Genomic DNA, 144,179 nt, shown 5'->3' with positions numbered 1-144,179 from the left:
AGGTTTTTTATTTGTTTGTGAGATTGCCTCGAATCAAAACTAAAATAGTTTGTTCAGACAATGGAAGTTCTGTATTTTATCTAGCATCTAACCATTATTACTGAGGTCATGATCCTTTTCCTTTGAGTATTGCCATCTTGCTCATCCAATGTGTGAGGAATGGACAAAGAAAAGGTGATAAATAGCTCCATCTGAAACATGGGGTTTTTTCTTTATTGTGAATCTCATCTTTTCAAATAAAATAATTGCAGAGCTCACTGTTGCATTGGGCAACACTGCCCAAGAAACATTCTCATTCTATGACAGCTTCTAACAGAAACATCTGCTTGTAACTTGTTGCTTAACTGACACTACCAAAGTGGTATTTCATCTAAACTAGCACTGCAGAAAAAGAAGATAGGCATAAGTATTGATATCTATGTGCAGCACCTGATGGCTGTGACAGAAGTCCATCTGCATTCCTTTAATCACAGAGACAAATTCTTTGGTATATCAAAAGAACATTTTACAAAATTTGCATGTATGAGAATGAATATCTTAATCAGAAATTAACATCTTTAAGACAGAAACCCCTCTCTTATGGTATTTTCCACAAAATTAAAAAAAAAAAAAAAGTATGAAGACTTCCCCAGATGAGTATGCCAATTGGAAAAGGGAAAAAACAATTGTGCTGCTTCTGTTATTCAGGCTGAGCTCAACGTAAAGTTTAAATCAATGACATAAACCAGTGAATTGTCAATTCCATTTTTATCTTTTATGTTAACCATATAGGTAATAATTCAGCAAACAAGATCTTCTCATACCTGTATATGTTGTTGTTGTTCTTTGCTAAATAGAGTAAAAACTTTGAAAAATACTTTCATAATGTAATTTTTTGAATGTGACACTGCAACATCAACTATAAAACAACCCATAAAGATTGGTCCCATTTTGGTATGAATGTCCAATCCAAGTAAATTTCCAGTTTCAGAACCATTTGGCATTTGTGTTCTGAGACAAACTGGAATACACATGACATTTCAGCTTAGAATAAGACAAAACCAGAAGTGAATACTACTACTACTACTACTGCTAATACTACTACTACTACCTAGTGACGACTCAAATGAATCAAATGTTTTGACTGGCCTCAAAATGGTATTTTTCTTTTATGTGTGAAAATTTCTCTATTAAAGAACATATGATTGATTTTGGTGGGGACTGAGGAGGGGATGAGGTCAGGAAAGAGGCTGAAAGAGCTGTCATAACAGCAAAATATTCAGTAGGTATGTGTCATGGTTTGACACTGGCCCAAGACCAGGCACCCATGAAAGTCGCACATGCACCCTCCCTTGCTAAAGCTGAGCAGAGAGAAAAAAAAAATAACAAAGGGTTCATGAGTTGAGATAAGGATTGGGAGAAAACTCTTCAAAGGCAAAACAGGCTCAACTACAAGTTGCAAAGTGAATTTATTACTAACAGAACCAGAGGAGGATAATGATAGATAAAAATAAGCCCTTAAAAATACCTATCCCCCCCATCCCCTCCCTCCTTCCCATCGACAGTGCGGGAGATAAAGCCTGGGGATTTTGGTCAGCTCATCACTAAGGTTTTCTTCTGCTGCTCCAGGAGAGGAGTCCTTCTCCTGCTGCACTGTGGGGTCCCTCCCACGGGAAACAGTTCTCCATTAACTTCTCCAACGTGGCTCCATGCTCATGAGCAGCAGTCCTGCCAAAACTGCTGCAACATGAATTCTCCCCTCAGGCACACAGTCCCAAAACTGCTGTGGCATGGGTCTCTCTTTCCACAAGGTGCAGTCCTTCAAGGACAGGCTGCTCCAGCCTGGAAGCAGGGCCCCCTCTCTCCACTGGGTCTCCCATGGGGTCACAGCCTCCAGGCATCCACCTGCTCCGGTGCGGGCACCTTCCCCACAGGCTATGGGTGGATCTCTGCATCCCCTTGGATCCCCATGGGCTGCAGGGGCACAGCTCCCTCACCATGGTCATCACCATGGCCTGCAGAGGAATCTCAGCTCCAGTGCCTGGAGCACCTCCTGACCCTCCTTCTCCAATGACCTTGGTGCCTCCGTGCTGTTTTCCCTCACGTGTTCTCATCTCCTCCTCTCTGGGTATAAAAAACTGCATGACTTTGTTTTGATTTTATTCATCACTGTGTTATCACAGAGGCATTACCAACCTCTCTCATTGGCCCAGCCTTGGCCAGCAGCATGTCCATCCTCAGAGCCATCAGGGATTGGGTCTGCCAGACATGGTGGACGCTTCCAGTAGCTTCTCACAGAAGCCACCTCTGTGACCCCCCCACTACCAAGAACAAGGCCATGCAAAATCTATACAGTATTGTGGTCGTGTGATTTTTATAATGAGTTCTAATGTAAGACAGTTGTTCTCTGTACCCCGGTTCAGTGCCATTCTATTTTTAGGTCCCTTTTGTTACAAATTGTAGGCTTCTCCCTCAGCCTTCCCCAGATACAACCCCTGGTTTACCTTTCCCGCCTGGGTTTCCTGTCCATCATATGTTGGGAAGCCCTCCTACCCTGCCAGTCACCCAGGGCCTGTCCCCTAGGTCCAGAAGCTTCGAAGGGAGATCTCTGGTGACTGGCTGGATTGGAAGCTTTCCCCTCCTTCCTTCTGATCATTGGTTAATGTTAATGCTTGTTGTGTCAGTAGACATTCCCCAGTTATACCCCATTGGTTGCATGTATACCAACCCTGAGTTTCCACCCACTGTATAAAAACCCTCTCCCTCCTGAGATTCAGGGTCTCTCTGAGGCACTGATCTTAGGGTGACGTCTCCCTCCTTCCTACCAATAAACCTAAGTTTCAGATAAGCCTCTGAGAGTCCCGTCTTTTCTCCTCTACCTTCGCAACGTGGCAGGGCAGGTCGGCAGCCAAGATCCCACTTTTCTATAGATCTTGTGGGGCCGTGTCGGGGCTAGCCGAGCGTGGGAGGACAGGCGCCGCCACACAGTATGTTATAGCTGTTTAAAAATAATGTAATGTTAGACAAAGTCATTTTCTGTCTTAGGAGAAAGACCAGATTGTAATGGTCATATAAATTTTTTTTTAGTCTTTTCTTTTTCTTTGGACTAAAGCTAAAAATATTTAAAATTTTGACCTATTGCCATACAAGATCTAAAAGATCTTGCATTTATAAAAATGGTGGACTTCAGGGGAAAAGAAAGAAACTTAATAAAAAGTTGTGCAGCTAAGTTGATTTCAGTGTGGTTCTGCCCAACTTGCATTGGTTCTTTGCTGCCTCCAGTGGAAGCTGTGTACAGCTGCCTGACCATAAAGATACATAAGTATGTTTTGAAGTGATTTCAAGTCTGGAGGCTGCTTTTTGAAGCTGCTGCAGTTCCCAGATTCTGACACTTGTTTTAGTCCCGATTAGGACATGATGCAAAAAAGCTCATGTCAGTTCTACCAACTGGTAAGAGTCCCCAAAGCTTTTGTCTCTACCCCTTGCAACACAGGTGGGACCCATAGGTTGTGACTATACCAGAAGACAAACGTGAAAACTGCCAGGGAGGTTTCCTGGCACTGGAACCGAGCTGTCAATACTGTTAAATAGGGCAGTCCCAGGAATGTGGTTAGTCTGTGACAACCCTCCTGATCGATCCCTGTGTACTGTTGGGAAGCGAGGCTGCCCAGGAAGTGTTCCTAATGAGCAGTTTGTGTAAGGCTGTCCTCTTGCTGGCAGTAAGAAGGATGGACAGAATGGATGGGGCCTATGCTGTGCCAGCTGGCTTAAGTGCCACAGACTTTATCAGTGCTCTTGAGCACATTATATTTATTCCTGGAGATGTATCCTGTGTATTCCAGGTCCTTGGGTTCCTGCAGTTGAGCTGAACCAGGATATTTTCTCTCCTCTAAAGGACAGCAGATTTCCATATAAGAAGAAACAACATTCACAACACTCAGCTTGTGGATGTACAATACGGAATATTGAAAATATAGTCTGCTCCTTAATATCTTTGCATCATTTCAAGTGCAGAATCAAGAAAAGCTACAAGTTGGACTCTGAAATCTAGAGACAGCTCTTCATAATCTTCTGGTGCTGTTGAATAAACTTCCTGCCTTTACTGTGGAGAGAGCTCAATCCCATTATGAAGCTGGTCATGAGGAGGCTGCCTGGGTACAGTTTGGGACTGCTGTGCTGGTTTCTGGAAGGTAAAAACCTGTGGTCATCAGTGAGTATGTGTAAGGGGTTCAGTGCTGCACAGTAGTTCTAGAACTGTTCACAGCCTGAAAAATTGCTGCCTAGAAGAGGATTAACCCCGCTTCCTTCCTCAGCAGCTTTTGTAGGCACAAGATCTTCCAAAGGGTGTGCTTGCTTACAAGAGGTCTCTGGAATATAGTCTGGCCAATGGGCCTGCTCTACATCTGATCTGTAAAAAGTCATCCAGCTCTCCACTGAATAGTCATGAGGCCTGCTCACTAAACCAGCAGTGTGCCTGCCTACTGATGACCTGCAGAAGGAAACAAGTACCTCAGCTTTTTATAGTTCTCAATGTTTGTGCTTAGCATTCATATGCTGATGGTGAGTCATATGGGATATCCTTATGTTGCCTGAGATGGCATTTGTTTTTCAGCATAAATTTTTTAAGAAGTGGTGCAAAGACAATGTGAGATAAAATTCTCAGATTTAGAGTACACTATCAAAACATGTCATCATTTATCAGCCATGGCTCTAAAAAACACATGTGATCCACTTGTCTCTTCTAGCTAAGAACCATGGCTGTAATGAAAGATGAAGATACTCTGCTTCTAAAATTACTAAGTTCTTACGTACACTGAAGATATCCTTTCCTTTGGCACAGAAAGACCAGAGTAGGCCAGAAAATGTAATGCACTCTATCAGCTAATGAGACATCAGAGAGGGCTTTTACTTCTAATCTTAATTTGATGTAGAAAGAGTTTCTGTGGCTGCAGCTACGTAACTCTAAGTGAACAGACAGGAGTCCACAGTGAACCCATATGTAGCAGGCTCAGAGCTGCACAGTAGCTACAGAAAGTAGTTTCATAGAATGGCATTAACCCCTACCCTCACTTACCTGCTTAAAAGTTTGGGATCTGGTCTATGTTAGTGTATTCCTGTAGGCAATTGACTTGCTCCACTGGGGCATTTATCTTTACTGTGTAAAAAAAAGTATTTCTGAAAACTTAAATATAGAGTAATTCAGAGGGATGTTCTCTGGAGATTTCAGGGAGTACCCTGAAGACCATGAAAAGCATCTAAAAAAGTGAGACTATCCTCTCAAGACTTAAATGTCCTCCTGCTCGTTCAGTAGGATTCCCAAAGGAGCTTTGTGTTGGTGCAGCACTGTTGCCCTGCTGCAGCACTGCAAAGCTAATTGAATATAACTTTAAAACTGGCTCAATAAATGATGTATTCGCCAACTCAGAACTGTCTTTAGCCTTGAATTTGCAGGCAGAGAAAAGTTCTAGCCAAAAATCTGGTTGGGAATTTTTGTTGTGGTTTCTTTTTCTAACTTACTACCAAACATCAAGTCGGCTCTGGCTGCAGCTCTGATGAAACATTTGGGAACTGTATCAAAGTTCTTCAGTTTTGGTTGCAGTGATGATTAATGGGACTTTAATCTTGTTGGCATTTGCATCAGGTAGGAAGTGGGGAAAGCCCTTAAAATGCTCAATTGGCTTTAATACCCCTAGCATTGGTTCAAGTTTTTGTTCTAGTTATATATGTTCTCTGGCTGATTTCAGTGCTATAGGAATTCTTACTGCCTCATCTTTAGTCCCCCCAGCAGCTGTCATTGAGCATTGCCTCTGAGAGTTGGAGGCTCACAGAGATGACTGAGCCAGGTGCATAAATATTATTTTATACTTATGTACAATACATTATATTGAAAGCGTTCTGCATTTTCATTAACTTGGAACAGAGATTTTGGAAAAATATCATCTGTTGGATATAGTTTATGCATTTTTCTATAGATATTTTAAAAGTAACTATCACACATGCAGATTCCATGTGTGTGGTCAACATACTGTGAATTGAATAGCCATGTCAACCAACCGATACCCACTCAACCCAGCAGAATTACCAACCCCATCTCATTCCATAATACTAACCTCTATGGGGATTGGTATGTAACCTGAAAATTAAATACTGCTCTTTTTTTGTGAGGAGTGAAAAGTTTGATTTTTAAACCAAGAGTTTTGCAAGTTTATGTGATGTTTAAGAGAAAAAAAAAGTATTTCAAAATTTTTTTTTAGGTTCTGAGGTCAATAAAGATCAAAGCAGGAAGCATTTCTTTAACCTAGTCATATGAATGTCCATTGGAATTTTCTTCTAAACATACACTCACAGTTCATGTATTGGTTATGAGCCTGATTTAGACTATCAGCTCCGCTCTGCAATCACTTCAGAAAATGTTGCACTTGCTTTTATTAAATATAGATAGGAACCCTTATGTCTGTTATAATCAGCTGAAACAAGAGCATGCTTAAAACTGTAGAGCTCTTAGCATGAAAATTTCACCAGTCTTAGACAACAGAACCAAAGAGAACACATTTTCTTGTTTTCATGTACACCATGTAAGTAAAGGAAGTCAAGATATCTTTCCTTTTCTGTCTTAGCATTGCATACTAGAATTGAATACTGGAGTGGAATTGGTGAAAACAGTGACTAATGTGTGTTATTTAACAAAACTCAAAATTCTGCCTGGCATTTGTTCCAAATCCCAAATGTAGTGCCTTTGTTTCATAACCAGGGGAACAGGGAAGAGTACACTGGCTAAAACTATCCACCAAATGCTGCATTTGATCTCATTTGTGTATGCTTACTTCATGAGGTCCTTATCCTGAGGATTACAGTGTTTAAAGACAGTGCATTTTTAATAACATTGTAGATCAATCTATGCATAGATTTTGATTGTGGAAGAGTTAACTAACTTGATGTCCTGTAAAAATAAGACAAAAAAAATCCCATCACTTTTAAATGAAAACCACTCCTCCAGGACAAGCAAAAAAACCTAATTGCATAGCATTAGCTCTAGGGATCTGCTCTCCCAGGTACATGTTGCTTTTTGAGACTGAGTTTTATATGTCCTTCTCCACCTTCTTTCAAGGAAAGCATGCTGGGTTTTGTCCTGGCAGGGAAGATGTTCTCATCTTTCATCTCTGCCTGAAGAGATTAAAACTTACATCTTGTAATTCCTGGAAGAATGCTTTCTTCACCATCCGGGCTGTTTAGTGTTGACAAGAGTCAGGCGCTTCCCAGCATCCAGGGAAGAAGTCCAAGGACCTGTGAGCAGCCATGGTAAACAGTGCACCTACTCACTTTAGAAGCCTCGGGAGTCACACCAAGGGTGGATGGAAGGCTTAGGGATTGTAGTTTTGGCAATATATATGCAGAGTAGGAGCTTGGTAGCATATGGGCAGTCATCATCTAGATGGCTAGCTTAGATGGAGCCCTAAGAAAAATATATTTAAGAAAATACAACCCGTTGGAATATTAAATTACCATCCTAAACCTATCAGTGGGAATTTGAATTTAATTCTATTGAAGTCATGGGAGCTATTATATATCTTTGTCTAATTCAATGTAAACAAATCAGAATAGACCCTTGCCTCAGACTCTGCATGCAGAAAAAGACAACAAACTGTTCATCTACCTTATATCTGAGCTGATACCTCCATTGTACTTTGAGTCTATAATTATATTAGTAAATTTAAAACGAGTATTGGAATTCAATTATTTATGACATTGACTTGTCCTTGGTGTGTCTTAGGGCAGTTCCAGCTATCCCATTTTCAGAGTCATGGTAGAGTTCTCTCACAAGAGGGATTAATGTAGTTTCTGCTCATGCCCATTGTCTTTTCAAAAGGAAGACAACTACATAAACCATATTATTCAACAATTCGTTGGTTATTCCTTAACCGCTGGTCTCCATGCCAGACATAACAGGTATGTCTGGGTATATCTAAGATAGCACAAAAGATGCAGTTTAGCACTCCTGACTTGAATTGGTGTGTACTCATAACACAGGCTGCTCCTTCCTTATACAGTGGTGACCAAAAACGACATGGAAATTGTAGCTGTAAGGAAGGGGAGAATCCATCCAGGTGTTTAGCTGAAACTTGCTTCCAGTTTTGCAATTTTATCTCCCTTTTTTCCAGAGATTATTTGGATGAAGGAATACTTGCAATGCAGTTTTAGGAACAGAACACCAGGCTGTATTCTGCCTGTCTCGTTTTCCATTTTCCCTGTCTCCAATTGGTGACCTCAAAGTGTCAATATTTGGAATGACTAACATGTAAATACAGCCATACCAAGTTATGTCATGCAAAGGGACATTCTTTCTCGCTGTTGAACTGATTGTTCTTTTTTTTCCCGAGTCTTAAGGTGACTGGAAACATACCATGAAGCCAAGAGGAGGAATGATTCTGGAAACCTGACAAAGGAGTCTTGCTCAGTCTTGCCTCTAGGTCTCTTTCTTCATCATGTAGTGTGTATTTATTTTTTTTAATGTTTTTGTACCTTCACTGGGACAGCACAGGCTGAGATTTTATGTGGTTAGAGACATCTGCTATTCACACTTTGGTTTTGAAGACCAATCGACTAAAATGATGAGGTATAGTTGAGGAACCCAACTGCGGACACCTCAGAGAACTCCGGCAGGTGAATTTGTGGGCGCCGCGCCTCTGGCAGCGGGGCAGGCCCGGCCGGCCCTCAGCGCTCAGGGGTGCGGGGCGCTCAGCGCCGCCTGGCGGCGGGCGGCGGCAGTGCCGGGCGCGCGAGGGACGGCGGCCGCTGGGGGTCGCTGTTCCCGCGGCGCGCGGCCCCCGGGGAGGCGGCCCGGGGGGTCGGAAAGCGCCCCCCGCACGCGGGACGGCTCCGCGGCTGCCGAGGGACAGCTCCATCCACGCGGGAGAGGCAGCACCGAGAGTTCCGCCAGATCGGGTTTCAGCCTCCCCCCGCCGCGCCCCGAGGGACTACGCGGGGAGGGCGGCAGCCTGTGTGTGCTCTGGGGAAGGGCTCTCGTTGGAGGGGGCTCGGGGCTCTCCGTAGACTGCCCAGCGCTTCCAGTGCCCTTCGCTCAAGCTGTCACCTCTGCTCTGGGGCCGGCACCTGCGGGAGCGGACAGGGTGCTCCCGGTGATGGCACTGCCTCCGTCGTCGTCCTCCTCTTCCCTCCTTCTCCTCTCCCGGCCCCGCTGGGAGCGCTTCCAGGCAGCGCCGCGCCGGGAACCCAGGAAGCCGCCTTGCCACCCGGGACCGCCCGTGCCAAGAATCGGCGAAAGAGGCGGCACGCCTGCTCCCTCCTTCTACCCAGACCCACTCCAGCCGCGTCTTCGCGGGCTTCCCGGCCGGCGAGAGCAGAAATAGCTTTCCCCGGCAGCTCGCCCCCCCCCCCCAACACCTCCCCTTCCCCGCCGCAGCCGGGCCCGGAGTTCCCGGTAAACAGGCGGCTTCCCCGCCCGTCCCCCACGGGGCTGCGGCCGCGGGCCGGGGACCCGCCTGACGAGAGCTGCGCCAGGGACATCAATATTTCAGTGGCTCCTCGCGCGGTTCGAATTAAAGGCTCGGGCGATGCGCACCCCCCCGCCCCGTCCCCATCTTCCCGCCGCCGCCCCCTCCCACTCCAAACACACACACTTGGGACCGTCTCCTTACGTCGGAGAGCAGCGAAGGAGTGACTGCCCGGGAGAACCGAGCAGGGGGAGGGACGGGGGGAACCGGGGCGGGAGGGGAGAGAGGGCGGGAAGGGGGGTTTGTGCAAGCAGCGACGCTCCCGAGGTTGCCAAGTGGACTTTTATTGTTTTCCACCCACTTCCAAGTCGATACTATCTGCCGTCTCATGTCCATCCTATAGCCTATATAAGCGGCTGCGCTGGAGCTGGCGGCGATGGAGTAGTTTGTGGATACGGCGGGAGCGCAGGGGACGGGAGGGGAGCGGGCGGGCCAGCCGCGGAATACTCGGACTCCCTGCCGTTCGCGGGCTGCTGCCGTCCGGGGAGCGGCTCCCGGGGGGAAGACACCTCGGCTTCTGGGACGGAGATACAGGTAAAGTGGCCGGCGAGAGCCAGCAACCTCTTTCCCCTCTGTGCCTCTCCCCACGCCTCCATCCCTCCCGCCCCGCCGGGCCGAACCGCTGTGTGCGGCGGGACCGGTGACAGCCCGCGGGCGGGAGCGGCCGCGGCCGGACCCCGCCAGAGTTCGCAGGGCAGAGCCGCCGCACGGAGCGTCCGTGTGTGAGGAGCGGTCAGTCGTCCGAAGGCTAGCGGCTCCGGGCATGATGCTGGCCCCCGCTCCGGGCTGTTCCTGCGGGGAAGGGGAGTGGGGAAAGAGATAGAAAAAGAGGAGACTGGCGGTGCTGTCCCCTGCCCCGGCCGGTTGCCCCCAGCCGCGCACCTCCCGTCCCGCCGCTCCTGCCCGCAGCCTGGGCGCGGAGCCCCGCAGCGAGGGTGGGCACAGCTGCCGCGGCTCTCCGGGAGAAACTTCGGGGAAAGTTGTCGCCCCTCGCCCGTGCTCCTCCGCTCCGCGGCGAGGCGGGGAGAGGCGGGGCGGAACGCCCGTCCCGGCTGGGGATCTGCTCCGCCGGCGCACCCCCAGCCTGGCCCCGCTCCGGGGCTGCACCCCCGCCCTCCCGCGGGGCCCGGCGGCGGCTGCGGGGAGGCCGTGCGGGCGCTGCCCCGGCGCTGGGGCGGCTCTGCCCGCGGGGCGGGCGCTGTGGAGAGCGGGGGCAGCGGCGGAGATTTGGGGACCCCCCGTCCCGTCCCGCTCCGTCAGCCCCGCAGCCCGGAGCTGTCTGCCCCCGCCTTGTGTAACCTGCCGGGCGGTCACCGCTCTTTCCTCTGCTAATGTTTCCGATTTCACCCCCACGAGCCTCTCCACCTTCGACCCACCCCCAGTTTTCTCTTCCAGTGAAACAGGAGACCTCACACAGCAGCGGATCCTTCCTCTTCATCCCCTCATGCACTCTTCAGGTCGGACTGCAATGAGTGGACTGAGGTCTTCTGGGCTGCTGGGGCTGGTACTCTTAATGCTTTCAGCAGGATACTGCAAAGAAAAAACGGACTCCACAGATTTGAAGGACAAGCAAAGTCTCTTAAATCTCATCATGGAGATCATTCAGGAACTGAAAAGGTATCACCTGGAGAAGGACAGTGGGATGCAGTACTTCTCCAAGCATGACTATAACTTGGATCGAAGGGAAGTGGCTGACTACGGAGCATACCAGGATGAGCAGAGAGTTGGTAAGTCACAGTCTTTTTTTTTTCCCTAGGGTGCCTTGGTGAATGAGATAGTGCATCAGGTTACTAATTTTGTATTAAGAATTCACCACTCAAAATACCTGCAGTTTCCCTTTGGAATCAGAGACAGACACAGATGGCAAATTTGGAATAGAAAACCTCCATTCACATCTCAGAGTGTTTTACTCTCTGGATAATGTACTCAACTGAAAGTCTGACTTCCTGTGGCTTTGAACAAAACCTAATAATAAGGGAAGAGTGAAATGGGCTGAGATCAAAGAAACAAGGGATGAAAACGCTTTTTCCTGGAAGGTTACCACTTATTATCATGTGCTTGGTTTAAGTGTTTCTTGGAAATGACCCTAGCAAGAATTCTCCTGCAGGACTGCAGTATGTCCTTAAAGACCTTACATATAGAAGTCTTCCCTGCAGCTCAGCTTCACTGATCTGCTCACCCTGCTTGTTAGTTCCTTTTGTACTCCAGAGGTAGCACCTTTGAAATACTAGGGAACTGAGAGTACTCCTCTGTCACTGTGCAGGCTGTGACCAGTTTGGGACACTCCTGCAGTCATCTTTCTGCTCATGTGACTGGCTCTTCTCTAACCTGCTTAGTTTGGGGATGTGCTTCTGTGCACTCAGTTGAAAATTGATTTAGTTTCTCCTGCTGCCATATCTAACTTAGTGTTCCCCGTCACTCCCACACCCCTACATGTTGCTCATCTGACCCCTCCAAGTAAAAGTGACTTTCTGAATATTTTCCAGCAAATATCTACTCACCTTTTCCCAAACTGGCTTTCATTTTGATAGTATGCTATTTATTTTGTTTTTATTGATCTCATAAAGCTTCATTGTACCTTTTTGTCATTCTCATTCATACTCAAATATCCTCATGATTTGCATTTATTGGTGGTTGTCATGAAGATGTTGTTCTGCATTTGGATGATTAGTGAATGCGTAGAGGAAGACAATTTTGTTCTACTTAAGGTCAACAAAGGAGAGAACATTTTGTTTTACATATGTTGAAGAGTCAAAGAGGCCAGACTAAGCAGGGAACCATGATCTGCACAACTCTAAATCTCATCTTGGAACGTGGGCATAGTTTTTGGTCATCCTCTTGGTGTAAAACATCTGCCTTGTGTGGAATAGTTAGCTACAAAATTAATAATCCTGCTTCAGAGCAGATTAGTTGGTAGTTTTGTTACTGATTCTGAAGCAGGATTTTTCATTCTGTTATTATAATGGAGTTTTTCCCAGCAACTCTGAAAAGGAACTACTAGTTAGTCTTTCATTTCAGTTTTGGCATCACTTTCCTAGTGAGCTTGTCCCATGGGAAATTTCTGAGTGAAGCATGTGTGTTTTTAATGCTCTTCATGATACAATTAGGTCAAATAGGATAAGGTCAATTTTACTTACACTGACCAAAGTTAGAAGTAAATGAAGAATGACTTTCGAGAAGTGTCTAAATTCACAAGTGAATCAGATCTGGATGGAAATGCTCTCTGCTTTATATCTGATAAGAGGTGCCAGGGGAATGAAAAAGGCTGCTCAGGCATTCATGGTCAAGTAAATAAAGCACCATATAGTGTATCATACACAATCAGTACTAAGCTATCAGCATAGAGTTTGTAACGGAAAGCAATCAAAGATAGCTGTAAATCAGGAAGTCACAAGCAGGGGTTAGGGCTAAAATGGATTTCAGTAAACCAGTTTAATTTTGCCATCTGCTGAACACAAAACACAAGGCGGTAAACCGCAAACATAGGGAGCCAGAAGAGAGCAATTTGCTTGGAATCATTTCCTGTGAATTTTATTTACTGCTGGGGGGAGGGAGGGAAGATTCCTGTAAGTAGATCAATCCAGTTTCATGATTACAGTAGAACAGTGCTTCTACAGACATACCTGGGACAGAACAGTGGTTACATTTGCGTAAGAGAATTAGAAGACACAACCCCAAACTCGAGTATATCTTTGGGTCTTTACCCAAATGTAATATGAAAGAATTTAAATCTAGGTAAAGTTGATAATGTAGTTCATAGAGAGCTAAAATCTGACTCTTAGTTAATAACCATAGTCATTAATGATTTCTCAGCTAACAGACATTGTTCTGTCAGTAGTGTGTTTCACAGAGCCTTTTACAAGGTCTTCCTGTGTAAAGTGAATGCTTGCAATTTGGCCTCCTGTGTGCAAAGGATTTTTGACCTCCGTGCACCTGTCAGACATAGTGGTGATGTTGCTGGACAGAGTATTCCCTGTCCTCACACTATGCTTGGCAAGCATAGGTCCAGTGCAGCAGAGTGAGTATTCTTTTTTCTGTCCAACAGAAATAGTTCCCAGAGATCTGAGGATGAAAGACAAGTTCTTGAAGCATTTAACAGGTATGTTTTAATTTTGCATTGGTATCTGTATTTCACATGCATACTGTAAGCTACGCTGCTCTACCTACTGCTGAACTGTGCTGATTCATAACTTTTTTTTTTCTTTATATTTCAGGTCCACTCTACTTCAGCCCAAAATGTAGCAAACACTTTCATCGGCTTTATCACAATACAAGGGACTGCACCATCCCAGCGTGTAAGTAACAAAAGCAGACACTTCTCTAAAATGAGGAACTCTAAAATTTACTAGCTCTATCAACTATCAGTAGTGATACAATGTCAGAATGCATTCCCTGCAAAGAAAAGTCTGGACTGCTGTTAAATGTACTTGCGTATCTTCTAGCATTGCTAGAACAGCATCAGCATTACAGAGAGGAAAATGGAAATAAAACTTTCTCATTGAAAATACACTATGTAGAATGGCTGTAAACATTGCATCCTTAGGTACTGATGTATTTGTCTCATGGGTTCCAAACCAAGTGTGTGCTTTTCCTAGGAACATAACTCCTCTCACAAATATCTCTCATTTAATTTCTAGTGCTGCAAGTTCAAGATAGGATTACAAATCCTATTGGGCTATTTACTTTTCATTGATTATTTACGTAGGACACATTTTATAGGCTTTTTCTATTTTGACTATTTAGCTACCAGTCTACCAGTGATGTTGGCAATGAATCTTTGCAACACTTGATTTTATAATTCAGTGATTATAAAAATATAACTTCTTAGCTTAGAAAAAAAAAGTGCTGATGGACAGAACTAAGCAAATGCGCTTATGCTACCTCATCACTGTTGACAGCACAGAGAATTAAATAAAAATCAAACATTGACATTTATCAGTCAGTAGATGTGACTCCAGATTCCTACAGAGGTGGACCTGTTGAGTAAGCAGATGCTATTTTAGTACAGTCTTTGCAGAATGGAAGCACGCTTTATTTTACTTGTCTGAGGTCAATCACTTGGGTCAGTAGCAGAGCTGGGAATAGAAACAAGAGTTCCCGATTCCAAGTTTCAAGTATTAATAAATATTTCAGCCCAGTGGATTTTAAAGGCATATTTGGTAAGAATTGTGGACATTTTCTCTATTTGTAAGGCTTCATATTAGGAATTCCTTGGAAAGACAAGGATTTCTTGGTGACAGGTAACCAGATCTCTCTTTGGGTGGAGATGTAAGTTGTTCATAACTTGTCTGTTCTGAACAAGCAACGGTCATATTACCTTTTTTATAAGGTAATATCATAACACAAATGTCACTTGGCTCAGCAATAATGAGTACTCCAAGCTGTGAAGCTAAAACCTAGTTGGCCTTAAAGGCTCTAAATTAGCCTTTTCCTCCTGACAGGTGACATGTCCACCAATATAATGTCTGGATAAGAGAGGATAATTTGTATGAGTGGCAATTATACCATAACTACTATGCTGTGAGTTGGGAATTAACATTTCATCTCCAGAAAACATAAGATGTAGTTACTCAATGAAATAATGCTTAGCAAAAGTGAACATCACTCACTGGGCTGGATTGACTAGCATCTCTTTAAAGTAACTTTCTTTTACGAAAATGAGACGAACAGCCTGCTTTAATTCTTCATGCACAGAAAGATGTTACTTTTTAATAATATCCTGACTTCAAATTCAACTGTTTCTTCTGTGTAGAAATCTGATGGCCAAACAGCAAAGAAACTAAAAGTATCTCTGATGCTGCAGTGTGGTGGTAGCCAATACAAAAGCATAGTGTTGGCATACTTTCTAGTCCTTTGTACAGTGTAGTAGTAGCATTGATACCTGAAAAATAATTTACTTTTCTGTCTGTCCATAACCAACTTTCACAATATTTGCTTTCAGTTTTTCATGTAAATGAAAAAAAAAAACCCTTTTGAATAATTTCTTTAGTTTTGCATTGGTTCTGTGTCTTAGTATGAATGCATCAAATAGTTAAAGGTACCTAAAATACGAAAAACAATGTGGAAAAACCAATTTTACTAATTTTAAGGTGAAACTTCATATTCTTTATGAATGTTTATGATATGGTCATCGACTTGGGCTGGACTTAAAGATTGTATGACTAGAAGATGTTACTTGTCTAACAGCTTTCCCAGGAAGAAAATCTATTGGAGAGTGGTATTACTTAATATTAAGTTGTCAGACTTGCTCATTGAGGGCTGGATTTCAAAGGTGGATGAGGACTACTTATTCTTTCTCTGATATGGAAATACTACAGTCACATATTTAGGTCCCACACAGAAGCACAGGCACAGATGTATAAATTTTTATACATACATACACTTGGACAGCCTCCAAGTACATTTGTGCTGTTTGTTTACAGCTAGAACATGTGCAGAAGTCAGTTGCATAGTTACATGTGCCATTAGACTTGACTTTTAGTTATTACCCAAGTTTTACACATTCCTCCTTTAAGTCAGAGTTGATTTTTGTTGTGCTGCAAACTAAGGTATTCACTGAACTTTGCTATGACACTAATTTACACACTGAAAATAATTTTGATTTTTAAAGGCAAATTTGATTACTTTGGTAATCTAGTCATACTTCTTTTTTTTCCCATACAGATTATAAAAGATGTGCCAGGCTTCTTACTCGATTGGCAGTAAGCCCTATGTGCATGGAAGGATAAAGGTAAGCTTTTTCTAAGCAGAAATGACATTCCACTGCACAGCAAAGCAATGAATGTGGTGTTTCACACATGAAAATTCATGGGAGTATAATAACAACTGTCCTTTAGATAAGGTATTCCCCTTCCAAAGGATTTGAAGTAACTGGCTTAATCTGGCAAATTTTGGCATTAAGAAAAGGATACCCCCTACTGGAAGTCATTACATAAACGTCCATGTGCATCATCTGTGAATTATTTATAGCAGCATACAGTTAACAGATAGTGAATTTGTTGTTACAGAAGAAAACACAACAGCTGTGGCTTATTTTTCAAGAGTTTACTCAGTACACAATTGCCTGTATTGGCAGCAGCGGCCATCCTTTTGTGTGTGCAGCTGTAGATCAGTGCTGTACTCAGTAGTATGAGTTAACATATACATAGCTTCCACATCAAAGCTTTATAAATGCAGATAGGTCACAGGTGCTGTTATAGTAATTCAGCTAAAATGTATTGATAGTAGCATTGATAAACTAACTTCAAGCTATTCGGATTTTTTTGGATTTCCTTGTGTACACCTCTCATGTCTAGAGGTTAATTCCCTCTTTCTTTGCCTAGGTGGGCCTCTGTTTCTCACATACTTGGGAAATTTCATTGCGCACCAAAATAAAAACAAAAGCCAATCAATCAACCCAAAAAGGACTCCCAAACTATCTGTATTTTAGAGAACTGTAACGTAAGAATACAGAAGGACTAATTTACATTCTGTCCTCAAACTTTACCTGAGACAAAATGTGCTCTTGGACAAGGGGATAAATAATAACCATGTAGATTTGTCAGTAACAAATGCTGTCATGCCAAGATGCTTTAACTCTGTGACAAAATATACATCTTGTGGCAGGAATCAGTGAGAAAAGTAATAAATATTAAGTATTTTATTTTAAGCATTGACACTGCTTTGCACTTCACTCTCACAAGCAAGCTGGGAAATAGGATCAAGATAAATGTAAAAATTACTGGAAAAGATACATAAGTAAGTCGTTAGTGCTTAATTGTCAAAACTGGAAAAATGTACCGACCAGTGTCAGACAGCTTCATTATGGGTTTGATATTGTTCAGTATTTTCATTAACAACTTGGGTGATGAAATACTGTATTTATGTATTTCAGTATTACTGGACAAGCAACCATGATACAATACAACCTTGAAATAAAAAATAATCTTGGAAAATAAACCAAATCCTCTAAAACCAGGATAACAGATAAAGAGCAGAACTATGAAGTCCTGTAGGATTATTCAACTGGAGAAATACATGGAATTTGGTGAATAGTTAGATAGTGCTGTTGAAAACATAGAGGTTGTCGTGGACTGCAGAGTAAGCAAGTCAGCAGTGTTACACTTGAAGAAAGTCAAACTATACTGGAATTTATAAATAGAATCATTGTTTATGAGACTCCTGAAATAATTACTATTACTGGAATACTATATTTAATTAAGGGCACAACACTTGAAGACATATGGGTTCTTCTTATAAGAGTCTAAAGAAGAGCAACACAGATGACCAAAGGCCTAGAAAACTCAGTACACAAGAACAGTTACACAAATTAGGATTATTTAATCTAAAGAAAACATGACTGCAGGAAAACCTGATGGAGCTATTCAATTTCATGAAAGGTTTCTACAAGTCACTCTCTCTATCCAGTCTGGATAAAAATGAGACATAATTTGTTTAACTTTGCAAATAGGTAAATAATACTATTATTGATACCAATAAGCAGATACATCAGAGTGTGAAATTCTTTTCTCCCTTTCTTTAGAAAATTTTATCTGTATGTTAACAACCTGTCATGTAAACATGAATTTGTAATATGAAGGAATAGCAACTAAAGTAGTTCATATCTCAAGCTGGGAGTCTTCAAAAATGTCCATCTCTCAAACAACTTTTGCTCAACATGTTTTCATGTCAGCAACAACTGTCCACTTCTTTTATTCACACAGACATAAATCAGTAGTGGTAGACTCCTTAAGCAGCCTCAATTAGCAGAAAGGAAGACTACCACATACAGCTGGAGATGCACAGGTGTCTGTAAGATTAAACCTCTTTTCTGCTCAAGGCTTTTCCACTGCATCAGTTCAATTTGTGTGAAACAAATTAAGTTTCCTGTTTTGTTCAGTATCTGATTTTTGTTTCATTGAAGCTTTATAAGTGGGCTGGGCTATAGATGGACACTTTGGCAAACTGGTAGTTTTGTTGGATTTTTCAGGTCTGTGGATATATATCCATGTTTAGAGATCAATTTGGAGAGAAGAAAAATTATAAATTTATTTTTATTTGCACTTGAAGTGCATTTTGGACTAGCACAGCTTTAAAGCACACAAGACATTGAAACTCCGAGCTAAGATCAAACAAGAAAATAGTATGTGAAAACAGGAGTTAGATATTTTACTGTCACAACGCATACCTGTGTGGGCACGTGTGTTTATGGTACAACATGTCTGTGGCTAGCACCAGATGGAACAGTAAAAGCTTCATAATCTTCAATGCATGGATCTCTGTGATCACATTACAGCAGAATTCCACCTGGGTGTGTGCACACTTGGGAAAATAATTTTTTTAAGTAAGTATGGGGAGGTTCTGCTACAAAATCCTACAGGCACAGTATTTTAAAATTTATATTGATATTTAAACCACTAAATTCTTCTCATATACATCAGCTTTTTTATACAGAGTTTATCATCATGCACAGGTAATAACCAGAATCAAATTTGGAAAGCTGTAATATGCCTTTACAATAGCTTTTTATTTGTGCTTTTGAAAGTTAGCACAATTGGCTGGAGAGTTGTATAGTTAGCTATGTTCTCAACAGAGATTATAGTCAAATGGCATTCAGGATCTCCACTAAGACATCATCCTTTAGCTAAGTTCCAGCCAAATATTCCTAGACTGATGCATGTAACAGACTATATGAAATAATAAAAAAAAAATTCTAAGAAGTAGAACAGATTTATCAATGCTGAAAATCTGGGGTCTATTAAAGGGTTTCTGAAAGCGCCAGGGGTTTAGAAAATTGTGAGTTAGCTGATAAAAACTCTTCAGTTAGCCATACAAAAGCAGGTGTTGATGAGATGACAAATGAGCATCCTAACCACTGTTTTTCACCCCCAGTGAGGTGCATATTCCCATTAGTAATGAAAAAAAAATTATTAAAAAGTTTTTATTAAATTTTCAGTGTTTAACTTGTAGATTGTACCACACACTGATCAAACCAAAAGCATGTTAATTTCTTCTAAACATCACTTTTTAATGTCATAGCTTAAATAGGGTGCAGTAGAAGCATACATACAAAAATAAGAAAAAATATTTAAGAAAATAGGCTAGATAAAAATGCAAGACAAAGAAAATTTACATCTGTTTCCCCTTCTAAGGAAGGATATTAAAAAAAAAAAAGTAATTGTCCTATATGCAAAGCCAGAAAAAAACCCTAGATTACATTAAGGTTTTCTGTAACATTATTACATTTCCTAATAGCTTTCAAAAATTGCAAAACTAAATGTTTAAATACTACTAACAAGTATTTCTGTATGCACCAATAGCTTGATTTTCAATGGATTATGTCAAGTCCAACTGACTTTGCATACAAATGATTCCATTACAAATTATACTTAAGCAGTAGAAAATGTGGAGAAGCTCAGAGTATCAGAGAACTCACACTGATCATGGGGAAGACAGTTACCTATGTTCAGACAGACAATATGGAAGTTTTAACTGTGAAAAAGATCATCAGCAGAATTCTAGTATCAGATTACCACTGGTTTTTATCTCCCCCATGAATTTTTGATGGCTGTAAGACACCAAAGCTTCATCTGGGTCTGTTGTGTAGTTCCTGCTGACTAAAAAGACATTGTACATTTTTTACTTCTACGTAGGAACAACCAGCATAGAAACATATGAAACTGGGTGGACAGACTTGCAGCATTCAGTGCTCACTTGCCTAGAAGAGGATAGACTTCTAGATATGTGTATATGCAGTTAAACTACATTTTCTTACAAGCTTTAAAGGTGTGGGGGAGTAGGGTTGTGAAAACCTTCACTGCTCAACCTTTGAATCAATATTTCTAGAATAGAAACAGAATACATACATAAGCAATGTGGAAACTGTAACTTTGTCTTGGTGATTTTGATAGCAGTGTCATAGGCATGGTTGTGATTTCATTCCAAGAAACTCTCCTGGAAGACTTTAACAGGCAGCAAATTAAACCACTGCAGCTCCTGCATAGTTTGTGGTGGCTCAGTGTTGGCATGTTCCAGGCTATAGTTATGCAAACAACTCTAAAAAAGCTACTTCTATTTGTTTCTTGTTTATATGAATCCAAGTTTCTTAACAAATGGGCCCAGTGAATCATCAAATCCTTCCTAGATCCTTCAAACTGGTCACCCCATCAACAGCTCCTGACACCAAGGCATTTAGACAGCATTTTGCAATCTGTTAATGCTGTTCCTGAGGTTCATTCACTTCCTGACTTCACAGATGTAGTCACTGGAACAGCTTAACTATGAGCACATTTTTGATAGGTAGAACTGGATTTCCCTAGTGTGTCTATCAAAAATGAACCATCACAAAAAGTGATGCTTTCCAGAATTATAGCCTTTATTAACAAAGAAAGCATTAATATAAGTCAGTGATATGAACTGAGCTAAATATGAAATTCATTACTGATCTTTCCGAAGTTTACTGAATTCTCCAGTTTTATTTACTATTTTCACTATGATAAACACATTCTCAAACACAAGTATGTGAGTATAAAAATGATGAAAGACAATTTTCTTCTTTCTTTTAATCCACCAGACGTTATTGTCATGACAAGAAACACCAAGAACCAAGAGAAGTGCCTTGGAAACCAACAGGGAAATAGAACTTACTACCTTTTAGCTAATTCCATTGTGAACAAGAGATTTATTTTTGCAGACTGACAGACTACTTCCCATTAATTCTTTTAACATGCATTTTGTATGTCATCGACAGTTTGCAGATTGACATTCTCTACAGTAGCATAACTGCCAGTAGTACTTAATGCTCCATACTTAAAAACACACTACAATTGATGTGTAATGCTGCCAAAAATTATGTAAACACAAATATTTCACCAAGAAAATTCATGTTCTATTGCTTAATTATACAGTTTTAAGGAATGTTTGTTTGTATATCTAGAACTACTAAAGATCTGCTCCACAGTAGTTGTGGTCACTTGATATCCTTCATGCTTATACTATTTTTTAAAAGTTTGGTTAAAACAGACTTGCATTGGGGTCACATTGTACCCTGGAGTACAAATTGCATGACAAACAGGAACGTAATTCCAAGTAGAAATACTTTTTGGGACAGTGGAGCATGGATTTTGTACACAAACACAAGCTGCCATTTATTTACTTTATATAATAAATGTATAAAACATTCCAGCGAACGTGCAATATGTAAATACTGTAAATAAGCGTTAAGTAATAAAGTGTTTGGTATTAAGTTGTTCTCAATTCGCTTTCTGTTCACTGAATCTAGGTAAATAAACTGGTAGCTTCTATAATTTATCCACATTTAAACTTCTTTCCACAAAGAGTAAGAAGGAAAGGTGTACTCACTTCAGAGTTTGGTAACCCGGACACCCTGGATTTACCAGGATGGACAAATCTGTGTGTTTCAAACCTACAGAATGCCCAGACTACAAAGCTGCTCAAATTCTCTACAGCATTATAAAATGGAATAATTTTTAAGACTAGCAGATGGTCTGAGGTTATTGTTTAGGGTTTGGGTTTGGTTTGGGAGATGCTTTCTGTTTGTTTTTTAATAATGTGCAGTCTGTTCATGATACTGCAAAGCAGTCTAATCAGAAAATATCCAGTAAATCATTTTATTATTGTATCATTTTTAAAGAGTTAGTGTTACTCCAAAAACCTTGACACACATTTCCCTTTCTTCCTTAAATCAGATATTAAATTCAGTTGTCACAGTAAAATGACACAAACGGGAAGGAAATTTTTATGTGCAATCTATAAAACCATGTATTGGGTTTGCATGGCCAGGTTTTTGTAGTGGAGGGACTACAGGAGTGGCTTCTGTGAGCAGCTGCCAGAAGCTTCCTCCACGTCCAGCAGAGCCAATGCCAGACAGCTCCAGGATGGATGTGCTGGGCCAGTCAGAAATGGTAACACCCATGGGATAACACAGCTGAGAAGGGAAAAGTCATTGCACAGTTGTAATTGCAGCCAGAGCAGATCAGGGTGAGAACATGAGAGGAACAGCTCTGCAGACACCAAGGTCAGTGCAGAAGGAGGGGCAGGAGGTGCTCCAGGCACCAGAGCTGAGATTCCCCTGCAGCCCATAGTGCAGCCCATGGTGAGGCAGCTCTGCCCCTGCAGCCCATGGAGAACCACAGGGATGCAAAGATCCACCTGCAGCCCATGGAGGTGACCCACACTGGAGCAGGTGGATGCCTGAGACGAGGCTGTGACCCTGTGGGAGGCCTGCGCTGGAGCAGGGTCCTGGCAGGGACCTGCAGACCTGTGGAGAGAGGAGCCCACGCTGGAGCAGGTTTGCTGATGGGACTTGTGACCGCATGGGGGACCCAGGCTGGAACAGGCTGTGCCTGAGGGACTGCACCCTGTGGCAGAGTGAGCTGCTCTGCAGCAATGTGGGGAGGACTGATGCCTGTGGGATGGACTCACACTGGAGAAGTTCATCAAGAGCTCTCTCCTGTGGGAGGGACCCCAAGCTGGAACAGGGGAGGGACTCCTCTCCCTGAGCAGAAGCAGAAACCAGCCTGTGATGAACTGACCATAACCCCCATCCCCATCATCCTCATCTCCCTGCACTGCTGGGGGAGGAGGCAGAGCTTGAGGAGTGGGAGAAAGGTGTTTTTAAGGTCTCATTTTACTTTCTCATCATCCTGCTTTGAATTTGTTAGCAATTAATTAATTATTTCAGTTAAAATCCGCAGCTTGATTCGGTTTGCTCATGACACTATTTGGTGAGTAACCTCTCCCAGTTCTTATCTCAACCAATAACCCCTTTTTATTTTCTCTCCTCTGTCCAGCTGCAGAGGGGAGTGAGAGAGCAGCTCTGGTAGGTGCCTGGCAACCAGCCAGGGCCAACCTACTACAATGAACCACAGGCACTTTTATGTTAATACTGGCATTTATAGTTTCCATTCTATCCTCAGTTTGAACCACAAAATGTAAAACCAAATGCAACCCTTCCCAACCTGAGAACTATAGAAGCTGATTCTGGAAACAGACACTTCAGAGCCTTCAGCATCCAACTCTTTAAAAAGAAAAAAAGGGCAGAAGTACAAAATCCCATCCTGGAACACGGCTGGATTTAGCAGGGGAGAAGTACATATTTTTATTTGCTTTCAGTGATGACTAAATGCTAAATTCCATGTCTCAATGGATGTAATACATGCTTACAGAAAACCTGGTGGTTAAAGGAATCACTTCTACGGGATTCACTAAAGCTGCTCATCTATAGTAAACGTAGTGGAACTCAGTGCTTCACTGAGGTTCCACTGACCTGACCACAGGCTAATACTTAACATGGGAGTTTAAAATATTGTTAAGCTTTCTTTTTCTAGTAGGATACCCAAAATATAAACAAAAATTTTCTAGTAAATCTCCTTTTAAAAGGGAAATAGCAACTTATTTAATGATTTAATCAATTAATATAAATAAATTAATCCCATGGAAGTTTTCTCAAGATTTAGGAAAGTCAGCATGCTCTGACAGAAAACACACCTATACTATAGCAGACTTTTTTTTAGTCTTAACTTTACCACTTCAAATATAAAAAGCTGTGCGGGCAGGGAGGGAGAAACAGGAGTCACTTCTGTATTTTCTCATTCAAAATTATATTTTTCATGAGTGGTATTTTGAATGTGTGAGCACTTAGTCATCTGTATGATACATGATTTGTATCTTAATCCTGTGTTCACTGTTTCTCTTTGAACCCAAATAATGGTTCTGTGCAAATGTCCTTCCCGAAGGCAATCCCTGTGCTGTATTCTATATTTGTTTCTACAAATTTGTATAAAATACCATCATGCTCCTTCCCCTCTTCCATAAAAAACCTACTAATTATAAAAATAAATCAACCAGCTTATTTCTCCTAGTAGAGGTAGTGAATTATTAAGTCACTAGATTGCTTGCTGAAAATCTATCTCAAGGTTGAGACTTCTAAAATGGGAACTGAATTTAACACAAGTTTTGACTTCTTATCACTTTACAGGGAGATTCCTCAGCCTAGTCAAGGTAAACAACCATATCCTCTTATTTTCTTTGTTACCCCAGCAGCCCAAAGATAAAGACTTAAGACCTTTCAATCTTAGCCTTAATATGCAGGAAACTATAGGCTGAACTCCTACATGGCCATGAATGGGAAAGCACAAACCATCATGTTGTCAATTTTATGAGTTATTTTACTTTCACTGGAATATTTGAAATGGTCATTCAGACAGGGAATAACATTAGACTATGCTGAAATACTTCCACCTTTGAGGTTAGTGCATCAAACCACATTTGGGATTTTTTGTCCCTAACTGCCCATCATTTCCCTCCATTTACTTTGTCAAAACATTAATAAAAGAAATCAAAAATAATTTTTCCAGAGTCAGTACTTAATTGGATCTGAAATAGTGTATTACTCTTTGTCCCTGAAAGTGAAACAGCTACTAGTTTCCAATTCCTAGCTTGTTTTTTAGAAGTCAAAACTGATGGTAATGCAATAATGCACAAAGGTTCTGATTTCTGTATTTAAGTATTCCTTCTACCATCTGCCTTTTCTAAGCAGGTTCTGAAGTTGTATGTCTGACTGAAATTTTAGCACAAACCAGAAACCTCATTAACACAAATACATCTATTCTACAGCAAAAGCCCCAAGAAACAATCCCCACTGTGAAGTCTGCAACACACACAGAGTGATACCACGATTCCAACCACCCCAAGAATAACAGTATCTTCTGTTGAAATCCATCTCTCTCCCAAAAGGTTGAGCAGGTGACAAGTACAGAGACTACAAGTTTGGAAGGCAGCAAGAGACAAACAAGGCTAAATAAGAAAAAAAAATTTATAGATCCAGTTTTACAGATAATGTGGTAATGCTAGTTCATACCAATGCTGAGAATATTCAAAACGGGAGAACCATCATGGTATCACTTATATTACTGATCTCAGTACATTTACATGTCTAAGGCAAACAGGAAGGGTCATGTTCAGAAAAGCAGGCATACACTTCTACAAAGCATTTAAATTTTGTCCAAGAGCAGAACTGGCTACTTACTGGCCTTCTGCTAACTTAGTACTGTATTACAGATGGACTGTCTTTACACTGAACTATACTCCCAAAGAACACTTTTGACAGGCTGTACGTTCTCCTGAGTAAATCTGGAAATACTGTCTGACCCTCATGTAGGAACTGGGATTACAGCAAATTTCTCATCCATTGTATTGCATGGACTTGAGTATTTTACTACTGTGAGATACAAAACATGATTTCACATTTCAGCTTTTAGAGCTGGGATGTTTTCTCCTCTAAGTACATGCTGTGTTACGTGTGCTTGTGTCAGTGTGCTAGGAACTGACCAGAAGACCAAAGGAAGACTTAGCCAGTTCTATCAGGCAGCAGATCTTCTACAGCTTCCATCCAAAGGCTGCCTAATGATACTGGGATGACACACCTAAGTGATACATCAATTATTATCTCAGACTACCATTGAAACTTGACTGAAATCTATTCACTGAGGACAGAATGAGAAGACCCCAGTTCAGTTAGCATTACATTTAAAGAAGCAAGGTGTTACTTCTGCAGTGCTTGTGAGAAAACACTGGAAGAGATTACAGAAAAGTTTATCCTGAATTATATACTTTATAACTGCATTGCTGTGTGACAAAATGGTTGACCATGAAATCCAATTAAAACCTTTCTATATTTTTTCATTAGATGACAGAACAACTAAAATACAAAATTAAACTGAGTAAGTACTGAACGCAGAGGCATGATTTTACAATTTAAATACATCAATCACGTAAACTTTACATATTTCAGGAGAAGCTAATTATTTTCTTTTAGAAATTATATGATGAAGCATTAATGATACTTCTCCAAAAATGCTTTACAACATCTAAGACACTGCTCGTAAACAGTTTCAAAGTCCTTATCGTTCCCCTAGAAAAGAAGAGAGGAAAAAGACTGTAAGAATAACAGTACTGGCTAAAGAGCAAATACAAATTGCAGACTGGTTTCTCCACTGACAGTAATGGCAAAAAACAGAAATTAGGAAAAAAACAGTGCAAATACTTGGTGATACCTTTGACATATTTCTCTCTGAGCTCAGGAATTTCCACAGACAAACTCTGTGACTTTGTATTCAACAGTCCTGCCTGACTTTCCTTCACGTATTTCTTCCACTTACTTCTGAGCCTTTTAAGTCTTTTTTGTTTTTATGTTCACACAAACCTGTCATGTTGAGCTTCAGAGTTTAATGAAGTGTAGAAACCAAAATCCCCAAATAAACCCCTTTTTTGTTATGAACCTGCTTCCCACCATTTGATGTTCTCTACTTCCTGGGTAATGAATAGCAATTCCTTATTCAGCTTTCTCCATGATATCAAGATTTTACAGAACCCTACTGCATCCACTTCTGTTTCCTAAACTGAAGAATATTAGTCTAATTCTTTGCTCCTAGCTGGTATTATCCAGCTTTTTTTGACTACCTGTGTCAATGGTTTTGTCTCTAACTTTCCTGAGTTTTCCCCTCCTCTTTGCAAGGAGGCTGATCAAATAGGGTTCCACCCAATATTGAAAATACAGATGCACTGCATTTTTTAAATTTAAACAACTGTTACAAGCATAATAACATTTTCCTTTCTTATCCTAGTAATATATAGTTTTCTTAATTCATTAAAAAAATTTTACACTTCACTTTGTGTAACATCAGATTATGTATCACTTGCCAAGTGTGGCATCTGGGAAGATTATATACTACACACAATTTTTAATCAAGCCACCCAAAGAATTTCTCACACATACATAGTATGGATCTTCAATGATAAGCTGTTTCTGTGGATCATAAGTTCCAAGTAGCTCAATTTTGGCCTTGCAGTCTTTAACTTGGTTGCTTTTCCTGTTCAAATCTCTGCAAAAGAGAAAATAAAATTTTCCCCTGAATTTTCCTTCAAAGTTTTAGCATCAGTATGAGATGTTCATGACTGTTTCTAGAGAATGCAGGCAAATAACGTGTCTGGACTCCTGTCAGTCCTGTGGACTTTATGCTGCTCCTTGTTTTTGTTTTTCTTGTTATGTGGGGTCTTTTTTAATTGAATGTCGAAGACATAAACTGAATTCAGAGCATAAACAAGCAGTCAGGCAATTGACCCATAGCTTAAAAAAACTTCATAACAGTAAGTTCATCAAGTTCTTCCTCAAATCAATCATTAGTCCTTTCAACACTTACCCGTAGTTTATATTGAACAAAAAACAATGGAAATTATCCAGGTATTTTTCCAGAAGTATGAGTAAGATTAACTTACCTGCTCAAAGCCACTGTTTCAGATTGGTATGCTCTAGTTCATGTAAAATCCTACCACATTCAGTTAACAGAAAATGGTAAATCAGTGAGCAACACCTGTTTTCCCCTTGATATACTGTAGCATTTCACCTGTTATCACATCCTCTTCCTTCTATATTGCCTCTCATTGATGAAACATTCTGCTTTTGAGATGGCATTTTCCCTATTTGCTTAAAAACGGTCATCTGTTATCCCAAAGCCACTTAAAATGCACCTCTCATCATCTTCACATTAAAGGCAGCTCAGAACTATCATCTTCACAATGAATTCCCAAAACATACTGAATTATTTTAACATTACACATCTCCATATCAAATCATCATTTTACTTACTCACCATTAAAAAGCGCAAAGAAACCCCTTGTGAATACTTAGTCATAACCATATCAGTTTTAAGAAATTAAATTCTAATTATTAATTCTGATTAAGAAACTAATTTCAGATCATTTGGAAATAGCAGTGAGACCACAGTACTGGTTTTGCTTGAAGAAAAACCAGAGATCCTCTATCAAGTTATTGCTTGAATTTACAGATTTTTCAATAAATTCTCTAGCCTTTTATTATTAAAAAAATGTCAGACCATCTTCTTAAAGGCTTTTGGCACACTACTTAATGAACAAGAGAAGGTCAGATGGCTCTGGTACTAAAGAAAAACATGTCCCAAATCTTCCTTTTCTGGTAAGATAGGCATTCCATCAACACCCGGAATCAGCTTGCCCTCCTAGAGTTGCAAATGAGCATTCCTAGGCAAAATGGTTGAACTCAGTGCAAGCTGAAGGCAAAACTTTAGCACAGAAGCAGCAATATCCCTGTTATAGTTCTGACGTTTCTTCTGCTCTAGAGCTCATATCATATAAATTGTTAATTCAAATTTCTGTTTAAGAATTCAAGTGAAAATAGAAGGAAGCCTTGTCACGTCATTGCCTGAGACACTGCAACCAAGCCAAGTGTTACACCCCCTTCATTCATGAAGGCTGTGGAAGAGAGGTTATTCAAGACATTCTAGAAAATTCAACAAAATCATACTTCACTTAAGTGGTGCTGCTTCTAGAAGACTTTATGGGTTACTAATAGGGTCTTTATTGAGGTTTTGTTGTTGGTTGTGGTGGTTGGGTTTGGGTCCTTTTAAACTAACTTGACAACAGTCCTTACAAGCACTTTGACACTTGTAGTTTATTAAATTCAGCTCCTTAATCCTCAATATGTATCTAATTGAGTTAAATTTTGCTTATGATATCCAAATTTTTACACTAGGCAGCTACTTAACCAGATCTTTCTAAAGTGCGCTTAACTATAGCACAGCTAACAACAAAACAAGACTTCCCCAAGCTAACAACTTCGCTTGTTTCCGAGTTCCCTCTTTCAATAAAAGAAGTTAAAAAACCTGATATTTAATCCCTTCCAAGCTCCCAGTTTGTCTTTTAACTGCCATGCAATTAGAAAAACTGATCACTTCAATCAAGACAGTAAGTACATCCTCATTCTTAATTATACAGGCATCAGCTGTATATAGCACAAAGTAACTAAATTACCATGTCCTTAATCCTTGAGAGGCATGTATCACACAAATAAACCATTGAGTTCTGGCTCATTAAACTTATTAGAAGTGAAGAATCCATCCATTAGCACATCATTCACATACATGTAAAAAAAAAAACCCAAACAAAGAAAGCACAACACAAGCTAAACAGTAAAATGTGACATCTGTCTTCAAAGTGACTTATGAGACATCACTACAAGTAATCCACATGAATCTGTTCCATTTCTTCATACATTACCTTAGATTGCTCTCATCCATACAAAGTATATGATCAAAGGTCTGGAAATCCTCTTTAGTAATCTAGAAGTAAAAATAGGTCCTTTAGCCTACAAACTGCATTTGATTAATAAAAAGGGAGAAAAAAGTGTTTTCAAATTCTGTAGCTCTGATTTATTAAAAAAGACACAGGTGTAAAGAATAGAACTGCACCTTCATCAAATTTTACAGTAACTTACAACATTTTAAATATACTCTACCAAAATTATTTATCCATTTCTGCAAATATTCCAGAAAAAAATAAAATAAACCACCCCAAACCCAAGTCAACTATTTAATCAACCTTTTCTATTTTTTTTCCTTTTACATTTCATGCATCAACTTAGAACATCATTAAAAGCAACATTTCTAGTACTTTTCAACTATTAAAACTATTTCCAGTCATGGTAAAAGCAACATTTCTAGTACTTTTCAACTATTAAAACTATTTCCAGTCATGGGAATCATGCAATAAAAATGGTTAAGAATAAAACAGAAGAATTACTTTGATAGGAAAACAAAAATGTACATAACCTGGAATCAACTGCAATACTTACAATCTAGAAATCTGCCACTGCACAATAAAACACACCAAGTGAAACTTAAAAGCCGAAGTATGATGGTATGAGTTACAATCTCTTAAAACCAAATGCATCCACAGTATTTTAGACCATGTAAATTCACAAAATTTGTATGATGTGAAAAAATCTGGGATCTATCGTACATCTTCCTACCATAGTATCATCTGTTATTTTTCTTTCTTGTAATTTATTGACTCCTAAACATGAATATCAATTAAATTCAGAGATCTGAGACAGTCATGTAGGCAAACACAACAGATAAACCACTGACTTAAATACTAATGTCATCTTGTAATAAGGATGGCTGGAGATGTTTGCCAGTTGTCATTTTATTTCAGTTTACATTTACGCCTTAGTTTAGGCTAAAATCTTCCCAGACCATGCCCACCATGCTGATTTAAGATAACTGAACCAGTTCATAATGAGGATGAAGAAATGGAATAAAATCTTTAATATTAGAGTTTACTTTAAGACTGCCTTTCATGCATGGTCCTGTGTGAGGCATCACAACCAATAAAATTGGAAAGGTCATTCAGAACAGGTTTTTCTGGCAGGCATCCCTACAAAGGATGGGCTACAGGAGTGAGTAAGCAAGTAAACAGCCAAAAGGCAAAACACATTATCCTGTAAGTCAGAGTTTAAACTTGTAAAAAATATTTATGCATTAAAAAAAGGTTTAGATGGCAAAAGAGCCACTATATTTTTTTTGTGCAAACAGCAAATAGATACTGATTAAGGTCCCATAACAGGGAGTAAGAACAGACAGAAACTATCAGAATAAAGCCATAAATGAAACATTACACACCAAGAGAACTGAAGACGTGAGGTATGTCAGAAGTGCACATGAAAAGAAAGGATTAATGATGAAAACTAATGCAGACTTATTTATTTTCACTGTAAAAATATTTGCTGTATTCATGCAGTGCCTCTGACCTATGCAAATATTTTTTCAGTGGAAATAGCTGTTTTTCTGGCAAATTTAATCAGGACTTCTACAGGCTGCTTCTGATTGCTTGACACAGCTGAACACTTGCCCCTGTGAAAATACGAGGGCACAGATTTCTTTGTTGTACAGACAAATGGAAGAATAAACTAGGAACACTTGACAATGTGACAGCTATAACCCTATGACCAGCACTAATACAGTTGCAAATGCAACTAAAACCAAGGTTACAATTTGGCTTATGCTTTTAAGCCCTAACACAAAGTCAGATTAAAAAAAAAAAAAGCTTTAACTGAGCGAACTCCAGTGCACTGAAGGTACTCCTCAAAACTACTAAAACTAATACTTTGGGGGATGAAATTGAGGATGTAAAAATGTAGGTACGTTTTGAGAAATGTAGTGGAGAGTTCAAGTAGTCAACTTTGGATGGAACTACACAGATAACAATTGCTTTACATTTAAAAAATGCATATAACAATTATTAAATTATTAGTGAAACATTTCCCTTTATTTACCGAAGGGAAATCTCAATTTCTCTGTCTGAAACCCACAGAGAGGGAGTAATCCTCAAATTTATCCAGTTGTGAAACAGTGTTTAATACAACCTTCTTTTAATCTTAATTCATATTTAAGGCAAATGCATGGTATGAGTCATACCAAAATCAATTTTTGCCTCAGCATGAATAAAAGTGAAAATGATTAAAACCTCTCTGGTTTGTGCGTGAAGATTAAGAGCTTGGCGAATTTCATACAGCAACCTACCATTAACTAAAATGATAACAACTTTATTTCATATATAAATATATCCATTTATTTTTATATTTCACTTTAACTTAGAATATCACTGTATATGATGGTAGGACATGACCAATTTAATATTCTCTTTTACAAAAACCATTCTTGTAGTACTGAATTTAAAAAAAAAGCTAAAATCCATGATTACCATAATTATGAAAAAAATTACATGAGAGAAGGTGCCTTTCACTGGGTGTGTAACAGTTTTCCACAGGACTGAAGAGGATAATTGTACAAGGTACTTATGACAATACTTCGAAGGCAACAGAAGATAAATCCCTACTCTCTATTTCAGCTTCTGTATTAAATCTTCCTTAATCTGTTCTGAAACAAGTGTCACACAAAATTCTATCCTTAAGTTTGTCTCTAACAGTGAAATAAATACACTTCCACTTGTACTAACCTGATCACTCTGAAAAGTCCTATTCTACACTGTCAAGTACCTCTTGTTTCAGAGGTACCACAAGACCATAGCACGTCTGCAGTTCAGAGAATCAACAGAATCAGCAGAGACCATGTGACAAAAGTTTAGGGAAAAAAAAAAATTGGAGTTACATTATTAACATCAGTGCAAAATAAAGTTACCTGTAGTTCAGGGATTTGAAGATTTTCTTTACAAAAGAAACTGCATGTACTGGAATGATTTAGACAAATTTTCACCCCATTAGTCTTTCATTTCATTGCCTCATTTTTTAAATTTCTCTCCCTGTATATGTAACATTTTAAGGTTTTCCGATTGAAAAATCTTTTCAATTGCCAGAATGTATAAGCAAAAGCCTTCATTAAAGTGTTTTCATTCCTTCTCTGCCAAAGGAGGATACATAGATTTGCGTCAAGACAGAGGATCAACTTGGTTTGGGTCCTTTGCTTTAATTTAACTGCTCATAAGCCACTCTAGGAATACCTAGAAGAACAGTTCTCAAGTTCTCAAGTTCCCAAGGGTATCTTCTAAGACAAACATGGAAAACTACTGTGATGACTGAAACACTGACTGAATAATTGCAGTACCATTTAGCTTGTATATTGACAAACAATGATGTCTGTAAGCACTGATAAACAATAAATCCAGACACTGTAACAGGAAAAGATCACAACAGACTATTTTAATTGTTATTCTAATAGGAAATTATTGAAAAAGCCAAAATAGTGCTGTGCTTAATTCTGTTTCATATAAACAGAGATTAACATCAGGAAAGGTCAGCAGAGGGCAATTGACTAATTGAGAGAATTTATTTTTGAAACTCAAAAAAACTAAACACGTAGTCTTTGAAAAGTGAAGAAAGTAAATATGACCTCAGTGAGGTCTAGAAAAATTCTGAAGGGAACAGAAATGTAAGATAATAACAAGACTACTTGATCTTTTTGTCAATACAAAAACTAGTGATGTAAACTCAAACTAAGTAAAGGTCAAGCCCTAAAGGAATATCTTATATCCAGAGAATAGTTAACTGAAGTAAATTATGTGCATTTATATGAGTGTCTGAATGATTTAAATAGATGCAGACACATTTACTTCCAATCTCTTTGGAATGCAACATGGAAATACATGATTTTTTGTTAATGAAAACAGATACAAGTTTAGGTAAAACTTGGAGGATTTCACTAAGTGGCAAACCTGCCTCTAACTTAAGAATGCTTCAAGGGTGTGTTTTCCTCTGAAGTTACCACCAACTGTGCTATTAATCTTGCGTTTGAGTGCTTTAATTCTAATTTAGCACTCCAGGTATTTTTAGAAGATCTACATGCAAGTGCAGAAGCTTTTTGTGATGAAGAGGTATTCTACTTCTTTTTGGACCTGCTAAATAAATATACAATTCCTTGCTGAAGGATGCATCACAGATTACTAGAGTAAGTCCATTTTTAAAAAGTATTTTAAAAATGCTCAAAATACTAAACATTTGGAGGCAGGAATTTTCTATAATGCAGAAACTGGTTCAATGCTTTCCAGTTATACTTCCAAAGAACCATAATAACAAAAAACTCATCAAGCTCAACTAGAAGAATTAAGGCACTTTGGAGTCCTTTAAAAAACTGCACAGAGTATTTACTACTTGATGCTTAACCATGCATTGGTCAAATGACTTCTGTGATTGCAATGGTTAGGGCATGAGTATGAATAAGGAAGAAAATATACTCTCTTCTACCTGTCGTGCTTTATGTGCTGTCTCAATGCCATGATGTCTTAGACAACCTAAAGCCCTTGAGTCTGGGAAGCGCCCCACGTTCCAGTCTGAGACAGCGGCACTGTCTGTTCTCCACTGTAACAACAAAACAAATAAATATACAGATTTTAAGAAAATTAAGGTACAGTACCTGCCTGGCAATATGATTCATGGTAATGCCATGCTTCTTCATGCAATTCTGTCCTCGATAGTCAGGAGGGCTTCCTATTTCATAGGCAGATGTTGCTGCACTGTCTATCCTCCACTACAGAAAAACAAATTAATATTTTTACGTTTCTTTCCTCACTGCTTATATTTCTGACTGGCTCAGAGACAGTTATTTCTCAGAACAGAAATCAATAGCTTACCTTATGTTCAAGCTTTTCATCAGTTACAAGTTTTCTGAAAACTGCTTCAGCTATTGGAGAGCGACAGATGTTTCCTACAGAAACAAGAGATTGAAGTGATTTTTCAGACTACTGAAAACAAAAAACCAGCAATGGTGTGGATTTTTCAGCCCAGATCAAATTAAATATTTTTATTTAGTCAGAATGCAAATTGTGTATGTGAGAAGCCAGAGTCGTGCACCTGGGTTGGGGCAATCTCCAGTATCGGTACAGACTGTGGCATGAAGGGATTGAGAGGAGCCCGGTGGAGGACTTGAGGACACTTGTGAGCGACAAGTTGGATGTGAGCCAGCAGAGCACACATGCAGCCCAGAAAACTAATCATATCCTTGGCTGTATCACAAGCAGCATGGCCAGCAGGTTGAGGGAAGGGATTCTGCCCCTCTACTCAGCTCTCATGAGACTCCTCATGCATCCACTTCTGGGGCACCCAGCACAAGAAAGACACAGAGCTGTTGCAGTGGGTCCAAAGGAGGGCCACAGAGATGATCAGAGGGCTGAGCACATCTGAGTGAGAACTGAAGTTGTGCAGTCTGAAGAAGAAAAGGACTGGGGAGATCAGATCTTACTGCAATCTTTCTATATAAAGGGGGCTGTAGTAACAACGGTTTTAAACAGAAATGGAGAACATTTGTATTGGACATAAACAAGAATTTTTTTTTACAGTGAGGGTTGTGAGACATTGGAACAGGTTGACCAGAGAAATTGTGGTGTTCCATCCTAGAAATGTTCAAGACCAGGCTGGATGGGGCTTTGAGCAACCTGGTCTTGTGGAAGGCATCTCTGCTTATGGCAGGACATTGCACTTAGATGAGATGATCTAGCTGATGGTCCCCTCCCTCCCAAATTCTGCTAGGATTCTACACTATCCACTTGAGTAAGTCCAAAACACAGCCACCACCATTGTGAAATGTAGTAAAATGCCTGAAGAACCTGTAGTAAAAACGCTTTTGATCACTGAAGTCAAGTCACTACAGGTCAAACTGAGTCCTCAAAAGAGCAGCATCCAGAAACCAATTCCAACCCCCAAAACCTGAATTCAATTACACAAGCTCTAAAAACATCACAGGAAAAAAAAAATTCCTAACTTTTTTTGCCCAAAATAAGGAGGATTAGGAACAAAACCTAACACATGGCAAAGCTTAAGTGCAGTCAATCAGCCAACAAACGTTAAGATATTTATACAAATACACAAACAATCTTCCCTTCCAATAGTCCCCAATTGCCCTATCCACTTGATCTGACCTTATTTTCAAAAAGAACCTATTTCAACAATGCATTACAGCCCCATTAAAAACTAAAAATGAAGTATCTACAGCATATTTGTTCTGAAACTGTAGCTACAACTGTAACGATCTATGGCAGACCTCTTAAAAATGCATACAGAAATTCGTATTTGAAAAGAATGAAATGTCTCAATAAAAAGCCTATTCAACTATTATTTAAGCTCTTTCTACCTTTTCATCCTTCTCAAATTTTCAGTAACTAGATGGATATTCATAATATTTGATATGTCACGCAGATGGCAGTAACTCATACACACAAATCTTCAGTTCCCATCAAGCAAAATGTGTAACTTTGCTCATATCTGATTTTTGAGCAGATAAGTATAAAATACCAAAAATGGCAAAACCCATCTCTATACCCTTAAATAAATCACTCTCCTACTACTGATTAAATGCATTCCAAATCTCAAACCATAAAAAGAAAAAGATGCCAATGAACAAAGCAACATTTTCATCAGCAAAAAGGAATTTTCACATGAGGCATTTAATCTCATTTTCAAACAAAACACCAAGGTAGATACTTCATTGCTAAAGAGAGAAGCTGCTATGACCTGGGCATTTAATAACTTGCTGTCACATGTCAACTATAAAAATCAAAAAGAGGGAAGTGAAGGTCTGAAGTAACACAAATTGACTGTCAAAGATTTTGGGAACATCAAATCAACTAGATGGCAAAAGGAAAAGGCTTTTGAAAAACTGATCTCGCTGAAATATTAAGAGAGTTCTGATGTCAGTAGATCTTCCAGGAGAAAACATCCTAATTCCATTGCTTGAATTAGTTTATTTCATGCACAGAAATGAAATCAGTCTTGGAAGAAAAATAAAGCAGGAAAATTTTGGGGCTCCCTATGTGGTCAAGTGAGAACAGAAGTTAGGAAAAGTTTGTTCCAATTTGGTTTTTAAATAAAAAAAGTCTGTAATAGGTACTTTAGTCTTTTTGAAAATAACCTGAGAACTTCTACAATCACCTTTGACACATTCACAAATATCAAATTTATGATTATAACTCCCGACTCCTAATTTGTCCATTCCCGCTCTTCCTTTGCAACTTCAAACAGGTGATCTTTAAGTTTTTTTCTAAACTATTCTATTCTGTTCCCATTACACCAGCTGTTGACAGCATCCATTTCTTCCTAAACAAAATTTTTTCTCTGTATGAATGATCCCACATAACTGTGCATGAACAGTAACTTTCATTACTACACTCAACATTTCAGTAAAAAACAATGACTAATATTCTTGAACCTAGTAATTCATTAACTAGCTCCCAGAATTTCAAAATGGTGGTTTTGAAATAAATCCCTCATGGCTTTTTCCATTAGTTTAGCCTTCTGCTTTAGAAGAATTGAACTTGTTTCAAATTTTCACTCTTCTACAGCTTGCTCACTTCTTAAAATAAATGCCACAAACAAAATCTTTAATGATATCATATAAAATACCATAATGAACAGCACCATGATCATATTAACTACCACTTCTAGCAGTAACTAGAAACTTCAGTTGTATCATTTTTGAAACCAACACTTAACACAGTTTGTGACTTAAAAATTAATGTCTTCCCTGATGACACATTCCAGATATTAGCAGAGGTATTAACATTGTTAGGGAACTTCAATCAGCACTCAAATCTATTTTTGGGGACCACAGACAGGATCACAGAACTGACTTAAGAGAAGCTCTTTTCCCCACATTCTCTGCAATATTATTTTCATCCTAAACAACTTTTACCCATGCTAGTACTTGCAACTGTTATCATTCATCTCAAGACTGATGTAAAGCCCGATCTTATCCCACTGATATTAGGTAATTGCCCTAAGATTCTTCTTGTAAAATTTCTCCATTCACTCTCCAAATATGTCTGTCAATCCGTAACTTAGGAATGTATGAGGACATCCCACATGTATGAGGAACCTCAGCAAAGCCTGGAAAGAACAATGTGGGATGTAAAACTGTATCTGAAATGGATAGAAATTAGTGAGAAAAATTACTGGAAAACAGGGCAATTACCTTCCACCTTGGACTAGAACCCCAGAACCATTCTTTTCCTTAAATGTCATCTACACATTACCTTCACTACCGCTACTCTTCTGGTGTTCCTTTCCTCTTTGTTGTATTTCTAACTGATCTGATCATGCTGACTTTATATAAAAGGTAGCAGTAGTCAAGTTCTCAAAATCTCCATCTTCTCCCTTCATTTTTTTGCATCTCAACTTCTTTAAATTGTAGTGACATCTTCAATCACAGAAAACTAGTGCCCAAGGTACCTAGAGTCCACCTACTGAAATTAATCCTACAAACATCTCCAAATATGATGATTCAAGGACAAGATATTTCAATCACAGAATCAATACTGAAACCATTTGTCAATCACTTTGAAGAAGTCATGTTTTCTCATTCGTTTTCTAAGCACAGGGCCTCCAGTGAGAGTGACCCAAGGCAACACCTAATTCTTTGAGTTCTTACTCTGGTCTCTGCACTAACCTTTGACCCACTCCCAGACAGAAACGGGAGCTCTCCTTCTACTGGCAGGAGTAACAACTTGAACTATTTCATGCTCAATTCCATTGCCCATCTCTGAGTATGTTGACCCAATCACTGATTCTCTTAATTAGTTTTGTATCTTAATTGCTCCTTATTCAGCTCCCTACTTCTTTCAGAGCTTCCCCAAATGCAAACAAATGCTTTTCTCTTGTTCCTTTCTTTTTCTGTCTGTTAGTAACGAAAGTTTTACTAGTTTTTATCCTCCCACATGCAAAAATCTGATTTTTATTTTACTTATGTTTCCATGAATGGTCACTTCAACCAAGTGACTGGAATAATGCTTCCCAGTATTATCTGTACCATTCATCAGGCCCCCTTCACAAGTGTTTAAAACTGACCGGTCACTTTATTCTGTTCTGTACTCAAATTCCTGCCAGAACCTCATCACAAGTCCTAGTTCCTTCCATCTTGTCACACTCAGCATTCCATTACTTTTGTGAGGAACCATTCAAGGCACAGATTTTAGTTCAGATTCCCTGTTTCTTTCACATGTCTCAAAAAACTGTCCTTGCAGCAAGAATAATTATCCTGAATTATTCAACTTCTGCTACATCATGCTTTTCTAATAAACCTAGAGGTCCATCAGGAAAACACAAGTTTTCAACACATAAGGACCTAGTCACAACAATCAGACCCTTAATATATTTTAAGCATAGATCTTGTTGTTCAGTTCCAAGATTACTTTTACAACCATGCTTTCAACTCTCTAGTGCTTCTGCATCATTTTGAAACAGATTAAAGACACTGTATTCTTACAGCTATATTACCAATACTGCATAGAAGAAAGGTAATTTTCCTTACATTTATCTAACATTCTCTTCTTTATAAAAAAGACATAATTTCTTTTTGTCAACTTGCCAAGTATCCTCATTACAGCAACTGTTTTTCATGACTTCTTCAACGACTTACCCAACCTAGTGCTTTCCCATTATGCTATAAACAGCATTATAAACAGCCATAAACAGCATTTTGTCCTATGAAGCATGGTATTCGGCCATATCTAAACACATACAATGAATTGTGACAACTAAACCAGGAAACTCAAATCTCTCTATAACAGACATCTAATGTCCTCATACCCACTAAGTCAGTTGCCATTTCAGAAATTATTTTATGCAGTCTAGATCCCTGGGGAAAATACTCATACTCAGTGACTCTCAACAAGCATTAAACTTCTGAAGACCTACTCAAACCCACGTTCACTTTGCTCAACAGTACACCCACCTTACAACTGCTCCTCCATCTCTGGAGGAGATCAGAAAGCCAGTGCCTGGTCTAAGATGCCCAGTCAGCTTGTGTTACAGTGGAGAAGTCATCAGAGAAAGAGGCAGACTTATGTAATGCAGCATCATATTAAGCCCATTTCCGGAGCTTCACTATTAATTACATGAGCTACATAAGTGTAAAATGAGCAAACTGCATTTTGAATCACCTCCACTTTTAATTATTTCTTTGCTTAAATGAAAAAAAAATATTTTCTGGTGCCTTTTCATATACTGTAATTACATATGTTGCTGGGTATTTCAATTATTTCTCAGTGATGAGGAACCCTTATCATCAATGTAGTTATGCACATTAACTAGATTGTATTTTGTTGTGTAATGACTATCGGTTTATTTCATTACAAACAAAGAACACAATCAATAGATATTTCAGTACTTGGTTTCTTTCAAAACAATGTAGAAAGAAAATGTAGTTTTTCCTGAAGAAGTGTCCTTTCTGGAATCCACTCTCACTAGATGTGACAAACTTTAGAATTAATGTACTACATTAACCAGCAAGAAACGCTACAGTTAAATGAGGTTCTAGAAATCTGTTTAGTACTTGTTTCAGCAATAATCTCAGCAGTATTCCTAGTAAAATTTAGGAGGAAAAAGGTATCACTCTTGAAGAATAACCAAAAAAAAAGTGAGCAAATTTAAAGCAGAAACAAGTTGTCTACAAAATTCAACTGAGACAAGTGTATATTTCACTGGAAAAAAAGAGAAGTGCTTATCACATCAATTAGCTTTTCACACGGCATATCGCTAAGGTTTTTTTTCATAATCTGGTAACACAGAAGAGGAAATTTAAAAGCTATTTACAACATTTGATTAAAACAATCCATCCTATTAACATTGGTACTTGTGCACCCTTTCCTCAGGCCTAATAATTAATTAATATAAATTATTATATTATCTTACACTAAAAAGAGCTCCTGCATTAGAGCCTTGTTATAGTGCAAATTGCCATTGTGGGCTTACAAACCCACACACATGAACTGTTTCACAAAATCATGGAATTGTTTAGGTTGGAAAAGGCCTCGAAGACCACATCTGACTGTTAACCCAGCGCTGCCAAGTCCAACACTAAACCATGTCCTTAAGCACCATGTCTACATGTCTGTTAAATACTTCTGGAGTATTTAACTATTCCTCAAATATTTCTCTGGACAGCCCCTTCCAATGTTTGACAACCCCTTTGTGATGAAACTTTTCCTAATGCCCAATTTAAACCTTCCTTGGTGCAACTTAGGGCCATTTCCTCTCATCTTGTCTCTGTTAACTTATTTCAGATATTGTAGAGGGTGGTAAGGTCCCTCCTGAACGTCCTACTCTCCAGGCTAAACAACCTCAGCTCCCACAGCCAGCCCTCATCAGACTTCTGCTCCAGACCTTTCACCAGCTTTGCTGCCCTTCTCTGGACACACTCCAGCACTTGAATGTCTTTCTTGACTGAGGGGCTCTGAACTGGACACAGCACTTGAGATGCAGCCTCACCACTGCCAAGTACAGGGGGACAATCACTAGCCTGCTCCTGCTGGCCACACTGTTGCTGATTGAGGCCAGCATGTCATTGGCTTCTCAGCCACCTGGGCACAGGCTGGGCTCATGTTCAGCTCTGGTCAATGAGCACCCACAGGTCCTTCTCCTCTGGGCACCTTTTCAGACACTGCCCCCAGCCTGTAGCAGTGCACGGGGTTGTTGTGACCCAAGCGCAAGACTTGGAACTCGGTCTTGTTGAACTTTCTATTACTGGATTCGATCCAGCCTGTCCAGATCTGTCTGCAGAGCCCTTATGCTCTCCAGCAGATCAACACTCCCACCCAACTTGATGTCTGTGACCTCAGCAGCCCTCAATCCCCTTGTCCAGATTACTGATTAGGATATTAAAACAGGACCGATCCAAATATTGAGGCCTGGGGAGCCACTACAGATGACCAGCTGTCAGCTGGGTGTAAATCCATTCACTTTGGGCCCACACATCCAGTTTTTTTACCCAGAAAACAGTGCACCCATCCAAGCCCTAAGTAGCCAGTTTTTCCAGGGGAATGCTCTGGGAAATACTGTTAAAGGTTACGGTGAAGTCCAGGTAGACAACTTTTCTTTTTCTCATCCACTAGGTACATCACCTGATCACAGAAGATCAGGTCATTCAAGCAAGACCTGCCTTTCCTAAACCCATCCTGGCTGGGCCTGATGCTCTGGTTGTCCTGCACCACATGATGGCACTCATGATGATCTTCCCTGGCATTAACATCAGGCTGGCAGGCCTGCAGTTCCCCAAATCATTCTTTCAAACCTTCTTGTAGGTGAGTGTCACATTCACCAACCTCCAGTCAACCAGGACCTCCCCAGCTGACCAGGACTGATGGTAAATGACTGAAAGTGGCTCAGTGAGCACTTCCAGCAGCTCCCTCGGTGCAGGAAACATGGCTGGAAAGGACCTGGAGGTGCTGGCTGACATCCAGCTGACAGCAGTGTGCCCATGTGGCCAAGCAGGCCTGTAACAGCAATGGTGTGGCCAGAGGACCAGGGCAGTGATTGTCCCCCTGTACTCAGTAATGGTGAGGCCACACCTTGAATCTTATGCTCAGTTCTGGCCCCTCACTACAAAACCTTGCAGTGCTGGAGTGTGTCCAGAGAAGGGCACTAAGGCTGGTGAAGGGTCTGGAACACAAATCCTGTGAGAAGCAGCTGACGGAGGTGGGATTGTTTAAGCTGGAGGAAAGGAGGCTCAAGGATACCTTACCACTCTCTACAATACCTGAAAGGAAACAGTGGACGGGTGGGAGTCAGTCTCTTCCCAGGCCACTCATAAAAGAGGAAGAGGAAACGGACTCAAGCTGCAGCAGGGGAGGTTCAAATTGGAGAGCAGGAGGAAATTTTTCACTGAAAGGGTGGTTACGAATAGAAAGGAGCTGCCCAGCGGGATGAGGGAGTTCTTGTCCCTGAAGTGCTCAAAAACTAACTGGATGTGGCACTTAGCGCTATGGTTTAGTTGACAGATTGGTGTTTGGTCAAAGGCTGAACTTGATGATCTTGGAAGTCTTTTCCAACCTTAGTGAACCTGTGATTTTATTCCATGACTCTGTGACACTACTCCCCATCCGTTTTCCAGCTCAGGGGGCTGGTACACAAACTGGTCTTAGTGCTCACGACTGAGGCAAAGAAGGCATTAAATACCTCAGCCTTTTCCTCATCCTTTGTCACTGTTTTCTCCTGCATCAAGAAAGATGAAGATTCTACTTAACCCTTTTTTTGCTGCTGATGGATTTATAGAAATATTTTCTTCTGTTTATTATGGCAGTAAACTCTTTATGTTCTAGCTGTGTTTTGGACTGTCTAATTTTTCTCACTGTGTAACCTCATGACATCCTTTAGTCCCCCTGAGTTGCCTGCTCCTTCTACCAAAGGTCATCATCTCTCTTCCTTCAGTTCCAGCCAGAATTCTCTGTTCAGCCAGGTCACTTCTTCCCCACTGACTCACCCTTCAGCACACAGGGATGGTGATTACCACTGTCTTTAGAACAACATGTTTGGGAGGGAGGATTCATATTAAGATGTTTTTATACAAAAACATTTGTATTGACTAGTAGTTTCTAAACACACAGCAACTGATAATCCCTTACTAAAGGATGTTTTCCTTGGATTATTATTTGCAGTTGATTTTACTCTAAGGTAAACATCAGAACATATTGCACAAAACGAAACTCTTATTTTGCTATTCAATTAATCTGCATGTCTCCTATTACAACAACAACAAGCAAATACTGAAAAGCCTAAACATTAACTAACGGTTTTGCAACAAATTTGGCAAAATGCCAAGGATTCATAGCACACAGGAAAGGTTATAGGGCTAGGTCTTATTCTTTTCACTCATTTTCATACCAGATCAAGAATTTTATGACTAGATCATAACAGATCAACCTCTACCAAGTTCATTTTCTTACTTAAAGTTCTACCTTCCTTCCCTCTTTTTACAGCAGCTCATACATTGACTTCGGTGGTTCTTGTGGTTTTCTCTCCCTTTCCCACGTCAGGGGCTGTTCCAAACATCATACCCCCTTCCCATCCCGCTGTTCCAGATGCCAAATGCTACAAAACCTATCTCAGAAAGCTGCTCAAAGCGACCTCTCCGTGCCGCCTCCAAGCAGCAGCCTTGGCTCAGAGCTGGTTTATGCCTGTTTAGGTGTTGCCCTTCCCCACACACAACCTTCGCATTTGTTAACACTGCATTTTGTTTCCTTCACTATTTCCTACTGATTGCACAGAACCACAGAACTATTAGGGTTGGAAGGGACCTCTGGACATTATCCAGTGCAATCCCCCTGTGGAGGCAAGGTGACCTACAGCAGGTTACACAAGAACGCGTCCAGCCGGCTTTGGAACGTCTCTAGAGAGGAAGACTCCACGATCACCTCAGGAAACCTGTTCCAGTGTTCTACCACCCTCAGCGGTGAGCCCTTCCTCGTTGTTCCTATCACGAAAGGGCGCAGGCGTGTTCAGCCTTCTGCCTCCCCTCCCGGCCACTACCCCGGCCCTCCCCGGCAAGGCAAACCGCGGAACCGTGCGCGGGCGGGAGCCTGCGCTACCGCGGCGGGCCTGCCGCATTTCCCCCGCTCCCGGTCCCGGCCCCGGCCTCACCGCGCTCCCGCCCCACTCCGCGGGTGCCCCGGGCCGAGGGGCGGCGGGCGCAGAGCGGGAGCGGCCCGGAGCGGCCGTCCCCAGCCCCGCTCACCCAGGCACACGAACAGCACCGACTTGGCCTCCCCCGCCGCCATCTTCGCTCAGAGGGCCTCGCGGCTGTCGCGCCGCCCGCGCCCCGCTTTACGGCACCGGCTGTTACAGGCGGCTGTGGGACTTGCCTGTTTTGAGGGGGTAAAAAGGAGCGAAGTGTGGAACGGGCCCGGGACAGCGGGAAGGGAGGGGAGGGAGGGGACAAACGGGACAAACGGGACGGCACGGCACCGGGCAGTGCCGGTGCCGCCGAGGAGCCGCTGGCGGGGAGGCGAGCGGGCGCTTCGCAATCGCCCCGGCCCCGCCCGCCTCACCTGCGGCAGGTGCGCGGCTCGGCGGGGCCGCCCCGACGCCGCCCAGTGAGGCTGCGGCGGCAGCGGCGGCAGGAGGAGAGGAAGCGAGGGGGAGCGGGGGCGCCCCGGCCCGGGCAGGAGTGAGTATCCCGCGGGCACAGGTGGGCTCCTCGGCGGGCAGCCGCGGCGGGCACGGAGCCGCCCCCGCAGCCCCGCGGGCGGAGCGAACGCGCTCGGACAGGGCGGGCGGGGCTGCGCCGTCACATCGCAGCCCCTTCGCACCCGGGGTCGCCCCATGTGCTGCGTCCTCCACGTAGAAAATTAAGAAGCGTCGAATGCGGCTTTGGCTTCGCCAGGCTGCTGGTGAAATTGAGCACACGGGCGCTTCGCTTTCCAGGGCAGCTCGAGTGTCTGTTTTTTGGTTTGTTTCATTTAGTTGCATTTTATACCGATGTCTAATATAGATAGGTAGTATATACCTACTATGTATTGTAAGAGATATATGTATGCACATATATTTTTATATTTTATGATATATGTACTTTTGTATGTATGGTTTTCTAATTTTTTTTCTGCTGGGCTATCTTGTACGCTGTATCTGTGTACCTGCCTGGGTTTTGTAACACCAGCAGACACAGCCCCACCACGGTAGGGTGTGGCCACGACTGGATTCCTTTTGCTGCTTTTTAAAGACTTGCTTGGCTGGTCTTCTGGTCAAAATGCAACACTCTGGAGGTTAAATAAAAAATGCTAGATTCTTAATTTTTTGCCAGATCTGTGACTTGCAAATGAAGGCTGAAGATCTTACATAACATTTACCGTGGAAAGGAACAAGCTGCACATTTGGTTTTATGCAGCTCGAAATGCTATCCTGCATACGGTCCTTCTTTTGTAAATACAGTTCTACAACCACATTTTTTAAAATTTTCTCGTTATTTGACTTTGCGGTGGAAGCGATTGGGGATCAGCAGTGTGGTTTGCGTCCCTGGTGCCTGCAGCACTCTGCTGTTGTTGGGCCAGCTCACAGGTGTCGGGGTGTGAGGTGGGGGAGCCAGGCAGGGGCTGGGGCTCTGCTCCCTTGTCAGACATGGCCTTGGCGAAGGAGGGTGGGCTGAGTCAGTTGTGGCGTTCTCACATGTGGCTCTGCCCTATTATATAACTGAGCAGTGCAGAGTGTCTTCAGCCCTGCCTTCTGTCACATGAAGTCCCTTGCGTTGTGGACACTGGAAGCAGATTCCCACCCCCCACAGCCCCCTTCCTGTGTTTGTGGGCTGGGGAAGGTGAGGTTCTGTATAGAAGCGAGAGCTTTGAAAGGCCATCCTGGAGCTCCTATAAAATCCGGTGTTTGTTGCTGTGTGTCACATGTAGGCACATGCCTAGCTGTAATTTTGAGACAGTCTTTCATGTTTTCCCTGTCTTTGGGAGGGGAATGGGGAGGATCCTTAAGTGTTATCCTGCATTTTTAATTGAAGGGATTGTCAAGCATTGGAACAGGCTGTCCAAGGTGGTGGTGGAGTCACCATCCCTGAAGTTGTTCAAGGAACAGCATGACACTTTGGGCTGTGGTCTAGTTGACAAAGTGGTGTTTGGTCAAAGTTTGGACTTGATGATCTCAAAGATATTTTCCAGCCTAAATGATTCTGTCATTTTCAGCCCTCAGCAGTGGAACAGAGACACAATTTTTGCATTCCTCAGCTAATGGCAACTTCATACCTTTGAAATGGACTGTGACAAAATTCACTGTTGTCTTTTGCATTGTGTCACTGTTTCTCACCATTAAGAATTACTCTTTCTGATGCAATAAGCTCTCCATATTTGGGGGGCTTTTGAAACAGTTATTGCGTTGTTATAAAAGAGCCTGTAATGCAGGGCTGTTGTGAAGGATAACCTGTATGACTTAGTGGAGAAGAAATGCTCTTGTGAATAAGGTAATTTAAGAACTTGGGTGGAACTAGGGCTCTTCTAATTCTTGATTAATAAATATCAAGCACCTTCACTTTTTAAATGTTTATTCTTTTTAGCTCGAAGAAATGTTTCTTGTGTGATTAATTGTAGGAATTGTGGGAATTGGTGACTTCTTAGATTTCATTCAAGCACATAGTGAATTGGGACATCTATGAAGTGGAGAAATGAGAGAATCAGAATAACGATGACGGTTTTCTTGACACAAGTGTTAAGAATTTTCATTGGGCAGTAAGCAGAGTATTTTGTTTAGGTAGTTAATATTTTTTCATGGTGGCATAGAGAGCTGTTGTATAGTGCACATCCGGGTTTTGTCTTACATTTTTATTCTCTCTGTACTTCTGGCCTTAGTGAGAAGGTAAACGATGTTTGTTTAGGATTTTTGTAAAAAAACAGCCTTGTTTTAGTTAAAGCTTTCATGTGCAAAGAGTAATAATGTTCATCTGCTTGGGTTGCCTTGAAGTTTATTCTTCATTATTAAAATACAGTTAAGAAGTCAAAAATAGAATTTCCTTTGGGATTTGCCCCTTACCCCACTGTCTAAATTTCACATATCATACCAACTCCTGCATTTAGCTGACACAAGGCAGGTAGAACTGTACTTGTAGCTCTGACTTAGCTTCAGTAATGCTACCTACCTTAGTTACTGGGTAGGACCCCTTTGGTGCCAATTGTTTACGCATCCAACATATTATAATAAGTGTATATGAAAGACTTGCTAGAAGGGTTTCCAGTGGACGGCATCCTGGGGCATGGGTGTAGGGTGAATGGGTGCGGTGGCATGTTTCAAGCCAAAGCCTGCAATTCTTGTAGTACAAATTCTTGCTGGAGTTCACATGTGAGTCTCAGACAACCCCCAGCACAACTCTGCCTTTTGTGTATGTTTTAGAGCACATCACTGGCTTTATATTCTTGAAAATTATGTTTTATGATTCTTTTTGCACAAACGGAGTGATTTCTTCCTCATGCCACTTGTGTTTATCCTTTCTTCTATGCAAAGGCTACAACTTGGTTGTAGAACTGTGGACTTGGGATTTTGGTATTCTTGCAAGTGCTAAAAGTTGTAAGAATTTTTGAAGACTTTTAGCTACAGGAATTCCACTACTTTGCATCCTTTGCAGCTGAACAGATGTCTAATGTGCTTTTTGGAGCGAATCCTCTGTGCCTCTGGCAGGTATCAACTGTCTTCACATGCCACAGTTCCTTAGAAATAAGGAACGTCTCCCAGTTGAAACATCTCGCATCTAGAAGGGGAACACATTTTTCCTTAAAGTACCTTGTTCAGCTTTGTCACTATCATTTTACCCTCATGTATTCCAGCTTTCATCAGAAGAGGAGAGGAAATTTGAATTTTCTCCATGCTGACTTCAGTACAAAAACTATTGGGAACCCAGCTCGTCAAATGCTTTTGATAACGCAGGAGATTCTGTGTTACAGGGCTTTTTTTTCCTTTACTTTTCTCAAGGAAATAGTTAATTCAACATGGGTCTGATACCACATAAAGTTACAAAGTGATCAGCTTTGTGTTTGAATTAGTTAAGTTCTTTCATCTCTGTGGAGAAAATCTATAAAAATGCCACAATGAAACGGGGCATGGGTTTTTTACATGCTGTAGGATTATTTTAGCATTAACAAAATGAATATTTCATGGAAAAATATTGAGCTCCCATGGTCTAGAAATGCACATAATTGGTTCCAAGATTGAAAAGGCAGCTTGTAAACACTAGAGCTGACCAAAAATCTTTTATGCTTTTGGACACTATACATGACAATAGTAACTCTGATACAGCTCACAAGCATTATTACTTTTGTCACATTTCATACCATTTGATTTATATCAGATAGCCTGTGCAAAACCTAAGCTTATTTTGGATGTGCTATTTTATATAATTTTTGTCATTTCAAATAAATTTTGCTTTGCTTTCCAGAAGGTCATCAGCTAACATTTCAGTTTCTATCTCTGTAAGCCTGAGTTTAAAAAATACCTTTGCTTAGCGGACAACAGCCTAAACACTTGACCATGAAGTTTACTTACTCCTTTAAAAACGTCACAGCAGAAAGCCTTAAACCTACATTCAGTGCTTATCCTCAGCAAGTTTGCTGATGACGTGAAGCTGAGCAGTGCCATTGATACAACAGAAAGATAGGATGCCATCTGGAGGGATCTGGACAAGCTTGAGAAGTGGTACCATGAGAACCTCATGAAGTTCAACAAGTCTGAGTACAGGGTGCTGCACCTGGGTCAAGGCAATCCCAGATACAGGTACAGGCTGGGAGAGGAACTCATTGAGAGCAGCACTGCTGAGAAGGACTTGGAGGTTCTGGCAGACAAAAGCTGGACATGAGTTGGCAGTGTGCTCCTGCAGCCCAGAAAACCCAGCTGCACCCTGGGCTGCCTCCAAAGTAGCATGGGCAGCAGGGCAAGGGGTGGGATTCTGCCCCCCTCTCATGAGACCCCACCTGGAGTGCTGCATGCAGCTCTGGAGTTCTTAGCACAAGACAAATGTGGATCTGTTGGAGCAAATTCAGAGGAGGGTAACAGAGATGTTCAAAGGGATGAAGCACCTCTCCTAGGGAGACAGGCTGAGAAAGCTGGGTTTGTTCAGCGTGGAGAAGAGACACCTTCAGGGAGAGAGGTGATGCCTAAAGGTGACTTTTTACACAGACAGATAGTGATAGAACAAGAGGTATAACTTTTAAACTAAAAGAGGGGAGATTTAAATTAGATGTTAGGAATATATTCTTTACTGTGAGGGTGGTGAGGCACTGGAACAGGTTGCCCGGAGGAGCTGTGGATGCCTCATCTGTGGAAGTGTTCATGGCCACATTGGGTAGGACTTTGAGCAGTCTGGTCAAGGAGAAGGTGTCCTTGGCCAATTACAGGGGGCTGGAACTGGATGATCTTTCAGGTCTCTTCCAACAGAAACCATTCAATGATTCTCTAATAAAGGCTGTGAAGAGTTGCTCATCTTAGAGTATCAGCTAATGGTAGACATAGTGCACGTGCAGGTTGGGGTGAGGCAGCTTGCCTCTCCAGGTTTAGAGTTACCACATTTACATGCCTCTGATAATTCTGGCTTCCTTTGAGTTGTCTTTAGAAGTATTTTAATTCCATAATTCATAGTAATATATTTTTTAAAAACCTATAAACACACACACACAAAACCCCCAAAACTCAAACCTACAGACTTTTAGAAATGAGAACAAAGGAAGAAATCTGCTCATCTATCTCCATTACTTAATTTCTATCAATGAAAGGCCTTCTGTGTTTGAAATGGTTCTTTTTTTGGTAAAGACTTGTGATTTTTTGTATTTTTTGGTTGATTTCATACTGTGTATTTGCATGCCAAAGTCCAAATACCTGTGTTACTTCTCATTGTCTGACTTTTTACCTGTCTTGCAGTAACCATACAGATGTAATGCAAGTTTGCATAAAGGTTTTCAGAAGAATTAATCTTAATGGCATTTGTTTTTCCTCCCTCCATACAAATTGCTGTGATTTAAATGCATAAAAATATGTAATTGTGGAATTATAAGCTTCAAAAATTCTAATATAATTTCTTACCATAATGTTCTCCATTAAAAAGTTCTTCAAAATACTGTCAATATCTCAGCTTTCTACATTGATAGCAATGTCTGTGGGATTCTCCTCTTTGAAATATAGAATTGTTGGGCTGTTTTCCTTTTAGAGAAGTTGCCATCTTCCGTTGTGTGTCATTCCTTTTGCATATTTGCGTTCTTGAAGACTGAATTTAGTTGTAACCTCAGTGTGCTCATGAGGCTTTTCCGGGGCACAGGCTGTCATCAACAGCTACCTTTAGCAAGTTATTGCAGGTAAAACAAGGAAAAACAGGCTGGTTTTAACATGGATAAGAGTGGGGTTTTTTTTTCTTTTTCAGCCTTATTTTTAAGCACTTTTTTACTTCCTCTCACTGGATTGTTTGGACAGAATATATTTCCAGCTGTCTTAGGTAAACCTTAAAATACTTCCAACTCCTTGATTTCTGTATACTGTTCAGCTGCAGGTTCTGCCGACCTTTCTGGTCTATTCTGCCTCTCTCACCACTACCAGCACCAGCTTAATGCAGTGCCATCCAGTAAACAATTTGTAATCCAGGGCGGGGAAGGAGGAAAGTGTAGTTACATTAATTCAAAGTATGAAAACCATTAGGGTTGTGAAAGCACACATTAGAGTCTTCAGTGCAGCTCAGCTGACACTCTGCAAGGCCATGTAGTACTTGCTGTAGTACTTGTACCCTGCCATAACTTGTACTGTCACTGGCAGATCACTGATTTTCTCACACCAGTGTTGATGATGAGCAGTGAAACATGGAAGCTGGTAAAACTTCAGGAATGCAAGTGATAAAGATCATGGTAGAAATACATGAGCATAGTACAAAACTTCACTATCAGAGGCCCTGTCTTCTTCTTTTCAGCTCTGCTTCCATTGCCTTATACTGTATTATCTGTTGTCTCCTGTCTCTCTTGCTGGTCTCAGGGTGCCTATGTCGGAATTGAGCAGCCTTGCCCATTGGCTAACCAGACTGTCAGTAATGCTTTCTCTTTCCCTGCTACTGCTTTCATAAACCCCTTGCCTGTGCCATAAGCAGGATGTTCAAAGTGTACATTTTGAGCCTCTCCTTGTTCGTGGTCCTTGGAAAATGGAGGGAACAGTATTTGCTTGTTGCTGTTGGTTCCAAATCAGGGTAAGGAGCTCAGGCTCTGACAGTAGTAGTCTGCTGGATTTCAACTCAAGAGGGTTGTTATTGCCTTTATTTTTTTAACATCCTTTTCCTGTTGGTTCCTTTTCAACTTATTCCACTATTTCCTTGAACTCCACAGATCTTTTCTTGACATTTGATTAATTCTGGATTCTTTACTTTCAATCATTAGCTTCAAGTGTTGGAAATCATAAATGGAGGGAGACTCACAGAGACATGTTTAGCATAGGCTGCTACTCGTCATTCACGTCTCTGTATTGCATCACTTTTTCTTGGGCTGGGCAAAATGCTTACGATGAACATCTGGCATGCTGTTTGAGGAATTCCAAGTACCGGGTGAATCCCAAGGCTGGAGCTGGTTAGCACAGTATCATGTTGTTACACATTTGTGAAACCAAAATTGCATTAATCTCCTTAATTGTAGTGCCAGGTTAAAATTTCTTTAGGCCCTTTTCCAGTGCTGCACAGTCTTGTTTTTCAAGTTTCTCCTTCCCATTAGAATGTTGCTCTTTAACTTTTCTTGACTATGCAAGTTTTCATGTTTGTGAATGTTCATAATTTTGAATGTTCTCATTAAGCCTTTTAGCATTGATGTTCCTGATGTAACCATGAGTATTTGCAAATCAACTACACTTTCATGTATTCTTGTGCTGTTTCTGAACTTTTTAGTGGAGTGAAAGCAAAGACTGAATTACTGTATGGGGCTCATAGAGGTATTTGTTGTTGTTTTTTCTTCTTTTTGTGGCAAATAAAATCCACAAAACCACTTTTCACCAAATACTTCAAAGCTCAAACATACATGGGCAACATATGTGTGAAATCTGCATGTGAGTCTTTGTCTCCCCTTTGTCATCCATTCTTTGAAACTGTACTTTTGATGTTTGGGTTCTTGTAATGCTGCTAGGCTTTATTTCATCTGTTCATATTCAGCATATTTTTGATTGTATCAGAATTAGTTATAGCTTTTAAATAAAAAGGCTTTATTTATTCTTTAATGCACCTTGCTCAGATAATTTCACCAAATGTTCAGCCAGCAAATTATTACTGTTAGTCAGAATGTAAATTAGGGGCTGACGCACTTGCCTCATCAGCTTACAAATTAAGCAGTTAATCAATTTTGGTGCGATACTCCCCCATGGGGATTGTGTTGCTGACTCACATATGCTCAATATCTTCTCCTTTCAACAATAAGCAGGAGTGCAAATGAAGCTTACTCCCAGCTGAGCATTCACTGGTCACGGCATTCCAAATCCATCAGTCAGTGTATCCTCCTGATAGACATTACTGTCTTATTGCTCCTGGTTACCTCTTTCCTGAGCAGTGCTTGAATACAAAACAGACCATTAGATATGCATACTTAAAAGCTAATAGTGAGGACAGTGCTACAGGGTTATTACGTACGTTATTGATGGGGTAAACTAAACACGGAAATTCTGCTTATGTCTAAATATTTCATACAGTATTTTTGTTAAAAAGCAGACATGTCTATATGATTTTTTCAATAGACTTAAATGAGTTTCTAAGGAAATAATTTTCCAATCCAAATCCTAAGGCAAGCTTGAGGGAGAAGAGGATAATTTGAAAGATGAACAGAATCTGAAATAATTTTTGAGGTCACAGAAATCCCAGTTACAATTTGTTCTGTTTATAGAGTGATTAAAATAAATAGAAGCAAGAATTTACTCTTCTACCTTCACTCTGTTATTTATTTTATTTCTATTGTATTTTGGGACAGATGTCACCATTTCATACTGCAAACCTCCATGTCCTTTTTTAAAAGTGAATAATTTTGAATTGTCTGACATATTTGTGCTATTTTTGATTGCTAGGGTGGTTTTTTTGCTAAAAGTTCAATAATTTGTTTTGCCTTTGGACAAAGTTTTATGAAATTGATTGATCTAAAATTAAATGGTAAGAGTCAGGCCTCAGCCGTACCATATATACACTACATATCAAACCATTAAACTTTGCCTTTTTAGTGTTGATTTTTGACTCTGTCCTTATATAATCCTGAAGTCTGTCAACGAAATCCTAAGTGTGACATAACCCAAGAGGGAGAGCCAAGCTTCCCTCTTTCCTCAGTGATAAAAATACTGTATTTCTTCTGCTGTGGTTCTAGCATTCACCAAAATGGGAGTCCAGCCAGGCCTTATCAGCCATCGCATTATACGTAATTGAGGTCAGGGTGTGGATTTGTTTGGGTTTTTTTTTTAAACAAGTCATCGGTTCCTCAAGGCTCCTGTAGGCACCCTGCCAGTTCCTTAGTATCTACACAACATTATGGAAGTCAGTAAAGGAACTCAAAGTGAGCCACTGGGGAAAGAATCATCTGGTTACCACTTTGAGTAACTGTGTTGGTTTGCAGCATGAAAGTGTTTAATCAGGTGGCTTATTCATCCTGCCTGTTGTTAAAACCTCTCTGTGCCATGTTTGCTGGCCAATAATGTCACTTTAATTTTCATACCTGCTACTGTCTAAATTAAAGTCTTGCAGCCCTTCTCTACAAGGTGTAGCTTTGAGCTCTTCAGTTGGTAGCATGTTCAACCTCTTCCTTTTTTTCTTCCCTTTTCCCCTCTCTCCACGTCTCTTGTGCTTTAGAAATACCACCCATTTCTTAGCTTCTGAAAGTGCACAAGTCTAGCCACATGCAAAGTAACTGGCAGAATGCTGTTGTCAAATCCATCTGCTGTATCTTAGTCCAGAAAAATAATCCTGCGTTTACTTCAGTCTGTGGCAGGAAGGGAAAAAGCGAGGGATAGTGAAGGAGTGAACTTCTGTAACTACCTATGGAATGCAGAAGAAATAATGATGCAGAAAACAAGTGATCCAGTGCGAAAGTTAAGTTTCTGATGTTGATTTGAGGATGGGAAGTTAAGCTTTGCTGTGCTTGCTGTTGTAGTGTACAGCTAGATGAATGTCTCTCCAGTTTCTCCGTTCCCTGGTGGTAGAGATACCCCACACTAAGTGACACCAACAAACCAAACCAAACCAAACCGAAAACAAAACAACAATGAAAACAACAACAATAACAACAAACACCCACACACACACACCTTTTTAGAATGATTGGAGTGAAAATATCTAATTTTTCATTTGCTTAACTAATGCTATTTTTCTGTGCAAAGTTTGTATTTTGGAATACTGTTTTTGGAATCAGTGCAGGAAAGTCATAGAATGTTTTGGGCTGGAAGGAAAAAGGACGTAATCCAACCCCTCCTGCAATAGGCAGGGACACCTTTGACTATAGCAGGTTGCCCAGAGCAACCTGTTATGTATTGAGAGGTGAGGGAACAGTGAGATAGTAACAGTATTACTTTTCCTGACTCCTGAAGTTCAGCTTTGAGTTGTCTTCAATTAAGTAGTAGCTCCTACATGCACAGTGGCATGCACGCAGTGTTTTCTGATAACCATCAAATCTTTCTAAAGCAATTCTGAATCTGAAAATGCTTACAAAAACTGTGATGTGAGTTTATATTTTTTCCCCACCCTATTCTTCCTGTTTGCAGACTTTCAGGTCTGAAAACACCTAATTTTCTCAATGGATTTAGCTAAGGGATTTCTCTTCTAATCTGTATGAAAGCTGCTTTTTTTTTTTTCTTACTTCTTAGTAGTAGAAAGAATAATTGGAGATGTTTCTCCAAATTCTGAGATCAGCCAAAGAGAAGCAAAGGGGAGGAAGGAATGCATGGGTAATCAAGGAAGAGTTTGAGAAGAGCACAGAAGTTTGTTTTATTTCTCTAATCTAGTAGCTGGATAATGCTTTTGTTCAGCAATGTTTTTTTTACCTCCCCAGTGTTTTCATCTCCCCAGTGTTTTTTTATCTCCAGTCAGTGTACAGGTCTTATTTTCGTTGTTTTAAACACTTTGCTAGAAGTCCTACCTGACATGGTCAGGCACATAACTGTCCATTTTACCACAGCTTAATCTTACTGAATCATGAGAAAAATTAAGTACCATGAAATGTTTATTTTGGGTAGACTGGGTGGGTGACCCTTCCCAAACTTGAGACCTCTGGATTTGCAAAGTATCTTTAGTGAAAACCTACATATAAAATTGTTCACCTGATTTTGCAAATGGACATGCACTGTGTATTACAATGATAATTATTAGTTACAAATTATAATATGCTAGGTTTATTCTTTGTGCCTTCTTGAGAAGAGTGGGGTTGCAATATGCTTTTTGTGACTGCCTCAATTCATCTCCATACAAAAGCAGAAATCTTATTTTTCTCTTACTACATTCTGGTCATGTTTACCCTCTGACCTTAAAAATGCAGTGTGAAGTACAAACAACAGAAGTGATGGAGACATTTGCTCCACCCCAGTTTGTTAATCTACCAAAAGCAATTGTGAGTTCACGTTTTATTTGAGCTACACTGGCCTCTCCTCTTGTCATGTAGCCAGGTTCCAGCCTGGGGAAGCCTTCCAGGCACAGAAGAAATGCATGTTCAAAACTCCTGTAATTTTAGTACCATAACAGTTAGAGAAAATTCACATGCCCAGAGCTTTTCAGAATATCCTGAGCTCTTAGAACTTCACCTTCTCCTATCATTCACACTAAGGGTCTTGACTGTCATCTTAATATTCTGAAAAGAGAAGGGATTATTAGGAGGTAGAATTAATATTTCTACTCTGATAACTGCTGTGTGGTTTAGAGTCTGTTGCATTCTATACATTTCCTTTTGTTCCCAGAGAGGCTGATACTTCTGCACAGCCTTCTGATGGCTGATGTCACTTCAAACTCTCCAAGGTTCTATCTGCTGCATCTCCACCAAAGCCAAATGTTGTTGCAAGTTGTCTCGGGGGATGCTAATCCAGACTGTCAAAATCTCTCTTGTTCTTGGAGTCTTCCTTCTTGCCTGGAGAACACACTAGAGGAATATTCTCTTTGAAAAATGGAGGTTTATCGCATTCTAGTGAATGGAGCCTGGACAGAAATCTGGCTGATTTGCTGCTATGCCCTTCACTTGATCTGAGCTGAGTAGCCCTCTAAGCTTCATTGATGTAAACTCAAAATGTATTTAGTTCTCACCTTCTTGGTTTTGGGTGGGAATGTTGCCCAGAGTGAAGAGATGAATGAATGTTCAGGTAATGCAAATTAAAAAAATAGTCCACTTTTGACTGAATGCTGTTTCTCCATGCACAGTCTTTTTTATGCATTTGTGAATTTAGGAACAATAGGATTTTATGGAAATGCTGTCACTAGTTTTTTTTAGAGATGTGATGTGAGACTAGATGCATCTTTGGTCTGGCAATATTTATGTGTTAGCTGGATGATTTGGTTCTGATAAACTTGGAAATAGTGAGTGCTGTTATGTCCAGACAGGAAAACAAGAATAATTTAGGTAGCTCTGAGGGATTTTAGTAGATGTAACAATCAAGACTGTCTCTTTAACTGCACTAAGGCTTCTTTTTGCAAATCTAAAGGTGAAACATTACTATTCATACATAAATTGGTATTTATAATGTTGCAGAATACTTATAATTTATAATACTTGATTCTGTCTAGTCATTGACTAGTGACAGCAGGATCAAAATGGAATAAACACTTCTGAAGACTCAATGATCTTGTTGGTTTGGAGGGTCGATTTCAAGATTTTGTGTACTGTACCGTACTATGCTACTGTACTCTGCAGCTTTATAAAGTAAACACAACTTATCTCTAATCTGTGCTATTTCCTCAGCTGAAATACATAAGGGGCATATGTTAGATCACATTGGAAAGAAAATATTGAAACGACCTTTAACAGGAAGTAGATCTCTAAAGGAAATTCATTGTCTGAGACAGAATTTTGTTCACATTCTGAACATGCCACATGTTTAGCTCTGTAAGAGAAGCATTCTGAAGAGGTGTGAAACTTCTAGTGTTCATGAGTCAGCAGTTGCCAGTTGCTCTGCTCTTTAAGGACAGCAGAGTGAATGGTGGTTTAGAGAAGAGCAATTAGAGCGGTCAGTGATGGAGCAACTACCCTGAGGAGAGACTAAGAAGGCTGAGACTGCTGAAGACTGGAGAAGGCTGCAGGCTTTGACTATTTGTAAAAGCATGAAGGTAGTAGATAAGTTGAATGCATTAGGTATTCACCCGAACTTACGAGATTTGAGCTAGCAGGCATTCACTGTAACTAGCAGATTAATTTAAAAAAGAGCAGATCTTTTTTAAGTAGGAGTTGAACTGCTGCTGCAGGAATTCTGATAGCAGAGTATCTGCAGATTTGAAAAGGCATTAGACAAATTCGTATGCAATAACCCTATAAATAAATAGTGATGGGAACAACTAAGGATGTGTCTTAAAGACGCTTGCTGTTACCAGTGTGGATTCTGAACATGTGCAAAAGAAAGAGATTGCATAAAAGAATCAGACTTGTATGTTTTATTAAGTGGTATCTTTAGTTACTGTCAGAAACAATATGTGGATCTGATGCAGAAGATAACTTATTATATTTGCTTGTTCTGTTTTTTTTATTTATTTACTCTTTATTTCTAAAGAACTACTTTTCCCATACAAATGATACTGGCTTTTTCATATGAGGTATCCTAAACTGACCATAATTTATTTCTTTCATGTTTTACAGTGAACAACCCTATACCTTCCAACCTGAAGTCAGAAGCTAAAAAGGCAGCTAAAATACTACGAGAATTTACAGAAATAACTTCCAGAAATGGACCAGATAAAATCATACCACGTGAGTAAAGAAGACGCTTTGATTCAGCCAAAACCTTCAGTACTCCCTGTGTTGCAGTCATACTGTCTTTACCAATTCCCTCTTGTTTTCACTGACCGCAACTTAGAGATGAATAAAAATTTGGGATGCCATAACTTCTTTGAAAATATTTCAGAAACTTTGAAAATATGAACTAAAGGGTTTCAGTTGGCTGTGTTCTTGGCAGATGTTACTTACTGGGAGAGATCTTTTGAATGTTTACTGCTACAAGGTACCTGCACTGGAAGCTTTCCCCTGGGATGGACGGACTGTCTCATGGTCAACCCTGTAAATGTATATCCTTAAGAGAAAACCTGGAATAGTAGCTCTAGCTCTTGAATATCTGTATTGTTTAGAATTAGCTAGATGAACATAAGTTGAAGCAAAGAAATCAGGATGATTTTCCTTTTTCCTTTTGATACTGGTTTTATTTGCTGCTATCCTCTTTTTTTTTTTTTTTTTTTGTGCTGTTGTTACTCTTGTGTTTCTCCTAGTGTCTTCCACCACCTGGTGTTGCTGGTTGTGGTTTTGAATCCTTAACTGTTATGTTCTGGAAGGTCTGTAACAATATTTGCAGGATGATGACCCATCAGTATTTGCCCCAAACACTGTCTTAATGATACAAGCTTGTTAGGCTTCTCTGTGTTGTTGTGACTTAAATTTGGACTCTTCCAAAAATTTGTGGAGACGTAGTTGTCAGCTATTCACTGCCTGTTTTCTGTTTATCTTGCCAAGGGTACTCACACACAAAGTGTGTGGCATGAAACAAGCTAATTCGGTGCAAGATGATCAGGTCAGGTGAAGCATGTGTGACAGTGTATAGATTGTCACAGGCTAATGTGACCCGCAGCTAGGTTTGTGGTTCTCTGTGGTGGAGGTGTCATTATCAGTTCAACTTTTTTTGCAATTTTCTTTAAGCTTTTGCTTTGATTATTTAACTCTTGTGTTCATATTTGTTAAATGTTGAGTTTTGTTTCCCCTTTCTCTTAGAACTTCTCTTACAAGGTCTTGAATAAGTGATTTTGCTGTTTCAGCTCACGTAATAGCTAAAGCCAAAGGGCTTGCAGTTTTGTCTGTTATCAAAGCTGGATTTTTGGTGACTGCTCGAGGTGGAAGTGGAATTGTATTAGCTCGTCTTCCTAATGGAAGTAAGTGGATCTTTTCCTTTTGTACTTCATGAGAGAATTAAAAGAGATAAAGATACATTTTTTCATGATTCTTTTCACAGGATAAAAAGGAGATGTGTGATGAGTCAGAGAAGTAGATGACAGGTGACAATGTTTGGTGTGAACGCTGTTTTCAAATCTTTGTACTTTTTTTGACCAAATGTAAATGCTTTCAGTATCTTTGTGGAATACAATGAAATATAAAAGTACATAGTATAAAATTCATTAGAAAAATTGATTATTTCTGATTATGAAGAAGTGTATGAGGAAGAAGAAAATAATTTGTAACAAGCAATTGTTTAGGTCATGAGGGTTTGTATTTTTTAAATCCTTTCCTGTAGGATGAAGCATTACAGTTGTGATTCTATTGTAGTGGTTTTGAATTGATGCAGTAATTTTAAATAGATAATTTGTTAACATTTTTAAACTGTAATAATAAAATAAATATTTCTTGTAATAGATGGTAAAATTCTGTAAATTTATCTTGTTTTATGCAACAGCCTGGTCTGCTCCCTCTGCAATAGGAATTGCTGGTCTTGGTGGTGGATTTGAAATTGGAATTGAGGTATGGTTTTGCATTTGAAATACTTGTTGGTAACTTTTTTTGCAAGAAATTAAAATACATTGACAAAGATCTAAACGTTAGCGAGATAGTAGAATCTTCTTTTATGTACAAAAATATTATTATGAAATCCATTTATGCAAGACAAACAAAAGAGGGGTTTTGATCCCATCAGTCAAATTGTTAGAAGACATTTAGATGAAAAGAAGTGACATGACACTAATTTTCTTGATTTCTCACTTCTAACAGACTGAATTTTTCACATACGGAGAGCTTCCTGTCAGTGTTCACATATAAGACAATTGAAGTTAATTGAAAAACATCCTTTACTTAATACTGTGTCAAATGCTTTACTAAAGGGCACAGGGACTCCATCTGGCAAGAAACAGTGTAAAGAACTGAAGTTGGAGTGAAATGGACTCCATTTAATGTTACTGTACTTCACACATTTTCCCCTCACACTTGTGGTTACTGACATGACTCTTCAGTTTGAAAGCACCGCAGCTGGTGATGCCTCTTCTGAAGGAATACTGTAGAAAAGGAGCCAGTTCCAGCCAGCAAAAATGTTTAATAAAGGACTCCCAACATATTCAGGGAAACCCTGGTGAGCTGAGCTCTAACAGCGCTCTGCCTCTGCTTCCCATTTCTTCTTCCTCACAGCTCCTTCGCACTTGTATGTTTTCATCTTTCCTCTGCTTCCCCACCCCAACCTCCAGACTCGTCCTTCTCTTTGTTTAGCTTCTGTTCTGCTGATTCCCAAAGAAAATCAGAGTAACAATACGCTGCCAAGATCTCTTGGAACGGGTATGCTGCTCTTCAGAAGATTCCATGTCTAGCTGATTGGATGATCCATGCCAGCCCCCAGTACATCTATAGCTAGCCAGCTATCCCTGTCCTGGCAGCCAGTCAGCCAGCACTCACATACTGAGCAACAGATCAATATTTTATTCTCTCCTCATTGTTCACTGTGTGATCTCAGGCATTATTGCATGCACTTTTTAAAGGGTGGTGTGAATACAAAATCATTAATTTTTATAAGGGGTTTTCATTGGTTTTCATGACTGCAGGATCTGAATGCATTATAAAGTGTTCAGTTTGAGCCACAGAGTTTGTTTTGTTGTGGGGTTTGTTTTTTTCTTTCCTTTAGAGCTTCTTCATGTGTTTTGATTAATCTATGAAAATTTTCATTTAATCATCCCCACCTGATATTTTAGATAACATAGACGTTTCCTTTTGATACTGAATAAAATAATTTCAATACAGAAGCTATTTGTGAGAGGGATTTTTCTCTGAGTAATACTGTGCCTTTCATTTGAAATTTTTGTCAGCTTACAAAATGCTTTTTCCTTACTGACATTATTATAACACAATCTTTTTTATTTCTTCTAGAAAATATATGTTGTTCAGAAATACCTGAGTGACTTAGGAGCCCAGAGTCCCATTTTGGCATTCTTCTAGTCCTATGTAAATGTAGATGTGTTAGAAACTAGGTGAAATTTATTCCTGTAGGAGAGGTGATAGTTGACATAGTTGTAGTGATACAACTGCATTTAAATAACAAGATGCTTTTAAATAACAAGGAGATCACAGGCTTTAGAAGTGACAGTGACTTGGTATCTCAAAGACCAGTTTTAAAATTCATATCAATGTTTTCCTTGAAGGTTTTCTCACTATGGATTTGTTTATCTTTAACAATTAATTCATCCCCTTAATGGGTAAGAAAGACATTCTTCCTCCATCCCCGGATGATTCACAAACTGCTCCTGTAGCCATCTTTTTTTGGGATGGGGTGGAGGTTACCAGAGGGCTAATAACAAAGACCGCTCTTATTCTATGTGCAATACTTCTAGGCCAGCCTTGTTTTGCAAATAATCTGGTATTTCCTCTTGTATTCCCTGCTGTCACTGTTTGGAATTTGGGGTAAGTTGAAAGTTATTTTCTGAACCTGGCTTTCAGTCAAGTCCGTCAGATGCAAGGTCAGGTGCAGTTGTCCTTGGGTATATTGCTACCTCTTCAATTATAAGGTTTAACAGGTTCTTGAAGTAACTGAATACATCTCATATTCAATTCTTAAGAAGTTAATATTTCATGTATGCACACACAGATGTATAAAACTCTTGTCATGAAAATAAAATTTTATCAACAGCATTAGTATCCTTTTTGCTTTTTATTCTTCAAGAAGGATTTTTTGTTTAGTAAGTTCTGTCTTGCCTTTATTAGTTTAACTGTTGAAGGATCATAATGATTCACATCTGAAAATATGCCTTCATAATTCTTTGTATAAGCAATAGAAAAAAAGAAATTGTCAATTAGGAATTTTGAATTAACATAGCGTTTCTGTCATAGTAGTTGTTTATAACATAGTGACATATCAGCACTTTGAAAAAAATCAGTCAAATTTGATTTAAAAAGTAGTTTAAAGGATTTTTGTTTCAAAATGCCTTGCAGAAAAAGAATCAACTTTGTCATGAAAGCTGTTTCAAAATAATCCTTTACAAGAAAGGGAGATCATCTCCTGTGCTGTTCTTTCTTCTTAAAAAGTGTAGTACTTTTATTTGATATTTTATAGGTCTCAGACTTAGTGATAATACTGAATCATGAAAGAGCAGTAGAAGCTTTTGCCAAAGGAGGGAATCTTACACTTGGAGGAAATCTAACGGTGGCAATTGGACCTCTGGGGAGGTGGGTGATATTTTTTCATAATAAGGCATATATGGAAGATAATTTTTAAAAGTCATATTGATTTGGCTTTGTTTTTATATGTTACAGAACAACCTGGGCAACCTGTATGCTGACTGCACCTTATTGTTCTTGCCAATCACTTTTTCTTTTTCTTTTTTTTTTCCTTCTTTCCTGATCTTAATCCTGACTGATTAAGTCATTTATTGGTAGAAGGAAAGTGTTCTGAGATCTGCTCTCTTTTTGCAGGAGACTGCTTGGCCAGGCTCAATGAAGAGCACAGGTGCTTCTGTGCCTGATAGAACTATGATTTTTAGTAACATATGGGTCTGTTCTTTCTGTCACCGCAGATTTACCCAACATTAAATAAAAACTACACCAAATAATTTCATTTAAACCTTTAAGTGGTTAAGCCTGTTTACCCTGAAGGATGAGGTGAAATAATCACTGTATAATTTTACCTGGAAATGAGCCTTGCAAGACTGCTACTCCAACTTCCTGCTCAAAGCAAGGTCTGTTACAACTTCAGATCAGGTTGCTCAGTCCTTTTTTCTAGTTGGATCTTGAAAATCTCCAATTAGAGAGACTGCTTGAGTTTCTGGGCAACCTGCTCTACTCTTCAGCTCTCCTGCCTTACATCCAGTCAAAGTATTTCGTCTTTCTATTTACGTCAATAGTATTTTATTCTTCCTCGGTACACTGCTATAAAGAGCCTGGCTTCATTCTCTTGATTACCTCTCCGTAGGTACTTGAAGCCTACTGTTAGGTTTACCCCAGGCCTTCTGTTCTCCAGGCTTACCAGGTACCAGCTACCTCAGACTCTGCTTATGGAATATGTGCCTCCTTATGGCTATTTTTCTTTATGATGATGAAGTCTTTACTGCTGGTTTTTAATCATTTATAAGAAAATAAAAGGATGATATTTACTGCGCAAGAGAGAGATATGTGGATCAGGGAAGGGCAGTGAATGTCATCTGCCCTACAAATGCATTTAGTACACTGTCCTGCAACATCTCTGTTTCAAAGCTGGGGACATAGGTGTCAGAATGGGGGGATGAGCTAACAGGTGAAGGACCAAACCATCAGGTTGGAAGAGCAGTGGTAAATAATTCATGTTGAAGTCTGAAGCCAGATTTCTTTGGAATTCCTCAGGAGACTCTTCTAGGACCTCTTCTGCTTGGTATTTTTATCAGTGACCTAGAGGAGCAGTTGCAAAATATCCTCTTCAAGTTTGTGGATGACACCAAACCAGGGGTTGCAGCCAGTGCTCTTCAGTGTAGTGCCACCATTCAGAAAAATGGACCTTTAGAGTGTAGAGGAGAGATCCAACACAAAACTTCATGAAATTAAACAAGGACAAGTGCAAAGTTCTGCACTCCTAGTTGTATGAGCACCCTGCCAGACTGAGCAGCTTCCCTATAGAGAAGGTGCTGAGATCCTGGTGGGCAGTGAGGCTAAGCCAGCAGTTGATTCCTGACAGAAAAGGCAGTGAAGAGTGTAGGGGGTTGCAACCAGTAGATATGGGAAGTGATTGTTCCCCTTTACTTGACATTTCATAGACTCTGCCTAGAATATTGTATTGAGTTTTAGCCCTGCAGAAAGCTGTTTATAAATCTGAGTGTGTGCAGTGAACCACTACCTAAATGACATGGGAAATGCAGCATGTGAATGACAAGGCTGGGGGATCTCAGCTTATTGAACCTGGATGAGAGAAGACCTTCTGAGTCTGTATTCCCAATAGAGCATCACCAAGAAGACAGACCCCAGTTCTTTAGAGGTGCAAGGCAAGACAATGAGAGGTAGTAGTCATATATCAAAACAAGGATAGTTCTGACTGGATATGAGAAAAAAAAAATTGGCATGAATAAAATTGAATGCTGATAGAGGTTGCTCAGAGTGTCTTTGGAACTATATCCTTAGAATTCTTCAAAAAGTGGCTGGACAAAGTCCAGAGCAACCTTCTTTCAATTTGATGTTGTATCCATTTTGAGATGACTGTCTTTAAACCTAAAATATTATGTCATTCCATGAAGGACAAACACTGCAATCTTACAAATCTGTTGAGGTCCAGTAAGGCCTTACTTGAAGTGTTTTGTGCTGACCATAAAGTCTAGGAGAATTTAGAAATATTGAGTAGAGTTTCAGTCACCCGTCCAAATGTAATCAGATCATTTTACAATGTGATTAAAGTGTGGCTTAACAGTTTTCAAAGGAGGCTGTTAAGATCCAGTTATTAAAATTATTACAGAAATGCCTCTGCCCAAATAAGATGCAAGTGAGACCACATGCTGAAGTCAATAGTATGGATTTTATTTAACAGTAAATGTGAGTGGGGGAGAGAGAGAGAAAGAAATAGAAAAATAGGAAGAGGGGAGAGAGTGACAGAAAGAAAGATTGAGTAGAAAATACTACCTCTCTGTGGGTTCCAGCAGTGTCCTCTTGATCCTCTTCTTCTGGTCTTCTCAGTGGTGAGGGTTCCACAAAGCTTGGAGTTCAATGGATGTATGCTCAATGGATATGTTCAAGCTATTTGGGAACACCCAGGTGCCTCCCGTATTTGGGAAGTTTGACACTGTCTCTTGCCACAGGCTGCATCTGTTGCATCCCTTTGCATCACATTCAGTCCTTTGGTGCAAGGCCTCAGGAATCAGTCTGGGGCTGCTTTGGGGGTCTTTGATGGTTTATGATCCCTTCTCAGACATGACAGCTGCCTCTCTTGTCAGTGCATCGAGTCAGTTATGCTTCATGAGACCTTCCCCGGGGAAGGGATTGGGAGTTGTGTAAAGGAGAACAATCGCCATGATAAAAGGTGCTATCCCACCTTGCAGGATTTGCCTCATCAACCTGAAGGCCTGGCTTGCAGCCTCCCCCTCTGTCTTGTGTGAATCTCACTGCACACCCAAACTCACCTCCCCTCACAGGATGCAAACCTGACCTCAACAAATCACCCTGGAGCCTCCTTGACTGTTTTGAGTCATAAACCAAGAAGAGTCTGGTCTCTCAGAGGCCTAATGGGGAGCATTCATGTGAGGCAGAGTTGTTCTGTGCTTCTGTCTGAAAATAGGGTAAAAATAAAATGAAGGATTAAAAGAAAAAGACAATTGCTGTTCATGCTACAAAACTGTATTGAAGAATATCAACCAAAACTTTTTCTTTGTAGAAACTTAGAAGGGGATGTTGCCCTGAGAAGCTCTGCTGCTGTCTGTACATACTGCAAATCTCGAGGACTGTTTGCAGGTGTATCTCTGGAAGGAACCTGCTTAATTGAAAGGAAAGAAACAAATCGCAAGTAAGCTGTCTTAATATCTAAAAGGTTCAGTGAAAGCATAGTGACAGAATTAATTAGTACACATTCACTTTGGAAAAAGAGGTTTTTGTGACAACATACTATGTTCAGTTTGAAATTTCTTGAGGGACAAGGGTTTCTTCAATTTAGACATCTTGCAATGGGTATTGAGATGATGCTAAATGTCTAGGGATTATTTATCTGTAGCCAGTTGACCTTAGCTAGCCACCAGTTGCTTTGTCACTCCCCAACAGGATGAGAGGAGAAAAAGTATGATGACAAACTTATAAGTTGAGATAAAGGCAGTGTGATCACTTACCAATTGCTATTTCAGTCAAAAAAACTCCAACCTCATCAAGGGGAAATTAGTTTAATTTATTTTCAGTTAATAAGAGAACAAGATAATAAGAAGAACAAATCTAGAATGCAACACATTTCCCCCACACACCTTCTATTTACTGGGCTCCTCTTCAATCACAGCTTCTCTACCGCCTCCTCCCAAGTGGTATAGGACAATGGGAGCAGTGGTCAGTTTTCCAAATTAAGAGCTTTAAAATAGTTCTGTCATTTCTCAGTATATGATCAGTAGGAAAAATGCAGGGCTAGGGATGGAGATAGGGAGCATTTGCACAAAGTGAATTTATCTAGAGGTTGAAATGGAATAATAATCAAATACCTGCAGTCTTTATTTTTTTTTGTATCAGGTTTTATGGGCAGGACATTCGTGCTAGTGCCATCCTGCTTGGTGATGTACCTTTCCCTGCTCAAGCTGATGACCTTTATGAAATCCTAGCATCCTTCACTGAAGTGTATGAAAATGAAGAGCAAAAAAATAATCCAGGAAAATCTGTGAGGGAACAAAGAAGGGTTTGTGCACTTCTTTTTCATATAGGCTTTCCCTGCTCCTGAGCTGTTCCTAGTCAGTGTTAATGCTGTTGTTCATGAGTCATGTTTAACTTCTCTATTGAATGAAGGTGTAGCACGTGTCAGTTGCTGCACGTAGAACATTTGTTCCAGTACTTGAACTGCTAGGCTCTTTGGGACAAGAATGTTGCTGAGTTTGCTTGGCATCTTCCAGAATAACAAAGTATATCCTTGTTTTGTTATTATCAAATCTGAGTGATGATTAGGAGTGTTTGATGAAGTATTTTTAGTCAAGTTAATTGCAAATTGGATACACTTAATTTTTCTACTTTTTCTGACTTCCATTCAAACAATCACATTTATAATGTAATACTGGGACTGTAGAAGATATTTGCTTACAGATGTTGATGTTACTGATAGACAAGCATTTATTTTCAGCTTTCTAAAAAACATACACATGACACTGAAGTAAATCCATGGTGATTTACTTCAGTGTCATGTGTATGTCACTAGTGTTTAGTATGCTTCTTGAGTTCCTACAAGTTTAGTGGAGAAAGAGCAATTTTATTTTTTTTCAGTGTAACTTGTCATACTTCTAGGCTCTAAATTGACAATCTATGTCCAGATGTGAATCTATGTTTTTAAGAAATTTGTGTACTTTAGGTAAATGACTGTCCTGCTAGACCATCATCCAGACCAGAACCACCTAAACCCGCTGTTAGACCTACACCACCAGGTGAAAATTTTTGATAATGGCTAATTGATTCTCTTCATAAAATTAGAGCATTAAAGCTAACTAATACTATGCAGTTATTATAGCAGCTGCCTCTATAAAATGTTTTTTAAGTACTCTTCCTTGGAAAAACACTGAAAGCATGTTGATATAGTGCCATGAGTGATAAAGACTAAAGGATTTGTTTGTTTTATATTAACAAACCTTTCCTCTCTGACAGATTTGCTATAGAGAAAGTGTTTTTATAGTTACAGAATCATGTAATAATTCGAAGGAAATATTCACATTACTGGATACATAGAAGCCCCATAGTACAATGAAACTTCTTAGTAATAATAACAGTCCTACTAGAAAGTGCTGGTCTGAGTTCTAGAAACCAGAGGTTTCTAGAAACCACAGTTTCTCTTTAGGTTGTTATTATCTTTTCATCATTAGAGGTTTCACAGTAGAGCGAAGGAGGAAAAATTTTGGCTCTTTAACAGTTTATCTTAACAAAGTGCTTTCATTCAAAGTGAGGCTTTAAGTTAACTCTTGTTAACTTAATTCTCTGGTTAAGGATATGAGGCAAAGTCTGTATTTTTCTTCTGCACTGCTCCTTAGTTAACTGCAATCAATTAACAACTGTTGAACTTGTATTAGAAGAGCAGTATATGAAATACAACAATATATGTTATCATGTCAAATAAGTTGCTACTTAATTTTCTCTTTCAGCTAAAAAGAATACAAACAAACTTTATCCTGAACTTCCCAATGATTATGCATCTGTGGGTAAGTACTAAGCTTAACCTTATTTTATTAATACAGTGTAGAATCTGAGAAGTCCTAAAAGTACTTTGAAAGATGTGTAAAAATATCACACTTTTACACTTTTACACTTTGAAAGATGTGTAAAAATATCTGGCCATTGATATTTTTCTATATTGTCCATGCATTAAAAAGACATCTGGTATGATCTCCTGAAAATATTTCATAAACATTAATCTCTTTCCCTGGCTTTACATTTTAATGATTATATTGTTTTTATGAGCAGCACAAGTTCTTCTGTTTTATTCTGTGAGCTTGAAAAGTGCACTTGAAGTAGTAAAATTGTTTTATGTTACCACCTAATTGAAATGAAAAATAAGCTGATATAACAAGCTTCTGTCCAAGTCCTTATGCAATGCACAACAATTCCTGTTTTAATTTTAAAAGTGCTTCCACAGATGATACCTGATTATGCTGGCATAAACACAGATTTACATTTCTTCCTCAGGTTTTTATACTGGAATAACTCTGTGTTACACTAAAGATATTACTTGTCTGTTGTTCTATTGATTCTCTTATGTTTAAAGCACTTTCAGCTCTTACCAGGGGAATCTTACGGTGCTGTATTTGCATTCCATATTACATATATATACACATACATATATACATATATTTTTTATATATATGTACTTACGTTTTCATGTATTGCATGCTCACTTGAAAATAAAATTAAACAAAATATCTCTTTTTTATTTCTGCAAATAGAGCTAAAATTGAGCTTGATAATAGACCACAATGAAAAGTGTGTTTCAGGCAAAGAGTAATTAGAGCTTTTCACTAAAACTTAAGATAAATTATGTTTCATTGTCTTTACATTCTTTTTCATATCTTCTCATCATACGTGTTCTTGATATGTGTGTCTGTTGAAGGGTCCAACGTAGGAGTCCTAAGATGAGCTGTCAATGTGACTTCTGCAGATTAGAGACTTCCCAAGAGTCAAGAATTGTTATTGTGTTGTAGGACTTTTACGAGGAAAAGACTCTAGTGGTCTGTACTCAATAGCTGTCATCCAAGAGAGAGGAACTGGTCTTCTGGCTATTAAAACTGAGCTTTCTTACCAAAGCCCTGACCAACTGAGAATAGGTTTCTAAAGCTTGCACACATTTGCTATATTGAAGGGAGTGTTCTTCTATTCAGGTGCAAGTGACAAGGTAAAAATATTCCAGATCCATCTGCTGAATGGCTTTCAAGATTCTTTGAAACTAAAATAGAGACTCAGTCTGCTACTGGGGATTTCTAGCAATTTCTCGAAATTTACAAATTTATCTTTGAGGAATGCAAGGAGCAGTAGGATCTTGTCTAAATGATGGCATGGTATATTTGTCTTTCTGTTGCAGACTACATTTCCATAGGTAACAATTCAAATGCTTTCTGAATCCAAAGAAATACTCTGTTTCTAAAGGCTAAAGGTTTTTTCTTATCGCAGGGAGCAATTAAGGTTGAAGTCAAGAGTCACAGTCCCTTTCACAGGGGATGTGTTAATGCTGGGGGATGAAATAGAAAGAGCCATAAGGCCTTACCTCCTGTCAGTAATCTGTTTCTGCCTATTTGTAGTGCAAATTATTTCAACAGAGGTATCTAGCAGTTATAACACATACATATCAATCTTTATTGCAGAGTAGTTACTGCAACAGCTGTTCTTCGACAGTGATCTGTAGAAAACATATTCAACAATTTTTGTGTCTTTCTGGTTTAAAGAATACATATAGATAACCAACAGAAGAGTGAATGAATCTTATCTTTAGGAAGCTATGTGTTAGGTATAATGGCTAGTGTGGAGGTAGGTTTTAATGTTGAGCATCAAGCTGGTCTGTGTTGCAAGTAATAAGGACTTGCCTTTGGTTGGGGAAGGGGCAACATGGCATTGTGTTACCATCATTTGGTTTTGCAACAGTTATACAAGTAGTAGGAAGGTTGAAGTATTAACTCTTCTCATTAGATGAAAGAAAAGCTAGACTTGTGGATGAAACATTTTTAATTATTTTCTGTGTACTTTAATTATATAGATAAGTAATATAATATAACCTATTTCAAATGCAAGAAGAACAAATGAAAAACATGGTTTTCTAAACTGATAATGTGATACTTGAACTCAGATGCAAGGAGATTGTTTTCATGTAACTGAATAATGCTTAAGGTAATGCATTTAGTTGTAACATGAGCTTTAGTAGTGTTTTAAATGTTTTCAGAATCTTGGGAATACCATATATTTTATTTAGATGCAGTTTAAAAATTGCACAGACCTTTTACAGTTTTGGGAAATAAAACCCCAAAACAACCAGGACAAAAAAACGCAACAAAATAACAGCTGATACAGTTATTGTGATTCAGTGAAGCATGAAGTTTCTCCATGAGTAGACATTTTTCTGAAGACTCACTAAATAAAAAAAATTTATTTGCTTATGAGCATGAAAATTCATGCGTTCTTTACTAGAATTAGGCATTTGCATCTTCATTTTTCTACTTGTCCCCTCTGTTGTAAAAATCTACTTTAAAAGGGCTGACTCGCTCTTCCAAGATTTATTACCTCAACCTAGCTTTTCTTTTTCTGGATAGATGATTCTTTGGACTTCTGTACCACATCTGTAATACAAACAACCCATGATTCTTTAGTGACTACTTGGACATTGTAAACTCAGGAGTTTATTTCATTAGGACAATTTTTTAGATACATTAGGTTCATAGTTTGTTACTCCTGGAATACCTGATCCGAGATATTAGATTTTCATTAGTATTATGATTTGTAGTTTTTTCTGCTTGGGGTTCTGCCATGGAGCAGCAAGTAACCAAAATTAAATGGTTATTTACCTGCCTACCCTCCTAACAGTTTAAGAATAGTATACAATTCTGAAAATGTTACAGTGAATGTGGTTTCCCAGCTGAACTGGTGGCAGCAGGAGTAGTGATCTGCTAGTGAAAGTTGGACCTGGCTTGAGGTGAATGTTGGTGAGAACTAAATCAATAACAGGCAGTTTGTTCAAATCAGAAGTCAGATATTTTTCACTTTTTCTTCAGCTCAGCTAATCAGAGAAGGACTGTTTCACATGTTTGGAAAAGAATCACTTGAAATTGCCAAGATGCTGAAACAATCAGGAAGCAGACTGGAGACAGGAGTGGGGATGAAAATGGAAGCTTCTTCCTTCCAAGCTGTATTCTTTCATTATTCATTCACAATTATCAAATCTCACCATGGGCTTAATTTCTTACAATACTGTAAGACAAAATACTCATATTAAACACAAAAACAGTTATTTGATAACAATATAAGTATTTTAGGATAATTTGGAGAAAGTAATGATGTTGTCTGCATTTTTAAGGGGTCATTTGATTTACTCAAGAAACTCGTGGGAACGTACGGCTGTGAAGCCTGAATATTTAAGAATTATTTTTTTTTAGATTGCTCTCAGAAGCACTGTCTTTCTTACCTTCCACGATTATTAAACTAAATATTTTAAATTTTTTTCTTAAGAAAAATATTTGCTCTCTTCTTTGGATTTTTGAATGCAATAAATTCCAACCTGATTACAGTAAAATTAAAAAAAAAAAACCCAAAATATGGATTTTGACTAGGTTTTTTTTTAGAAAAAAAAATTTCACTTTGAAAATAAAATAAAATATTAACAGATTTTTATTGTCCCAATAGGCATACATTTATTTTCTTGCATACTGAAAGAAGTGCTGTATCAGGCCTCCTGATGAGGATATGAAGGCAGATGAGAAAGTTGTCACTGTTTTTAAGAAGCTAAAAATACTCCATCTTCCTTCAATGATGATTTGAGGGATTCGTCAACCTCGTTATTAAAAATTCATGTCTTCCTACATGAATTTGTCTGCAGCTTTTAGACAGTATTTGTTGTGGCTTTCTTCACTATATTAAAGAGCCCTTTGCTATGCAGAGGTGCTTTATTTTATTCCCCTCTTGTTGTCTTTGAGACACTTGTGCTGTAATCAAATCACTTTTTGGTCTTCCTTCGTCTTTCTTTTGATTGCCAAACAGATTGATGAGCTCTTTGTCAAAAGTCATTTTCTCTTTCCTCTCAAATTTTTAATAATAACACAAATAGAAAATTCTGAGCTGTGAGCTCACTGAGATCAGTAAGATTTGGGCTCCTAAAACCTCTAATGGATTTGCACTAAACTCCAGTCCTTATATTTTCTATTATTTATTTACTTTAACCTTCTTGAGTGTTCCCTATCTATGTTTAAAGCAATTGAGGCAACATCAACCTCTTTTGATTAGGTGGTACCATGAGGTGGTAAATTCAGTTTGTGTTAACTAAATGCATCAGAGTTGCTTGTTTTCATGGTTACAGTTCTTCAGGAAATCAGGCCTGGCCCACTTCTCTGTAATTTCAGAGATGATTTCAGTGTTTCTTTCGGTAATCTATGAATGCCAGATGGTTCAGTAGATCTGTGAAAATCTGCTTCCCAAGAGAATTCCAAGACAGATTTCATGCCTCCTGAAGTGTATTTTGTGAAGTAAAATTGAAGTTCTGTATGTGAATTTGCCATTATTGGTACATTTTGGATTTTTTTGTGGCCAGTTAAAAATGTGTTAACTAAGCCAACGTAATTATATGAACTAAGAATTCTTAGACCTCTTCAGCTCAGAAGCTTTAATTTTTTTTTTGCTTGTGATTTCACCTCCTGTTTCACTTATTTTGCTTGCATACCTGTTCTGCTGTTCAGTTTACATCTGACTTGTTATCTTGTTATTTTGAAAGCTGTACTCTCTTGGATAATATTGATCAAACTTGGAAAAGAAAAATATAAGCTGGAACATGAACACCATTCTAGCAGTCTCTGCATTAATTAGTACCTCTACTTATGTGTGTTGCTGAGCTTTTCTAACACAGTATAATGAAAAAATGGAATTTTTAGTTGGAGCTGCTGAAAGAGACCATCACTCTATATGCTAGCAATTTTAAAATGGGCTTGCTTTGGTAAATACGTATTGAAGCAATCATTTAACTTTTTTATATATGTATTTCTCAATTTAGGTTTAATAAAACCAGTACTATTTTGGAAAAACTCAGATTTAACTGGAAATCTAACATGCAGCTATTTATACTCACTGTGCAGTTCAATGTTTAGAAATGTGCACTGACAAAAAAATTATGACAACTGTGCTACAAGACAAATGTACATGTGCCCAAATATCCTCTTGATGAGTGACTTTTGACTTAGGCATTTTTATTTTAATGAAGACTATGCACCAAAGCAGGAAAGTAAAAATATTTCATGAGTTTTGAAACAAACAAAATCAGCTATCTCTGTGGTCTCAGACTAACTTTTCTTCAGTGTAATACCTGAATTTTTGCTTTTTCCTTTGTTGTTAGAAAGCATATACATTGAGTTTGATATTGTCAATATTTCTTTATTTGCTTCTTTCTGTCTGTTCTGGATCAATATGATTTTAAATGATTTAATCATTCTGAAATTTCCTTTGCCAACTTGAATTGTAGTAAAATTGAATCAAAAACTTTTAATGTTTAGTTAAGATTAGAAAATGTTTTTTGTACCTGATATCTGCATAGACCTGGAATAGAGAAGGAGTCCAGAACCTGTTGTTTTTTAAGGATGGAGGAAGACTCTGTGGTTCACAGTGAGGGGAAAAAAGCATTTTGCTTTTGAATTGGAAATTAAATCATCCATGAAAACACAATAAAATCAGATGTGTACATACTCCTTCAGATGTTGTGGATATGTGCTGTGTATCTGAAACTGGAAAAAAAAGCCAGTTTTTATTCTTCAGTTTATGAATTACTCCTTTTCCAAGAAAGGAAGAGATTTGCTGTAGGATCAAGTAGAACTATGGTAAGGAAGAACCCTCATCAAGCTGTGCAGTAATCTGTTCCTTCAATACTATAATTTGATGAGAAACTCTTAGCAGATTATAAACTATAAAATCAATAAGACAGCTCAGTGTGACAAATAGGTATTTGTTTTAGAAAAATTTTACAGAGTGATACATATAATGTTTCTGCTGTAATCCTTCATGACATTGTCTACTAATTTGGTAAACTAAAGTATGGGAGTTTTTGTTTTGTTTTAAGAGTTTTAGCTGAGCTTGGTCTATTTTTGTGTTTTTCATCGCAAGATGTGTGACATGTTTATATTTAGTTACTAGAAAAATAAAACATCCATCTGGTGGTCCCCCACAGTATTAATTTTCTTGCTATTATGAGCTCTTTCTTAATACTAACCAAACCCAGGAAATCCCAGGAAATTATTTTTGAGACTATTTTTATCCCTGATTCACTTTTACTAGGATCGTACTATTACTATCATGAATGTGATAAGTCAGATAATCAAGCTTCTTATGGCTTATGTTGTGGCAAGCTGATAGGAAAATATGCAGCATGCAGGCCTTCACTGGTCATACTGAAACAAATAACTTGATGCATATAATCAGCTAACTCAAAATACAACAAGGCACAGAGAGATTGAGGTCAGACATGCTAGAATGAAATTGGGGTCTTTTTGATATATGTGTGCATGTGTGGGCAGACAACTGTTGTGCTCAGTATGAACCAGATACTCTGGCATGGATAACAATATTTTTTTCTTGATTTTTTTTAATGGTTTGGAATAAAAATTAGGAAATTAGAGCTAAAGCACAGAAAAATTTCAGTGCAATCTATGTGTATTTTTTCAAGTGTAAAGCACCACTAAGGTGATAATTCTGATTCACAGAGTTAAAACATGAAATTGTTCACAGGAGCATATAAATGTTAAATAGTATAGATTGAAGTCTTGTCTGAAGCCATTGTAATACCCACAGATTAGCATCTGGAATACATGCTTTAAATATTGTTTCAAAGCTATGCACTGCTTTAGATAGTATTTTCTTCTGTGTTGTTCGAGGAGTAGGGCTAAGGCAAGCTTAAATTACTTTTATATCTATTATCCAGAAAAGCCTTTGAGAGTATTGGAGCTTCTGTTTCATTTATAGTACTTGAAGCCAAACAGAAATTTTGACTACCTCAAGGAAGTGATAGATATACAGGATTTCTCTCCAGAGTGCGGTGAAATGCCCTGTGCTTGACTGACTTGAGACAAAAGCTAACACTATTGAAAGAAATGTAGGTCTTTGTGCACTAATGGTGGGCTGATGCTTTACAGTTCCATGCTTATAACAGGGGTGAAAACATCTACTTTATACTAAATGCTAAGGGAAGACTTTCTTTTCTCTGGGAAATTCTTATTTTTCACCCTGATGAAACACCTGCTTTAAAGGTATTTTCCCATGAGCAGTAAAGTTAGGTGCCATGATTCCCAAAAAAGCGAATTCTTCAGTCATGGACAGTAATTCTCTGTCATGGATGGACTTGGAGTCCTGCGTCTGCTTTGACTGTGCTTGTTCAGTGTTACGTCATGCAGGTCAGTCCGCTGGATATCGCTGTTTGAACCAAGAAGGTCATTCGCCTTTTGTGGAAACACTGTCAGTCCCTGAACAAGAAATAGGAGGCCATGGGAAAAAAAATAAATAAACCAGACACTAATGTAAGCTAAATTGGTGCAACAAATAACTGTTTTATAAATGGTGTAATAGTGCTTTTCACTTCTACAAAAAGACAAGATTTCAAGAAAGTTATTACCTTTTCATGGAGAGGTCTGGCAAGGTTTACATGGAGACTTCTCTGGTTATATTTCATTTGGTTGGTCTTTCTCATTAAAAAATTTTTTGCCTTGTTAGGTAACCTTCAAATATTTTTTTCCAGTTGTTTTTTTCTTGAAGAAGCTCAGATAGAAGTGACCTCTACTCTTGTGGAAAGGGAGTGTTAATTTTTTCATCTACAGTGAGACTTGCACCCCTCTTTTCTCCCTTTTCTCTCAGTGGTGAATGTTTGTATTTTTAGCAGCTCATTTGCTATGTAGCAGGGAAGGTGTCAAAAAAAAACTAAAAATAGGAAAATAAAAAAATCCTCTGTAAGGAAAAATATAATGGGAAAACTTACTCTGGTCCACAAGTGTTGGTCTCTGCCATAAGATTTAGACTGTGTCTTCTCTACTCCTGACACTTCTGCCTTTTGCCAGCAACTACGGAAGGATGAGACAGAATTTGAGGTTGAGATAACAGAATAAGTTTGGAGATACTGTTGAGGGAAAAATCTGCCTTCACATTTGTTGCATATTGGGCAAATTTGAGCCAGTGGTTGAATCCCACCTGCATGCCTGAAATTCCTCATATTTGAACCAAGGGATGTAATTACTGTTAGTTTTTTCTTTTAAAAAACTATATATACAGCCAATATTTCACTTGACTTAAAAGTGTATGTATGAAGAGTACTGTTAATACTGTTCTTAAATTTCAGTTGAAAATTGTGGTACTGCTTGCTTTTTCATTTCAAGAACTTCGAAATGGCTAGGCTAGGCTGATGTAATGAGTATTCTGCAAAGTCTGGTTGCACTTAGCTGGGAAGTATAATATCAGCACACCATGGGTGATAATGGCTGTCAAAGATGCTTCATCCATGTGATGGTGGATGTTGCAGGTTGCAGAGTTTGCGCTGATCAGATTAGGCTCTAGTTTATGGTTCTGTGCCACTTCTAGCTCTTGCTGAAACTGTTCTGTAATGCATAGGGGCTATCTACCTTTCTCCTACCGGTTTAAACTGTGGTCACATGTTTACAGGATTGTGCCATGGGATACTGTAAGTGGAAGTACAGTTGAGTGCTTGAGTCACCATTTGGTGCAGGAGAGGCAGATTGATTGAATACCTTTTGAAATTCTAAGTTGATAGAGCCTGGTGTAGATAGAATTAGTAATGGCTGTACTGCTGCTGAAGGAACATAAAAGCAATGAGAATTAGTAATTGTAGCAAGAATAAATCCTAGCATAGATTTCAACAGCCCCCATGTCCCTTAGTGCAGCTAAAGTTAACAAGACTTTTTTACATATTGCAGGTGTTCAAACAATATAAATGTTATGAAAGTGCTAAATTTTTTATTAAAACAGGAGATACTCACTTGATCCTTTTACAGAAAGCAGTTTCTGAATCTTTCACAATGACTTGAAACTCTTTCTCCTTTTCGTCTTTTTTTTTTCTTATCAAGATTAATTATTCTTTTCTCATGCTTTCTAGTTCTCTAGCAAAAATACTTTTCTGTCTGATTCCTTTGCATGGTAGTAGTAACATCTTTAATTTGTTTTACTCTGTGAAGCTCATTTTCATTTTACCTTGAAAACAGGCTTTCTGTTCTTGGTCTGCTGTTGTCTCAGCTAGTTTTAAACATTGATGATAAGGATTGTGAGCAGGCTTTCAAATGAGGCCTTGTACAGTATTGTTATTTAGTATGTTTCCATTTTAGATACGCTTTGTCTCATATAATTTTGTTTTTAACCATTTTTCTAGCCAGTGCAGAAAAGTATTTCTTCATGCAAAGCAAAAAGAAAAAAAAAATCAGTCAGTATTTCACAAAGCATTACCCTAAAGAAACTGGTAGAAACTGTATAGAACTGTTACATTTACTACTCTTTGGTTTTTTTTCTTGAGGCTGTAGATTGTTTCCCAGACCATTGTGAAAGCTAGGACTTCTATCAAGTGAACCAGCTTATGTGCCAATAGTACCCTTGGCAGAAATTTTGAAGCTGACCATACAGAGATTTGAGAATCAAAATGCAGAGACAGTGTGTGTAGATGAAACGTGGAGAAGCTTGTCAACATCAAAGAGCAGTAGATCATTCCTAGATCATCAGTTTGACCTTAATAAAACCGAGTTCAGTTCTTATAACTGTACTTTGCTTTTCAGAATACAAAGGCTATGCTTAGCATTGCAGCTCAGCTTTTGCAGTCTAATTTCAGCACAGGCATTATTTGCATTGGTGTAGTCTTGAGCACAATAAAGCCTTTGACATTGATATGGTTTATTTGACCTTTTCACTTTGAATAAAAATATAATTGTTTTTTGAAAAGCCAGAAAAATCCCAAAAGTAATCAGCAAAAGTAGTGTTATGGAATTGACTCTTGCAAGCAGGAGGTAGGGGTTTTTTATATCCTAAATATCAAATACAACCACAGATGCTTAACAAAAAAGGCACTGCTTTAATGCAAAAGCTGAGTGTGCTGAAATAAAGATAGAAAGTATTCCATCAGCAGATGAAGATGATGAGCCAGCATGTTCCCTAGTGGGCCAGAAACTCAAAACCAGCGAAATACGTTTCATACTGAATGAGCTAAATTTGCATAGTGACTTAAACTTTAAATATAGTCAGGTCTGTTTCAATCCCCAGTTTTGTTTGCTAGACATGACACTGTTCAGTACCAACACGAGTTGGTAATATGGAATCTGCTTTGAAATGATCCATTTCTAGCTTATCTAGAAGAGGTCAAAATACATAAGCCTTTTCCTGAGTTCTGTGAGTCTCTTACAAAAATGCGTGTAATGTCTTCATTCCATGCATACAGATTTGCAACTGATGGTGAAATTATTGTCTGTTGAAGCTTTGCTGCAAAATTGAGGGTCTTGTACCTTATATGGAACATTGGTGGCTAACTTTGCCTTGAATAGTTTTTTTTCCGCCACCATTTCTTTGTTTATGGAGAATGCAGTTAAGTTATTCTGAAAATCAGGTGGAGAGCTTTGTAATGCTGAAAACCTGGACAAAGTACCCAGTTAAAGTAATACATAACATCTAGCACTGCAACTAAATCAAACAATAGGATTTGCTGAGGTGGTCTTCATGGAAGTGGAAGAAGGCTTAACATTTGGTTTTGCTTTCCTTTCAAGAACTTAAGTGTACATTTAGTACTGAAACATATTAAAGGGGGTAGTTCCTGGAATGATACAGGCCTTCCTTGATGTTATCAATGTACCTTGAATACATTTTCCAGGTGACTGAAAAAAGATCAAAAACATTGTACACCTCTTTAAAAAGGGTGCAAAGGAGGGCCCCAGGAACTACACACCTGTCAGCCTCACGTCTGTGCCTGGGAAAGTCATGTAGAATAGCTCCAACAAGCTATACTAAAGGACAGGGAGTCAGGGAGGTGATTTGAGACAGCCAGCATGGCTTCACCAGGGGCAAGTCCTGCCTGACCAACCCAGTCAACTTCTGTGATGGAGTGACTGTGATGGAGTGGACAAGGAAAGGGCTACAGATGCCATTTATCTGGATTTCAGGTCTGTTCCAAGCCAAGCCATTTTTTATTTTGAAATTGCCTTAAATCTAGTGCTGCTATAACAAAATAGCATTCAGGTGTTCTAGGTATGAAACAATTCTTTGCCCATAAGTGAATGTGGAATAGAGATAATGCAACTTATGCCTTCTTTCCTTCCTCAGAGCAGGTTTGTTTAACTGAGCACAAATAGGCATTTGTGGGGCATTTAAAGAGTACAGTTTTACCCCAATGACAGTGAAGCTCACTTAATGCAAAAAGTCCACCCTCATTTTCTTAGTCATGAAGAACTGATTATTTACAGACTTCAATATTGAATTTAAGTACTTGAGTGTCTTAAGAAGCTTTTATTCAGAAAGTAGAGAAAGACAGGTGATTTTGTTTAGTTGCCCAAAACAAGCAGTAATTATTGGCAAAGAAACAGGTAAGCAAGAGATTATTTGTTCTGAGTGTGATTTGCTGAATATCATGTCTTCTGACCTTTGATCTGATGAGCATTATTGGAGATTGTTTGGATCAATAGTGGCATATGACATACTTCAAGTATCTGTACGGAATATAACTGATCATATCAGATTAGTACCTGTAGATGTAAAATGTCAAATCTACTGTGCATATTTAGGCCTTCCCAAACATCTGTTCAGTGAGATCTGAGGTTGTTGTTTTGTGTATGCAGTGGTTTTTTTGAGGTGATTCTACATTTAAAAAACAAAATTTAAAAGGCCATTAAGGAAATTAGTAGTTTAATGTGAATGGGACATTTGAGATTTCACTTATAAGGCTTGGTTGAACAAACACTTTGTTTGTTATATGTCCAGAAACAATTCAAATTAAATTTGAAAGTAAGTATACAACTGTTCTGCTCTAGAAGCTGAGATAAATCCCTTTTTTCTTAAGCTAAAAGCTGAGAGGTGAGAGCTAAGAATATGGAAAATGAGCACATTGTGTAGAGAAGAGCTCATCTGTATACTGGTGTGATTAAGGAACTGAAATTATTTTCATGACTTTAAGTGTTTAGGATACAGTTAGGCTACTATTTTTCTTTCTAAATGAGAGTTGTTTGAAGATTTTTTCTAAGTACCCATTAGAATGTATAATATTTTGTTGCCATATGAGAGTCAGAAAGTTAATTTCTGCAGAGTCACAGTGTTTAATACACTACAATATGGTTCTTTACTCCATTTTCCCCAGTCTTCACTGGCTGATGTTTTGTCTTGTCACAAGAGAAGAAAGCTGTGAAATCTTTTAATTTACTGACCTCTTATTCTCTGTGTAGTAATTCATATGGTACTTACTTTCATCTTTCTCTGACTTTCCTTACGTCATTTCCTTCATAAGTTTTTAAACAGATTTGCCACTTTCCCAAGATGCAGCTGTTTTAAGCCTATTCAGGCCTTTAAATGTAGTGAATGGTAAAGCTTGAGAATGGACATTGCCCCTTAAGGGCCCAGTAAGTGAATCTCAATGTTATAATGTGTTTTATTTCTGCTTATCATGACATTGTAACTTAGATAACTCAGTAGTTTGACTTAACTTTTGTGCATCCTAGCTGTGAACATGAATTCAACATCACCTTTATGGCTCTGAGCTACAGCTTTGAGCCAAAGCTGACATTGCCTAAATTTGTTAGAAACCACTTACAAATGGTAAAGCCTTGAAATTCAGACGTCATCAGAACATGCATTATTATTTGCATTAAATTTCTTCATCCATAAAATATTAAAAAGTATACATATTCAGTGAACTATACTTAATGACAGCTTAATTTCCAAGATGCCGATTTTCGAAAAGTCATATGGAATGAGACACTGCCTCTGCCATGTTCTCATTATTGTGTGTGGTCATAAAGGGCACATTTTGAGGTAGTGTTGTTTAAATATTTCATGACTTTGGAATTTTTCTTTCTTTGCTTACATTCCAGGAAGTAAATGACCCAATCCTTTTTCATAAAAGTATTATCTAATATGTGCAAGAGGTTTTTAAATTTGAGAAGATATTCAAAATGGTAGGCACACCCATTGCAAACTATGTATAGTTATATGTATATTTATATTTAAATAAAATTTAAAATATAAAATGCATAAGTTGCAGTTTTCATCATTTTGATTGCTTTGTAAAGTCATGAGTGGAAAAATGAGCTGTGAAAAGAGATTTTTTTTCTATATGTGCATGTAGTAATAAATGTACGATTCTGTACTTTTTAAACTTTATTTCTTTACATATGAGAGTTTCTTTTTCTGTGTTTTCAGAGTTATTCTGTGAAAATTTGACCGTTATTGCATAAATGAAATTGTTTCCATTGCTTTCTTTCTAAGGAGACAAGTTTAGTTATAAACATGTATTCTTTCAGATACTGACAGGACGTTGCTTTAGATTATCAACAGATGTAGATTGGGTTTAGAATATAAAGAAAGTTTCTTCAATTTTTCTTTGTTATAACTCTGAGTGCAACTTCTCAGACCTGTTATGACCAAGACTACTATAATTCACATATTTTGAATTTAAAACTAGTATTCTTTCCTGTTTCAAAATTTTTAAAAGCAATTAAAAGATGTAATAGTGGGATAAGGTGTGAGATCCTTAGCATTAAATGACTGAACAACTTTCAGGAAACTGATATGTTGGAATAATTAGTGGTTTACTCAAAAACCCAGAACCAAATCTTTCTGCCACACCTCCTTCTCAGTTTCCTTCCAATGTCTCTTTGACTGTCCCTGATGCAATTCACCTAAGAAATGAAATCTCTTTCTTAGCTGCTCTTCTACATAGTAGTTAAGAGATAGGCTTAAAATATAAATAAAACCAAGGGGGTAAATTTAGATATTGTAAAAGGTTGATACTCCCCGGTATGACTGATCATACATAGCCAAGACGTTGGATTTGTCTCATTCTTGAAAAAGGTACTGTGTCATTGAGGCTTTGGTAGTTCAGCTTCATAATTCTTTGGAGAAAAGAGCGAAACAGAATTTTTGTCTCTCTGTATCAGTGGTCTGGTACATAATTAATGCTTAGACTTCAACCTGATTAATGCTGTTCTTAAGTATTTTCTAAATTAATATTAAGAGGTCAGTTTTAGTCTTGTTTCCTTAGTCTCTTTGAAACGGCTGCGCCATTTACCTCATGTATTAGTATTTTTAATGGTCAGAGAAGAGATCAAGGCACCAATCACAAAGACATCTTTATCTTCCCTCTTAACTTTTCATCCCTCTAGTCTTCTGTTTGCTATCTTATTTTTTTTGATTGTTTTTTTCTTTTTGTAACCTGAAAATAGGTTCCATTATTGTACGCGTAGACTTCTCTCCTGTGAAAACCCACTAATATTAAAGCAGTTTATGGAACAAATGACTTTTTTGTTGGATTAATGGTTGTCAAACTAATGGGTAATATCTGTATTCAGTACTGTATTATGTTGAATTCTAGTTTGACTCTGGGTTTAGATTTCTGGGATTATGGAATGCATCCATTCATTTTCAAAACCTCTGTCTCTCTATATTTAAGTTTGTTTAAATTATGTACACATTCCGTTATTTTCTTCATCTTTGTTATTAGTTTCTGTAACTTCATTAAGATTCTTCTAAATGGATTTGACCCCATAGCTCTGTGTTTTCTAGCTTTATCACATATTTTACATTTAGCTCAGCCTTGAGCTACAAGAGTGGCTCTGCTACATCACTAATACTTCTCCTGTTCTTGAACTTCACCTTTCAGTGGCTTCCAGTTCCTCCAGTGTTCTCTGCTCTCCTTTTGCTTCCATTTTTCATTTGCTGATTTCTTCATTCATGGTTATCTCCTCATAAAAAGCCTGTTCTGACAATCTCATATGCTGATTCATCAAATTTTCTTTTTAAATTACAATTTTCACATTCATATTTAGGTGCATGATCTCCACAAAGTAAGTTTTCTGTTCCTTCTGTTCCTTCACCCTTCCATTTAAACAACTCTTCATTTAATGGTAATGTGAAAGGTCAGTTACCAGAGACCTTTTACCTATTGGTAATATTCTGTTTACTCATTTGCAAGAAAAGAATAGGTTAATCTGAATAGATGTAGAGAAGTTCAATGAGTGAATGAATGGAGTAAGGAGTCCCTGAGATGTGGTAGCTATCTTATTTTTAGTGTAGTAGTCTGAAGGTGAGAAAAAAATGGATTTTGACTATAACAGCATAAGTCAAGCATATAATTGTCAAGAAAGAAAGGTGGCAACCAAACCACAATGTTGGCAAACAAAAAGATTAAAAAAAAGTATGCCAGTACTGAATTACTTGGAGCTAGACGTTAAGAACGTTACCTTAGCAACCAGGGGAATACAGCTGTGAAATAACCTTCCCAGATGACTAAAGAGAGTAAAAAGAGAAGTGGCAAAAAAGGCGGTTTATTGTCTGGCAACACACCAGACTCTGGCCTTGGTCTCAGAGGATGTGCTTCATTTAGTTATGATCTGCTGGTCTCCCCTGTATGGAGGCCTTGCATTACTAGACCATGCTTCAGGTCCTAGCCAGTGCCTGTCCCCTCTTACCAGTTCATACTGTTTATCTTTCAGGATAATGATGCAGATATGATGGTTTTACTCATTCTCAGTTTGTATCTTCTCTAAACTTGAGAGCTTTCACAGATGGAGAAGATTCTCATTGTTTTATCTCCCCTCTCTCTCTATCCCAGGTGTCTATCTGATCTAGTTTCTTCTTTTAAACACTCCGATTCACAATATCTCTTCTCAGTATTATCATCTCATCCTTCATCTTATGAAATCCAAGGCTGATCATATTGCTATTGCCTAATCTTCTTTTATCTTGTTTTGGAGTTCTTCAGTACTGTGCTTCACTTTCTTTAAAGTAGTTCCTCTTGCTCCTACTTCAAGCCATTGGCTCTATCTGTTTTGATAAATTAGTCTCGGCTAATTTATCAGCATCAGTAATGCCAGCGTGATTGGGCACTGGAACCTGGACTCTGATTTGGAGACATCAAGTTCAATAACATGGACAGGAGCCATTCACTGATGTAAATGTAACTTATTTTCAAGTCTCTGCTGACCTGTGTATAACCACATATTAGAAATTGCATTCCATCCTTCTGTATGTAACCTGATAGATTAATATTCATCTTCTGTTTTCTTTGGTAATTCTTGTGATCTCTGAATTCTTTTGCTGGGCTGTGTCTGTAATCACCTTTACATCTATATTTTGGGTATCACTGAGAGGTCTTCCTTATTCAGCCCTCTATTTTTCTGCTAAGTTTTCCCAGCTAGCTGTCCTTTCTTGCTTTTAATTTGCTAGATAACATTTTCTTCAAAGAACTATTTCTATTTCTCCTTTACTCAGATATTCTTTTGTTAACTAATTAAGAATACAAGATAAAAATTGTCAAATATAATCTGAAACTTCCTCTTGCTGATCACTGCAGAGCTCATGTGTTCTTCAACTTGAATTTCTTTAGAAGTTCACACATTCACTATAGGAGCAATGAGGCTTATAGATTCTCCGAGTATCATTTTAAAAATGCAGCCTTTTCTCTTTGTCTCCACTTTTTTCCACTCCTTTGTCCTGTTATGATTCAATTGTTGCAACATCCTTCTCTCTGACCTTTGCAAATTCAATATTTCTTTACTCTCATCTAGATTCAGTTCTTGCTTCAAAGTTAATGTCCTGCCCTATCATTTTGTCCATCTTTTACATTCCCCCTCTGGGTCTCCTGTTAAGTGTGTCTTTGAGCTCAGACAGAACCTAAAGCACACCCTGACAGATCTAGCTTTCATCTCAGTCTTGTTAGTATCACAGATTTAACTTAGTGGTTCACCTACCTACTTCAAAGTTGAACTTTAACCACTTCTCTACCTGCCCTTAGGGATCATCATGGCCCAATGCTGCTGCATTTCTCAAGTCAGAAATTTACATCTTTAGTTCCTCCTATCATGAGCCCTAACACTCCTTCAGAAAGCTATTCTTGCCATTAGTAGTTACCCTGATGCCTTCAGAATTTACTACATTCCATTTCCATTGCCAACCGCTTGCCTTTCATATTCTAATGTATGCTATGTCCAGCATAAAATGTATCTCTCTGGGTTTTTTAGTCCCTACCCAAATCCTACCTGAAATAAAACTCAATAAACCTTGAGGCTTGTTGAGCTCAAACAGAACCAAAAGCTCTCCCTAACAGGTCCACCCTTCATTTTAAGGTTTATTGAAGTCATTATAAAAGAGGAAGGGACTGTAAGACCTCTAGAAACAGTGAGTGCAGAAGCTGAATAACTATTACTTTCTGGATTTCATACTATGATTTTAGTTCTTCCCTTAAAGCTGGCTTTGACTGTAATGCAGTATCTCACATGGCTCAGAATAAGCCATAAAACATTTTTTTCTCTTTTCTGTCCTTCACTTTCCTGCAAGGAGCCAGTGTTACCTTTTAGTTTTTAGATCTAGCTCTATCTGTTGAGGAACACAGCAAATGCTGACATACCTGTAAGATAATACTTACTCTTGCCATTTACTGCCTCATTTCTGGTATTGCTTGCCACCAATTAATGTTTCTCTTCAGCCCCTCATTTTACTGAACTCTGATCTAAGAGTTGCTCTGTCAGTCCTAGACTAAACTGATTTGTCTGTGTGCCAGTGCAACTCCCTAAAACACACTGATCCTATATGTCGACAAGAAGGCCCTGCCAGGAAGTCACATTCTCAAAGACGTGTGGGTCCCTACTAGGTGTGCTTCCATGCTGGCACTCCCTAGTTGGGTATATGCTAGTCAGTGTCTGACAGGAAGTCTGCTCTGTCTGGCCTGACCATCAGATGATGCTGACAGTGTGAGTTCCATTAGCATCAGATTGGGTTTTGATTACAGCCGTTCCAGTCCAAACTCCCTACAATTACGAATTTTCATGCTGCTTTTATACTTTCAGGTCACTATTTCAAAAGTGTCTCTGAAGTTTTTCACCAAATTACAGAATGGCTGAAGTTGAAAAGATACCATCTTTTCAGATGGATATCATCTGGTCCAACCCGCTTGCTCAAACAGGACTGGGTCTATACAGCTTTTGAATAGCTCCAAGGATAAAACTTCATCATCTCTCTGGGAAACCTATTCAGTCACCTTAGAGTAAAAAAGTGTTTCCTGATGTTCAGTCAGCACCTCCTGCGTTTCAGTATATGTCCATTGCCTGTGTCACTGGGCATCACTGCCAAGAGCCTGACTCCACCCTAGTTTTACTGTCCCTTCAGATATCTATAGATACTGATAAGCCTTTTCTTCCCTGGGCTCTCTCTCAGTCTTTCCACATAGGAGAGATGCTCCAATGGCAGCTTCCAGATGGCCCTTTGCTGGATTGTCTCCTGCACGTCCATGTTTCTCTTGTACTGAGAAGCTCAGAAATGGACTGCACTCCTGGTGTGGCCGTGCCAGTACTGAGTGAAGGAGATCAGCTCCCTTGACCTGTTGTAAATGCTTTTCCTAATGCAGCCTAAGATACAGTTTGCTTTCTTTGCATAGGCTCATTGATAGCTGTTGAATTAAGCTAATGGTTGTCTTCCTCTTCAGCATGTTTGTTTGGGGCCTGAAAATAGTCTTCCTTTTTAATATGACCATTTGGGTCAAAAATCCTTCAGGCAGTTTAGTGTAACTGATAAATGTATGCTCACAGTATTGACACTCACAGAGGTATTTTAGCAGGTGGTGTTGTCCAGACCCATTTTCTAAGGTTGGCATTAAAATTTCCTGTCAAATCTTCATTGTTGAACAAGGCACCAACTATCATTTTTTTACTCAGATTTGCAATTGGCCCAATAATTGACCCAGTTCCGTAACCTACTTTGGATCCTCTCCTGAACTCTGGTTATAAACTCAGTACTAACACTTTCCAAACAAAAGCCCTAATGGTAAAGAACCAATATTTGTGTGTTCACTGTTAGTTACATTGCTTATACTAAACCTATGAGCAATACCTGATCCTTTCAATGCTTCTGAACAGTGTACTAGTATACTAAACCTTTCTGATACTTGAAATGTTTGTTTTCAAAAGCACAGATTTTTGCATTTGACTCATCTGTTAGCTGTTTTCCATCATTGGGTCTGTTTGTTGGTTTTATCTTACTTTTGCACAAACAGGGTGGTTGCCTAATTTTCTGGGTCTCCATTTAAGCAATGAGAATTCTATTACAGCTTGGACAACTGACCCCAGTTGGGTAAAGGTATATCCCACGGAGTCATGCTCAGTGTTTTAACCTGGGGGAAAGCTGCCTGGGGGCCACTGCTTGGGAACAGACTGAGCATCATTTGGTTGATGGTGAGCAATTGTTGTTAATTTGCATCACCTGCTTTTCTTGGGTTTTATTTCTCTCTCTTCTTGTTATTTTCCTTTTCATTAAATTAAAAAAAATATTTTATTTAAATTATTTTTATGTTCCTATCTCAACCCATGAGTGCATGAGTTTTCTTACTTTTAGCCCTCCAGTTCTCTTCACATTCCACTGAGGGGGTGGAGAGGGAAATGTGAGAGCCACTTAGTTGCCATTTGGCATCAAACCATTACATCAGTGCACAGATGACCCACAAAATCATGCTAGCTCTCAAATTACTGACAATTAGAGAAATTTGCTAAGTGCATGTTTAGCAATCTCACCACTAACCTCAAGTACATGCAACTTATTTTGGTTTTATTGCTGTGTCCGTGGCCAAAAGCAGCATGTCTTCTGCAAGATGTTCAGCATCAGGCATTTGATGGCAGGGGGATATGTGCATCTATGCCAGTAAAAGTAAATTTGGGGCCCACAGCTGAACTGTGTTCGTACTATTCTGTGTTCCAGCTTAGATCTGGGGTTTGAAAGTATCATAAGCTCAAGCCAAAATTATTACAAATGCCTGTTCTTCTCTAAAAACCAGTTTAGAAACAGCCTATGACTTTACTAATATTTTATAAGCTCACATTAGAGTGTGAAATTAGTGGCTACTCTATCTACTAGTAAATTAAACAGTGTGAAGGCATGGGCCCAAGCACTGTAACTCATTTACTTATGTACTTGTGTTGTTAGGAAATGCTTTGGCATTATTCTCACCTTGCACTTTCCCAAATAATTCCAGGATGTGGTTTAGTTGTTACTCCAGTATAGGAACCAGTAGGTAGTTGGCATGTGGCTCGTCTCTCTGGTCAGTGTGTACTGGTATGTGTGTGGCCAGTCTCTGCCAGCTGGCCTTGTAGTCAAAGATTTTCACTCCTAGCTGAGTCACAGAAGTGTAGGCAGTGTATTTGTTCTACAGCAACTTTTTAGAAAATGCTTTTATTATGCGATACTTGTGCCATAATTAAAAATAGTTTTATTGCTCTTTAATTCACTCTGAGGCTGTATTGCAGCACACCCAAGAGGCCATAAATTCACTCTAGTTTATACCCCCCAAGTCTTTTATCCATAGCAGTGGTCCTTCACAAAATCTTCAAATCATTATGGTATGAAAATATGTATAAAATGGAAGGATATTGTGGTCAGAGAAGTTTGTCATTAAGCACATGCCATATCTGTGTATGCTGGAGCATTGAATATATATGCTGGCTACTGTACTAATTTGTCTTCAACCAAAATTTCTATATTTCTGTTTCGACCACCATGTTTGTGGACGTGTGTATTCAAGTAGCAATAACAAATCACGGTTTGCCACAATGTAGTTTGGGGGTTTTTTGCAGTGTGCATACTCATGAATCTCAATGATTTTAGTATCATATGCCGTATGTAGCACTGTAGCACCATCTTGTGTGAGCTGCAAATGTGGTTTCAGTATATGCAGTCAGCAATCTTCACATGGAATATAACAATTTTATTTAAAACCCTTCTATGTAAAACTAAAATTGGGAAATGAACACAAAATAGATCCTCTTTATAATCTATTGTAGATTTCTTAACAGTGTATTCATTTAAGGTACCTCATTGTTAGGATGATCCATATAAATATGAAGCATGGGATGCTGAACTCTGGAGGCAAGAAATATGCATTCTGTCTGCATTGTGCTACAAAACTACAGAATTAAAGCAGAGAAATTGGAATCTTTATGAGAAATAAAATGAAACAAAACTATAGAATGGGAAAAGGCTGCTAGGGAAAATTAAGTAGAAATGGCTATGAAAGAGCTGACAGGAATAAAGCTGAAAACTGCTTTTAAATTATTCCAGATAGCAAGTGGGGCAAGGACACAGAACTGAGCGTTCGTATTCAGTAGTAGTAGTGCTACTACCATATTGCTTTGATTTTTCTCTATGTTTGGGAAGATGCACATGTATAGGGACATAAAATGGGAAGAGAAACACAGAAAACAACTTCGTTCATATGGCAGAGCAAACAATAATTGGAGACATGGTTGTGGTGCATTGAATACATTCCTACCCTTTGATATCTCACATATGGATCTTTTCTCCACCTTTTCATGCCTTTGTTTGTGTTGTGTTTCCTTTCCTTTTTCTTCCTACTTTTACGGAGTCCAATTTCAGAATACTCAGCAGTTTGTGTAAGAGGAATTATAGTCTTGATGCAAGTTCAGCCATGGAGGTGTTAACTATTAGTTACTGACCGCTGCTATGAGTCCAGCATATCATAGTGGTCTTGACAGCTCTTCTTTTGAATGTAATGAAAATCTCTCACATCACTTTTAGCACTTTCAGTCTTTTCTTTTTCTCTGTCAAATATCTACTTTTTTCATATATATATTGGGCAGTTTTAAATATATAGTAACTGTAATTCTCTTTGAGTGATTCATTCACATGATGGAAACGCATAGATTTAAGAACTCAAAGCATGGGAATTTTTTGCCTTCACTGTAACATATGAATGCATTTTACCCATGTTTGCTGCCTGAATAGGGGTAAAACACACCCCTTCTTCCTTTTTATATGGAACTGAGTCATAACTGTTTTCATGCCATAGCTCCTAAAGAGTTCTGGGCCACAGTGTTTTCTGACTACTCTTCAGTTAATGCTAGAAGTAAAAAGTTGATGTTCTATTTCTGTGGGTTTTTCTGAGATTTTCTCAATCAAAATATCTAGCTTCAAACCACACTGTGCATGTCATATCATCCCAACAGCATTCAGTGCATGAATTCTTGGAGGAGAATCAGTCTGTTAGGGTTTCAGATGTGACAGCAAAAGAGCTATTTAGACAAGCTGCAATGCTGCCTTTTTCATTGGAGTAACTGGTGAAGATATGGACCTGATAAATTTCGTTTTATTTTCACAGTAAGAGTGTAATATGACTTTAGATCATGACTATAGGTATCAGGAGAGAGATATTGTGTGATCAAGAAAGATGGCATTTGACTTCTCTGCAATCAAATCTCTCCCGGCTCATTGCCAAATGATTTTATATTAGTCTTTGGTAATTGCTAAAAATGCAGATCATGAAGAGAAAGCACTAACCTGTAGAATGAACATATATATTGACAGATGCTGGGGAAAAAACCCCTGTGCTCTTTATGCATACATTTGTGGTCCATTGTTCTTTTCTGTCCTCATTGGCTACAGTTTGTGTTTGTGAGCCTTAGGGAAAAGAATTTTTCCTCTTTCTTTTGAAATGATAAAAGCAATCGAAAGAAAAAAATCTGTGCATATCAGTTGTGGAACACAGACTGCAAAAACAAATAAAAAAAGTTGTATCAATGCTTCTCTCACCACACTTTCTAGCTCTCTGCTTGTGAGCTAGCTCTCAACTAGTGAGATAGCTTTCCCCTTTTCCAAGAGTTTTGACAGCAAGAAGGTGCAACTAATTCTAAAAGCCTTTAATCTGGCATGTTGAGCATTTATGCAGTCATCATGTCCGTATGAGCAGTACATCCTGAAATCTACCTCACTATGTAAAGATTATTTCCTCTTAACTAATTTTCCATTGCACATTCCATTTTTCACTTCTAGATTCACTCATGAGAAATTTAACTGTTTTCTAAATCAACATTAATCTAATGCAACTACTTACTATTCCTCAGACAGTAAAAGGAATTGAGAGAAAACATAATTATTGTTAAACTGAAGATACTCAGACTAAAAGTTCAGTGTTAATAAACATTGGCTAAATAATAAATATTTGCTAAAATTTTTCTACAGGAATGGAGGATGGATAATAGTATCCAAGATTTTGACAGTTTAAAAACTAGTTTAGAAGCCTCATGGCATGATTCCAACCCCAGCTGAGAACTGAAAGAGTTACTTAAGAGATTGGTGTAAAGAGAATAATAGCTGTTTGAATATGTGGTTGAAAATACCACTATACAAACCAAGTCACTTCCAGTACATCAAACCATAATCCGTTCTTTCCACTGGCACATTTTGTGTGTTCTGTTTAACATCTGAGATACACGAAAGTCCCAGGCACTGCAAAACTTATGTAACAAGAAGGGAAGTGCTGTGGTTATTCTGTATTTTGCCATCCTATATCCTGAGTTTTGATTAAAAAATCAAATTTTCTCCTTTGAGTTTCGCGATCTCCATGAAGAAGCTATCACAGTGGACACAAACCAAAACTCAAACCTGAGCAGTGGCTCTAATAGCAGTCATTGAGGAAATGCTCTTGCTTGCCTCAACACACCACTTTTGTTCCCACTTTTGTCTCTGATCGTATGAGGCATACAGAAAAATGGCTGATCTTTACTTTGTATAGAGTATTATTTTATTAAATAGACTGTGCTGATAGGCTGGAATTCAAATTTCACTTATGTAAGAGTATAGTGAAACTGGAGGGGATTTTTCATCCGTGGTTTATATGCTTATGTAGATTATTTTAATGTCTTTGTCACCTTTTTCTACTGTCATTTAAGAATATTCTATTTAAGAACTTGGTGCATGTGCTGACACTACTAATTTCTTTCTAGTAATTTCCTTTTTCTTTAATTTCTTTAATTTCAGATAACTCTTGGAGTGATCCAGTAGAAGTGACAGCACTTTATTCATTTGAAGGACAGCAGCCAGGTGACTTGACTTTCAAAGCTGGAGACAAAATCACGGTGACAACTAAAACAAATTCCCAGTTTGATTGGTGGGAAGGAAGAGTAGGAGGAAAAACTGGCATCTTTCCAGCCAATTATGTTGCCATAAGTAACAACTAAATTTGTACAGAATAAGATGTTGAGGCAGTAAAATATTTACTCTGAAAAATATATTTTAACCTTTCAGATTTTATTAAAATGAGATTTTTGATCAATATTATTCTAAGAAAAAAATGATATGCTTTGAATGACCATAACTTTCCCCTATATTTATTTAAGTAAACAGCAGGTGATAGTCAATTTATAAGAGTTTTATTTTCGAGCAAATTACCCCATAAAAAGTAACCCAGTTTGTGTATAGTTGCAATTCTGTCTTGCCATGTGAATTAATTTTTTACATGAGGGGAAAATTGGAAACAGCTTGGAATTAGATATGTTGAAAAAAATGTTTGACTTCTATTAAATTGTAATTTATGGTCTTTTTCTTTAATAAATGCTTTTAAATTTGCTTCAAACCATGTCTGAGTTCTTTACTTAGTAATTACAGATTTTTTTTGACAGGTATGGCAGATAAAAGCACCTTCATACTTGACTTTTTTAAAAATCACTCTAGATATTGCATTTTTTTTAGTTACCACTTTAGGTGTGGTCTGTAATGTTTCTCCTTGTTAGGCATACAAAGACCTTTTTTAAAGCAGCTTTGTGACAGTTGAGCAGTTCAGCTTCTCTGATAGCTTGTCTTATATTCCCCTCACCTTTGGAGAATTTAAGCACTTCTGAAAGTTTGTTTAGTAAAATGCATGAATAGTCCCTCAGAAAACATATAGGCTCATCCTTGATTCCTGTAGGAACTTGTTCCACAGATCTCTCTATCCACAAGATAGAGAAAGTTCTGGTTCACAAGTGAGCTTGAATTCTTCCTGCTTCTTCCCATTTAAAACTTTTTGAATGTTTAATCTTTAAGAAAAGAGCAACATGAAGTAAACTACAGAGTAAATAGACTATATTTATAATAGTAAGATAGGGAAGATGTTTCTGTAGCATAGATGTGATAGTAATGTATAGCAGTATCATTTTCAGATTTCAACTTCATTTTGAGTAAATTTGTAAATCAACTTCATTTTACAAATACAGATGCTGCCTTTAAAGTTGATGTGACAAATTAGAGCAGAGGTCAGAATGAGACTTTCAATTTAGAATCAGTTTAGTTCTCTTCTCAATGCTGAATATGCTGAATTTGCCTCTTATATGGAGTTAATGCCAAGATGATAATTATGCTCCATCAGTCAGCTTTTCCCCACTTGAAAATGTATTAAGTCCTTGTTTCTTCTATGAGGACCAGAAATTTAGTATGTGTGATCTTTCCAGCAACCAAGTTATAGTTGATCTGTCCACTAATTCATCAGGTAATCTTTAGCTTTAACTTATCCCATCAGGATGGTAAGGCTAAGGCTAGTGTAGATGAAGACTTAGCATTAGGAAGTTATTCAGTTCTACTCATTGGCAAACATTTCTAGATTTTTTTTTCAGACTGGGCCAAAATACATTTTGATGAACAAACTGGAAATAAGACAAAAGAGACTGAAACTGTAGTCAAATGGATTTACAACCTTTCAGTGAAAATCCTTCATATGTTTTGCCTCAAAATTTAGACAGAAATCTGTCTTCAAATAGATACCACCACCAAACAGATCCATACTGCTTGCATGTATTTTTTTAGTAAATGTTTTCCAGCTAGTGGGAAAGAGTTATACAACCTCATATAGCTGCAGTGGAAATGCTAATATATGCCTTTAGAAGTATTGTAGCATCTGCCAGTTTGAGGTGAGAAAGCAGGTTCTGTGCTTACCTATCTTTGACAGACTATCTATTTCTTCTTAAGCCAGAAAACACCGAATAAGCCACCATCAGGACTCAGTGAACAGGATTTATAATAGTGCAATAGTCCCAGAAGCTAGATATTGTCACATATTCACAAATATTAACTCCTGCATTTATGATATCCTGTTGCTGCACTTTAGTTACACAGTATAAGCTGAAGCATCCACTGGCAGAATTCTGCTGTAATACTTCATTAGTCATTTCCAGAATGCTGGCTGCTTTTTCAGCCAGTGTACTTGCCTTTATGTAGAGTTGTTAAAGCTTCTTAACTCATCTCAAGTGTCTTCTTCCATAAGACTGTCAGAATTTATGAACTTACACAGTAAAATCTTTTTATTGTTTCTATAAATTCCGTTTCTTGGATTGTCTTAGCTGAGTTTGGGGAAAAATGAGGATTGTCTAATCTCAGTGTTCATGTTAGTTTGTAGACTCTGCAGGATATAACTGTTTAGTTAGTAAATCCAAGCTGCATTTTGAGGAGGAAATACTAAATGGAAAGGATATCTTATGACTGGAATGTGTCTTACTTCATTTAAATGTAATATAGGAAAGACAAGATTCAGCAAATCAGCCTAATGCGAGAAAAGTCATTGGTTGTCAAAAACAAACCTTGAAGCACTACAGAACTCTACTGTCTGATTCCAGATGTCATTGACACAGGCTGGATCAGCTCACATCAGTGGGCTTAGGCTAATTCCAAAAGTGTTTTTGCAGTAAAAACACTTTACAGTAAAAGGCACTCAGCACAGTTTAGTAAACTAAGAGCTCTGTAAGGAACAGTGGTTGTATCTCAGGTACTCTGCAGTAGGTCTAGGAACAAAAACCTAGAAATACACAGAGTGACAAGTGAGACACATGTTCTGATAAGAGATGTTTTCCATCAATGAAAATCTATGTATGTGTTCCTTTGCTACAGGATGCCTGACCAATCCAGAAGAAAGATACTGAGGAAGATGGTGCCTCTGGCACAAAGTATTTAATGAGTTACGAGGTGCCTGGTATCCAGCTGTTAGTGGGGGTTGGGAGGATGGATGTCTGCAGCACCAAATCAGTGGGAACCTGTACTGGAAGAGAAAAAATTAGTTATAGAGCCATGGGATTCTCTCAAGGAGATACTTTGTAAAAGGTACAGAGATTAAAAGAGAAGTCCTTCTCCTGTGTGTTGTGCAGGTTCAATTCATCATCCTGCTTTATAAGTAGTTACCTTCAACATATAAAAAATATTTTTATTGTTGAAATAGTTAATGAGAAAACAGTAATTTCTATATGTACAGTAGCGGTAATTCCCATATTTATTTTATGATTATATTTTTATATGGCAGCTCAGTTTCCTGTCAGTCCTGATAGGCTTTGTTTTGAGCAGGGTGATTCCTGAAGGGTCATAGTTAGGACTATGTGCTCTGTGTTCAACACAAAAACCATGTGCAGCTGTTGTTAAAAGTTCTTTCTTCCATATCCATTTTAATTAATGCGTCCACTTTAATTAACTACTTAAAATAGTATTTATGGTTTCAGAGATTTAAAATCTTGTTTTGAAAATCTTTTTCAGTTTACTGAGAACTGGCTAAACAGCAGATCCCAAAGGGTTGTAATGAGTGGTATGAGGTATAGTTGGAGGCCTGTCACTAGTGGTGTCCCTCAAGGTTCAATATTGGGCTCGGTATTTTTTAATTTACCAAAACTTTTTTGTTCCCAACTTGGATGAAGGGGCAGATGCATCCTTAGCAAATTCACTGACAACATAAATCTGTGAGGAGTGGCTGGTACCCTAGAGGGCTGTGCAGCCTTTCAGAAGGACCTCAGTGGGTTGGAGGGATGAGCAGAGAACTGTGAAAATCAACAAAGGCAAATGCAGTTCTGCACCTGGGGAGGAACAGCCCCATGCACTAGGACAAGCTGGGGGCTGATCTGGTGGGAAGCAGCTCCATGGAGAAGGACCTGGGGGTCCTGGTGGACAACAAGCTGTTCATGAGCCAGCCGTGTGTCCTTGTGGCCAAGAAGCCAAAGGTATCCTGGGGTGCATTGGGAAGAGCTTTGCCAGCAGGTCACAGGAGGTGATCCTGTCCTTCTCCTCCGCCCTGATGAGGAACATCTGGAGTGCTGTGTCCAATTCTGGACTTCTCAGGACAAGAGAGATGTGGAGCACCTGGAGCGGGACCAATGGAGGGCTACAAAATGGTTGAGGGACTGGAACATGTCTCTGATAAGAAAAGGCTGAGGGAGCTGGGCCTTTCAGCCTCCAGAAGAGGTGACTGAGAGGGGACCTCATCAATGTCTGTCAGTGTCTGAAGGGATGGTGTCAGACAGGCTCTGCTCTGTGGATCCAAGCAATAGGACAAGAAATGGGCAGAAACTGATGAGCAGAATGTTCCACCTGAACATGAGGAAGAAGTTCTTGACTTTGTACGTGACTGAGCACTGGATCAGATTGCCCAGAGAGGCTGTGGAATCCTTTATAGTATGCTGTAGGATGACCCTGCTTGAGTGGGAACTTGGACCAGATCACAGAGTCAGCTTAGTTGGAAGGGACTCACAAAGATCACTGAGTCCAACTCCCATCCCTGCGCAGCACCATCCCCAAGAATGCCCAAATGTCCAAATGCTTCTTGTACTCTGTCAGGCTGGTGCTGTGGCCACTTCCCTGGGGAACCTGTTCCAGTGCCCAACCACCCTCTGAGTGAAGAACCTTTTCCTGATACCCAGCTTAAACCTCCCCTTACACAACTTCAGGCCATTCCCTTGGGTCCTGTCGCTGCTCAGCACAGAGAAGAGATCAGGATCTGCCCCTCCTCTTCCCCTTATGAGGAAGTCATAGACTTCAATGAGGTTTCCCCTTACTCTGCTGTTTTCCAGGGTGAACAGAGGACCCAGTGTGGTTCCTTCCAACCTGACCCAGACTGTCAATCTGTGATTCCTAATGTATCTTTGACAGCTTACATTATTTTGTCCCTTTATTTTTGTTTGTGATACTTTAAATATATGACCAAAACCATAATTAGACAGTGTTCAGATTCTATTCTTTATGATTTTTTTAAAAAGAAAAAAAATCTGTTCCTTTACTAGTTGTCCTGGGGTGATGTTGTGAGGTTTGTAACCCCAGTTGTCTGTTGGGTCTCTGTTGGATATTGCCCTGTGTGCCTTTGGTGCTGGGTCTGGGAGCAGGGGGAAGGGAGAGGCGCACGGTTTGTTTTCAGAAACTCCTCTGCCGACTGGCCTTGAGAGTCGGATTCAGCAACACATGGCGAGGGACAGAAAGATTTTTTTTTTTTTCTTCAGTAGTTAGTTAGCAAGGTAGGCAGTAACTGGCAGAGAAGGAGAAGCTTCACTTTTTTTTTTTTCCTCTCCTCCTGTTTTTTTTTTTCTTTTTTTTTCTTTCCTTTTTTTTTCCTCTTTTTTTTTTTTTTTCTGTCTTTCCTTGGAACTGTTAAAATCTCTCTGGATGAAGGACTCGGGGGAGCGCCGGGGGGGTTCGCACCTGAAACCCACCAAGATCCATCCTGCGCAGCGTGTCCCAGCGCCAGAGGGACTGAGGCAGAGCAACCACCTCCAGGAAGGACTCCTTTTCTAATCCTGTCATCTCTCCAGAGCGGCACAAAGTTCTTGTCATCTGGTATTGTCGAATTTATTGTGCTGGGGAGTGCTTTGTCTGTTTAATAAACAGGGTTCTTTCCACTTCTTTCAGAGGAGGTTTTTTTCTTCCCTGAACCAGTTGGGGGAGGGGAGAGATGGCCCCCTTAGGAGGTTTCCTCCCAAAAAATCTGCCTTAAACTTCTACAGTAGTATTTTAACATTTAGCTTTAACTCATGATTTTAAAAGTTACCTTGGTAATAGGTATAATTGGAAAACTTTTCACCTCATTTTTTTTTTTTCTTTCAGGCCATTGCAGACCAAAAAATATTTCTGTTATGGGCAGGTGTAAATTTCCATCATTGCTAATATCTCCAGGTCTTCAGCAACAAGTAAACATGTAATCCCACTCTCCCTTCTCTTATCAAGCCAAACACTCCTGTTTTTTGAACCTTTCACAAAATCTGCTCAGACCAGGTTTTTTTTTGATGAAGTGTTCTGTTTCACTCTTTCTATATGCACACACACACACACACACACACACACACACACACACAGAGTGGTTATTTTTGAACTGTGTTAAATTTTGAAGCCAGATTTTTACAGATCAAATCAAATTTTAGAGACTTAAATTCATTCTGCATACATTACTGTCAATTCTATACATAGCCTATGCCTAGGATCATAAGACAAAAAATTTGTTCATGTTTGAAATTTATCTTTAGAAGAATTGTCTGATAGGAAGGGAGCTAAATATCACCTGTTCATGTTGATTTATTGAGGGTACTTAGATGCAGAGAACTTTTGAATTTTACACCCTTCTTCTGTACTACCTAAAAACATAGACATGATATCCTACCTATATGCATCCATTTCTAAAAAACTTGGCCAGATCATTTTGAAATCAAATTAGTTTTTATTGGCAATCTAAATTTATCCAGCACTTCAGTCTCAAAGTTCATGGGAAACCATTTGAGTTTTTAATTGGTTCTTGCTCTTAATTGAATTAGAAATACTACAAAGGAAACCTCTTGGGCTTTTCCCATGCCATAACTAATGTAAGAAAAATAAATAAAAAGATATGGTAAGCTTCATTCTTTGGAAAAGATTGTTAGTTAATTTCAGCTAATATTAAGTGTAAATAGTTCCTTAAATGTCAGGAGTGTATAAACTAATGCATGATAATCCTTGTGCTAGATTAATATCCTTGTAACTGAATTGATATTCTTTATCTGCTTTCCACTCTCTAATTATTTACCTACATCTGGTTTTTGACAGTAAAAATAAAAGTTCTGATAATTGCAGACTGTGGAATTCTGCTATCTGCATTGCTAAGATGAGCCTTTGTATCTGCCTCTATAAAGCTTACAGGTAGCACTGCTTCAGAGTTCTCTTCAACAGTTCTTGAGCCTTTTACCTGGGAAGATTCACATTCCATTTGACATTCCGAAAGAGGCAAATGCTCCTAACATGCTTATATGCCCATTTCTACCCTTTGGCTTGAGAATTTGTTTTATGCAGGAGTGTCTCTTACAAGCAGAGAAAGCAGCCTGGGCAGGGCCTGGAGGAGCTGAATGCCATGTGGAAGTTCTGCCTTGCTGAAGACTGAGGAGCTGCTTTGCTTGTCCAGCCTGAGGACATTGTCTGTAGAGGTAATACGAACCTGAAGGGTATTCTGGCTATATGAAGTGTTTCCATGGACTACTTGAATAGAATTCATTCAATTCACAAAATCAATAATCATAGTTAAAGTAATTTTATGGTTTACGACGTTTTGAAGCAAAGAGTTTCTTCTCCTTCCTTCTTTTCCACCTGTGTATCTTTCTCCAGTCTTGTGCTATTCCTGTGCTATGTGTGGCCACTTAGTATCTGACCTGCTGAATGCCTGAGGACTGTGTTTGACAGTGTCAAGGCAATTAAACCTAACCTTACTATGGCTTCCCTCTAAGCATCTGAGTAATGCTAACCACTGTACCACACAGTCAGTTTGGGAAGAAAAAAAAAGCAAACCAGAATTAGTTACCTGGCTTTAGCAGCCTAAATTCTCGCATCATTCCTGTAAATGAAAATTGTTGTTCTGTCACACCACATATATGGTCTCACAACAAACATTATTAGACTTCTGAGTTTCTGAACATTCTGTTTTCACACTATTGCAGTATCTTTTCCGCTTTCAGAAATTTTATTTTCCAAACACAAACGCTAATCAAATCCTTTTCTCCAAGAGTTTAAATCTTTTAAGATTCTAATTTCATGCCAACTAAATGTGAGTTTATGCCTCACAATAAATTTTGATGATGCTCTTGAGGGAAATAAATAAAGCACCTGGATGCAAAAATATTGTCACAAATAGACAGTTCCAGCTGCTTGGGAGACGTGTGATTGCTAAAGTATCAAGTCTCTTAAACAGGTGCCAATCTGTAATATTTTATCAACTGCAGAAATTTGGGTCAGAATGAAGTATTTTGAAACAGAGGTGATATCTGTTAAAATACTGAGTCTAATTTGTCTCAAATATTCTGTGGTGCTCATTTTTTGTAGAAACTAGATCTGCCCATTACCTTCTAAAACCTATCTCGGGCTATTACTTGCTCTCAGCCTTGCATTCCCTTTGGTGTGTCTTTTATTTTAATTTTCCCAATTTCCTTCTGTCATATTCTGATGTCAAAATTGAGGCCACAGTTAAGCCAGAAATTCAAAACATCAGTCTCTTATTGTAATTGGTTTCGTGTCAGCCATCAGATTCTTACAAATGTCAACCAGGACAAGCTGTTTTAAGATTTTGCAGCTGAAGATTGTATTTGATGTGTTTTGGATCACTCCTTCTGCATATTGGATTTCATGATTTTCAGACTAACCCCTTATTTCCTTCTGGGAATGCTTGGACCTTTTCCAGCTGATTTTGCATCAGTGGCATTCCTCTGGTAGCTTGAGGTATACTAAATGTTAAATGGTCCTACATTTACTCAAAATCTACATTATTCTCCTGACGTTACTAGGAGCCATACTGCTGATCAAATTACAGTGTAAAACAGAGATTATTGATGTATATATATATAAGCCTCTGAAAACAATCCAATCAGTATTTTCTCTGTGGCCATCACACTCTCAAGCAATACATTCTCTTTATGTAGGTTTCCAGTAGCTCACATTCTTACCAGAAAGGATGCTTGCTTTGCATCAGTCCATGCTAGAAATTTTTTTGCTATGTACCATCTATGTGTTTTTCTGGTCAGTTACTTCTGTCTTTTAAAAAGCCATCTCACATATTTAAACCCTGTTACAACCTAAGCTCTGAAGCAGCCCTGAGCTTGGCAGATTTCTGTGCAGAGTGGCAGCATCTTTCCCTATACATTCCTTAGAGTCTGGTCATGATTATGGCAGCCAAAGGAAACAGAGACTTTTTCAAGATTCCTAGTCACAATTGCCCTTTTGATTGCATAAAAAGAAACAAAAAGAATTTACTAAATAAAAAGTAAAATTCTACAGCTACCTCCTTGTTTTGCCTTCTTAAGGTTTGGAGCATTACCTTAGCTTAAATTGGAGTATTTCATGACGCAAAGAATTTCCTCTTGTAGCAGGACTTTATCTTCTGATGCACAAAGGTACACTTCTATAGTGTAGCATTCCTTGCATGGGTGATAAATGCTAAAAAACCAAAGTGGAATCATAGAATGGCTTGGGTTGGAAGGGATCTTAAAGGTCATCTAGTTCCAAACCCCTGCCATAGGCAGAAATACCATCCACTAGACCAGGTTGCTCAAAGCTCCATCCAATCTGTCTTTGTACACTTTCAGGGATGGGGCAGCCAAAGTACTCTGAGCAATATGTTCCAATGCCTTACCAACCTCGCAGCGAAGAATTTATTGCTAATACCTAATTTAAGGCTACTTTCCTTCAGCTTAAGGCTATTCCCCTTTGTTCTATCACTGCATGCCTTTGTGAAAAAGCTCCTCTCCAGTTCTCTTGCAGATCCCCTTTAGGAACTGGAAGGTGCTCCAAGATCTCCCTGGAGCCTTCTCCATGCTGAACCACCCCAACTCTCTCAAAGATCTGTCTTTCTTTCTAGGAGAGATTCTCCAGCCCTGACCATTTTTTTGTCCCTCCTTTGGACTTACTCCAGCAGGTCCATGTCTTTCATATGTTGGGGCCCCAGAGCTGGACACAGACTTGCAGGTGAGGTCTCAAAAGAGTGGAGTAAAGGGATAGAAGCACCTCTCAGAAATTTCTGGCCATGATGCTTTTGATGCAACTCAGGATGCCTTTGTCTCCTTGAGCAGCAAGTGACATTTCTTGGTCACATTGAGCTTTTTATCCAACACCCCCTAATCCTCTTCCCCACAACTGCTCTCAAGGCGTTCTTTGCCCAACCTGTACTTGTGCTTGGGATTTCCCTTATCCAGGTGCAGGATCTTGCACTCGGCCTTGAAGTGGAGGGAAAGGATATTCAGTACCAACCAACGCATCATTCAAAGAGCACCCTTAGTTTTGAACATCCACCTAGATTTGTGCCATTGACTTCCAGGTACCTGTTCATAAATGTTTAGGAGCCCTCCCAGGTTGGATGTCTGTTTTTCCAAAGCAGTTAGTTAAAGAGGTAGGTTGCATGAAGTGCTTTCTAGAGTGCAGCACAGAAGATAAACTTGTTTCGTGAGACTGACATCCTAATGTCATTTTGTAGTGAATTCCTTGGGGTGGACTTTGTTTATAAATCCTTTATACTTGCATTTTAAAAATAAGTACAATTTTTCTCCATGACCTGCTAAATTAAGGAAGGAGACACAATTTCATATCCTATTAACGAATGTTTGCAAACTGGAATGTGAACTGAAGCTGTGGATCTCTGCCACTGGGAATGAAGAATGAAAAATCTAAGAAAGGGAAAAATATAATTAACAGCAATATAAGTTCATATCTACTTTGGTGATAGGAATTAATACGGGATATTAATCTTATTTGATAATTTTGGCACACTCAAGATATCTGCTTATTTCATCATTGCCTTTTTAGGTACTAAGACAAATGCTGGTTAAAAGTATGTATCTATCTAACTTCAGATTCAGAGAACTGTGTTAGATTAATTTAACACCCTTCAAGTTATTCTTCTTTCATCAGTTTTGAAATATTCTTGGCAAAACAAAGAGCTGGAAAGAGAGCTTCCTGAACTGAAGAAAATACACATCTCATGAAAAGTTGCTATTTATTAATTCTTTTTAAATCATATATTGCTAAATGGGTTATCTTAATTAAAAATGTTACTTGTTGATGACATCTAACAACAGTGTACATTCCAAGCCTAAGAAGCTCAGGTAATCTGGAATATCTTTCTTTTTACATGTTATAATATAAAAAATTATATTCATGTACTTCTAAGGATGATGTTTGAATAAAAAGACTAATTCATTTACATTTTAAAAATGTCAGTTTTCTTAAACATGAAGAGTTTGCTCTTAACAACTGGGCTCTAAAATCCAAATGAACAAATTGTTTAACATGTAACTTAGCAGTTCCACATTAATAGATCCTGGCTGACAGTATGAAACTGGGACATTATTGATTACAGTTCCAATGAGATGTACTAGCTTTAATAAAGCCTGCAAGCAACATGTGCAGACAAGCCAGATTCAAAACTGAAACATTATCTAAACAGAGTTGATTTCAAATGTTTCAAATGTAAATAACCCACCGGGTGGTCCTTGAGACTGTCAGCAGTCATTATTTTCTGTAGTGTAAACAGGGCTGTCAGCTGGGATTTCTGTCACAGAGATAAAAAAGTCATTCTTCCCTTGCAAATCCCAGGCTGTGTTTAAAGCAAGTCGTGTACCTCCAAGATAGATGGAGAGTTCCTTCCTGGATTTTAGTGAAAGTATCTTATAAGCTGCCGTGAAAACCAGAATAGGTGTCTGAACTGTGTACTCTATGAAGTAAGTAAAGGTTAATGGAGTCAGCAGAGTAATAAGCCTTGAATTTCTGAAATGTCTAAATAAATGCATAATTTCCATAGATTCTGCATATTTGTTTTTCAAAGTTTTCTGCAGGTAGCAAAAGCTAAACTGAAAATCATAGATGTTAATAGATGACAAACATATAACCTTGGATGAAAAAGTCATTGTACATTGGAGGCTACTGCTTCAGTTAAACATAGAAACAAGATCAGTTTAAATGATCTAAAATATTAGTTGATCACAAGGATTTATATAATGGCTTTAAGATTTATGTCAACTAATCTGATTCAGATATTTCAGAAGAGTGTCACTGCACTGTCTACCTCTACTTAGTTCAATGGCAGCTGAGCAATTAAAACATCTTAACAAATTGGGTTTGGCTTGTCTTAGCACAAAATTAATCATGTAGTACTATCTTCTGTATCAACAGTCACACCTTTATCTGATAGCCACTGAAATCCACAAGAGCATTGCCATTGGCTTCAATGGAAAGATGATTTTGGACAGTGCAACACATCAGAATTTATTTCCAAAATCGTTGAAGATTTTTTCAGCTGGTTTCCTGGAAGACAGTAAAATTTCCAGGTCCTCCTCAAGACCATTTTCACACTTCCTCCATTCATCAGGACTCCATGCTTGCTTTCTGTAATGGTGCTGTGCACTGCTAAAAAACTAGAGAACTTCACTCTTCACTGAACCACAAAGATCTTTTCTTATTATGAAAGTATTTTCTTTGTGCCTGGGAACCTGAATAGAGATCCTACCTTCCATGATAGAATCATTCTTTGCAACCCTTTTTATACTTGCTTGCATGGTGCAATAAGTAGAATCAACAGAAAGCATGAACAACATGGTTAATCCCTCCTGGTGCCTTGGCTTCTCAATACGTATTACATCCCTTAGTCATTTTGGAATAAGGAAAGAAAAGGGAATTCTTCATCTGGAGTGTTACTTGAAACCTAAAAATCTAAGGAAACAATGTATGATAAATGAAACCTTTTGAAAGCAAGCAAGGTTCCATGGTGAATCTGAGCTCTCATCCTTTTGTGGTAAAGAATATCATCACATTTTAATCTGAATTAATGAACTGAATCCCATGGTTGCACTTTGTAGCTTCCAGATGACTTGGCAAGATAAACTCAGATATATTTTACACAGAAAATAATATCCCTTCATCTAAGAACCTATGACCAGTCATGCAAAATTTGTTTTCTTCAACTCCCTTACCTGAGATACATGCAGAGAAGTGTTACAATAACAAGAAATATTTGTTCCCCTCTCGTACCTAAATCTTTATTCTTTGCTTGTATGTCCTGCAAAGTCTGTGTGTAGTGTTGTCTGTGTGCTTGTCAGATTGCCTGGCTACAGTTTTTCTTTTTCCTTTCTCCTTTCTTTCAATGCACTCCCTGTGTCCTCTCAAGCAGCCACCACGTACTCACTTCAACCTTCCCCAGGGGATTTTGTAGAATCCTCTTGAGCCTTGTGTTCTTATCTTGGAGAAACACCTGTATAACATGGCTGGCATCCTGGAAAAAAAAGCATCTTCCCTTTATAACCTAGTACTTGTTGTCTTTATCTTTTTCTCACTACAGAACCTTTAAATTTGCATAACTGTGTAAAATGCTGTGAGCACCCCACTACTTTCTACTGCTAAGAGGAATTTGATGGCCAACTCCCTCTGAGATCAATAAATTATATAAACATACAACATTATGGGAATACTACATATTTTTATTTTGGGTCAGAATTGACTTTATTTGAAATTATGGTACATTTGAAACAAATTTTTAGTTCAGCAGGTGAGGCCAGCAGTTACTCTGAGTACCTGAGCTAGATGTGTCTCCATCCCACACATGCTTCAGGAGGTACAAAAATTTTCCCTGTACGACATTTTACTGAGCAGCACCCCAGACAAACAGCTGTCACATACCATGTGCAGACAGACTCACATAAATGACATGATGACAGCAAGGGACTGTCCTTGCCTAAGTATTGAGAAGTGAATGGAAGCCAATGGAAGCCACAGTTTCTGGGTTCTGGAAGGGAAATGTGCTCTTCTTGATATGTGGTATCTTCTGCTTCTTTAAATCACAGCTGTGGATTTTGTTTTTGCCAAAAGTCTTTTTTTTCAACAGAATGGAATTTTCCACACAACACTCCCTTCCACAGGCATTGCCCATTTATAAAATGGGCAAAACAAAAAACAGACTGAGAAACCAAACCAAAACAGATTGAAATAGGAACTATTTGGATCAACAGAAACAAATTTTTCTTCAAGTGTTTTTCAGATGTTCCAGTCCTCTGAGACCTTTTTCCACTGTTCCCCATAGTTTTTCACCCTGCAGTGTATCTGTAATTTTCATTCATACTGCCCTTAGGTTTGCATTTGTGCATTTCATGGCCTTTCAAAGAAAACAAACTTAAGTACTGAAATAAAAAGGGAGAGAAATCCCTGCAGTACAGTTATGCATCAGGGATTCCATAAGGTGTAGATGGGTGCTCTATAATCATAGTACTTCCTTTTGTCTTCACCTGACATTATTTTTCTTACACTAACAATACATCAGTCTAGTAATTGTCTGTAGTAAAGAAAATGCACTGACATGTCAGATATGAATGTTAAAGGAAAACACATGGAAGCCACCTGAAACTGTGGTTGCAGAGGAAGAAGTTTCTTTTGAATCCTGTTCTTCAGTATCTTTTTATAAATACTCATTACAATTTTTTAGATTAATGCCAGAAGGTTTTACTGTATCAGACAGTAATAAAGTGGAGGGACTGAGTAAGCTAGGGTAGATTCTGTGTAGAGATTCAGTGAGTGCCTCTGCATGTGTGTGTATCCATATGTGGTCTTTGGTGAAGAAGTAATGCCAGAGTGAACCTCTTTGATTGGATTATATTGTGTCTTGCCCTTTTCATCATTATTATATTATTAGCTGATGTTTATTTGCATAACTGTGCTTTTACTACAGCTGTAAAAAAAAAAAAGCCTTCTTTGAAGCTCAGGATTATATTGTGCTGGGAATATTACTTAAAAATTGGCTAAAATACAGCAGTGGAGGGAGGGGACTGAGCATGGGAGTTTTAAGGCTGAGTGGAGCAAAAGCCATAGAAGTTCTGAAGCCCTGGTCTCGTGACCTTTAATAACACAGCTTTGCTACTCTTCCACTCCACAAACAGCACTGCTGATTTACTTGCATGAATAAGATTTAAAGGATTAAAACTATAACTTGACACCGGTGGACTTATAGGCATAGTTTGGTTTAATCTACCATAAGGTCTAATTTTGCTCTGATTCAGAAGAGAAAAATTAGAAGAACAGACTCCCTACATAGTCACTGGAGAGAGGTAAGTGCTTCCAGGGGGGGCCACTTAGGCAGTGTCAGTGGAACAGCTAAAGCAGACAGCATAGATAACATGCTTCTGAAATAAAACGGTACCATGTGGTTCTTGGAAAGCGAGACAGAGACTTGGGTGCATGTTAAGATTAGTCAAAGAAAGATAAATTTATGGTGGAGCTCTTGCTACTTTCATTTGGAATGTTAATAGCTCAAATTAAACACTGTAGAGTACTCCAAATACCAGAGCAATGAAAAAGTTTACAGCAATGATATCAACATTTGGAGGGTCCGTATTTTTTCAAGGTCTGTTCACTTCCCATGACTTTTAACATATTTGTACATTGCCAAATATAACTCAGGGTACAGATATGATGTAGGCCTGATTTAACTTGAGTGCCTGGGTATAATTCCTTCACCAGTGTTACCCCATGAAGCCAAAACAGAACCAAACCAAATAGTGTTGCTTTCTATTGGAAAAGTATGTTTTGTCCCCGTATATGAAACAAACTTCCAGATTTTTGTACTCAGAAGGAGGCCAAGGAGTGAACCAGCAGACAAAAATTCTTCTTATTAGTTAGAATAAAGTGATTTTCTAAGATTAATGCAGAAATAAACAACCTCTGATAAAATTATGCCCTCTCTAGGTAAACAGAGGTAAGTTTGTTCTCAAAGTTTGAAAACCTTGTCTTTTATACTCCCGAATTCAGATGTTTTGTGCAGCTTTCATATTAGACATATGACATGAAATCAAGGACCATCTCATTAAAAAGGAAGATGAAGTTTTGGTCTCATATTTTTGCAAACAGAAATTATCAAGGACCAGGCTGCCAGGCTGGGAAAATGGCAAAGCAACAGACAGAGAGAAAAGAAGCTGAGCAATTGTGTCCATCCAGCTCCTCAGTATGCTACCTGATGGATGCCATTTCGTGGTTGAACCAGCCTTCCCACTTACTTTTCCCCACGTGCAAGGTGAGGAACACCCTCTATTTAAAACACTGCAAGGACTAATAAATGGAAGGAACTGAACATGGGCATGTTTGAGAAGGAAGCCTGTTTCTAAACCCTTCCTGTTAGATTCTCTGTTGGTACCTTGGTAGCCTGCTCAACTTACTGCCTCTGAACAGTGGGTTTGGGCTTGTCCTTTACTTATAGGGGCAGCAGGGTAACAGGCTGAGCTCCCTGTGGTCTCCATAATGTTAAAGAAAGTCAAAGCAAATTATTTATAATATTGGTATGTGCCTACACAATAATTGAAGCTGTATGCTAAAGATTTGCTGTCTTGGATGAACCCCAGCTGTCCTGGGCATCTACCACTCCAAAAGCAAACCCTTGACCCCTTTATATTTTCACAATTATACGTATGTTATCAAAAAGCAGTAAGAACGTGGGAAAGGGAAAAAAAAAAAAGGTTAAAAATAATCATCCTTACTGTGGGAACATGGTGGGGGAAAAGTGGTAAATGCAGAAGCTCTCCCTCACATCACAGTGGAATTCCGTGCAAGGTTATGTTGCCTTCATGCCATTTTTTTCAGAAAGGCACTGTTGCCTAAGCACCTGCCTGACCTACACTAAAGCAGACAGCAAATGTCTCTTTTAATGGCTCCCTTAGAGGCATTGAAAATGGCCACAGTTTGTGCTTACTAGGTCCAAAGCCAACAGGAGACCAGGCCAAGCAAATGCACCTTCTTGTTTGGCAAGTTTGGGTGCTGCCTGTTTGCTGGTGAGCGTGCAAAGATGCTACATATCCTATCTAATTTGAAACATCTGTGGAAAGGAGTATCACACGAATGATAATTACAGAATCAAAGGTTCTCATTGCCAAAAGAAAAAAAAGGCAAGAAAAAAAGGCTCATTTTTGCTGCTTTTCCACTGCTGTCCTTTAGTAAATACTAAAATGAAAACAAACGAAAAAGGAACCTACATTAAAATACCTTATATGTTAAAAAGGTTTGATCCAATTGCTCTTGAAATCAATTGGAATTAACTTTAGAGAGCTTTATATTGAATGCCTAAGGACATTCTTCTTTTAAGAAATTAGCTGCCTCATTGGACATATTTGAAGAGTTTAGGATAAAGTAAAGTGCATTTGAATTACAGAACTACTGGCTGATGTGTCTACTGCCATAGGGTTACAGCAGCCACAGCCCCAAGAAAATCCCAGATTAAAAGAAACCACTGATATTAGCAAGAACATCAATGGGCTTTGTATTAGCTCAAGAATATCTGTGTTTACCATCCTCTTACGGCTGGGGTTTTTTTTTCCCTAAAACTGTACATTCCAAATTAAATTAATGTCCTTGGTACAGTATGAGAAGCTGGCCAAGGCTTCTTCTTATGTGAGACATACAAGACAGTACTGCCCAGATAGTTGCTCATGCACATAGAGCAGGAAGAGCCAAAGCCCAAGTCTTGTCAGATACAGAGAAAGGAGTAAGGGATAGGTCACTCCTGGAAGAAGATCTTGTGATTCCAGATAAATAAAGAGGGTTAATAATATCTAACAAGTTAAAATGGTCCCATCAGTATGCTTCGGTAAAGAGGAACTGCCAGACAACACTGGAACTTATGACAAAATGAGAGGGTAGACGAGCGAAGGCATGAACTTGGGAAGAAGCTGTAGAATAGAGGGTGAAAAAATGTTTATATCAGAAGAGTGGTACCACCAATTAATTAATTGAAATGTTTTGTGGTTCATGCGTCAGCCTCATTTTATTTTGGGAGTCAGCTTTAGCAGCTTTGGAGGAAGATGGCAGAAAAACTGAACAATCCATTTGCTCCCATAAACTGAGGATTAATGGAAGAGTTGTCTGTTGTTCTTTTGTGTTCCAAATTATATTAAACATCCTTTTATTTCTCATTACGCTCTTCTTATAAAGCCAAAAACAAAAATTGGCACAGCACAAATATTGGCAAGGCCCCCCACACAAGGGTTGCACAGAAACCTGTGGTGTTCTGTGAAACCAGAAATACAGTCAAAGCTTGAAAGCCCTCTCAAGACAAATGCTGTCACAGGTAAAGCTGTTTGTGATTTTTGATAGCAGAACTTTCCCTCCTATGGATTGTTGAGAGCCACCCCGAGTGCTGGGCAGGGTGAGTCTGCAGCAGGAATGGCCGCAGCAGCAGTCGGAACCATTCAGCAGTGAGCGGCAATGGACCATGCAAAACTCAATGAAGCAGTTCTTCTTTTGGCCTCTGCACACCTATCCCCAGTGCACGTGATTTCCAAAATCCACCAGAAGCAAGTAAAAACACCTATTTCTTTTCATTCGCCATCCTGGAATGTTTGTTTTTCCTCTTGCTTTTGGGCATCAACTCAGCATAATCAAAGAAAAATGCAATTTTTAGCTCAATACAAAATCTAGCGTACAGGCAAGAAAAGGACAAAGATGGTCATTGATACTTTTGTTCTTAGATATTTGTGTGCACATCCCTCCTAGGGTACAGGGGCTGTGCAGAGCTACCCAGAGTTTTTTGCAAAGAAGCGCAGAGTATCTTGACATCTCAGGTGATTCTGTAACTACAGAAATTCAAAGTAAGTCATTTATTTATATGACCTGGTAGTCCTTTCTGCAAGTTTGTGTAATGTTCAAATGCTAACATTAGTAGGAGTTCCACAGATTTTAGTATACTTCCACATTTTTCTGTTTATCTGATCATTCAGTGAGCATCTCTGCTTCATCCCATTTTATTATGGAATAAAATTTACAGAAGAAATTATATACAGTAGGGAGAGTATTCATGAAGTACATTTTGAGTATAGTTTGGGTGACATTCAAAATTGCAGAATTCTGATGGCTCAGTCTATTTCAGTGGGATTCTTGTTCTCAGATGGGCTAAACTTTGTCAGTGGCAGAAACTGAGCAATAGCTAATGTGGCTTTTGATAGATGGAGGTTCTGCTTAGCCAGTTGGGTTAATAAACTGTTTTGAAAGCAATTTTTATCCACTTTTACATTGAAAAAAAGCCTTATAATCATTGAAACTGAAAGACTGAATTAGAAAAGAATCTAACATAGAGAGAAGTAACTGAAGCAATTTATTTTGCTGCCACTGAAGTCAAAAGAGCTGAGCAGGTAATAGAAAAACCTAGAGTGAATGTTAGTTGATAGGGGCTGTGGCAATCTATAATTAACAGTCTGATGCTCTATAGGTGAAAGATCCATAGATATATTCCATTTTTATTGAGAAATACATATAAGATGGATGTTAAACTCATGCTGGACTTCAAAAAGTTTACACTTAATGGGGAATTAGGTTTCTTTGCTGAATTAGGGGCCAAAGTAAATAGTTTAAACCCACTGCAACCCCCCAGTATTTAGTCTTGTATATTTTAATTGCTACTTAATATATTTTAAGAATCATCAAATTTAAAATAATAAAAGTTTTAAAATATATTAATTACAATTATAAATCAGTGCAACAGATGAATATCAATATTCAAAACAAGAAATTATTTCTTATTTCTCCACTTCAACTCTTAGTTTTTTAAGTAGCAATCCTCATAAACTTTAAAAAGGAAGGACAAAGATGATTTAGGAGATTACACAAGGAGTAAAAGTAAGGAAATTGTTTGAAAAAACTGACCTTAAACCAGATTTTCAAAACGATAGGCTGATAAAGTTAAGGGACCAGATGGCCAAGAATATTGAAGATAGAACAGAAAAGGTCCTCAGCCTTTGTTTTAAGCATTCTAGACATTTTCCTTGTCATTATGTTATTGAACTAAAGAAAATATTGACTTCCCCTGATTCCTAATTTCTGTAATGAAGGGGGTTTATAGAAACACAATGTCAGTTTGATCATACACAATTGGTAATCATTGCAAAGAGAAAAGGTAATTTACCAGTTTACTTTTCATAGCATATTTTTTGCAGATCTAGGAACTACTAGGTTCACTGCTGAAAGATTTGGGGTGAAATTGTGGCCAATGGGAATTTTGCCATCAACTTCAAAAGATTCAAATTTCATCCTAGATCTTACTTTGTTTAGCAAGAAAGTGCTTATTTTTCTATTCTTTTTTTTGTGCACAAACTGTCAGTATTGCATGAAACAAACCATCCTGATTTCCAGAGTGCTTTTCAAAAGTAGAGTGATTGCCAGAATTGCAAATCCAATTTGTTCACAGACTGACCAGTGTGTGATCATTCCAATTATATTTGGCACATGTCAAGTGGAAGAATCAAACCTCCCTCGTTTTGGATCACTTATAAACACTTCAAAAAATAAACTCCCAATATAATTAGCTGCTGAAATGCTTGGCGAGTTGCCCTTAAAAAATCCCCATCAGAAAACACACCCCCTTGATTCTTCCCGGGCACGTTCTTCAATAAGAGACTCAGATCTTGTCTCCTACATTGGCACTGATTAGTATAATCCTCCTGACTGCCTGTGGGTACCCCCAAAAACTAGTTTTCCCACAACTGAGGTCCAGGGACTGTGTTACATGAGAGCTGGACAATGTGGCAAGATCCCCGCCCCCCCAAGCTCCTGTTAAGCACAAGCTGCTGCTAAGCCCATGTGCAAGCTGAAAGTGTGCAGCAGAGCTCCCTGGCGCCCTTACCCTTCAAAAACTCTGCTACTGATACATGTTGAGGTTTTTTTTCAATGCATCAGTGAAAATGCATTATCCTGTCAAGCTGTCTGAAACCCTGTGTAGGAGATACCTTTTCCCGAACGAATCTGCCTTAAATCTTAAAAATGGTTTGCATAATTCTGCCAAAAAGCAAAGGAAGATTCAGTGAGCCACTTACTCGTTTTTGCTGCTCTCTTGAAACACAAGAGCTTTTCCTCTTATTTCTTTATGTTGGTGGGTTGTGGTGGGTTTTGTGTGTGTGTGTGTGTGTGTGCGTGTGTGTGTGTGTTTGTTGTTGTTGTTGTTTTTGTTGTTGTTTTTGTTGTTTTGGGGTTTTTTGGGGTTTCTTTCTTTCTTTCTTTCTTTCTTTCTTTCTTTCTTTCTAAGATTGTCAGGAGACTCACTTCAAAACACTCAGAAACTGAGAAAAATTAAAATTCAGTGCTGAAGAAGGAAAGCAGAACAGCAGGTAAATGTATCATGGAACTTAAGCTCAGTCAGCAAAACTACATTTTTGAGAACAGTTTGGCAAGAAAGAAAACATGCATTTGGACTTTTCAAAGTCATGTATTTTGCCATCAGAACACTGGGGACCTCCCAGTGTCTAATCCTTAAATCATGTTCCTTCTGAAGACATTTCTACCTCTACTCCCTGCTGTTTTTAGCAAACTCTGTGAGTACCCATTTTGTATGGGAAGACTATCAACTGAAATATTAAGTCAGTCCCATCTTACAACAATCTCTGTAAAAGAAAAAAGCACTTTTCAGCTCCATGGATACCCACTTGAAGCAACACCTCATTTTTTCCTGATAAAGTATTTCCTGATGATTGCTTTCCATTTTCCCCATCTTCTCCATCTCAGTTCAGTTCTCATGTAGGACACGACCAAAGGCGTGTTTTCAACAAGTCCAGATGGTTTGGCTCTGGTTCATCCCCCTTTCCCAGGAATAGCTTAGCACAAAAGTTGCCAGATTAGTCTTGCAGAATCCATGTTTGGTAAGTATTGTTGCATTTCTTCCACATCTCTACTTATGTTTTTTCTTCAAAATTGTTCAGAAATCATGATTACTGACAAATGGTTTAGTAGATGCCTGACTTATGTTTTTCTTTCATTAAATATAGCTCGGAAGTTTATTATTCTCTAGTCAAAAGCTACCACAGTCAATGTGAAGGGTGTATTTATAATGGTTCCTACCAGACCTCTAGCTCTGTGTGCCAGTTCTCTCAGTGTTCGGTCATCTGATCCTTCTGGCTGAACTGTGGTGAACTATTTAAGACTGTCTGCCATCTTGTAGTCAGTAATGTTCATATCCATATCAGTTTCTACTGTTTTCTACTATAACTTCCCACTGAAAGATGATGAGCCACTTCATTTTAAGAGTAGAATTTATGTCCACATACACCATCTCATGAAGTTGTGTGAGATTGCTGCCAGAAGACTGCGCTTTTGGGAGAAAAATAGTTGTACTTGGAAGGATATGTAAACCTTAACACAAATATTATGAAAATAGTGTTCAAACAGGTAAACTTGGTACCTAGTAAGATACCAGATCTTCCATACCCCTTTTTAGTTAAGGAAAACAATTACTTCTAAGAGAACAGATTAAAAACTTACTATTAACATCTTCTAGATGATTTTGTTTTGTGTTGTGTTTCTGTTTTTTAAGGCACTGCAGCAATCCCCACTTTTATGTATGGTGTTGGGACTTTCTGCCTGTTCTTTATAAATGTGTATTTCTGGATGTCTATAAATCGGCCACTCAAGATTGTTCCAGACAGATACTTGGCTTCCAGACTCCAAGTGCAGAGAAGAATGGTTTTCTTTTCTTCCTATACTGACAAAAGTAGATGTGATAGTGTGTAAGCCACACCACTGGAATGCAGTAAGTAAACAAATATTTAAAGGACATTTTAGCAGCCTCAGCCAGTTTATTTACCTAGCTCTAACTCAAATGACCTCTGTTTGAAGCATAGTTCAGGCAGTCAACTGTACCACAAGTAGTTGCATCCTACCCCCTCAACAAAAGTAGGAAATGTGAACAAAGAGCACCTTAACATCTGGGAGTATGAAGGAACAATGGACACGAAGCACCAAATCACCAGGACTGCATTTGCAATCTTGTATCATGTCTGAACCTCACATATTTCTGGTGAGGCTTTGCTAACAGCTCTTGAGGCACAGCTTACACTGCCCCCAGAACATGAAGCTGTGGGCCAAGAGATCCAAACCTCTCCACACCAGAAGGAAATCTATGGTAATGCTCCATTGCTATTCCATTCTTGGGTAATTTTTATAACTGGAAGGAAATGCAGGCCAGAAAGAAAGGAGGTAGTGGACCCAAAATTACAGAAATTCCCCACAGTTCCCTCCTTTTAGAGGGCTAAGGCTCCAACACTACATTTCATGCCTTGAAATACTCTTATTGCTATTCCTCAGCTGCTGGGGAGTATCTTTCCTCCAAGCCCCTCCTGAGGTCAGTGCTATGAATATCACCTTCAGCACAGCAAGCTGAGGCAGGCAGCAGCCACGGATGGCATTTGTCTTGGAAAATGTTTAGCTATGTGAACATCAGCTTTCGCAATCTGATTCATAGCCTGAATAAAGGTTACAAGTTTTCAGGCTGGTATGCACCACATTACACATAAGACTGTAGCCTTACCAGCTCTTTTATTTAATCTGAAGAGAGTCAAGTTACAGCGAACATAACAAGTCTTTAGAATACTTCATACACTTGAATTTCCCCACCCCCTCCCCCTTTCTCCCCATTCCGTGTTCCTTTCCAACAGATATGAGAAGCCTGGGTTTTAGAGAGGTAATGAAGAAAAACAAATATTTATGTCTTGGTTGTTCCTCCAGGGCCACATGAAATTGATTGCTCAGATCAGCAAAAGAAGGAAAGCACTGTCTGCTATCAATGACTGAGTTAATCAGGAGCCTCAAAGGAAAAGTTTATTAGAGAAGAGCAAAGAACATTCAATCCCCCATCCCTTCCTCTCTGTAGCTTCAACACTGAACCAAAGTCCTCCAGCTTTTGCCTGGGCTTGTGTCTGAGGCATCCAAGACCCCTCCATGGCCTCACAAGGAAATTAACATATCTAGAGAACAGTTTTAGTGGTCCCACAGCATCTCAAGCCATTAGGTTCTTAATTCAGTTAATACCCTAAAATTAAGGAGAATTAGTTGAGACCAGAGTTTAATATAAATAAATGTGTGAAAAAGACTGAAAAGTCTCTTTAGTGCAGGCATGGGTAAATAAAAGTCATCAGCTTCTTAAAATTTATGGTGTTTGCACCACAAGGAAGATTTTCTGATGTGATGAACAAACAAATGGGCACTGTTTGTGTCAGAACTGCATAGCTCACCCTGAAAAAATGCCACTTAAGTTTGGTTGAGATTCTTGCCCTCTGAGAAATTCTTCTTTTTAAAAGATAAGAAAAGCTTTTAATTTCCTTATATATCTTGGTTTCTATTTCTCTCAAATTTTGTGTGGATCCTGTTTAGTGCTGTGCAGTGGAAAAAAAAAAATTGTTTATTTAAACAGGTGCCCAGTGTCTATGGGGTGCACAGGTTACGCTAAGTTTAAAAAATGGCCATGAAGTCATTGTAGCTAACACTGTTGATCAAAAGAGTTACAAATATGCTTTATATCTTAAAAAAAAAAAAAAAAAAAAAAGAGAGAGAGATAATGTATGGGGTTTGTTTTTAATGACTTTAATTATTTTATTATTATTTTATTATCTGACAACAAGCCAAATGTGTAAGGATAGATCCAAGTTCCTTCTGTGTGCTCTTTGCAATGCCTCAATGATGTAGTGAGGTGCTGATGATCCAGACAAAGGCTGCCATCCATTTCTTTTCCTCCAAGATGCCTAAGGCTACAATGACTTGGGTGAAGAACAGGAGGGATTGAGTGGCTGGAGATGACTCTCACCTGCAGTGAACCCTCCAGGACCCAGGCTGCAGAGACAATGCAGTGTAACAGCAGTGGCTTCCAGCCAGTGCAACCTTCCCACATGTGCCAGAGTTCTTTGTGCAGTGAGGGGCAGAGGTTGAGGGAGCACATAAAGCTGGAGCTACACCAGTGTGGGGTGAAATACGTAATGACCTCAGTTTAAGTTGTAAGGGCTGACTGTGAAAGGTATTTAACACAGGCACTCTTCAGACATTGACGCCTACCTTTGGTTTTAGTAGAGATGGTGCACAATTCCACCACTCCACCATTCCACAAGACTATCAGATGGATCTGAACAGCAGAATTTTTTTTCAGAAATTCAGCACAAGGCAAGAAGAAGTTTTCACCCCACTGTACCACAGCTGAAACATCTTTCAGAGCTTTAGTGAGCACAGTGTGGCAACCTCTGAGAGCAAGTTTCTCGGCTGGGCTTCTGCTGCTGCAAAGAACGTAAGTTATTTATGAGGAGAAGGTCATGTACCCACATTTCAAGCTGTAAAACAAGCCAGAAAACTCTCACAGTTTGGTGTAACTGTGCCAGAAGCTAAAGAAATCTAATACATAGGAGAAATCACATTTCATTGTACCTGAGAGAGAAGGACCATAAGTTGGTAGCTGTATCTGAAAATAGTTGCATTTACTGTCTTTAAGATAAAACACTAAATATCTCATCACCATTTGGTTTTTTTGGTTAGTTGATTCAAGATTTTTGTTTTGTTTTTTCAGGGTTTTTTTGTGTATTGTTACAGCCCTAGCAGACTAGAAACATGGGAAAGACAAAATCTGTAGGAAAATATGCTGTATTTTGAGATGCAAAACAATGCCTGTTAAATGCTGAAATCAGTCAACACCACACTGCGGCCATCACAATAAGTGTCCCTTGCCCCTAGAGCTAAGGAAAAGTACAGACTAGTCCTCTTCTAAATGTCCTGTGCTTTATCCAGGCATCACGTAGAGAATAGTGATATCAACACAACTAACCGAGCTGCACTGCACAAGGTGAACACATCCTCACTAAAATACATAAAGATCAGGTCAACACTGGGAGAATATTTTTCATAAAGTTTGAGCTTTGAACCCTGTTCCCCTTTAAAAACTGAATTTTAAAATTCAGAATTCTATTTGCTTTATAGACTTATAGAAAAACTTCATTTTAAGATTTCTCATCCACAAATGTCTTTTTATTCTCTAGGAGTGTCCTCTTCTAAATTCTTTACCACTCTACTCTTCTTTTCAAATTGTCTCATTCATTAAAAAAATTAAACTCAGAGCAGTTGTTCTGTTCTCAGCCTTTCTGAGTCTGTTCTTGACCTTCCTCAACTTCACATTTCCTTCTTCTATCAAAAAGAAGGGTTATTTATCCCATATGCTATGTTTGTTTCATGTGTGCAGACACACAGCCAAGATCTTTACATCTTTATGAAAGAATTTCATTATTTTAATAGTATATATAAACTGAACCTCTTAAAATATAAGTAAAAAAAAAAAAAAAAAAAAAAAAACAACCACATATATTTTCACAGAATAGCAAAATCACAGAACAGCCCAGGCTGGAAAAGACCTTGAAAGTTCATCTGGTCCCATCCTCCATGAAAAGGGGAGCCTAGATCTTAGTTCCTATAACACTTTAAGATTTTAAAATAATGGGAATAATGCGAATAATCTTGTAAGTAGAACTGCTATGGAGTAGGCAAAGTCATATTTGATGTTCAAAGCTGTTCTTTAGAGGCCTTCTGTTAATGATGATCAAAGATCTAGTTGCATAGTGCACTAAATGAACCATCAGTCACCATCTCTTTTTGAAGGAATATTTATCATGTGTTTCTAAACTACTTGTTTCATGCAGCACAAAAACCTTTGAGCAAATTGCTATACTGGGACTTGATGTTCTGTTCTTGGTATTGCCTGTGCTTCCATGTGTGCTCAGTCAGAAATCCCTAATGCTACCTTTTCTGTTACCAATCATCAGTATTCTTGAAGAGGACAGAAAACAGTAGTGCATTTGTTTAAAACTTTATCAGTATCATTTCTTTCTTTGGGAGTTGTCATTTTTCACTGTGTTTTTCTGTGATAATCAACCCTTCAACACATTTGTTTCTACTGATTTTGTTGATCTAGTAATTTCCTAGTCAATCTCTCTTCATTTTGCTTTTCACATTGAACTCTAACTATTTTTGCCACTATTTTAGAAACTAGGAATTATGTCTATATGTGTAATTAATAACTTGGTTTAGTGGCTGACCCCTAAAATATAGGTTAATGAAAGTTTATGGCTGACCTAATAAAATTACCAATTTTGAAATGGAAATATTTTCATTTTTTTAAGTGCACTTTTGATCAAACCAGGCTTTAATCCAACTCAAGGCAATTTAGTTTGTTTCAAACTACGTTTTATCACAATGGCATTTTTTCAGTGGGAATCAAGTTTTAATTCATCAGAATGGATCAAGCTGGTATTCTAGGTGACATCTTTATGGAGAAACAATTTAAGAATAGGATGTGTCTTTCTGAGGGTGCAGATTTGTGCTGCCATCAGAGATGGTTTTCCTGAGACCAGCATCTGGAGCTGGAAGAGCAGCCAGGGGCAGGACTGGCAGGCAATTTGTTCTTTCTCTGTTGGGACAACAGAAGTAGAACCTTCTGCCACAAGGCATTTTCCATCTGAATTGAAGGTGAAAGACTTGCCTAGGACTCAGGCGGGCTGAATAAAGTTATAAGGTTAGATCGCTCACTTCCATGCTCTGAGAATCACCTTAATGGTTAGTAGCATATTACAGAACCTAGGAGGGAATAAAGAATCTGTGCAAGATAGACTAGAGATCAAGTATTTTTCATGGAAAATGTCAGTGGTGTTATAGCTTCAGCTTCTCTGGGTTGAACAGAGGTTTGTGACTGTAATAACGTTTCCCGGTATTTTATCTGTTCCTGCAATTTTTTTTTTCCTCAAAAATCAAACAGAAAAGACATCCCTGTGACGGTCAATTTGTTATAAACAGTACAAATTATTGGCAGGATTTTCAAACGCATTCCCTGTGAGTCTACCCATGACTTTGGAGGTAAAAAAATGCTTCCGTCCCTGCCCCCCATTGACTTCAGTGAAGCTGCTTAAAAATCCTTTACTATTTTCAGGTCACTGCCATTATTCCATGGATCTCAAGGTAAACTTGTCTTCCATTGTCTTACTAGACTGAGACCATTCTAACCACGTTTTGAATCAATAATTTTCCCATCTTTTCCACATACAAAATGATTCTGTTTTCTCTTTAGTTTCTCCATAAATCTTCAGATACTGTCAAAATGCAACGTGATTTATATTCATTGTGCTTCATGTATGTCTCCCAAAGGTGCCAAAACAATAAACCCTGGATAATAGATAAGTTATTGCTGATAACTCAACCAAAAAATATATGACAACTGTGATAGTATGGTTTGTTCTTAGCAATTATTTGTATTCTCTGAGAGATGGAAACTATTGCAGAGCCTGGGAGCACAAAGCCTCTAATCCAGCTGTTAGGAAGGGAAGATGGATTCACTAAACCGCTGGGCCACAGAGATTGCTTATCTCTTTGTCATTATGCTGGGGCAAAGGCAATTATTTCTGTTGAGCCTGGGCACAGGTTTCTCTCTGAAGGAACCACAGATTGGGAGCATTTGATTTCTCTAGGGAGAAACATAATTTATCCTATTCATATGCAAATAAGTAGGTTAGTAATTAACATGAGAAAAGCCTATATGAAACAGATGGCAGAAAGGTGACAAGCTAGAACCTCAAGTGACCACCAAACAGCACGACAAGGGCACGTGGGCTGGTGTCTGCAGCCTCATGCCCTTTCCACTCCCATCCAAGGTCAACCAGGAAAACACTGCCTCACTCGGGAAGGTGCAGGAGCCACGTCTGTGCAGAACGCAGGCTGCTGTGAGAGCCACTCCCTCAGTGAGGCTGTCAGTGCAGCAGCAGGACAACAAAAGGGTGACAACCCATGGACCTGTGGTGTAAGCACTGCTCAGGGGTGGGCAGCATCACCAGGTCTGCCTGGCATGCACTGAAGTCAGGGGTATCCCTGTGAAGACGTGTGACATGAAATTCAGAACACAACAGGGTTATTTTACTAGCAGTATGTTTGTACCAGCACAAATGGCTTCCTTGTCATAAGCACATGCAGTAAATGCTTTCCTGCAACTAGCAGAGTAACCACAGATCCAAAAAACCTCAAGGAATGAAAGGCAGTGGGATCCCTCCCAGCAGCATAGTGTTACAGACAATATTAAAAAAAAAAAAAAAGCAACAAACACTTCTGAGTTTAAAAATAAAGCAAATAAACAAGTAAGCATGTGACACTCCACCACTCCTCAGTACATAATCTCTTACTGAGAAATGAACTGTCAGCAGAGCTGGTTGAGGTTGCCACACCAGAAATGTAGGCCAAAGTTCACCACCATTTTTTTGAAGACCAAGGTACCAGCTTACACATCATCTCAGCTGAGCTCCTTTGACAACCAGAGGAAAGGCCATTCACAGCATATCCAGGTCATGCTCTGGAGAAGACTCTTCCACAGCTGAGATAGCTGAGAAACACTGGAATACTCTGGCATTCCTCAATAAATTGAGAAGGGGAATAGATGGAAGAGATCTAGTTATCTTATATATAGCTCTGGGACCTTAGACTCCAAGGTCCTTTTGTGCCCCTCTCTCCATTTAACTAGCAGACTTCCTAGCTGGAACAGCCTTGAGTACAGTTACCAGGGTTTGCAGGTGCTGGCAACAAAATTGCCATGACAGTGTAAAGTCCCATGATTCCAGTATGGCTCATGCTGCTGTTCAGTCCACCAAGCATGAACTTGCTTTCCTTTACAGCCCAGCTGGCTTCTTAACAAAGTGATCCTGAGTTTGAATGAGTCCTGTCATGAGAACTAAATCTCCAGAATATTTTTGTGCAGAACAGTATTACTCCTTTGGTATCTGTCTGTTTTTGCATTCATTTCTGTAATCCCAAGCAGGCTTGTGGAAGGAAGGGAGAAATTTTTAGTAGAGTTTCTTTAGTTTGGAACATACTGCCCTGTTCCTTGTCTCCCTCAGCAGCCTGTTTCAGGAAGGCACTGACAGCCCACAGCACCTGTGGTCCCCTTGCCCTGATGCTCCTGCACTCCCATGTCAAGCACAGCTGGCACTCTGCTCCTCCAAGTCAGCAGTTTCTTCCCACATGGCTAATGCCTAGAAACACCAACAGCAAGAACTTGAAAAGTAAATTGAATTAAAAGTAGCTTTCCTGACTCTCAAAAGCAGGATTGAAAGGGGGAGAATGCTGCTTATGAAGTAACTGGTCTTTATTCACTTGCAGTTGTTAAATAGGAAAAAAAATCAACAAGAATCTTGTTTCTTAACCAATAATACTGTAACTTAGTTCATAAGATACTTTAAAATGTGACCAAGAAGACACTGCCTTCATCCCCCTATATTTACTATGTATTAAGTAAACAAATCTCCCCCTGGCCATGGGGGCTTGTGGAGGGGTGAGCACAAACTTTATATTCAGTTGAAAACCTGCAACATTTAAGTAGCTCAGAATGTTTCATTGAAAATATAAAGTCATGCCTCACGGCTAAAGCAGACATGTTTATCTTTTTTCACAGGTCGTGATTATTGCATTCCTCAGTCACTGTGAAGGTGGAAATATCTGTCTGCAGACTTCAGCAATGACCACCGCAGTTGGAAGCAATGGTTTAGGGTTCAAACTCCCAGCTGCAGCTTGAAGGAGACACAAGGAGATGATGCCATTTCCAGGCAATGCAATTCTCAAAGGCAGTCCCTAGATGTCACTGAACACCACGGCTGGTTTAAATATAAACCAAGACATTTTACAGCAGGCAAGTCCTTCTCATGCTGGAGACACAGTGTATTGCTGCTAGCTAGAAAATTCCATCTTTCAAAAAAATCTTTATACATTTAGTCCTGCGATTTCAGTGGTGAGATTATTCCATACTGAAAATTAGGAATGATGAGCATTATGAGCTGCTCGGGCACCAGTGCTAGGTTTGCTCCTGAGCTTCATCAGACCTGCCAGGTGGTTGGTGTCCCCTTTGGAGATGACTTAGGGCCCATCCAGCAGCTTTTCCACTAATTGGGAAAATTCCAGTTCCTTTAGTCCTGAAAATTCCTCCGTTTCTTGTATGAATTTTTTTTTCCATGGAAACTTGCCTATAGCTCCTGTCCTTCTTTACTTTCTCAAAGGCACTTGGTCCTGTAGGAGTCCCTAGGGCTGGGTGCAGGGTGGAGCAGCAGTCAGGACCAGCTGCTGTGTGCAGTTCTAAATCTAGTCTGAGTTTTGTCTAAGTTTCTTGGGGTGGTGACTATGGGAGCTGGTCTGTTCTTACCTTCTGAAACCAGCTCAGCTGAGATCTGCACAGGCTCTTCTGTGCCATGGCTGCCTGATGGGTATCACTGTCATAATACAGCATTCCCTATAAGGACTGGTGGGGAGATCTGGGCTCGTTCAGCCTGGAGAAGGGAAGGCTCCAGGGAGACCTTAGAGCAGCCTTCCAGTACCTAAAGAGGGCCTACAAGAAAACAGAGCGCTGCCCCTCATAGCAAGAACTTTAGCTAAGATTGTATTTGCAAACAGGAGGCCTGTGTGGAAGATTTTCAAATGTGGATGTGAAAGGTCATATTTTGATCATCTGCCTTTATAGTGCAATACTATAAACTGTGCTATTAAAAACTGGTATAATCTACACATTGGTGTCTAGTATTTTCTTGGACTCCCAAAACAGCCCTAAAAGGAGTGATCTCTTTTTCTCTGTGTTAATCATGTGGCTTTTTCCTTATAAAAATTAAAAATAAAATTTAAAATCCTCCCAAATGGAAAAGAGGTTCAATTTAAAAGGGAAAGTGAGAACAAACTACATTTAAAGTAAGAAAGAACAGCAGCAACAACAAAAAAAAGGTTTTGTTGGGTTTGTGCTTACAAAAGAGGCTGTAAACTAGAAACATGCTCCACCAGTAAATCCAGGTAGGTGTTGCTGTTGCTGCTACAGGCTTCCTCTTAGTCAAACAGGACTGCCTTCTCGGCCAGAAAAACACCTGAGTCTCAAGATTTATTTTCAAGGCTAGGAAATCTGGGAACTTTCTGCAGAATGCATTATGTACCTGAACTGATTTTGTCTTGACTATTTCAGTAGCTTGTTCAGTCTACTGGAATGGCACAAGTTTGGCTCCCTTTTTCCTTGTCTTCCTTATCCCCCACTGGTAATTCAGCTTCCTCTGCTTGTGCTTATTTAGCACTCCTGGAGCAAAGCTTTTAGTTCTTCTCTGGCGAGTTTGAGTCTAGGTAGACAAAATTAGAGTGATTTAATATAGTTCTTGTGTTATTTATGCATCAAATGGAAATAGAACAATACAGTAGATGTCTGGGAAGAAGCAGGCATGGGGTGAACCATAGCAAATCAAAGCTACTCACTTAGGTGGGTGTGGATTTACTGTAAACACCAACAGTGCAAGAGTATACACAAAGCATGACTGCTCTACACCTCTTGTGCCATCATTACCTTTGGACACTGTAATTATTAAAAGTAGTGACTTTTTGTGCTGTAATAGAATTAAGAACTCAACCACAAAAGTGGACCCAGCTGCTCTGAGTGCTCTATAAACAGGACAAAATGCCAGTTTCACCCAATAACCTTTGAAGCCTTCAGGGTCTCAGCCCCACAGCTGCATATTTGCTGCTGGTAACACTGGCAGGTCACCCGCTTGTCCCTGGGGCAACACTCAGGAGGTGTCTAACTAGCAACGGGGAAAGTTCCAGGGTATTTACAGGGAGTTCTGGTATGGCAGGTTCTCCTGCACCACAGGAAATAGAAAGTGTTTAAAATACAAAGAGCAGACAATTAAGACCATAATTTTTGGCTGACTGCAGAAGGCTACAAAAACATGTCACTAATGCATTAGAGATGACGATGTTGAAGTTACTGAGAGATAGTGGGAATCTGAATGAAAAACTTGTCTGTCTGGATGGACAGAAAAGATTTACCTGAACGGATGCAGAGAGAGTCACAAGAATTCAGGGACAAGCTTGGTATGAATATGTGGATCCAAAGTAGTAGAAGAAAACCAGTGTTATGGGCCTGATTAATAAGGAAGATGAGTTCCCAATCACTAAGGGAGAAGATGGTGGAATGCACAGGCAGGGGAGTGTGTGGGTTGGGCTGTACTGATTTCAGCATCTATATATTCCCAAGAGACATGAAAAGACATAAGTTTTGAGTTTGGGCAGGCATGAAAGGCTCCAGAGAAGTGAAGTGAAATTCTCAAGTCTCCAACACACTTATGTATGTCCAACACACAACACACAGATTTATGTTAATGAGGGTGATTACTGGGAATTATTTGTGTGTACGCAGTTTAAAAATGGGATTATGTGAGAAGCTTGGGATGCACTCACCAACTGGTGATTGTTGCCAGCTCCTTGAGAGTGGTTTGAAAAGATCACCAGGTATTTGCTGTTGTCACTCTGGCACGGTTACATCCAGTTCTCTGACAACAGCTAGTCACAGACACTTGAACACAGGTGGAAGGTTTATGCATCTCCCCAGAACTCCTCAGTCTTCTACTTACTAAAATAGCCCTGTGTTTATTTTGAAACACTGAACAAGTTCACACCTTGCTCTTTCAATCTGTCTTATATTGTTGATCTCCTGCACATAATTCAGGATGAAATTATTCAAGTATTTTGTGCCAAAAGTTTTCTTGGTCATACATTAAAAAAATTGTATTTCATATTTTAAATAGGCAGTACAATGAAAAAAAAGAGAGTAATGCAGCAGAGTTGTGGCATAAAAACATACATAATATATTGATAAAAAATGTATGCAGTCAGTTATTGTATAGTTATTTAATGAATGGAAGCATAGAAGAAAAAAAATCCACAAAATTAAGGGTTATTTTAATAGGATGTTATTAGAACAGAAAACCTTTCCTCACTTAGGCAACTTTGTGTTTTTTAGTTTCTGCAGATAAGAATAATCACATGAGCCCAGCTATGAAATCAGCACTGGACATACTTTTCATCATCTGGGACACCAATATTTATCTTTGTCTGTGTAATGTAAGTGAAAATGAGAAGGTGAATGAGTACAAAACGGGGGAAATTCTAACTCTTGACTATACAGCAAAAAGACCGGTTTTCTGGCTGTTTGCTAACAGAAAGCCCTGCGTCATTTTTGCCTCTGACTTTGAGTTCCTGTGGCATCTCATTTCCCATTAAGCTAACAAAAGCTGTGATGGCAGAGGGTGCTTGCAGTGTTTGCCAATACAAGCCAAAGTACTGCTCATGTTGCTTTATTTTAGCACAAACACTGTTTCCTGCCTTACCTCATAGTAAGCACTTGACTTAAGCATGCTCAGAGTGAGGTAAAACACCACATGCCTTGTGCTGTGGTGTGTATGAAAACCCACCAAGGACAAGGAGGCACTATTAGACATGAGTAGTACTGGGGGGAATTTTGACATTTCAGCTGAATAAAGGTAGAAGCACAATTCTGTGTTGTTACACATTTTGGCATTGCCTTCCTTCTGCCCTTCACCAACAGATTCAGTGAGCATTTTTCAAAAAGCAATTTCCAAATTTCTGTGGCTTTGGGAATAGTGTTACCTGTGAAGTAAGCATCCAACCCTGGGGACCTGTACCATCTGAAAAGTGTTTGTGTAAATCCTGAAGACAAATTTCAGGTCTACAAATTATGCAGAAATAACCAGGTCTACAAATGGGGCAATGTGTAGTAATCTAGAAAAAGCAGAACAGAGTCTTCAGCAGCTCACAGGCTGAGACAGTGGTGTCTTGCTATTCCAGGAGAAGCAAACTCCTGTTTGAACAAGAGATTCACCTCCAAAGAATCCAATGTACATTAAGGCCCCATCTAGAATTTTGACTTGCACTTGGAGATATGCCTCCCATGGAGATGGTTGGGAGAAAACCAATCAGAATGATGAAAATTCGGGAAATTTCTGCTCTGGGAAAAAAATAGTAAAAATAGAATACTTGAGATAAGATGATGCAAAAAAATATCGTAAAGAAGAAGTGTCATCATTAGGTTGAAGGAAGTTATTCTGTTCCTCTACTCTGCTCCTGTGAGACCCCACATGGAGCACTGCATCCAGCTCTGGGGTCCCCAACACAGAAGATGTAAGAACAATGTGGATCTGTTAGAAAAAGACCAGAGGAGGTTCTCAAAGATGATCAGAGGGCTGGAGCACCTCTCCTGTGCAGACAGGCTGAGATACTTGGGGTTGTTCAGCCCGGAGAAAAGAGAAGACTCTGGGGAGACTTTAGACCACCTTCCAGTACCAAAAGGGTACTGGAGAGAGGGTACAAGAGAGCTGGAGAGGAACTTTTCTCAAAAGCATGTAATGAATGGCTTCAAAGTGAAAGAAGACTAGATATTGGACTAGATATCTTGACTAGGTTTAGACTAGATATTGGAGAGATTTTTTATTTTTTTTTACTGTGAGGGTGGTGAGGCACTTGAATAGGCTTCCCAGAGCAGTTATGGATGCCCCATCTCTGGATGTGTGCAAGGCCAGGTTGGACGGGGCTTTGAAAAACCTGGTCTGGTGGAAGGTGTCCCTGCCCATGGCAGAGGGGTTAGAGCTGGATGGTCTTTAAGGTCCTTCCAAGCCAAACCATTATATGAGTTTATGATTCTATAATGTGCTGAAGAGGCAGTAAAAAAAATTACATTTACCATTAGGAATTTCTTTTTTTAATCATTACAGTAGTGAAGGACTGATTGTGTGGTTTGTGAAGTCTGCATGATTAAGGTGGCTTGACAGAAATATCCATGGGGAGAGGTGGGTAGACTAGATGACCTCTTCCAGTCCCTTTCAAGTCTAGTAATTATGACTCTGCAATTTAACTATGTCAAATAAATGTAAATTTAAATTTTTTCACATTTCGCTGCAAATCTCATAATAGCTTGACACCACCTCTATATTTAAAGAGAAAAATATTTCAATCCACAGGAAATTGATCTTAACTACAGTTTGCTTCTATCTGTAGTGGCTGCTTTTCAATTTGATACTCATATTACTAAAGCCTTACTAAATTATCACTTTAAAACATTATGCAAAAACTAGAGTGTTATATAGAATCCATCATTAAAAAAAAAAAGAAATATCAAAACCCAACCAAGCCTCCACACCTTATTTCTTACAACTGTTACCTTTCCTCTTTTTTACCACGTGGCCCTGCCAGTGCTGCACCTTCACTGCACATGAAGCACTGCACTTAAGGCTGGGCTGTAAATCCTCAAATCTAAAGTGCCTTTTTATAGGCAAAGTCAGCCATATGCAGATGATCTGGGATCAAAGACATAACAATGCAGTGCCTTTACACCTGATTGCTACACTGACAGATCAGATTTGTCTGTCAGTCCTAAATTCACCATGCAAAGGGCAACATCATAATAAAAATTTCATTAAGCGGCTTTATTTTTTCCATATAACAAACTTCAAAGGAAAAGAGAATTTGGGGGGAAATGTATGATAGAAGAAAAAAAAATACAATTCCAAATGAAAGGATACTATGGAGAACTGGGCCATTCCTTTCCAGGAGTACTAAATGCCCACAGCTGAAAACCACTGCACAGCCTTGAAAATCAAGGCAGTGTTATTTAACCAAGATGAGCCATTTTCCACATATCATTTATCAGCATGAATCTGTAATAAACTTACCAAACAGTAACAAGGTGCAGAATTTGGCCTCAAATATTTCTTTTGCAGTAATTTCTTCTGCTTTTTGTGGAGAGGCTACTTCTCCCTCTGTGATATTAATGTTGACAAGAATCTGTGAGTCCCTAATTCCTAATGAGATTGAAGATGGCACATATTAATTCGAAAGGAGACCACCTTGGAGGATTGCCAAGAATGATTGAATTTTTCTTTTTGGCCTTGGGAAGCTGCTAACACCTTTTAGTTTCCCATTAGCACACTTCATGGGGTGAGGCATCCTAAGAATTGCTCAGTTCCCATCAAAATCTCCAGAGGAAAACAGCTCAAATCTTTAACAGGTAGAACATTCACACTGATTATGTGCAATCCCCTGAATCCATGTAACAGAAGACTAATTGCAGCAAATAATTAGACGACAAAGAATTTAAAACTTGCTCAGAACCTGCAACCCTTTTTTATTCCATACTGTGCTTCAGCTAGAATGGCTATATGACATATATTGAGCCCTGCAGATTTTTTTTTTTTAATTTTTTTTAAATGGATCCAGGCAGATAATTCCAACTGACATACCCTTGATCAGTAGCATGTAAAGTAAATGCCAGCTTAAAAACTTTGCCTTTCTTTTTTTCTTTTTTTCTTTTTTTTTTTTTAAAGGGGTGTATTTTTCGTTTTGCAAGCAATTGGAATGGTTTGCTCTTCCCCATAATTACAGGTATCTTTGTTCCATACCATTTCATGCCCGTCAAACAACGAGTCTGCCTTGCAGACAGAAAAACGAAAGAAGAAAACCAAGCTAAGGCAAGAAACAAGATTAGAAGAAAATAAAATACAAGCAGTATTTTTCCAAAGCATCCTTTAAAAATGAGTACTAGCTAGAGAATATAGGGCCATTCAGTATCCTAAATCCTGTATTTCTTATCAGAACTGGCTTCAAGGAACAAATTATCTTCCATTTAGCTGTTTCATATTTCTACAGTTTCAAATAAGACTGATAAATAAATATGGAAACAAAGGGATTTTTTTCATTCACACACTAGAATTTTATTGCCTGCATGTATAGGAAATTCAGAGAGTACCCATCTAAGGTTCATAACTATTGAAATCAGACAAAAAGTGGCATTTAGACTTCTAATATCCATCTACTAAAATATACATGTGATACAAAATCCCAACTAGATTTGAAGTGTAACAAAGGTGGAAAAAACCCTGTGGCCATGGGGCCTGGTTTCAATCCATGATTTCATTTTGCAAGGCATGTGAGTACATGATTTTTTTCATGTTATTATTGGAAAAACACTTGTGGTTACTGTTTGGTCTAAGAATGTTTTTGGTAAGCCTAGTCAGCAAGGACTATTTTCCCCACCCTGAATATATACTATTCAAGACATGTCTAGTTTTAGTACTCAGAAGTCTCAACATCAAAAATTGTTACAGGGAGCTCTCCTGTTACCCAGAAAGTAGCTGTAAAATATCTTGTCAGTAGATACAAGAGAAGAGTTAGAAATCTAGACCTGAGACAGGAGTTAGAGACACATCTTGTTGCAGAACTTCTTGAGATATTTTTCATCCTGCACGAGCCAGTGCAAGAGCTTTCCACTGTGAAATCATTGTGTCTTGTTGACATTTAAAGCTGGCACTTCGGATGCAAATTTTCTTTAACACGTTATTCAATAAGAAGCATGTGCTGCATACAATATACCCTGAGCATAGTAATTACATTTTATGTCATTTAATGTTCCTGCTGAGCTCAACTCCTCTACTGTAATTATGTAGTACTCCAAGAATTTTGACCAAGGATGAATTGTGTTCATTCACCTGATTTTTTATACTGCAGCCAGTAGGTTGTGTGTTCTGGTGCTGTGGAGGGATCTCTGACAATCCAGGCATTATGTGATTTATGTATCCAGTATGAGATAAGAAAGTAGTTTTATATAAGTTAGTTGTGATCTTGTGGAAGTTTCCACTACTCAGTCAATCAGGTAAGCTTGGGTTTTGTCCAAAAGTTTTCTTTACGGACATCTGCCAGCCATAAAGTTTTGAAAGTCAGGCTGTCCAGGAAAAATAACATGTTCAGTTTAACTAGTGGACTTTTATTAATCAGGAGATCACAGCAGTTTGTTTGTTTGCTTTCTGCTATTTTTAGAGTGTGTTTTGGTCATGTTTTCTGGTGTTTTTTTCTCTAAAGGCATGAGACTTAAAAATTTCCAAGTTTTAATAAGTGTTGGGTTGGTTTGGGGTTTTTATCCATAACGCTATGACTTCCATAGCTGAGGTTTAAGAAAGCTATCCTATATCAAGAAAACTAAGGTAAAATTACAAGAGTTGTTACCTCTTTAACTGTGTGTACACACAGGGAGATAGGCTTGCCATTGATACTGACTTCACAGTCTTTCTAAAACCATATTCCAACTTGTCACCATATCTTCTTTCCAAAAGAATTATTTAGTATGGTCAATCACCTGTAAAAGCCATATTTATTATGGGGGTAATTTGTAACCCATCTTTGTATTCCTGGGAGTGAAAAGAAGAAAGAGTAATTCAGGATTTTTTCTTTACTCCTCTGTTTTTTCACCCACAGAACACAGTCTTACATTTTCCCATGGGTTTCTGGGTCTGAGTTAGCCAGCTATGAATATGTCAGTCTAAATTTTTCATTTTTAGACTCTCCTGTCCTCCCTGCACAGCTCACACTGACATTAAAATTCAGAAGCTTAAATACACTTCACACTTTCTGGTTTTAGTTTTTCAAGTTCTTAAAAATATTTTGTGAGTTTTATTGATACTTTTCCACATAGGCAGGAATTTACTTGAATAGGAATCACATTTTATAGGTGACTACTAAAACTCTCTCATTGTTAAAAATTTTATAACCCCAAAGGTAAAAAAGGGAGTATAACATAAACCACCTTTAACCAGAGCAAAAAACAGGTTGTGGAAGAACTAAGCTCAAGGTCATTACTGCTTTACCTAACCAGCACATCTAAACAAACTGTACTTTTCACCTCTAGATTCACCTACATCAGACTGTGAGTTTGACTTAACATGAACATGCCTGAGCTTTGCAGCTAAGAGGCAAAGTGGGGTGGCTTTCTTTTCTCCAAGAGAGACAGTGGTGGACAAGATAATTTCTTTCTGCACAAGGCAAGCAACGGCTTCCCAAGTATGAAAACATTTATTATGTCCAGAACAAATGAATGGTGAAGGTCATCTAGGAGGTAGATGAGCCTAGTTCTGCAATATTCCTCCTGAGAAGGCATGACAAGAAATGCATTAAGAATTGCAAGTTGAGGAGTGACATGATTAAATTCTCTGTTTCATTCTTTTTTAATAGTGCCAAATAAGCACTTGTGTCCTTGCAACCAAAGTGAAGGACTGGGCTGATGTCTCAGGAGAACAAGTCACAACTGCTCCAAAACTTCATTTTCTGAGTAGCAACTCATTTAGAATCTATCACTATGCATGTACAGTTGTGAATGCTTCTTCCCATGTGAATTCCTTTGCATTTAATGACATTGAATTTCATCTGTGATTTTGCCATTTAATATTGTGAATTCCTTCAGTAGCATTCTGCATTCAATTTTAATTTTGAAACCACTGAATAATTTCTTATCCACTGCAAAGTCTCACTTTTTAACAACATTGTTATTCTAGGCTGATTCTGAACATGTCGAATAATACAAAATCTGCTGATTTTCAGAGACTTCTCCTGACAGTTGCAAAAAGCATTTCTTCTTATCCTTAGTTCGAAACCTGATCTTTCTTCTAGGCCAGTAAGAACCTATTATGTCAAAAAGTCAAGTGACACAAATATCATCAAAATATTTTGAAAGTGAAGGATCAGGTTATCCCTTATGCCAAGTGTATTTAAGTTTTCAAAAATGTGATTTTTATATGCCAGAGGCTAGAGGCAAGTGAGAGAAATGTTTCAGTGGTTTATACCTTTGCTTACTACTAATATTCCTTGTTAGGAGTACCTTCTCATAGTGACCTCTTAAAACCTTTTATCCTTGCTCCCTCCATTACTGTGCTAGAAGCCTCTAACTTCATGCCAGATCCCAAGTTCGTAGCCCAACAACACTCAACACCTGAATTCCCTCAAGCCATGGCATCCCAGGCACTGCCCACCTCTGTTCTTCTCAGACCCCTGCCTCCCACCTGCCCTAGATGTCCTGCCTGGCAGAGTTTCTCCACCTTTTTGCACCCCAAAGACTATCCCAGTGCAGAACTTTTCCCTCCCACCTAAAGTGAGACAAGTAATTGCTTGAAAGATAGTTAAGATCGCTTTGTGCTGAAAATGAAAGCCCCACAGCCCTCGGCCACTGGCAGCCCCTCCAGGTGCAGTCAGCACCAGTGAGCTGCACTACCCACCACTGGCATCCCTCCAATTCAGTGCTGCTGACCTTCTGTGACATCTGAATTTTTTTCAGTGCCTCCCCTGGTAGCCAAACATTGCTTTGGAGAACATTTACTCTTCAGTGCTGTTGTAGTTGCAGCGGTTACAATGCATGGTCTTGAGACATGTTGTCACAGCAGTTTCAATGAGAAGCTGGGAAAATCAATGAAACCAGGAGAAACTTTTCCATTTACAATAAGAGCCTTAATTTAAGGTCTTTTAGTCCTTTATTTTTACAAACAAATAACAAATAAACTATTCTGCTCCATAAATATTCTGTTTTAATATTTATAATTATAAACCTCTATAGTTATTCCTTGTAAAACCATGATTTTTGTTCTGAGATCCACTTTTGGATGAACTGTTATTAACATTAATTGGCATAATTCACCAATTTGCAATTTTGAAAAATAAAGGTTTTGTCTTCTTCTCTTTCCTCACTTCAGATCAATACAGAGTTTTACTACTTATGTTTCCCTAGACACTCTTTGACTGTACTTTTCTTTAGATTTTAAGGCCTAAAAGGAGCCATTCTGATGCCCCTGCATACCATGGACCATTTTTTCAAGTGGTAATAGTTTTGGTCAGCCCATGGTAACATTTGTCACTTGGTAAGATCTGATTCAAAATGGCCCCCAGAAGATAAGTGAGGGAATGCATAAAGGATTTCAAATTGTGTTATCAACCTAGTATTACTAATGCCAAAGAGAAGATATTGACAAAAAACTCACCTAGACTACATGTTGATTTTATAGTCTTGTGATTAGCATCAGTGATCAATTTTTCAATTTCTATAATGAACATAAGAAGAACAGGTCTGTTTTAAATTTGAATATCCAAACTACAAAACTCCCACAAACATTCTAAAGCTTAATCTGAAAAGATCAAGAAATGTTTATGGAAACCCATGTGTTTTAGCAAGGCTTTCAAATCTTAGAGACTCCCTGTGTAAGGTATGTCCATTAATATTAAGCTTTTAGGATATGCAGATTTCACCTTCATTACAGAGTTTGAAAATAGAAAAGGACTAAAATGTGATATTAAGGATCTCCTAAGTACAAAGCTGCATTTAGATGCTCTGAGTTAGCTCAATAGCATTATGCACTTACTAGGCATGAAGGTGCTCTCACCCATTTCTGCTGGTTCCCATTTCAGGTATTCATAGATGCCTCTGCTCAGTTTTTATCTTACTAGAAGAGACTCTTTTGCAACACAACCGTAATTCCTCAGAGTTTCATTTTGTCTTTTCTCAAATATCTTCATAAAAATACGCTTAAGAAGAAACAATTGCCCTCTGATGGCTAAGTTCAGTATAAAGTCTGAAATGAAACCATATTTTTGCAACTACATCTTGAAAAATGAGACTTATCTGTTCATAATGGTACTGCTGATAGAACTTTCACTATTGCAGTAGTAGAAAAGGCTGTTATGGGATAATATATATAAAATATTCTTCTGATAAATAAAAGATTAACTTCTCTATGTGGGACTCTGTAGAATACAGATAAATTAAGTAATAAGAATGAACTGAACCTGAAGCACATTTTTGTTCCTCCAGCTTGCCTGATATAGAGAAAATACTGCAGATCAAAAGAAACGGGAATCAACAGGATTAGTTTCAAGAACACCTCAGTGTGTTTCTGATAATCCTCTCAAATAAATTGTTAGTTTTTCAATCCTTTTCAGCCAGACTTTGCCTCACATTTTGTGCCATTAGCCATGCTGATCCAGTGCTGCTTGCCTTACTTGCAGGAGTACTCTGCATATCCCTTTCAAATGATGCCCAAGTGGATTATCTGAACAATTTCCTATTGAAGGCAGTGAGTAACCACTGAGTGCTGAGGTAATATAATTTCAATGAATCAGTTCCATCTGAAATGTCAGATAACGGTCAAACTAGATAATGGAAATGGAATCCAGCCATATCCCTTTGTGAAATGGCAGTTTAATGTGATATAAAAGCCATTCATCCTTTCCACTCCCTAAATCACATCAGCTGAAACAAAACAGAAATTGTCAATGCTGAAATTGGGGTGAAGGTGTAGATTTGGGGAAATAGGTAGGTGACAGCAAGTTGGGTGGTGTGATATCTTATCCCTGAAGGGAATATGGATTGGTTCTCTCACTGATGTAGACTATAGGGACTGTTCAGCAGTCTGGAAAGTATTGGTCCCCATATTTATTTAGTAGTTTAATGGTTTTAACCATGACCAATGAATAAAAGTTTCAATCTCTGCCCTCCTTTTTTTTTTTTTTTTTTTTGCTAGGACTGGAGGGCAAATAAGCAGTTTCAAACCCTCATCTCTGACCTCCAGAGGGAGTTCTCTAAGTGTCTGGTTATGGTGTGAAAAACAGAGCTGAAGATGCTTTCTTTTCTTTCCAGTGAGGAGCACAAATTCCACAGGAGAGAGGAGAGAGCTAGCAGAAGTTTCCCTAACCTAGGGCTGCGGTTAGGGTGCAGCTTGGGAAGTTGTGGGTGCTGATGTGAGCCATTTCAAGAGCTGGAAAACATGAATGGTCTTCTCTTTGAGGGAACACCCAGGTCATAAACTGCAACTGAAAGTGAGGTTATGACAGAAAAATTTGTGAGCCACCAAATGATAATAATTAGAGGACACATCACCTCTCCCCTTCATCCAAGTATTTGCCTAGGTGCCTAACTCTCATGGTGTGGGGCCTGCCAAAGAAATTGTATAGGAGAATACCTGCACTGGGAGATGGTCCAAAGATAGACTCAGAGCTGCAGAGGTGGGGCAGTTCAGGCCACTTGCAGAACTGAAGAGTAAAGAGTGCTCTGGAGGCTGCAGGGTCATCTTGGATGTCTTCAGGAATAGGGGCTTTAGAGTAGAGGGGAAGGATGAGAAGGGAAGGGAGAGCTGTGATTCACAACTTGCAATTTAGGTATCTGAAAGCTGCCTAAGTGCTGGTTTGGCTCCCAACCCAAGCCCGGCTCTGAATAGCAATCATGCCTGAAAGCTTAACACTGTAGGGGAAGACCTGAGATGACAAGAAATGAGATCTGTGGAGTCTGGAAGCCAGACCAACATTTCAGGGCAGAAGACAGTGTTAGGGGTGCAGTGATGAAGGCTTTGATGGTACTCAGATGAGTAGGCACAAAGAATATGGGAGAGGCTGTACTGTTGAGGTTGTGGTTTTCGAGCTGAGAATTCATTTTGGCTCCAAAGATAACTAGGAAGAAACATACTTTTCAATGTTTTCAATGAGACTGGGAAAACAGGAACAATATTTTGTAAAGTCATTGCTCTGGTAGGGAAGAGGAAATAGAAATGGCTTGTAACTGTAGTAACATTATTGTTACCTGGTACAATCTGTCCATTTTTAACACAGATATTTGGAGAGAACATAGATAGCAAATCCAGACATCATTTTGTAAGAGCCATTAAAAACCTAGTCAGGTAAAACAATGAAAAATGAATTTGATTAGATTAAAAAAGTAAGGTGATGACTAACGTTAAAATGAATATGCATGCAGCCATCTTCCTGGGAGGAAGGGAAAGGTTCAGTCTTGCAAGCTGATCTTGCCTTGAAAACAACAGGATGACTCAGATAATTCCCTGGTTAACGAGACAAAGTGGTCAAGGGAGCAGTGAGGGGCTCTGTGATTAGGATAAACTCAGACCTATTAGGATAACCTTCTGCCCTCAACATATTTTTAAGCACAGAAGCCCTATTTTGACAGCTCATTGCATGATTACCAACCTTGCAATGAGTTCACTTGCATCTTACAGCCCATTGATTGGACTGGTATCCGCACACCCACCAGGGCATCATAAGCTTCTGGAGCCCACGGGGTCCATCAATAGTGCCATCAATAGTGACTTGAAGTGCCTCTGGTACACACCATTTTGTGGGTGCCATGTAAACAAGCACAGGAAAGATTAAACTGATCAGTCATTAATTAGAAGTAGGCCTTTGATCATTCCTTTAGGTTCATTCCAACTCAGTACACAGAATTCTGTGACTCCTTTAAATAGAGTTGTGCTAAAAATTAATACATGGGTTAACTTAGGAAAGTAAACCAGGCATTTCAATATGCACCAAATGAAGTTGCTCCCCCTTATGGCTCCTTGGGGAAGATTTCAGTGGGATAGAGGGGGTTTCTGCTGCAGGGTTTCTGCTGCAGCAGTCACTGGTGGCTGGAAGGTTCCTACAGAGCATGCAAAATCCCACTCAGTCACTTTTTTGTTTAAAAAAACAGTGTTTCAAAGGTTAATGCTGTGTCAGATCCTTCAGCTTGAGTCAGGTGCATGACTGGAGTCAGTCTTGAAATCAGGATAAAAAAACCACTGTAGAGTGAGATGAATGGAAGCAGAACTTGCCTCTACATCAGTTTTATGAACTTTACTCTCTAACACTTGGGTATTCTTAGCAAACTAATTGTCATCTGCTCAGAAAGCAGGAAGTTCAGAAAATGAGAAGCACTAATCACAAGAAATTGATTTTAATGCATCTAAAAATAAAAGGCACAGTACTTCTTTCAGATACAGCTGCAGAGAAACTGATTCACTGCACTTAATATAAAATTGAAATTCTGAATTAATCCTTGAGGGAAAATGTAGCTAAGGAGCTAAGGCAGGATCACCCCCTCTCTACTTCAGTACTCCAAGGTGATGATATTCCTGTAGCAGTGATGTTCCGCAACAAGCTGTGCTGTGTTTTGTTGATGGATTTTGTGTATATGTGTATTCCTCTAACTGAGAGGAACTTAGCTATTCAAGCTGCCCACAGTTTATTACACTTTCCCTTTCCTACAAGGAGAGGTGTTAAGTCCATTGCATCCCTGTTAAGTGTCATGACACACAATTACTTACTAATTTTGAGCAAAAGGTTCTTAGAAACCTTTTTAGCTCCACCAACTGATGAAACAATGAAAGGTCTTATTGATGTCAGCATTGTGTGATTTTCTTCTCCCTCTGAAATATTCCATACCAGCATGGTAATTGTCATTACTCACTCAAAACAGTCAAGAAACACCTTGACAGAAAAAACATGAAAATTCTCAAGATGCCAGGTTAATCAAACATTAATGGATTACAGATTTAATATAATCTGAGTAAATTCTTGCACTATGAGACAGCTATATGATTATTGCCTTTATCCCCTCTCTTGGGGGGAATATTTATTTACCCACATTTGGGATATAAAACAGAAAATAGATTTATAGGAAAATCTAGGTTAAAGTGGACCTCTGGAGGTCATTTGGACCCATCCTCTGCTCAAGCAAATCTAACTCCAAAGTTAAATCAAGTTGCTCAGGGTCTTGTCCAGTTGAGTTTTGGAAGCTTATGGAAATCATTTGACCCTTTTTCTTCTCCCAGCATCTTCAGGAGAATCTCTGATGCCCAATTTGAGAAAAACTGAAGATATTCAAAAAGAATGGAATATTACCACTGCAGGTCAAATAATGAAATTCATCACGTTGGGTTCTATGAACAAACAAATCTGAAAATGTAACTCGGGACAGCCAACATGGATTCACAGAAGGCAAATTCAGTGAAAGGGTCTTATCTCTTTTTTTTTTTTTTTTGGTACAGTATGTTGCTACAGAGAAAACAGCTAATTTTTGCAATACGATTTTCTTCTACAGAATATTATTTTTACACATTTTTACTGCAGCATAGTACTTTAACCAAAATTTTTGCATTACAGAACACACATCATGTAAAGAAAAGACATTTTGTCTGCAGTGGCAGATCTCAGAAAATTAATTGTTCATGAAGAGTTGTCCAGTAGTCAGACAGTGGCTAACAGGTCATCAGTTCTTTATGCAAAGTTGTTCATATGACTGAGATGACAGAAAATCACTGCTGGTGTATCTGCAAATTAAAAAAAAAAAAAAAAAAGTCAAGGTACTAAATAGTATGAATAAATTTCTGGTGTATAGGAATTGAAATTATAGAGTCAAATATTTCAAGTTCCACAAAATATATTTCAATTCAGTTAGGTGCAAGGTAATACAAGAACATCTACAATTTGGAAGACTAGTTCAGAAAGTATTGTTTCAGAGAATGTTTGGATTGTCATCTCAGACATGAGGTGATCAAAGGAAGATACAATCTTACCTCACTCACAATAAAGCCTCTCAACATCCGAGCGTCAGCATCATGACCAGCTCCTTGACAGTGCAAGGACTGCAGATACCTGTGGAGGCTGCCTTTCCTTATTTTTTTCTTATTCCTTTTCCTCAGAGGCTATGAAAATGGGAATATACTTTCTTATTCATAGAGTTCCTTCCTCTCTCTCTTTCTCTCTCTATGTGTTTGTATTTATTTGTACATTCAATGAATCATAATAAATTCTCACATTGAATAGTCTGTTCTGGAGTTAAGCTGCATGAAAACAAAGGCTAAAAATGTTGTGTCACCTTGCACATATTACTTCCCTATGCCTGCAGGAAGATGGGACGTTTCCTCGACATTACAATTTTGGATTCAGCACAATTTTTTGGCTCTCCACAGAGTATTTCCCTTGTGCGCATCAGTGTGAAGACCACTCTGACTATAGCACAATTTGACACCCTTTACTGTCACAGAGTAGTGGCTCATTCCTCACACCGCACTACCAAATAGGATACATATTTGACATTGTAGAAAAAGCCTTTTAAAAAAACCAACCAAACAAACAAAAATAACAAGCAAAAAACAAACCAAAACAAACGAACAAACAACCCCCCCAAAACAAACACACAGCTAACAATGTATCCAGACATCAAAGACAGCCTGTGCTTGCTAGAGACCAAAGTGTGTCCCTCTGTCCTTTCTGCCTCCAGCTTTTCCATAAGAGACAACCAGGATGCTGAAATCATGGTACTCCTCATAACTCTCCTTCTCCCCCATTCCTCTCAAATCACTCCTGTGCTTTACAATTCCTTGGTGCTAAAGCAGGGCCCTCTTGTACCCACTGACCTTCCTGCAGAAAGGCAAAGCCCTGGTGCTGCAGGACAGCAAAGAGAGGTAAAGTCTGATAGAGAAATTTTATAATAATTCAGATGAAACAACCCCCATGTGTTTTCCTGAGAAGTGTCCATCCTTTTCGTCCCTATAGCGTAGGAAGTTTTTTCTTTTACTTCAAGAGTCAGATCCCAAACATTTATTAACTCAAAGCCAAGAACAAATCAATTTAGTCCAGGAGTGAAAGCAAAACCAAGAGTTTGCCAATACTACAATGATAGGAAAAGCAATCCCAAAGTCTTCAAAATAACTCTGAGGCCCTCCAAGGGTCTGTTCATTCCAGAGTCCTGATACATGCTGGAGTTATATTTTTCCCTTGTGTCCTGCCTGAGATAGCCCCATAAAACTAACTAGGGATTTATTCTGAATTAAAACCAAGACCCCTTCTCTGCTTTACTGAACACTGAAATTGGGCAGAGGACAATACCTGTAAATCTGTGCATGCTAAGCAAATTCAGAAGTTATATGAGAGCTAGTATTTCAGCAGGATTGCATTTACTGAAAGAGATTAGAAACCTTAGGATTTCTTTTCCGAATTGACAGCAGTGTGATTTTCATGTCTCCAAAGAGAATAAAATTAAAAGAAAAATCTCTCCTTTTTCCTAGTAAGTACTTTTTAGTTGAGCATTATCCATTACCAAGGTGAAAAAAACTCTGAAATATGTAGAATGGAAACTTTCAGAGTACAGTCTTGGGGAACTAAAGCCAATGCTGACATTGAATTTTGCATCATTTTCAAACCAATCCAATTAAAGACCAAATCCTGTGCCTTCAAGCGTGTGCTAATTGTGGATGTCCAAATAGAAACACTGGGTTTGGCTATTTTAAGTCTTACTGTGTCCTAATATATTTATATTTATATGTTTGTGGGTTTATATTTATATTTATATTTATATTTTTATGTTTATATTTATGTTTATATTTATATTTATGTTTATGTTTATATTTATATTCATATTATAAATGACCTTGAATGCTTTTGGATGGGCACAGCAAAATAGACATGACAAAGATTAGTGAATTTTACAAAATTTGTGACCTTATGACTGATTTGAAGCAGTGCTTCAACTTTCACACATCTAAAAGCCTGTGGTTTTTCACACATATATCTGGTAACAAATAACTTCAGGGTCTGCTTCAACTTCTTACTATGTTAAACCCCAAACCATATAACAGCAATGCATGAAGAGTTACTGCAGGTGAAGTCCTGATATCAGTGAAGTCCTGCTCACTTTAGAAACCTTGATTTTAATACAATTTTTTTTTTTAACTTTTTGACTGTTACAAATTTTTATTTGTGATATGCATGAAGCACCTCCAGGTATTTTCACTGGTTTTTATAATACACTTCTTCAGCATCTAAGTATATTATAGTAAATTATATTCTAAGCTGAGTTCTTGCAACCACAGTTCCATGATTTTTCTATTAAATTCTGCTCTCTTTCCCCTTGGCTTCACCCTGCTCACTGTTACTACAAAAGGAATATTAGATTTGAAAATGTGTTCATACGGGATTTGGATAATTCACTGCCAAAAGTTTGGCTGTGCTATGCTGATGATTATTTCATACTTTGACCCCTTCATCCAGAGCCATTATTCATATTCAGGGAAACATTTCAAGCCAAGCAGCTGTTCACATTTGCTATGTAGGAAAAGGAAGACCCTCACTTTCTTTAACCAGTCTACTGCTTATTCTTTTACTAGAGAGAGTAGTCTGAGAAAACACAGGTATATTTTTTTAACTTCAATTTTATACAAAACAAGTTTAATGTCCTATCCACAAATCAGTTTTGATTTATTCTAAGCATGCATAGAATGAGATTAATGTCTTCCACCTCAGTACCACAAGTTTAAATAAGCCGTAAATCACTTTTGGTTGCAGTTTGGATACACAATAGGTCAAACTTTCTTAATGTTTGTGTCAGCCTGTCATAAAAGCACTAAAAAAATCTTGAACCTTTATACCCACTCCCTCCATCCAAAAATCTATATTTACTCAATAACCTTTTGTTCTTCTATTAGTTGCTCACCCTTGTGAGACAAAACATATGCAACATTTATTTTTTAGCTTTGCCTTTGACAGTTCATCATTTAAATCTCAAATGTTTAAGTCAAGTCATGATGTCCATAGAAAACCTTAAACAGTGCAATAGTCAATCTACTGGATTTTTGGAACTGAGCAATGAAAACATAATTTGAATTTTTGTAGTATTTTTCAGAGTAAAGTAATATTGATGTCTTTGTCCACTGAAATACAAATATAGTCCTTCCAGAGTTTTGTTGCCTTATAATTTCTAGATTTACTGCGTTAGGGAGCTGTAAAATAAAAGTAAATGCCTGAGGTTCCTACTGTTTAGTTTGTCGACAAACTGTTTTAACTGCATGCAACTTCACCTCCAAAATAGTCCTGCTTAAGTGCTAGAGTTTTTGAGCTTTATATTTTTACAAAAAATATTTTATTTTGCACACCATTAATGTAATTAATACAAACATTTACTGCTTTGCTCCAGGGCTCTACCCATCATGTATCCCTAAACCACAAAATCTGTTTTTGACCTCAGCTGCATTTCTGTTAGATGAAGAATTGTGAACTTGGCCCTTAAGGCAGGTTTTTAAGATAAGGTGGTCATCAGCACAATAATTCTGGCAATGTCTCTCTTTTGATAAAAAAGTCATAATTGTTTTGGTAAAAACAAAAAATCTGGATTTATTTCATAAACAGCATGCAACAGACCAGCTCCCAACACACTTTAGGAATGTGAGATTGGGAAGTCTCTGCCAGCCTAACATGTGGGAGACAGAAGGAGGAAACTTCGTTGATGATAGGTAATAAACTTCCCCTTATTTCTTCTTCTGGAAGAAAGCTGTGGTTAATTATCTCAAAACTATGGATGGTCCAAGTAACTAGGAAACAAGTCCTGAGGTCTAGGCCTATGGAGATGGTGATTTTTTTTCTTCTGAATGAAAAAGATTCCACTGTATGAACTTAATAACAGATATTTTGTCTGGCAAGTGCTGCGCACTTTTTTAAAATCAAAATGTCATTGCTTTATCTTGTTGGTAAGTTGTCATTTTGAAGTCATGTCCCTCTCTTCCCCCGCTTCTGAGACTTCTTCTACCATGATGGCTTCAAATCTTGCCTTCTGCCAATGTCAACATCACAATCCAGTCTTACAGTTTTCCTAGAAACTGAAATAAGTAGAATTTTATATTATTATAGTTCTAGTTTAAGAAACCACATGAATCTTTATTACAATAATTTTATATTTTAAAAGAGTAGTAGAAAAAAAAAGTAGTAGAATACACTTTTTTACCCTTTGTCAAAATAGAATATTTTACAAGACATTTTTCTGTATTAAAACTTATTCCACAGTCTGTTTTAAAGTTGTACTTGATTCTCTCTGAAGTGATAACAGGCCATCATGCACACACAGAAATCTTATCCAGGATAAAGTCTATCTTTAATGTGAAGATTTCTCTCACACATATTCCTAGAATTAAAGAACAAATAAACAAATTACATAGATAGTATATGTATGCAAAAGAGATTAGGCCTTTTTTTCAATAAATGCAATAAATTTGTTAGTATCTGTCACTTATTCATATGTTGGATAAAAAAAAATAGCAAAATCATTTAATCTGTTATGTCATTTCATTACACTGAACTATAAAACATCCTGTGCAAGTTTTGAATACCAACTAACATTGCATAATACCTTAATTACTTTTCAGAGAACACGGTACATTTCAATAAACAAAAATCATTTTGGTCCCATGCAAGGCCACAAAAGACCTAAAAAACTGATTTCAGGATAACTCGGATGGATTTAGTGAATCTGGCCCTCGGGAATACATCTGTCATTGTTAAGGCAATAGCAGGGCCATGGTGTTGCTTGTGTTAGATCCATGGGTAAAACAATCTCTTCTCAGAGGTACAACTAATATTCATCATGCTTCTGGCACTTCAAATGTACCAGATACTTTCCAAAACTGGAAAGGAATAACTTCTTTTGCTGGACAGCTTCTTGCTGAAGTTCACTGAAATAGGGCAGAGCCAAGGGGAAGAGAGGGAAACAGAAGCAGCCAAACTGAGAAACAGAGTGGAGCAAACCTGAATCTTGTGGGTCCTGCTCTCTTCCAGGGAGGAAAAGCATGATCCTACATGTACTGCAAGAAATTACCCAAGAAGAGCTCAGAATTGCTTATGTGAGATCCAAGGGCGTAAATTAACTTGTAGGTGATTTCTCACAGGAGTAAAATCCATAAAATCTGTTAAAATCTCTAGTAGGATCTCCGTCCTTGGAAACAATCAGTACTTGACTGCATGTGGCCCCGAGTGACATGGTCTAATACCAAAGGTGGATCTGACCTTGAGTACTGCAAGGATTGGACCAGATGATCTGAAGTGATACCTTTGCATCTTAAATTATTGTGTGATTTTGTAAAAGAGGTGAGATGGCTTTATTTATTCAGCTGATCTCAACACAAGGCCACCAGGCACCTGTTTGGTGCCCTGGACACCACCATTACCTGTTGCAGGCCTGGTGCCTCCAGCAGCAAAGGTGGGTGTGCTCTGCTCACCCCCTTGAGCAGCCACGATGGCACGGGGATGCAAAGCTGCCAGGAGCATTCCAGCTTATGGGGCTTGTTGGTGAGGAAGAAGAGATGCATGAGAACAGGGGAGAGC

The 144,179-nt window shown here is 38.8% G+C and overlaps 3 protein-coding genes across 5 annotated transcripts; 2 read left to right on the top strand and 1 right to left on the bottom strand.

The window, feature by feature from the left end:
* The first annotated feature begins 9,938 nt into the window (after nt 1-9,938).
* Nucleotides 9,939-21,681, top strand: ALKAL2 (ALK and LTK ligand 2). The gene is made up of 6 exons (XM_066179843.1): nt 9,939-10,025; nt 10,887-11,218; nt 13,537-13,590; nt 13,706-13,786; nt 16,155-16,221; nt 21,043-21,681. Exons 2-5 carry the CDS (start codon nt 10,936-10,938, stop codon nt 16,217-16,219), a joined length of 483 nt encoding a protein of 160 aa, XP_066035940.1. The 5' UTR covers nt 9,939-10,025; nt 10,887-10,935; the 3' UTR covers nt 16,220-16,221; nt 21,043-21,681.
* A 3,606-nt stretch (nt 21,682-25,287) lies between these two features.
* ACP1 (acid phosphatase 1) lies at nt 25,288-44,441 on the bottom strand. Of its 2 annotated transcripts, none has more exons than XM_066179842.1 (6): nt 44,315-44,441; nt 34,449-34,522; nt 34,063-34,176; nt 29,583-29,644; nt 27,268-27,373; nt 25,288-26,403 (listed from the first exon to the last, which is right to left on the bottom strand). In XM_066179842.1, the coding sequence occupies exons 1-6, from the start codon at nt 44,355-44,357 to the stop codon at nt 26,326-26,328; spliced, it is 477 nt and encodes a 158-aa protein (XP_066035939.1). In that variant the 5' UTR covers nt 44,358-44,441; the 3' UTR covers nt 25,288-26,325. The 2 variants fall into 2 exon arrangements, with proteins under 2 accessions (XP_066035939.1, XP_066035938.1); XM_066179841.1 differs by lacking the exon at nt 34,063-34,176 and adding an exon at nt 34,232-34,345 and having other exon boundaries at nt 44,315-44,435.
* Nucleotides 44,442-44,523: 82 nt separating this feature from the next.
* SH3YL1 (SH3 and SYLF domain containing 1) lies at nt 44,524-92,658 on the top strand. 2 transcript variants are annotated; one of them, XM_066179840.1, is made up of 10 exons: nt 44,524-44,746; nt 57,861-57,971; nt 59,024-59,137; nt 59,656-59,720; nt 62,287-62,399; nt 65,557-65,685; nt 66,387-66,531; nt 67,210-67,282; nt 67,991-68,047; nt 92,070-92,658. In XM_066179840.1, coding segments are annotated over exons 1-10 (1,008 nt in total). In that variant the 5' UTR covers nt 44,524-44,745; the 3' UTR covers nt 92,270-92,658. The 2 variants fall into 2 exon arrangements, with proteins under 2 accessions (XP_066035937.1, XP_066035935.1); XM_066179838.1 differs by having other exon boundaries at nt 44,528-44,746; nt 66,387-66,549.
* The last annotated feature ends 51,521 nt before the right edge of the window (nt 92,659-144,179 follow it).

The sequence above is a fragment of the Chamaea fasciata genome, unplaced genomic scaffold, assembly GCF_029207755.1.
Source record: "Chamaea fasciata isolate MVZ Bird 193981 ecotype frontalis unplaced genomic scaffold, bChaFas1.0.hap1 SCAF_3, whole genome shotgun sequence".
Lineage (NCBI taxonomy): Eukaryota > Metazoa > Chordata > Aves > Passeriformes > Sylviidae > Chamaea > Chamaea fasciata.
This window is presented reverse-complemented; position numbering and strand designations above follow the sequence as displayed.

Bases quoted from the DNA above. Each gene is read 5' to 3' on its own strand.
- SH3YL1 (XM_066179838.1), top strand. The intron at 65,686-66,386 runs GTAAGCTGTCTT...TTTTTGTATCAG, and splicing joins AGGAAAGAAACAAATCGCAA to GTTTTATGGGCAGGACATTC. The intron at 67,283-67,990 runs GTGAAAATTTTT...TTTCTCTTTCAG, and splicing joins TGTTAGACCTACACCACCAG to CTAAAAAGAATACAAACAAA.
- ALKAL2 (XM_066179843.1), top strand. From the start codon at position 10,936: ATGCACTCTTCAGGTCGGACTGCAATGAGTGGACTGAGGTCTTCTGGG. The intron at 13,591-13,705 runs GTATGTTTTAAT...TTTATATTTCAG, and splicing joins GTTCTTGAAGCATTTAACAG to GTCCACTCTACTTCAGCCCA. The intron at 13,787-16,154 runs GTAAGTAACAAA...TTTCCCATACAG, and splicing joins GGACTGCACCATCCCAGCGT to ATTATAAAAGATGTGCCAGG.
- ACP1 (XM_066179842.1), bottom strand. From the start codon at position 44,357: ATGGCGGCGGGGGAGGCCAAGTCGGTGCTGTTCGTGTGCCTGG. The intron at 34,523-44,314 runs GTGAGCGGGGCT...TTGTTTCTGTAG, and splicing joins GGTGCTGTTCGTGTGCCTGG to GAAACATCTGTCGCTCTCCA. The intron at 34,177-34,448 runs GTAAGCTATTGA...TTGTTGTTACAG, and splicing joins ATGAAAAGCTTGAACATAAG to TGGAGAACAGACAGTGCCGC.